The following is a 144,179-nucleotide window of genomic DNA, read 5'->3' as shown; positions in this document are numbered from 1 at the left end:
CTCTAAGGAGTGGATGCAAAATAGACCAAGAGAATATTAAACTCACAGGAGATATATTAATAGAGTCTAGGTCAGTGAAACCATTGGAAGCTCACTTTCCCCACTCTACTCAATAATGATTATTCTCTCATGGAATGTTACGGGGTTGAATAGCATCACTAGACAAAAGGCTATTCGAAATCTGGTGGTTGATCACTCTCTTGATGTTTTTTGTATCTAAGAGATTAAGCTCTCTGTGGAGTCTATGGTCCAACATGCCTCAAGTATTTGGACTCATGGGCAATGCCAGTGTGTTGGGGCTATGGGCAATGCTGGTGGTTTGGCTATCTTTTGAGAGCCGCAGAAAATTTCTCCCCTTATTTGGGTGTCTTTTCACTCAGCTATCTCTATGGTGGCTTCTTCTTTGGACTCAAGAGAGGTAATCATGATTACTAATGTGTATGCGCCTGTTGATTTTGTGGGAAAGGAAGAACTTTGGAGGCATATTCAGTATGTTAGAAATTGTCACCCTTTTCATCCTTGGGTGTTAGCAAGAGACTTCAATTCAGTTTTAAGTCTGGAGGAGAAGCAAGGTGGTTTGGCTAGATTGGGGCCTTCTTCTGCTCTTCTTTGACAACACATATTGCTTTTGCATCTCTATGATGTTAAGCCTTCTAATGGTCTCTATACTTGTAATAATTGAAGGACTAGGGCTAATGCTATCTCAAAACTTTGGATAGATTTCTTGTTTCTTGTTTCTAGATTAGTGGCACCCTTACTCTCTCTTTGAAAATTCTAGACTAGAGGGGTTTTGATCATTGGCCAATCAATTTTTTTGCTACTAGAGCTTTTATTCTAAAGGGTTCACCTTTTAAGTTTCAGTTGATGTGATTTCATGACTCCTCTCTTCATGATTTTGTTTTATGTTGGTGGAGAGATGGCACTCTTGCATATGGTACTGCCATGTTTTCATTTTCTAAAAGGCTTCAATATGTTAAAAGGCAGCTCAGGATATGGAATAAAGAATGTTTTGGGAACCTTCACTCTGTGAAGAGGCTTGCTCAGGAAGATCTTGATGTCATCACCAGGTAGATTAGAGATCAAGGTTTCTCAGAGGATCTTGGAAGGGCTAAATCCCTTGCTTCTAGAGCTCTAGAAGAATGGGAACTTCAAGAGGAAATTTTTTGGAAGAAAAAGGATAGAGTTGATTGGCTCCATGAAGGTGATAGGAACATTGTTTTTTTCCATAAAACTATGTAATCTTGCCAAAATCAGAGCAATATCTGGGTAAGTGCACCAAGTTGTGGTGCCAAAAGGGGGGTATAAGTGGACACCTTTTTCCTAAAATCAGCAATTTTTGAACTTCAACAAGAATTTGAAGATAGTTACGCTCAAAATTTTAAGATATAACAAAAACAAAAGTCGTAGTCCTTTGAATATAGTTTCTAAACTACTAATTTTTTTTCAAAATGGTTTAGTTTTAGGTCCTCAAAAAAGGGGGCCACAAAAAGTGGTACTATTTATTCCAAAAAAACATAACACAATACAAAGTGTGGCCCACCTAAAATTTTAACTTTTTTTTTGAAATTCTTTAATCGCTCTAGTCAAAAGTTACTTAACACTATGTAGTTTATCCCAAATTTTTCGGGTAATTTTGTAATGTGTATTTTTTTAAAAATTAATTTTTAAACTAGACACATCCCAAAAACGTGAAATATATGTGTGCTCCCCTTAGAAATAATTAAAAACTAATCTAAAATCAAAACCTTTTTTTTTTTGAAATGTGTAGAATGGAGTCTAGTTTCTAAAAAACTAAGTTGTTGCAAAATTCGATGAACGAGCTAAAATCTATAGCCCAATTAGTACATGGTGGTTTTTGACAAAAAAATAAACATACATTCAAAAGAAATTATAGATGAAAGGCTTGAAATAGTTCAAATTAAAAATAAATTATATGGTTAGATAGCTAACACAGAGACCTATAATGCCATGTAACCTGATCTTATCGATACCCAACCACGAGGAATCTTGAAGGAGAGCACACAAGAAAAATCAACTATTTTTTATATGTTTGCTGGAAAACATGTCTCAGACATATTTATAAACTCCAAACCTTTGGGTTGGATCTCCAAGGCAAAACCAAGCCTTAGGCTTGGTTTTAATGCAAAGCTTTCAGTAGCGCGTGCACCCTATAGCTCGCATGCGCTATTAGAACCATTTGAATTCTTAGTAGCATGTGCGCACTATAGGGCACACACGCTATTGAGGCCTAAATTGCAATGCAAGCACAAGAGAGAGCTAGGGGGGGTGAGGGAATGGTTATGTGTGTGAGAGAGAGAGAAAGAGATAGAGAGAAAGTAAGGGATGGGAGAGGGGAGAGAGTACAAGATGGGAGAGAGGGAGTGAGAAAGAGTAGGGATGGTAGAGAGTGCAGAATGGGAGGGAGAGGAAGTGTGAGACAGTAGGGGTGGTAGAGAGAGTACAAGATGGGAGAGAGAGGAAGTGTGAGAGAGAGTAGGGGTGGTAAAGAGAGAGTACGGGATGGGGGAGAGAGATTGAAAGTAGGGGATGGGAGAAAGAGGAAGTGTGAGAGAGAGTATAGGTTGGGAGAGAGAGATTGAGAGTAGGGGATGGGGGAGAGAGAGAGAGTAGGCGGTGGGAGACGGAGTGGGAGAGGGAGAGTGAGAGAGAGGAGGATGGGAGTGCATGTGTGTGAAAGAGAGAGAGTAGGGAATGGGAGAGGGGGGGGACAGAGTAGCTCGAGAGAGAGTAGGGGATGGGAGAGAGAGTAGGCGATGGGAGAGGGAGTGGGAGAGGAGGAAAGAGGGGGAATGGAAACATGTGTAAGAGAGAAAGAGAGAGAGAGAGAGAGTAGGGGGTAGCAGAGAGAGAGTAGAGAGGGAGAGAAAGAGAGAGAGAGAGAGAGAGAGAGAGAGAGAGAGTGTGTGTGTGATAGTGGGAGTGAGAGAGAGAGTAGGCAGTGGAGAGGGAGTGGGAGAGGGAGAGCGAGTGAGAGACAAAGTAGGGGATGGGTGTGTGTGTGAAAGAGAGAGAGCAAGGAATGAGAGAGGAGAGAGAGATAGAGTAGGGGATGGGAGAGACAGAGAGTAGGCAATGGCAGAGGGAGTGGGAGAGGGAGAGAGAGGGGGGATGGGATGTTTGTAAGAGAGAAAGTAGGGGATGGGAGAGAGTGTGAGTGCGAGAGAGAGTAGGGGTGGCAGAGAGAGTGAGAGGAGGGGATGGGAGAGAGAGAGAGAGAGAGAGAGAGAGAGAGAGAGAGAGAGAGAGAGAGAGAGAGAGAGAGAGAGAGAGATAGTAGGCGGTGGGAGAGGGAGTGGGAGGGAGAGAGAGGAGGAATGGAAGTGTGTAAGAGAGATAGAGTAGGGGATGGGAGAGAATAGGTAGTGGGAGAGGGAGTGCGAGAGAGAGAGAGGGGGAATGGGAATGTGTATAAGAGAGATAGAGTAGGGGATGGGAGAGAGTGTGAGAGTTTGAGAGAGAGTAGGGGTGGTAGAGAGAGCTCATACAAGATGGGGGCGAGAGAGAGAGAGATTAGGGGATAGGAGAGAGTAGGGGATGGAAGAAAGAGAGTGAGAGTAGGGGATGGGAGAGAGAAAATAGAGAGGGAGAGAGAGTACTTGAGAGAGAGAGAGATAGTAGGTGGTGCAAGAGGGAGTGGAAGAGGGAGAGAGGGGGGGGATAGGAGTGTGTGTGACAAATCTAGAGAGTAGGGGATGGGAGAGGGGAGAGAGAGGGGGGATGGGAGTGTGTGTGTTTGTAAAAGAGAGAGAGTAGGGGATGGGGGAGAGAGAGTAGGCGATGGGAGAGGGAGCAGGAGAGGGAGAGAGAGAGAGGGGGAATGGGAATGTGTGTAAGAGAGACAAAGTAGGGGATGGGAGAGAGTGTGAGAGTGTGAGAGAGAGTAGGTGGTGGCAGAGAGAGCTCATACGGGATGGGAGAGTGTGAGAGAGAGTAGGGGATGGGAGAGAGAGAGAGAGTGAGAGTAAGGGATGGCAGCGAGAGAGAATGTAGAGAGGGAGAGAGAGAACTTGAAAGAGAGAGAGAGAGAGAGAGAGAGATAGTAGGCGGTAGGAGAGGGAGAGGGAGAGGGAGAGGGAGAGAGATAAGGAGGATGGGAGTGTGTGTGATAGATCTAGAGAGTAGGAGATGGGAGAGAAGAGAGTGGGGGGGACAAGAGTGTGTGTGTCTATGAAAGAGAGAGAGTAGGTCATGGGAGAGGGGAGAGAGAGAGTAGGGGATGGAGGATAGAGAGTAGGGGGTGGGAGAGGGAGAGAGTGAGAGTAAAGGATGGGAGAGAGTGTGAGAGAGAGTAGCGGATGGGAGAGCGTGAGAGATACTAGGAAGAGGGAGAGAGAGAGGGGGGGATGGGAGTGTGTGTGACAGATCTAGAGAGTAGGGGTTGGGAGAGAAGAGAGAGAGAGGGGGGGATGGGAATGTGTGCGTGTCTATGAAAGAGAGAGAGTAGGAGATGGGAGAGAGTGTGAGAGTGTGAGAGAGAGTAGGGGGTGGTAGAGAGAGAGAGAGTATGGGATGGGAGAGATAGAGTTAAAGGATGGGAGAGAGTGAGAGAGAGAGAGAGTAGGGGTGGCAGAGAGAGAGAGTACGAGATGGGAGAGACAGAGTGAAAGGATGGGAGAGTGAGAGAGAGTAGGGGGTGGCAAAGAGAGAGTACGAGATGAGAGAGATAGAGTGAAAGGATGGGAGAGAGTGTGAGAGAGAGTTGGGAATGGGAGAGAGAGAGAGAGTAAGAGTAGGGGATGGGAGAGAGAGAGAGAGAGAGAGAGAGATAGTAGCCGGTGGGAGAGGGAGTGGGAGAGGAGGAGAGAGAGGGATGGAAGTGCGTTGAGAGATCTAGAGAGTAAAGGATGTGAGAGGGGAGAGAGAGGGGGGGATGGGAGTGTGTATCTATAATAGAGAGAGTTTAGGGGATGAGAGAGGGGGTGGAGAGAGAGAGAGAGAGTAGCAAATGGGAGAGAGAGACTAGGTGGTGGGAGAGGGAGTGGGAGAGGGAGAGAGGGGGGGATGGGAGTGTGTGTAAGAGATATTAGGGGATGGCAGAGAGTGTGAAAGAGAGTAGGAGGTGGTAGAGAGAGAGAACGAGATGGGAGAGAGAGAGAGAGAGTGAGAGTAGGGGATGGGAGAGAGTGTGAGAGAGAGTAGGGAGAGGGAGATAAAGAGATGGGGATAGGAGTGTGTGACAAATCTAGAGAGTAGGGGATGGGAGAGAGTGTGAGAGTGTGTGAGAGAGAGAGTAGGGGGTGGCAGAGAGAGAGTATGGGATGGGAGAAAGGATGGGAAAGAGTGTGTGAGAGAGTAGAAGGTGGCATTGAGAGAGTATGGGATGAGAGAGACATAGTGAAAGGATGGGAGAGAGTGTGAGAGAGAGTAGGGGATGGGAGAGAGTGTGAGAGAGAGTTGGGGATCGGAGAGAGAGAAAGAGTAGGGGATGGGGGGGAGAGAGAGAGAGAGAGAGAGAGAGAGAGTAGAGAGGGAGAGAGAGAACTTGAGAGAGAGATAGTAGGCAGTGGGAGAGGGAGTGGGAGAGGGGGAGAGAGAGGGGGGATGGGAGTGTGTGGGAGATCTAGAGAGTAGGGGATGGGAGAGGAGAGAGAGAGGGGGGGTGGGAGTGTGTATCCATAAAAGAGAGAGTTTAGGGGATGGGAGAGGGGAGAGAGGGAGAGAGAGAGAGAGAGAGAGAGAGAGAGAGAGTAGCAGATGTGAGAGAGTGTGAGAGAGAGTAGGGGATGGGAGAGAGTAGGGGGATGGGGGAGAGAGAGAGAGAGAGAGAGAGAGAGAGAGAGAGAGAGAGTAGGAAGTGGGAGAGGGAGGATGGGAGTGTGTGTGAGAGATCTAAAGAGTAGGGGATGGGAGAGGAGAGAGGGTGAGAGAGGGAGAGAGAGTAGGCAGTGGGAGAGGGAGAGAGAGAGAGAGAGAGAGAGAGAGAGAAGGGGATGGGAGAGGGGAGAGAGAGAGTGTGTAGGGGATGGGAGAGAGATTAGGGAGAGAGAGAGAGAGAGAGAGAGTAGGGAGGATAGAGAGTAGGGAGGATGGAGAGTGATGTGTTTTCACATAGTGTGTACGCACTATAGTACGTACACGCTTTATAGTGCATACGCACTATAATGCGTATGCACTATGTGAAACACCTAAAAATGGTCAAAAAGCAACTTTGGGACCCATTTCATCCATTCTCTACTTTTGGTCTATTGTGCACTATGTTATTCCAACAGAAATCACGGGTTTCAACACAGCAAATACTATTTTAACACTTTTTGAAGCTAGCAAACACCAAATTCAATCATTGGATACGCGATTTGAAGACTTTTAAAAAATTCCTTATATAGAAAATGTTAGTGCAATCCATTTTAAATATTGTTTGTTGATATATAGATACAAATTTGATTATAATTTGACATGTTTAAAATATAGTGAATTCATTAAAAATTGTATGTTTAAATGAAATGTTATTTCGAAATGGTTAGAAATTTGACAAGTCATTTGGTATATATTGTGTATTCATTCAAATAATTATTATTTTTATATGTATTTGAATAATTTGTAATTTACACATTTTAAGTAATTTAGATGCTTGAATAATTTGACATGTAGAAATCATCATCATGCCAAGGAAGAAACCAAAAACTCAAACAAATGAAGAGAGGGAGAGAGATTTGGCAATTAAAAGAGATAAAATGAAATTACTACGTAAACAAAGAAAATTGCAAAGCAATAATGAAGAATTGACTTTCGAAGAGGATCAAGAACCACCGGTACAAAGAAAAAAAGAGGAAAAATTGGAAAGACAAAGAGAACGAATGAGACTGTTACGCTCAAGAAGATAATTGAATTGTGAAGCTACACCATCTTCCAATGTTGGAGTCATATTGTTTGCTACACCATCTTCCAATGTTGAAGTCATATCGTCCTTTCATGTTGAAGAGACACTGATTTGTAGATCCAACGATACACACACTCCATCATGTCATGTTGAAGGCACAACATCAACACATCAAGTAGGTGATATTCCATCTTTTACATCTTATTGTCAAGGCACATCATCTTTGGTTCAAGGTACGCAATACACTCAACCTTATGTTGATGTTCAAAATGTTGAGGGAATTGAAGAGATTATAACACCTTCTAGAATTCGTTTTAGAAGACCAAAATATTTGATTGATATTGATACTAACATTTTAAAATCAATGCCTGACAAGATTAGCAAACGTACTTGTCAAAGAAAAGTTAATCGTATGTGGAGATTATTTTTTGAAAAATTAAATATTACAAGTCAATGCCAATTATTTGTTGAAATGATGAAGAATTTGAAATTTAGGCCTATCATGAAGATTCTTGGGCTAAGAACGATGGACGATTCAAATGAAAAAAGCATTGTAAAGAATCTAATGAGTGCTTATGAAAAAGTGGATTCTAAATCACACACCAAAGATGGAAATATCACAAGATGAGTACTTATCTCGACTCATGAGAAAGACAAGCAAAACATTAAAAATTGGTAGAGGTACTCTAAGAAAAGACATGCTAAGGCACGAGAGATTGGAAGATCCAACAAAAAATGAGTTATGGACATTTAGCGGTAGACTACCTTGAAAGGATAAAGAAATTAGTGAAGCTTTGAAATCATTGATCAAAGAATTTTGGAAAAATAACACACGTGTTTCCCCTAATCAAAGAGATGTTGTAAGAAGAAGGATTGGTAGCCAAAATCACGACCCACATGCGAAACAATTTTTGGACTCAACTTAGACACAATTTTACGTAAAATTTATTGGTATGTATCCTCAAATTCGAATAAGTCAAAGATTTTTTGAGATGGTTAAACCTTTTTATGTCAAGATAAATCACAGATGCACAACTTGTTGTTGTAGCATACATATTGAATTTTCTAACCATTTTGATGTTTTTAGGCATATATGTGTGTTTTGTAAGGAAACTTGGAAAAAAATAATATAACCGTTTCCACATAACCCATAATAGATCTAAAATAAACACGAAATTAAAATCCACATGCAAGAGAATAGACAACATACACACAAAATGTGACACAAGATATACCCTGGGAAACCCTCATTGAGGGAAAAAATTCAGCCTCCAAAAGCATCCATCACCATGTATTATTTAGCAAAAATACCATTTCCATACAACCATGGAAGCCTTCATGGCCATAGCCACAACCGAGCAAACTATGTGAACAAGCATGAATCCACACATCCCATGCCATGCTTCCAACCTTCACAAATGCTCCCTTGGCTAACCTGTCAAGCCTTGTCCTGCTCGTCTCTTGTCTTTCTCACTCTTTCTCTACAACAACTACCCTTGTGGCTACTTACATAGTAGCAAGTCTTACAAAACCACTAAGTGGTATTACATAAACCATGTGCTAAAACCATGTGCTACCTAACCCACTAACCCCACATTTAATATTGGGCATTTAATTCTTTTCCCAATATTAAATAATTACATGAAATATTATCACAATGTTACAATACAACTCATCAAGAATATTCTATGGGAATCTTTACATGTTGCATGCCCATCTAGGTGGAACATTACATGATAAAATAAAATAATAAAATATAACAATATTATGCAATGTGTGCAACACCCATTATCTCAACAATCTCCCACTTATTGTATACATTGCATAGGGTCAATCCGTAGCCACATAAATGAACAAGGGAACAATCCCTCCCAACACATCCACCATCATGGATCAAAATACACCAAGTGCTCCATCTTGGTACCCACAAAAAAATCAAAGTATCTGGCATCTCAAACACGAATGATCTCACCTCATATTATGCCACTGCCACTAGACATACATAGAAGCCATCCAAAGAGAAAGCCACCTAACCTGTCGCATTAGAAGATCATAAAACCCTGTACCAACTAAAATTCTAAGCACAAATAACCTGATCCAAAGGTAATCACATGTATCCATAGTTGTCAAAATATCCATAGCTGAAATAGCACCCACAGCAAGTGCCAAACCCATCCAACTATCCATACCTCAAAGGTATAACAAGTGAATCTCATATCACCGACATATCCAATCTGTAACTTGCAATCACAAGCCTCAAGAGTAATACCTGCCACATATATACCAAGAATCTCCCACTACAAAAGATAATGTCAAATCTATAACCAATCCACTTACAACATCTCAAAGAAGTGAATCCATGTAGTATCAAGGACATCCACAAATACATAAACTAATATCTTGCAAGAAAAACTCTCGTAACAAGTCTCCAATAGTCTCCCAAATTCTCCACAACCAATAGAGGAAAGAGATAAAGGAATAATCATGTCATCTCATACATGAGCAAAAACTAGTGATCACAATCTCTAATCAATCTCAAATCCAATGTAAAAAAAAATTGAACATCCAGGAAGATAACCAAGACCAAGAGAAACCATGCAAATCATAACCTGCATCATGTCCTTCTACACACACCTCTAGATATAAACTGTGCAAGTATGATCTCCTCCATAAAACCCCAACAAGAAGCCTCAACAACACCCAAACCAAACCATATAACTAATCATGGATGTAAGCCTCTCACAAGAAGATCAAACTCAATAAACCATTCCTAAACCAAGGAAAATGCCCAATATAAAACCATTTCCCAAACTCAACCAGCATAACAACATATGCACATGGAGATAACCAATGCTAAACCATCTCTCAAATGAACCCTCCAGAACTAACTCATGTACCATAGCTCAAGATCCATATCTATGAAAGACAAGCATAATGCAACTGAAAAAATAATGGGCTATACCTCTTAAGTAGCAAACCGCTGAGTAGACCAAGAGTGGAGAATGAGAATGCTCATCAAGATACCCAAGTCTCCAACCAAGACTCATCTAAGAACAATCTCCTCTCAAGTCCATATCAGGTGACTGCCCCTCAGACTTCCTACTGAAACCATCAATCATCCCAACAAATACTTCTCTAATCCAAGAGAAATCAACATCATCACCGTCTCTAAGTATCCATGAGCACCTGTAACCAATCAATCCATGCCAACTCCAAATGCAACATAGCAATATCATAAAGTATCCAACTTATGATCAGTGTACTAAATACCAAGAAACTAAATCAAGATCAATGTCAAAGTTCCAACCATGGCCTCAGGAACATAAACATGACAACATGATCTAACCATCTCAACCAAAGAGATAACATGCTCCACATGAACATACTATAACATGTCACAACTCTAAACGTGTATCAAGAGTATACCATGACATAATAATGAAACCATCCTTATACCAAGGATAACATGTCAAATAAAAGCATAAACCACACCTTTGCCAAGAACTCTGTGAGTCCTCAAGATGCAACCATCTCCATACACCATGAAGAAAAAACCATCTCCACATACGAGGAAGAACCATCTCCAAATACCATGAAGATAACCAAGAACTCCATGAGTCCTCAAGATCTAACCATCTTCACCCACCATGAAGATAACAAGTGCACCATGCAAATGTCAAAGATGCTTCTGCAGCAACAAGATCTAAGACACACCTCCAACATCTGCAAACACTCAATAAATATATCAATGCCAACAACTCCCACTCAACTGTGGTACCAAGTCACCTGTGGCATCATAAAATCCATCTCCTACATGAAGATCCAAACCAAACTAGGAACTAATCCTGCACCGTCACCCCATCACTGTCACAAGCTCTCACTAAATCGTGTATCCAAGCTATCCATGACATCATGATGAAAAAATCCATCCTCTAACCATGAGAATCAACCAAGGCATCAAACCATCAAAGAACTCAAAGTGCACATCATGAGCTCCTCAAAAGAAACTAAATAACCATGATCCTCAACCAAGAAGATATACCACCATAACTGAATTAGAAAATTCAAGCTAATGAACATCAAGGATGTACCTGTATATCCAATCATGTCATGCCAAAAATCTATGACACCATGATCACATCCATGAACCGAGCATCTGGCTCTCAATATGTCTAACCTATCAGCATAAAATAGTCAACCATAATTCTCCACCATGACTGTACCTAGTAACAACATCTCATCTTTTCTATATGAAGAATAAAATCAGAAAATTATGTGACTCAGGGCATAGAAAACCCAAATCCAAGCCACCAATCTGAATACACATCAATAATGAAAGATCAATGGGCAAAGACAACCCATAACCAAGCTATAAATGCAACCTATAAGTATAGACCGCTTACAACACTGCACAACTTGTAGATCCAACAAGTCATTATACATATCCAAACCAAACACTGATAACCATATCATCATGAGACCAAACTTGAGTATACAATGACATCAAATCTTAAATCTCCAATGCCATAAACTCACAATGTTACCATAGTAAAAATATGTCTATAAACTGTTCAGATAAATATATCAACAAATAAATCATGCCAAACCTACACCAAATCTGAACCAATTTGTAGAGCTCTCCAAGAGCTTTCCGTTGACTACTCGAAGTCCAAAATCTGACTCCGTATGCCCAAGTTATGTCTCAATCTGTGCTCAAAATAAACAACATCTTAATTTAGGGCTCTTAAAACTTGACAACATATCAAAATAATAGAACCAAACCTATGCCATGTTGTAGTGCTCTGAATTAGCTTTCCAATGCCTATAAGAACTCTAAAATCTGATATTCTGAGAGAAAGTTATGGCCGTTTACTAAGACAGTCTTTTTACCATTTTCACTACAGTTTTTCATTTTTTATTTTTTTCTATGACAAAAATTCTGACGAGATTAAATTTGACGGCCATCATGGGCTGAAATCAAAAACTCTTTCATTTCCTCTGAACATGGCCAAACTATGGCATATTATATATCAAAATTTATGGAAATGTTGACCCGAATCTAATGGTGAGGTCTGTTTTTACCTAAGAGGTCATTTCTGCATGCTACCCCCCAAAACACCCACTTTAAATGAAACATCCGAAAAATCCTTCTCTCCAAGAATTTCACATGCCCAAATATTTTAACATCCCATTATAAAAGCAAATCTAAAACCCTCAGACCTACAATAAATCATTCATATATCTTGCCCTTTCTTTTATCCTCTCATGCATTCTCATGGATTCAATCTAGGGTTACAATAATAAAACCATAGCTCTGATACCACTTGTAAGGAAACTTGGCAACAAATAATATAACCGTTTTCACATAACCCATAATAGATCTAAAATAAACACGAAATTAAAATCCACATGCAAGAGAATAGATAACATACACACAAAATGTGACACAAGATATACCCTAGGAAACCCTCATTGAGGAAAAAAATCCAGCCTCCAAAAGCATCCATCACCATGTATTATTTAGCAAAAATATCATTTCCATACAACCATGGAAACTTTCATGGCCATAGCCACCACCGAGAAAACTATGTGAACAAGCATGAATCCACACATCTCATGCCATGCTTCCAACCTTCACAAATGCTCCCTTGGCTAACCTATCAAGCCTTGTTCCGCTCGATTCTTGCCTTTCTCACTCTTTCTCTACAACAACTACCCTTGTGGCTACTTATATAGTAGCCAGTCTCACAAAACCACTAAGTAGTATTACATAAACCATGTGCTACCTAACCCACTAACCCCACATTTAATATTGGGCATTTAATTCTTTTTCCAATATTAAATAATTACATGAAATATTATCACAATGTTACAATACAACTCATCAAAAATATTCTATGGAAATCTTTACATGTTGCACGTCCATCTAGGTGGAACATTACATGATAAAATAAAATAATAAAATATAACAATATTATGCAATGTGTGCAAGACCCATTATCTCAACATGTTTTTGCATTCTAAATTTGTTTTGCAGGATTGTGACATGAATGAGCCACCAAGATCTTCAAAGAAATTCATATCCAACATTTTATGTGAAATAAGGGATGGCTAACAATTTTACAAGATATCATGCTTGGATGGCACATGTTTATTTTGTGTTTCTTTGCAACTTTTATCAACTTGTCAACATATGGATAGTACACATGCAATTGGAAATGAAATAATAGATTATAAAAAATTTAAGATAGTGACATATGCTCTAAAAGATGGGAAATAGGGCAAAAGATGTGATTTAGTCATTGAAAAGATTCTAGTGTATGAGTTCATGAATATTTTTCGTGAAAATATTATTTACACGTATGCAAGGCATACACATAGAGCTCGATGGCTAGATTTGCAATTCAAGTTGTGCAAGGATACGTTTCTACTGGATACCATTGTTTTAGTTGTAGACTTCATAGAGAACTACACACTACAATCACAAAATGAGGTGCAAGGAAAGTATTATACCTCTTACCAAGTTTCCATATTTGTTCACATAACATTCATGCATTCACCTACAAGTGCAGAGGATGACAAGAAGATTTTTAGGGAGTACCATTTTTACATCAGTGATGATCGATCACATTCTATGAAGTTTGTATAGGGTTGTTTTCAACTATTTTATGAAGATTTGGCTAATAGGGGCATCACATATTGTCAATACATTATTTGGTCAAACAATTGTGCATCTTAATTCAAGAATGCACGGATATTCTATTGGTTAAGCAGGATGCACAGGTTGTGTAGAATTCAATAAATGTGGAATTTCATAGAGGCTAGTCATGGAAAGGGAGAGCACGATGGTGCAGGCACATGAATCAAAAGAGCCTTTATAGTGCCTCTCCCATTTGACTTCTGTAAGTCATCCTGATGGATGCAACCTTGTTGATCTTTTGTTGTGATGGGATCATGATTGTGAACCTGAGTGGTCTACACCATCGAGGTGTTTGGATTTATGTTTCTGTATCAGTTTCTTTGATTATGCTTTTGATTGATCTATGAGATTATGATGTGATTTTTGGTTCACTGAGGTTTGTGCTAGTGGTTACCAAGATCGATGTGCTATCATGATGTTGTTCCACAATTACCCTGAGATGTGTGCAGAGATTGCACTGTGTACTATTACCATGCTACACTGGACTAGGTTCCTGTAGCAGTGGTTAGTCATGTTTATGATAGTGTTTGCTTATGTGTTTTAAGTGTCTTTTTGTTGATTCTTTAATCAATCATTATTAAATGCTTAAGTAATTAGAAATGGATTGTTCATGTGGGATTATTTGGTTGTGTTGCGAACATTTACCTTGGTTTATTTTGATTTGAGAGATATCTGTTCTTATGTGATATTTTACATTTGAGGCGACCCGAGGGTTAGATGTTATACTTTGATTTTAGTATCATAGATTTTAGACTACTATACTATTCAGTTAATCATATTGCATGATGATGCCATTTTGAGATGACAGTGTATTTTATGATGATATCTGGTATTTGGACATACCTCTAACTATGTTAGGTGATGGATTTAATGCTATGGTTATTTACTTCATTCCTGCGTTGTTATGCTTTATGTGAACGTGAGTGATGTAAATAGATTATTTTAATATAATTAAATAAAGGGTTAAATTAGGTGATTTAATACATTTATTTCTTCGGCTATGTTATTATATGCAATTGCACTTGATCCTGTTGTTTAGTGTGCAGGATTTATATCCCTGGCAGTGGCACATGGAGTTAGTGATTCAGCCTTTCATATTTTACTAATGTTACTCTTATATGGTTGACGTATCCTTAATTAAATGTTTAATTTAAATCTTTTGGTGATTGTTAAATCCAAACTCATTTTCATTATGTGATTAGACCAATAAGCGTGTCTGTGCATTTAGAGGTTCGCATTGTCATGAAAGTTGTTAAGGAGATTTATGTGTTTTTGGGTTTTCAGGCTTTTTAATTGATTTATTTTAATTTCTGGCAGCTTTGCCATAGATGAATAAAGGAATAGCCTATTTTCGTTTGGGTCGATTCGGGGTTTAACTAGGTTGGTTGGTTATTTGCCCTAATCGATCATTCACTTGAAAAGTGAAAAAGTATCCAAAAAGGAATTTAATTCCTCACTTCTCACTTTTGAATTAGAAAGTTGGAGAGTAAAACCCAAAATCCTCTTCATGAGGATTTATTGTTTTGTTTTTTGTGGGAGCTACGGGAGTGGGATCGTCACGAGGTTGGGCTCATTGGATCCAGCTCGAGAAAACCTTGGATTGCTGCAATTTTCAACCACTTCTGTGGGTGTTTTATTTTCTGGTTTAGATTCTCGTTTTGCCCTTTTGGCTGTGAGGTAGGTGTTGGAATTATGATATATTTGTCATTAGTGCAAACACTTATTCAATTCTGAATGCTTATCTAGCTCATCACTTAGTCTACAGTCTATATTGAGCATTCAGTGGTTACCTTGTAAGTTCAGCAGGTAAAGAATTCTCACCAAGCATTCCAAAGGATACCGAGTGAATGAGAAGTTCAGCAGTGTTTATTGAGTGAAAAAGGTAAACCAAGGACTCAGTGTTTACTGAGTGAAAAAGGTAAACAAAGGACTCAGTGTTTACCAAATAAAGTAAGGTAAACGAAGAAGTTAGTTTCTACAGTGACACTATATCTACTGAGTCACCAATGGTTACCGAGTTCCAAGCAATGTTGTGTGGCTAGTATGAACCAAGCCTCTACTCCTACCGAGTGCATGATGATGCCGAGTAACATAGTGGATGCCGTGTATCAGAAGGTCACCAAGTCAGCTTGAGGAACCAAAGTTTTCTACTATCTGGCCGACTCTGTAATATTTTGTTCACTTAGTTTTGGCTGACCTTGCAATTGTAAATATTGGAATGGTATATATGTAATGTATGATATCTTTTGCAGTAAGGATGTATATGAAAAAAAAGAGTAATGTTCGCATGTGAAGAAGGTATTGCTATATTTTGAGAATAGTGTAAGCGAATCAGTAGCAAAGTAAAAAGAATACAACAAGGTCAACATAGGAGCAGAAAAGTTATATCTATCACATTAGGTGATCAATGCAAAAAGGGATCTTATTAGAAAATAGTTATAAGCAGATCCACTGCTTCATCCTAACAGGTGAATCAGTTTATAAATCTTTTAACAGGGTAGACTTAACAGTCTTTTTGTAAATCTCCTAACAGAGTGCATACTTTACTGTATGTTTGTAAATCCTCTAACAAGGTGGATCTAGCAGTCCTAATTGCTTCTAATAGGGCAGATCACCAGAAGTGATCATTGTAAGCCTTAACAGGCCAACTTTATGTTGCAGTATTGAAGTTTTGTGGGCATCATCCCCACCCCAGTTTTACTTTCTAATTGGAAGGTTTCTGGGTCACCAAATCATTGTGTTCATATGTTATGAATGTTTATCTTTCCATGCATACAGTAAATTAAATAAATAAATGGTTACTGCTTTCAGTGCTGAATTGATTTAAAGTTTTAAAGTTATTGATTCACCCCTCCCCTCTCAGTAACTTAGCTAGTCTTGATTATTTCCAACATTAGGGCTTTCCTATTTTATTGTTTCTGCTTCTATTTTTGGTAGCCATTTGTTTGGAGGCTGAGAACTAGTGTTCCCCTCTGTTTCTGTATGTTAGTTCTACCCAATTGGATGGGTATGAACATTTTCCTATTTTTCGGGATGAGGGTTTGGGGTTTTGGGCCATTATGCTGGCCGTTTTTTAATAGAATGTCTGATTCCTTTTATTTTTGGATTTTTGAGGTTTTTGAACCCAAAGGTCAAATGGGTTTTAATTTCAAAGTTTTTCAAAATTTGGAGTTTTTACCTCGTTTTGTGTGCCACCCTATTTTCTCAGGTTTTCTTGGCACAATGTGGGTCGTGGACTTTGATGATCTATTTGGATATCAGTCAGACCACTTTTTCACTTTTATGTTGTATTTTTATGCGTGTTGCATCTGTACTCCTGACGTTGTGTTCAGTTGAGTGATTTTATATCTAGTGTTATTGTTTCTTTTAGACCTTTGCTTTTGTTTCCTGAATGCTAGGATTCGTGTAGAATCCATACTCTCGGATTGAGGCCGGTTGAGTGAGTTCATGATGTTTGGTCTTGTTACATCATTGGGATTCGTGTAGAATCTATACTCTCAGATTGAGGCCGGTTGAGTGATTTCACAATGTATAATTTTATTGGCTTTGGGATTCATGTAGAATCCATCCTTCCCTTGTTGCTTTTAGTTGGGTGTTTTCTTTGCATTGTGTTCTCATCCTATCCTTGTGTTATGATCTTCGTGATGCTGGTGCGCCACACATGAGTACATGCATGTACATTTGTCGAGTGACTTGCGAGGCCCTTTCTTCTATGGTACTTTTGAAAGTTATGATCATTGGTGTTGGGATAGGAGTATGCATGCCCACGAGTGCTTGTCGTAAGATGAGCATGGGGAGGGTAGGGTAGCATATGGAGGGACTTCTATCCTACAACCTAGTGACTATTCCCCGGTTGCAGAGGAAGTTTTATATAAGTGATAATTAAATTAAAACATTAGGTGGTAATAAATACAAGATAATAAAATGTGTGGGTTGTGCACCTTCTGTCGTGAAGAGTTGCTGCCCTAGGTTCTGCACCTTCTGTTGAGAAGAGTAGCTGCCTATACTAGCTTGGGCTTTTGGATGCCAAGCAACTCTCCATGATGTTAGCCCCTACTTAGTAGCCTTTTGAGTGCCTGACTAGGACTTGTACTCCTTGCATTATCTTAGGTTCTTGGTTGCAGCCATCATACTGTCTGGCGTGAGTGTTAGCCATGGATTTTGTTTCATGTGTTTTGTGCTGGTGTGGACCTATGAGTGCCATGTGGTTGGGAGGCATAGCTACCTACACCACTGCTAGGGACCAATGTATAGAGACAATCTTTTTTCCTAGTGTGATCATTACTGGATGTTTTCATTTGGTACTTCGGGTTCTAGAGTATGCTTTCTTGTGATTTATGCTTTCATAGGAATGCTTGGATATTTTGTTTAGATGATGTTAGTTTATTTGACGCATTCCCATATTATGATGTTTAGCATATGATTAGATGATGTGAATTGATGTAGTGGCATATATATTGCTTATTGATGTTTAGCATGTGATAGGTGATGTTATCTACTGTAGGATTATCTTATGATTTTCTACTAGCATGTTAGATTTCCTTATGCTTATATTGTTGCATATTTTAGTAGTGACATCCTTATTATGATAGTACTAATGATTTGGTCGGTGGCTTGGGATGTTACGCGCGGGGGATGGCTAGGAACCATGATGGTCTTATGATGCTATTGACAGTTGGGAGGAACCACGTACTTAATTTGGTTGTTTTGTTACTGCGATGTTTATTTCAGTACATTCTTTTCTATTGTAGTTTTAGATGGATAGATGTTTCTCCTTCTTGATCTCGACATCTTGTTGCTATTGCACTCGAGTGTTCGCTCCTCGATCTATGTGGTTCTGGTACTCCCCGGTGTGGAGGTTTTAACTCTATTTGGCTTAGCATTCTTCCTTTGTTGTCTTCTTGTCTTTTCCTAGGCGACCATGTATCAGCATGGTGCGATACAATAAAGTGTCGCACGCCCATTCGAACTCTGTCGTGCACATCCTAAATGTGTCGCACACCTCTTGGAGTTTTTTCGTGTGATACTTCACTATATCGTTCTCCCTTAGAAGAAATGTCGTACGATACACTTCCAGCATCGCATGCCCTTTGGAGAAGTATCGCCCAACCCCTGATTGTGTCACCCTCCTTCTGAAAAAATGTCACATGACACTAGTAAAGTATTGCACAGTGCTGATAAAGTGTCGCACGATTTTTATGAAACTTGCACGGGTGGGTAGCGAGCACTTTTTAGTCCAATCTAAACTTTTCAAGGATGGTTCGGGGTACCCTCTTAGGTGTTCTTCTATCCCTTGGTGTTTCTTTTTGTTTTCCGTTGTGTGTGTTTCTGTAGTCGATTTCTTGGGGTTTAAAATATATCGTTTAAGTATAAGAAATTAATTTTTTATACTTAAGATATATTTTAATATATGCGACGAATCTTTTGAGATAGGTTTCAGACCTCTCGGAGATAAGTTAAAGATTCTAAGAAATTTTAGGGCTTCAAAAATCTAGACTTAGCCAATTTTTAGGGCTTCAAGATTTCAAGCTTAGCCAAATTTCAGGATTCTGCATTTTCCCCCAGCTTGGTGTTTTGTTGATGAGTGGTCATTTCTTGAGCCCTCATCTTGTTGTGGTGGTTGTTGGCTTTTGTTCGCGTGTGTCAGTTGGTAGTGGCGTTTGAAGATCTATTGGTTGTCGGGATTGTGGTGAAGTCTTCCATTGTCATCTTTGTGATCCCTATATAATGTTGTCATGTGCATTCATACTTGTAAAAAAAAAAATTTGGCTTGTATTTCATCCTTGTTTCCAAGGATCTTCGGGCGGGGCATTATAGCCTTAGCTCGTGAAGAACTAAAGTACAAAGATGGAGCAATATTGAGAGATGCAAAATCCATTGTCTAGTGGTGTAATGCTACAATGGGTCTGATAAGGAAGGTGAGTCTATGGTTTATAGATTTTTTTGGTTGATAGATAATATTAACATTGCACCATATCAGGATTGTTGCACACTAACAGGATCCAGTGAGTTGCATTCTTTTAGAAGCTCTGATGCAGGTTCACGGAGTATCCACACACACAAAAATGGCATGCTATTGTCCATCATGTGCAAAGGAAAATTGGGATGACTGTGAGTCAACCGAATGGGTGTATAAATGGGATATATGGGTTTTGGACCCAATTGACACCTATCGTCCCCCATAAGTACTGGAAATGGTAGAGATGGATTTGTCTATTGACTTTGACCACTTGTCAGATCTAGTGCAACCTATTAATATATATATTTATATATCTTTTTAATTTCAATATGTAACTTTATAACTTTTACCTAAGTATTTTATGAATTAATGACTGCATTTTGTACATTTGTCACTACATGCCATGTTTTTGCTGTTACTGCACCTAAAGACAATGAATAAGGGACAAATTATTATTTGTGTCATTGTGTCCAAGCCAAACAAAAATTGGATCACTCGGTTATAGATGGTGAAGGTTTAGAGTACCATGTCACTGTGGTGGTTGTAACCAGCACATGGCTTAGACGATATTCTATGAAGAACCCTAACTTATGATTATTTGAGGATTGGCAAACAGAGAGAAAGATTCTTCATTATTCAAACTTTGTTGTCGCATCAAATGTACACTTGATAAAATATGGTGGAAAATCACATAATAAGATTCTTTGGAAAGTTTGTGAGTCAGACCATGAGGCAATACTTGAGACATTAAAATGTCGAGCAGATCCAGTTGGCTCATTAGATTGAATAGGGAGAGAGGGAGAGAGAGAGAAAGAGTGATCAATTGGATCCAAATACAATGCTGCAACCTCTTCCCCAAGACTATCCACATGACTAAGGTGGACTGTATTGTTATGATGTGTAAGTGATGAGATTTAGTTTAAATCATAGATTTTATGTTTTGATTTATTTAGAATCTAGATACATTATTTGAATTTATATTAGATTCTTTAATAGGACCCATTCTTAGATTAGTCATTTGAATAAGTGAAAGTTTATAATTTGTTGTTTAGAGCAAAATGTAATGAAAGAACATGAAAATTGTTAAAATGTGAATGCTTTGTGATGTAAAGTCATGATTGTGTGCATGTAACTAGAAACTTCAAACTGAAGGAAAGCAAGGATACAATGGGAGAAGTTTTCAATACTCATCAAGCAAGGGTTATCATACAACTCAGAAAGCAAGGATTTGTACAAAGGGATAATTATTAATCACAAGCCAAATTGAATTTTTTTCATTCTCTAATTTTAGTGGATTAATCTTATCTTAGATTTTTTTATTGTGTTAATTCTTCAATTGCAGGTCACCAAAGAAGAGGGCTAATAAAGTCAAAGCACCAGTGATAAAGGGTGAGACGCCAAAATCATCTGTGAAACGGTATTATCAATTCACATCCTCAATATTTATTAGTACTTTTTGTTCAAGTACCATTGTGTGTTAATCATCTTATACCTGGAATTGTAGAGGATTTAGGTATAAAAAGGAGATGTGTTGAATTGGCAATTGTTATATATGCTTAGGTTCAACTTTGTTCACCTATCCATCATTTCCTATAGTAGCTCCCCCATTTACTTGTATAAACTATGTGCTTGAAGAATCACATGTTTAAGATTTATTTTTTGAAGAGATGATCTTAAAAAAATGACTAACAAAGTCATGTACTCTTGTTTCAAATGGCCCTCCATAAGATTTACATTCATGATGGTTGCATAACTATCTCTCATCATACAAACCACACCCTTGTAATACCCTAATTTTTCTGGTGTGAATAAAATATCTTATGAATAGCCAACACAATGAAATAGAGGTTAGTTACATATTCTAGAGATACAAATATGATGATTTTGACAATGAAGAATATATGTCACGATATAGATCTAATTCCTTTTATGTATACTTATCTTAAGAATTTGTTACTATGATGGAAAAAATTATCATAAGAGAAGAAAATGGATAGTGTGGGTAGAGGAATGAACAAGTGAAGGACACATTTTTAGAATATTTAGACATAAATCCAAAACTATAGGAAGTCAATTAGGGTATACTTGAGCTATTAGATAGAGACTCCTCTAACTAAAGCTTGGAACTATAAGCAAATAAATGTGAGCGAAAAGGCCACTCGTTATATGGCAAAGCTACATCCTTTGTTTTAAATATAGTTTGAATAAATCAAACATTGTAACTCCTCATTAAGTAGAAGACAAAAGATAAATAAAAAATGACCTAATATGGTCAATCTGGTCATGAACAAAATTCTTGAAACATTCTTCAAGAACCATATTTGCAATATTAAAAAAATGATCAAGCTGAAGAAAAATTGACTAAGAGTATATACAACTCGATCAAAAGATCTTGTGCCAAATCAATGATGGATACAAACAATTCCATAAAAATTTTCTTCTACACAACCTAATGATGGGAGGGATACGTTATGAAGTGAAAATATATTTTCTGAAACAAGTCATTCCAAGATTTCGTATAGTGAATAGTAAACCTAGTTATTATGTAGATTTTAACCATGTCATTCCAAGGTTTGAGTAAAGAAAATTGTATCTCGTCAGAAAAACCATACACTTAACATTATGATTTGAAAATTGACTATGCTTTTTGCATATATCTAATAAACCATATTAGATATTGCTGGCATATGTTTTCTATGTAACCCATGTTATTTTATATCGAAGAACAATATAAGATTTCTATGGTTATTGTAATTATTGTAGATCATTCTTTAGATTGATCTATTACTATTCCTACATTAAATATTTTCCACCACTATTATTTGTCCTTGGACAATCTATCAAATAAGACTTTCTTCAATTTTTCTTGCATTTTGTAATGTTTGTTTTTCTATATTTCAAACTGCATATATGAAGATACATGAAAAATTGATTTACAATTTCCAAAATGTTGTGCAGTTGAAGGGTCCAGATAAGTTCATCATTATTGGTGTTGGTTTGAAGAAAGAACCTTTAACATTGGATAAGTAATCTTATAAATTTCATCAATAGAATCCTTTCTAAATTCATTTTTATATCTAAATCTTATGATAGGTTTGTTCAAGTGACATATGATGAGGTTGTCTGTACAATGTAATGATTGAGTTGAAAGTGATCTATGAAGTAAAGGGCTATTTAATATAGCTATTTAAATCATACATATTTGATGGCCATTTCCCTCTATTTTGTAGTCTTTTTTCACAACACTATTTCTAACATGGTGTTAGTTGTTCAAGTATATGAATGATCACAATATCCGTGACTATACCCAACGAATCAGACTCTACTAGGGTTCAAGAGGAGGTCTCTAACTTGGTAACATCTTCCTACAACCATGTCTAAGAGGTTATAACCCAAATCTTCAGTTTGTCTTCTAAACGCTCACATTGTTCACCATGCACCTAGTGTACCTTGGTGCCTCCAACATACCAAAACTCGTCCTTGGATTCATAACATGACCCCAAAACCTTGGATCATCTCAACACATCCCATCTAACATGTTCCAACTCCTTGCACACTCTCAGCAACTCATCTCTTACACTTTCTCAATTTTGCCTCTTGTAGGCTTGTTCCAACTAGCCCTTGCCAGTCACTAATTTGTTATTTTCTCCAAACTTTGCCACAAAAATTTCTAAAATATTGGGTGATTAAAATACCCTTTTTCTCACTCTAAAATATACTCCAAAACCAACTACACTTTTTTTGTAAAATATCACTCAAAATTAGCTATTTTAGTTTGCCAACTAGGCCTAGTTTGAGGCCATTTACAAAGCAACTCACAATCCCTTGAGTCCTGGAACTCCCATTACCAAAAAAAGTCTTAATAAATGACTCAAATTCAAGGATTCTTCTATTTTTTTGGTCTCACGATCAGTTTTACATTGGTTTTTACAAAACCCTCCTTTCTAGCTCCTTTACCCTAGGGCTTTCTAGAAATCTTACTTCGCAACATCTCTAGAACCCCAAAATGGTTCAAAAACCTTCACTTTGGTTATATTAGATGACTTCCAACATAAAATGCAACTCTTTTTTGGAGAAAACACTAAATCCACCTTTGGAGCAGTCACATACCTCTTTTCATGCACTCTTTCTCACTCAACCCCATACCCTTGGGCATAGAAAACTCAACTCCAGGTTCTTCCCTGCACATGAATGATTAAAGAACATATTTTAAAATATTCTTGACCCATTCCACAAGCCCCAGTAATCACATAAAGTAGAATGGGTTAGATTCACAAAATGACTCTCAAACCCCTCTTAAACTGTCACCTACAATAAATTTTAGGACAGTCAATATGAAAAATACAAAATGATTGATTAAACCTTCATAACAATTCTAAATTAAAGTTAAAACATTATCCTATCACCTCCAAAAAGAATCAGATCAAAAGGTACTATGAAAATGAAATTACAACAGTTACAAGTTTAGATTTTTTATCAAAATTTTAGGGAAAACTATGCATTCATTGCTCAAACTTCAATACTCTTACATTACCAATGAATTTCGACCATCCAAACTTGTCTCCCACACATGGGAATGAGGTTTTAAACTCATTTAGACTCTCAAAACCAAATGAAACCTCTCTAACTACCCCTCTAACCACCTTTGTGCATTAATCACCTTATTTTGTTGTCAAATTGACACTTTTAGTTGTCAATTGACAAGTTTTTGATCTTCCTTGCTAGATGACTATCCCATTACATTGATATGGTCATTTAAGACCTTATTAAACAAAAAAAATTAAACAAAACTCATATCTACCCTTTGAACCCCTTAAATGAATCCATTAAGCTCATTTTGGAGTATATTGCCAATGTTGGCAATTTTACAAAATATTGCACTTTTAGTGCCTTTTACATATTTTAGAGGCTTTGATAGCCTTATTACATTATTCAAGACCTTTATAGGTATTTTCTATACACCCCTAACCTAGGATCAATCCAAATCCATTCCTAGTAACCCCTAGGTACCTTGTAGGCTCAATAATGCCATTAAGGGTTACATTAAAGCTTTCGTTACAATATGATCAATCTATGATCAAAACAAGATCACATGTCCATGATTAAACTCATTACAATTTTTAATGACCTTAGAAGGCCATTTGTCTTCCAATCCACCTAAGGATCCATCAATGTCCCAACTGCTCATCTTGCCTCCTGCTTGTGACCTTGGTGCTCCTGCACCAGTGTTGGCCAACAATTGGAAAAATTGTGTTATCGATTGAGCTACTAGATCTTGTCATTTTCATTTTTTTCCTTGAGAAAATTCATACGCTTAGCATAGCTACTATCTTTTAAAATTTCTTCCTTATCCTTATAAATATTGGATTTGAGTGTAGTTTCAATATTTGGTAGCTTATTACCAAGAGTAGTCATCTCATAGAAAAAAAGTCTTCCAGCCTAAGCTTCTCTTGAAACTTGTGTTATAGTTCTTAATTTCAAAATAGATATGACTTTTTCATTGTAACATGTAGGCAAAGATCTCATAATTTTACTCATGTTCATCATCATCACTTAATGGTGTAGGGGCACCAAGGTCATTTTGTGAAGATACATTCATTGAAGACACCAAGGACTAAGGAGGAGATCTTGACAACAAAGCCAATAAATTGGAATATTTTGAAGACTATTTCTTTGAATGATTTCATTATATCTTCATTGACTATAGCATTCAATTCTTGTAGGGATGAGTTAATACTTTCATACAGTCATTTCATGGTTGTTTAAAGTGATCTTGAAGCATTAAAAGTCTCATTGTCTAGTTATTTACACTAACAGTGTTGTAACAGTCCCAAAAAATTAACTATTTTGAGGGGTTTTATGATGATCTGATCCATTCTTTAGGTATTTTCTTGTTGTTTCCTAGGTTATGGATCTATTATAACATGTTTCAAATGCTACTAACCGATTTGAGTGCAAGAGGAAACATTTAAGGGGTGATCACGGTGACTAATAGTGGGAAAAAGAGAGGAAAATGTTGCTACAAGTACACCAATAGAGAATTTACCTTAATGAGGGTATGATTTTATGTTTGGATGAGTTAGGGCATGTTCTAAATATGGTGTTTAGTCTTTTAATGAGTCTTAGAAGTGATTAGAAGTGGGAGAACCATAAAACCCTTATTTTGCACCATTTAATGAGAGGGTTTGTTGGAAAGCGTGCCTAGAAGAGTAAACTTGGAAAAAGGACTATGGAATCCTTAGTTTGGCATCAAAATACAATACTATAGAAAGTTTGGAAGTCTGGAGCTAAGTTTAAAACACACTTACTTTGTAAAAATGGCCTAATTAGGCCTAATTCTACAATCTTTACAAAGGAGTGATATCTTTTTTTTAGATATGTTATAAAAATTTGAAAAGGGTATCTAAAAAAAGTTTTTATTTGCTTGGTGTTTTGGAAAGTTTGTGAGATAAGTCCAAAAAATAGTGTTTGTTGACCTAATAGAGAGAGCAACCTAGTCAAGGGGGGTAACTTGGTTTGTGCATGAACTTGAGCTTTTGGGTTATAAAACCTATTGAAACATGTCCATTTAAGTCTATATCTTCTTGATGCATTTCATGTTGCACCGGCTTTTCCATATTTTGTGAATCCTCACCACATGATCCTAGTTTGAACAAGTAACTATACTTAAGATTTGATGCCTTTGACTTGGTCGATTTATCCTTGTAGCTTTTATCAGCTACTCACTTTGATCATCTAGTAGAAAATATTTATACCTTCTAAATGCCTTTTCCTCCATGAGGTTAGCATCACATCTAAGTATAACTCTTCTAGTATTTGGAAGAAAATTCCTATATTCCTTTGAGGTTTTACTATACGAAACAAAGTACCCCATATCTATAGTCAGATCTTACTTAGTATATGTGTATCACTTGGAATATGAAAATATATCAAACTTCCAAATATATTGAAGCAACTAACATCTAGCTTCTTCCCTATGAAAGCTTCCTCTAGTGTCATCTTCCCTAGCATCTTGTGTGGAGATTTGTTGTATGTGTATACTATTGTACTACATGTCTCTTCCCATAGGTAACAAGGCATGTCCTGGTCATGTAGCATATAACACTTTCTACCTTATATATAGAATGATTCTTTCTCTCAACAACTCCATTCTACTATATATTATAAGGAATATTTCAATCTCTTTTGATTACTTCCTTGGTATATACTTTGTACTAGATCAAGAACAACCTCAAATCTAGTGTCACTCATTAGAAAAGATGCTTTTGTAAACTTCCCCAAAAAATATCCTTTACATGCATCGTAATGATCTATGATTATCTCTAGAATACATGTCACTATCTCTTGAAGAAATTTAAGTTATCCATGATGAATAAGGCCCATCCTCCTATTCCATATTTCTCTAAGACAATGCTAATGGATCAACATTAATTCATACAACTAGACACTTAATAAAGGGCCAAACTATCTTTTCACCTCTTTAGACACCCTTTAACCACTTCTTAGAGATTCCAAAAGATCAAACTCTGACTCTGTTCCAGCACCAACTAACACCCACTTTGAGTCACAGACCTAATTGGCTAGATTAGGTTGGGTTACAAAGGAAGTATGAGTACTACCAATTCTTACATGCCAACCATACCAAAATTTCACCACTACCAATCTGTACAAGCTGTACAAAATTAAAACAACAGAGAAAAAGGCAGAAATTCTAAGTTTTATTCAATGTTTTCTGCTCATTGGTCAAGTTGATCACATATAAGTATGGATATCTAGTATGGTTGGATAGCTTTGTGAATCTTCTTTTTGTTGCACTTGGAATGAGGTTCTAATTCACTCTACAACTCAAGATATTCCCATTTTACTAACTGTTGTCCCCATTTTGTGCCATTACCTAGGGTTTCATCTATTTTCCCTCATATCTTGAGATTCCACCATGGGAAATTAATGACCCTTGGTGGAATCTGAGTTAGGATAATTTTTTTTATGGTCCTTTTGGTCTTAGGTCAAAAGAATGAGGCTGGAGAGAAAAACTTGATGCCCTAGGCATGCAAGATCCATGTGCATGCTAGAAATTCGTAGCAACATCTTCCATAACTCGCTACAAAGAAGGTCTCGAGGCTTGAAAATTAGTATGTGATCATATTACATGATCCCCCTCATGTTCCAATTTCTAGTTTGAATTTTTTTATCAAGGGGTAGGGTACTTTCTTTGTTAATGGATGCCTAATTGCCTACATTCGTAAGTGAGCCTTAAGAAACTTATTTGTTGCATACTTCTCTTGAGATCCCAAGGCTTTAGTATGTTGTATAAAACCCAAAAGTGTATCCAAATCCATGATTATTTTCTTTTGGTTGTGAGAAGATGTTTGTGATTTTCCATGTTCAAGGCTAGAAGCCTAGCCTTGAGTTTGTGAAGAAACTAGCCAATGAAAGTTGCATAGTTTGAATATAATTTTGGATTCATGTTAGTTTGGACCCAAATAGACCCTTTCCATGCTTGGAAATCACCCCTGGTCATTATTTGTATTTATGGGATTTTGTGTCAAATATGCCTATGGGCCACTTTTTAGGCATAAAAATGAGCAATATAGGTGATTTTTCAAGGTAAAAAAGAATTTTATGTTTCTTAGAAGGTTATAAATGTCCTTAGGGTCATTAGGTTAAGTTTTAGGCATCTAGGAATTAAGATGTCAAAAATTGCAAAAATGCTGACAACTTTGTAGGATTTTGGGAATTGGTAAAGGGATGAGCATTTGGAAATAAGTTATTTTACTATTGTCAAACCTTTGTAAGTTATAGAATTGGAATCAAGTGAAAAATGTAAAAATTGCACTTTTTGTGCAAAGTTGCATTGTTGAAAGTTGTAAAAGTTGCTCAAATTTGCAACTAGTAAAAAAAGGGTCGTGGGATCAAACTGTCTACTCCATTAGCTTCGGGTGGCTAAGTAAACCCTATCCCCAACCTTTTCCTATCCCCTTCAATGCTCGAACATTATTGGGCACGCCAAATCGGAACGTCCCTAAGGGTCACTAAATGCCATAGGGTTGTGATCTTTGATGGGGCATATCTCAAATCTTGTAAGAGGTATGGATGTGATTCTAGTTCCTATAGGACCATGTTGTAGAGACCTACTATAAACTCTCTCACTTTTTGGAGAGCACACTCCATTTTCATTTTACGATGCCACCTCGAGTGATGCTAAAACTTGTAGTGTTGGCCAGTACAAAGTTGCCAACTGCCAAATCTCTCTCACCTTTCGTCATGGGATCAAACTGTCTACTTTGTTAGCTCTGGGTGGTTGGGTAAACCCTATCCCCAACCTCATCTTATCCCCTTCAACGCTCGAATGTTCTTGGGCACGCCGAATTGGAACGTCCCCAAGGTTCACTAAATGCCATAGGGTTGTGATCTTTGACAGGGCATATCTCGGAGCTCGTACGAGGTATGGATACAATTATAGTTTCTAAAGGACCATGTTGTGGAGACCTAAAATAACCTCTCTCACTTTTTGGAGATCACACTTTGTTTTCATTTTACGATGTCATCTCGGGTGATGCTGAAACTTGCAATATTAGCCAGTACAAAGTTGCCAACTGCCAAATCTCTCTCACCTTTCATCATGGGATCAAACTATCTGCTTTGTTAGCTCTGGGTGGTCGGGTAAACCCTATCTCCAACCTTTTCCTATCCCCTTTAGTGCTTGAATGTTCTCGGGCATGCCAAATTGGAACATCTCTAAGGGTCACTAAATGCCATAGGGTTGTGAGCTTTGACGGGGCATATCTCGGAGCTCGTGTGAGGTATGGATGTGATTCTAATTCCTATAGGACCATGTTGTAGAGACCTACAATAATCTCTCTCACTTTTTGGAGATCACACTTCATTTTCATTTTATGATGCCATCTTGAGTGATGCTAAAACTTGTAGTGTTGGCCAATACAAAGTTGCCAACTACCAAATCTCTCTCACCTTTTGTCATGGGATCAAACTATCTGCACTGTTAGCTCCAGGTGGTTGGGTAAACCCTATCCCCAACCTCATCATGTCCCCTTCAATGCTCGAACGATCTCGGGCATGCCAAACCAAAACATCCCTAAGGGTCACTAAATGTCATAGGGTTGCGATCTTTGATGGGGTATATCTCAGAGCTCATGCAAGGTACAGATGCAATTCCAATTCCTACAAGACTGTGTTGTGGAGACCTACAATAACCTCTCTCACTTTTTGGATATCACATTCTATTTTCATTTTATGACACCATCTCGAGTGATGCTAAAACTTGTAGTGTTGACCACTACAAAGTTGCCAACTACCAAATCTCTCTCACCTTTCATTGTGGGATCAAACTGTCTACTCTATTAGCTCCAGGTGGATAGGTAAACCCTATCCCCAACCTTTTCATGTTCCCTTCAGTACTCAAACATTCTCGGGCATGCCGAACCAGAACATCCCTAAGGGTCACTAAATGCCATAGGGCTACAATCTTTGATGAGGCATATCTTGGAGCTTGCACGAGGTATGGATGCAGTTCCAGTTCCAGTTCCTATAGGACCATATTGTAGAGACCTACAATAACCTCTCTCACTTTTTGGAGATCACACTCTATTTCATTTTATGATGCCATCTCCGGTGATGCTGAAACTTGTAGTGTTGGCCAGTACAAAGTTGCCAACTGCCAAATCTCTCTCACCTTTCGTTGTGGGATCGAACTGCCTACTCCATTAGCTTCGGGTGGTGGGTTAAATGTGGCTAAATCAATTTGGGTGAGTAAACATGCCAAATCTCTCTCAACTTTCGTATGTTTTTCTCGATGTGTTCCTAGATTCTAAATATTAATTTGAACTCAGTTGATGTGGCTGTAATGATATGTAGGCAATACTTTACAAAGTGTTTAATGGTTATCTAATTAATAGCAGATCTATATGCATATAAAGGTCCTATTACTGGTATCACCATTGTAGGTAATGAAGATCTACCATAAGACAAGGAGCTACAAGACCTCCCTCAACCACTAGTAGAAGAAATTGAATGCATTATAGACAAGAGGATAGCCAAACAAACCAAGAGGTCTACTTACTATGAATACCTAGTAAAATGGAAACACCATTTATTGGAGGATGCTACTTGGTTGACACTTAAAAACATTAAGAAGACTACTTTCAATTTAGAAGAACTCCTAACAAAAGGACTTAAGTTATTTGGTCTTAGGGAGTATGATTTTAGTTGTGCGATCGTATTTTTGGTGATTCTTACAAACTAAGTTGATTTTTTGAAGATCCTTTATGTTATTGTAATATTTTAAATTGGTTTGAGATAATTTAGTTTTGATTTAAAGTGTTTAAGGCAAGTTTTTTAGAAACAATCTAGGAAAAGGCTTATTAAGAGCTCATTCCACAAATGAAGCCCTAACTTGTATTTGAACTAGTGGAATTCTCTAAGATTCTAAAAAATTCAAATAAGGAGGGTATAATTATAGATTCCTAGAGCTCAGGAAGTGTCTCGATGGAAAAACCATGTTTGCATTAGTCCCTAAGTTGAATAGCTTAGTGTATTCAGGTAGGATTGAGAGCAAAAAGATTTAAAAATGTTGAATTGAATTGATGGGTGTAGTTTAGTGGTGGATTTGAGTTATTTTTTGTTAGTAGAGGAGGTATGAGGCCATGCACCAATTCATGCACCAATTATCTAGTAATTACATTGAAAACCAAACCTAGTGTGACCTTATTAGGTCTATGTACTTTGCATGGGTTAGGTGCTACAAGAATCGAATTGGGAATCTAGGCTTTGGAGTCTTAAATAAATTCCAAAAGGGTTTCTGAATCTACCCATAGAATAGTTAGATTTCAACCTAAGAGGAATTTAAGTCCAAAAAATCAGAGTAGGAGATCTACAAGTAATTCTATGATAGTCAACATTTTGTATTGTATGACAATTGGAGGGTTAAACCAATAGTTGATTCTCAATCAGTTCAACATAAGGAAGGTGTCCCAATAGAAAATTGGGGTTGGTGAAGAGTTACAGTTATTGGCTTGTAATAGGGCTAGTGTCCCTAAAAAAAAAAGGTGCAAGATCTTGATTAGAGAAGTACTCACCTTGGGGGAGTTCACAAATGACCCTATCACTTTGGATAGGCCACAAAAATGATATCCTAAAGGAGTAAGATATTAGGAAGGCCACAAGTTTAGTTTGGTAGATTAGGAAGAAGAAAGTGCTTAAACCTCACTTCTTGCTCAACATCTCTACATTAGTGAAGGGGAGATAAAGCGGATAGATGGCTACATAGATATGGAAAAAAATAGAAATATAAAGAGGGGGGGAATAAGAGAGAGTGAGATACAAGGATAGAGAGATATGAAAAAAATCTATATAGAGAGATAGAGATAGAGAAGTAGGGAAATATAATTATAAAGGGAGAAGGAGAGAGGGAGAGAAGGAAAGATGCATAGAGATAGAGGGAAACAAAAGAAGGTGTAGGTAGACATGAAGATTAAAGGAAATAAAAAGATAGTGATAAATGAATAGAGATATAAGAAGAGGATGAATGTGAGATAAAATAGAGAGAGTTAGCAAGATGCAAAGAGACATCTAGATGGTGATATAGATTCATAGAGATCATCATATTAATACTTAGTTTTCTCTAATTCAAAAAATACTCAAGATACCATCTCTTATTGATTTTGTATCAACTTCATACTTAAATTGTCTTCTTTAGGTCATCCTTTTTAAGTTTAAGTGTATGTGCATACATTAATGATTATTAGCAATTGTAAAACTTGATCTTCTTCTTATGTAACAATATTAAAGATTAACCTAAATAATTAAATTTACAAATTTTTTACATAGAAAGAATCATTTATAACCATTGCATTGTACTAAAATGAATCTAATCTACACATTAATCTAGGACACCTGCATGGTTGATTATTGTTTGTACGAATACAACATTATTGTAGCTGAAGAATTTGACCTTGGATAACACAAGATAACACAACTCTTGTGATCTAGTGATCCCTCCCAAGGTATTTTCCATACCACTAATCTTGACAAAAAACTTAAGACATAAAATATATGGGTGAAATAGAGGGTAGGAGCATAGTTATAATATCACTTTGTGCATTGGGTTAATACTATAAAGGGTAGGATTGGTGCAATGTTGATTTGTAAGTAATACCATTATAGATCTCGCATTGTTACTATGCTTATTAGGGCCTGTATTATATTATCATTTGTTTTATCTAATGCTCAGTGTATTTTGAATTTGATTCCTTTGATTTGGAATAAATTGGTAGCAGATATTATTTTTATTAAGGAAAGTGTTAGGTATATTACAATAATAGATTTCTTTCTAGGGCATTTGATCCTTTTGTGACTACCTTGGAAACAAGTCAAGCTATTAAGTAGTGCCTCTTAAACTTTGTGAGATCGATATTGACTAATAAAGTTTATTACCAATCAATATTGTATCAAAAATTTTAACTAATTAGGTATTGAATTAAACTTGATAAACAAATGACAGAGAAGGAAAACATTAAACATGAACAAGATCATAAATCATATGATGATGACATATTGGGAATGATTAACTTATGCTTAAATAGTGATAAAGTTTATTGTTAATCAATATTCTATCAAAGTTTCAAACAGATTAGGTATTGAATTTAATGTCATACATGAACATATCTAATTTATGTCATACATGCACATATCTAATTTAATGTCATACACGAACATATCTAATTTAATTTCATACATGAACAAACATATAATATAAAATGATAACCAATAATGTCATGTACATTAACAAACACATAATATATTATGATAACCAATAATGTCGTATATGAACAAACATATCATATATTAACCAATAATATCATAAGTCGAATAATTTCATACATCAAATGTGTATCAAATATGTCCACTGATGCCTATATATATACATGTCTAGATCCACTATATATTTTCCTTCCCATGAGGGGAAGAAAAAAAATCTCTTGAGATAATCTGTCGTCGTGTGGAGAGAGATAGTGCAGATGATGGGGTCCTCGTGACACACTCGCTCGTCCTCTTGTTGAGGCTCTTCTCTAACTCAAGCTAATACAAACAAAGTAGATATGAATCAATGTTTATTATAAGTTTAAATCAAATGTATGTACACACAAAATTAATTATTTCCTTACCGCCATTAAATAGTCGCTCTATAAGTCCACCTCGAAGGCTCGTGGATGATCAGGCATAATGAAACCCTACAACAATTCAATAAATATAATCACTTATAAATAAAATTAGAAATTTTGATACTAACTATTATAAAAAACAACTAAAACCAAGAAAATTCAATCATACCTCAGTCAATGGCTGTGAGCTAGCCATAGCTGCGGCCACTCCATGATCGACGAATTGTCAGAGATGAGGAGGATTGTCCAACATCATGAGTTGCATGTCATATAATAAACGTTACATGTAACATGAAACATGAAACAAATATAATCAAATGAATTAAATTAACATGAAACAAATGTATCTGTATGTAGCTTGTATGATGTCTATGCTCTTAGTCCGTAGTAAAGGTTGATGGTCCTATAGAGGACTGATGCACATGCATAATTTTTTTTGTCAATCTTTAATATGATTACTTAATAAATATATGTATTAATTGAAATGATAAAATTGATACATACCTTTGGACTCGTGGACGGGAAAAACAATGGGGTCGGAGGATCGCTACTAGGCCCACCAACACTCTAACACTAAATTTTGAACAATGTCAATAGATGCTAATTAATTAATCATTCATTATACATATGAAATGTGATGAAATTAGTAAATTATAATTTTAATTTACCTGTGTGTCAATGTCAAATGTCTCATTCAGGAACTGATCAGTGATGAGCCCATCATCTGTACCATCTCCAACATGAGTGCCAAATGTGCATAAGGATCTACATGAAGTGCACATGTGACTATGATGCGTGGAAGGATCCCCCTCAACTAATGGGCTTGTGCAATGGATGAGGGTTTGTGTCAAAGCATTAACCATCCCTAGAGCGCTAGCCTCTACATGTTCCTTCACAACTGAAAGAATAGTCACATGCTCGCGTTGTGGCTTGACCATAGGTGCCCTAACTACATTAGGGTAACGACGTGCTCCTAGCCTCTCAAATGATGACCCCCACATCTACCCTAGGATTCTAATATATCAAAATAATTGGGGATCTCCCCAAGAAAAAACTCACAATAAAATTTCTTCAAAAAATACATAGGGACCTCATGATTGTTGCAAGGAGGGCCATCAAAAACCATCCACCACCTATCCCAAAAATTATTTCTAATAGCATCGTGTATGCACCAATGGATTGGGAACCATTTAGTACCCTCTCTAACAATATCTTTCTCATTGGGTTTTCTAAATAATGCACATATTCTACCTTTTGGTATTTCTTTTTTTTTAACATCTTCATATGACAATTTATTTACATAAATTCTTTTTTGTTCATCTCTCTTAACCTGCCAAATATCTAACTGACCACTAACTGAGGTTATCTGGGTCTTAATGGATTCAAGGGATGATGCCAATTGAGCCCTCATTGGATTGGTTTGTCTAGATTCTTTCAACAGACCAATGAGCCCTTCTAATTTAGTTTTTCCTCTTTCTATTTCATTTATTATATTTTCTTGTGTGTCAGGTGGAGGTCTTGCAATTGGTTTAGGTTGTGAAATTTGTTGTTCTTCTTGGGGAGGGTTTTGGTTTTGAGGTTCTTGAGGGTTTTGAGGTTCTTGTGGATTTTTCGGTTGATTATTAACATTTCCTGATAAAAAATCAATTGAAATCTAAATATATAAACAAATCTAAATAAAAATTGTAAAAACCCTACAAAAAAATTTTAAAAACCTACAAAACAATATGAAAAATGTATCAAACAGTGCAAAATGAAGTTTAGATCACATACGGTGTGGGCATGGGCATGCTTGTGATCTTGAATTTCACTGGTGAGGAGGCATATTGACAAGGCGAGTGGTGAAAAGTTTTGTTTTATCCAACTCACGTACACACTGCTGTTGGAAGAAGCTAAAAAACTGAGATAAAATAAATGGACTATGGGCATGCAACCCATTTATATAATTTCACTTTTTCTAAAGCGCGTACACACTATTCAAAAATGAAAAAAAAAAAATCTTGTCACCTTTTTGGCACTACAACTCAGTGCATATAGCCATCTCTTCTTTGGTTAATTCTCAAGGTATCCAACTAACTTCCTTGCCAGCTTTGTTCTAGGAGGCTACTCGGTACTTTTCTACCCTCTTCTCTCAAGGCTCTCCTCCTTCTGATAATGAAGAAAATATCATTTTTTCATGTATTCCTTCCCTTATTACTCAAGAAATGAATGATTATCTCATGTGACCGATCTCTTTGGAAGAGCTATAGGAGGTGGTCTTTGGCATGCCTAAGGGAAAGGCTCCTAGTCTTGATGGCTTTCCAATTGAGTTCTTTCAGGAATTCTGGGACATCATTAATCATGACTTTTTGGAGGTGGTTAAGGAATCTTATTCTAGCAAGTAGATGCTTTGAGCATTGAATTCTACTTTCCTAACTCTTATTCCAAAAAGAGAAGGTGCTAATCAATTAGAGTTTTTTAGACCAATTGCCTTATGTAATGTGGTTTACAAAGTCATTACTAAGTTGATTGCTGAGAGAATTAAAAAGTGGCTCCCCATTATTATCTCAAAGTAACAAGGTGGTTTTGTTGCTGGAAGAAAAATTTTGGATGGGGTGGTTATTGCTACTAAGGCTATTCACTCTATGGCTAGTTCAAGGTAGAGATCAATTTTTGTTAAGTTGGATATGGCTAAAGCCTATGACAGAGTTAAATGGAGTTTCCTAAGGAATATTCTTCTTACCTTTGGCTTTAGCTCTTACTGGGTGAGTTGGACTATGAGTTGTGTTACTTCTGCCTCTTTTTTAGTTCTTCTTAATGGTCAACCTTCCTAGCTATTTGATGCCTCTAGAGGTTTTTGCCAAGGTTATCCCCTCTCCTCATATCTATTCATCATCATGACTGAGGGCTTGGGAAAATTCATTAAGTATCAGGTGTCCCAAAATTCTATTTAGGGGTGGCGGTGGGGTAATGGTTTACCTACTCTTTTTCACCTTCAATTTGTTGATAATTCTTCTCTTACAGGTCTTGCTGGGATCAAGGAAGCTGAAGCCATTTTGACATATTCTAGATATTTATTTTGCAGCTTCAAGCCAAAAATTTAATGAGCACAAATCTTCCATTTACTTTTTTAACACTCCTAATTCTATGCAGAAAAGGATTGTTGATATCCTACAGTTTCAAATTGGGTTGCTTCCTTTGACTTATCTTGGTATCCCTATTGTTGTTTCTAGGTAGCCACGACTCTTTTGGTAAAATTTGATTACCAAGCTTTAGGATAAGGTAAATCATTAGACTCATCAATGGCTTTCTATTGCTGCTCGAGTTACTCTTCTTTAATATGTTATTCAAGCTCTTCCTACTTGTAGAAGCATGGTTCAAGTTTCTCCTATTTACTTTCTCAAGGAGTTTGATGCTCTTTCTTGACAATTCCTTTAGAGTGGTGATTTGCATAGCGCTAAATGGAGTTTAATTAGCTAGGAGACTATTTGGAGGCCTAAAAATGAGGGTGGTCTTGGTCTTCGATCAGCTCTCTTGAGTAGTCAAGCATTAGTTGCTAAGCTTTATTAGCGATGGTGCTCTGGACAACATCAACTTTGGGCTTGTATTATCACCCATAAATATTTTCGTGGTGCTGATACTTGCTTTATTTTTGCACTTCCTCTTGAAGGTTGTGGCGATATGGTCTAGCATACTCTGAAGACTAGTGTTGTGTTAGTCAAGAGAGGTTTGTTCTAGATATTTAAGGGAGGCTCTAAGGCTTTGTTTTGGTCTGATGCTTGGGATGGATTCCCATCCATATTATCCATGTATCTTCATCTTCAAACTCTCTATGATTCTTTTCATGCTACTAGATGGGATAAAGTGGCTCATTAAAAGATTCCTTATCAATTGGGACCTATTGTTGGTTACAAATGGAAGCACTCTTTTGATTGACCTCCTAGAGGCACAGAGGTGGATCAACGAGAGTTTTCTCAGATTTTGGCCTATAGGGAGTGTTCCTTTTTTTTAGGATTGGATGTTTTGGCTTGGGGAGGTACCTTGTTTGGTAAATATCATGTATCTGTTGGGTTTTAGGAGATAACTAGACAATTATGCCAAGGATGTTGAGGTCCCTTGGTGGAAGCAAGTTTGGAATAAATTTTCTTGGTCCAAGTGCAAATTTTTCATGTGGCTAGTGGCTCACAACCATTTTCTTATGTGGGATAATCTTTGTAAACATGGATTTTAGGGCCCCTCTTATTGTGCTTTGTGTGGTAATGGGGAGGAGTCTATCTCCCATATATTCTTCCATTGCTCCTTTTCTACTCAGCTATGGCACCTTTGGTGGAGTGCTTGGGTTTGCTCTTATAGACATGCTTCCTCTTTGACTAAATTCTAGGCTGACTTGGGTGGTGCTCCCTCCAAATTTTCTCCTCTCCATGCTACTTGGATTGCTGGCTCATTGTTCATTCTTTGGCATATCTGGACAGAGAGGAATCTTTGAATCTTCCAAGATGTTCAAATTTGTGTTATGCATCTTTGGTGGAAGATCTCACATTCTCGTCAGGAAACTATTCAAATCAAGTGTGCGCTAGATAGGGGTATGGATCCGATTGATCTTGCTATATGAAATTGCCTTAATTTTCATCTTCAGGATGGGGTTGCAGTTCAATGGTTTCAAAGAGTGCCCAGGTAGCCTAGGAAACAAAGTAAATGATGGGTGAATCTAGATGGGTATTGGAATCCTCCCCATGGAGTTCTAAAAATTAACATGAATGGTTCTTCTCGAGGGAATCCAAGCCCTACTTGTATTGGGAGAGTGGCTCGTTGTAGTTCTGGTGACATTAAATTCTTTTTCTCAATACATAATGGGGATTACACTAACAATCTCATGGAGGCTTAGGCCATTTTATATGTTGTGAAATAGTTTTGTTTGTGGGGATGGTGCAAGATTATTTGTGAGTCTGACTCCCAAGCGGTGGTGAACTTGCTTTCGTCGCAGGAGCTTGCAGATGTTAGTTGGCAGCTAGCCACTATTGTTAATCAAACTCTTCTCTTTTGTATCGCTCTTGAGTTCATTAGGTTTACTTACATTCCCCATGAATGGAACATATTTGCTAATTGTTTGGCCAAATGGGCTTGTTGTCATGCTCTGGGCTAGAATATTATGGATAGAGGGAAACTTGCCTCTAAGATGGTGCAAGAATTTGATGAACTTGTTGCTCAAGATAGAGCTCCTTATTGAGCTCTCTTTGTTGCAATTCTTTCTGTCTTAATAAATTTTTACCCCTCTTTTTCCAATAATATTTAGATTAAAATATAAATTAGTTTCTTAATTACAAAGTTTTACTCATACTTCAAATTATGATCTCTTACAAAAGACTCACTATATCATAATTGAAAAGTGGTCCATTATATATATATATATATATATATATATGTTTGCAATAATTTTCTACATCTATTTTGTAAATTATTAAATTAAGTAATTAGAATATTTTATTATTTATTTTAAATCTATTTTGATTTAATGTTTTAGTTTTACACAAATATTATTGATCATTTTAGTTCTAGTTCTTATATTCTATAATAATGACTAAAATAATATTGAATTATTAATTATATATTTGTATTATTTAACAACATATTTATTTTTTAAATATCTTTATTAATAAGTATTTTCATCATTTTTTCTCAAATTAAATTAAATAATATTTTTCAAAATTGTATTTATAATCGTAACGGTCACTTTTTTTTGCCCTCCTATGCAAAAGTTGTAGTAGTTAATCTAAAATAGGTGATTTAAAAGGAAAAAAATTCAACTCTTATATGCCACTACTAGTCTATATGCTTGCCAGTGTTACTCTTGATTGATCTTTCTTTGAGTCATAATAATTTTAGAATTAAATGGGCTTTGGTTGGTTACTATATTTCATAGCATAACCGCTCGAGTAATATTTATGATAATGGCAGGTACAAAGTGCATATTTTAATATGTGCACAGTAAATAGTTTTGTAAAAAGGAAACAAAATGCCAATATACACCTATGTGGCAGGGAAAAATGACAGATAGCAATTTTGTACGTGAAAAACTGTGCATGCATGCCAAGTGTAGACATTGTAACATAACCTATCTGCAAATATATAGAGTCATTGTGAATAGTATGGAAATGACATGAATAACATACTAACATTGAAATTTCATTTCAGTTTCTTCCAATTTAATCCAACTCCAAATTTTAAATAATTTTTTGTGGTTGTTAAGGTTTGCAGACAAAGAAACATGGCAAGTTTCAATGCCATACATAGCCTAATGAGATGCACACAAGTCATCTTGTAATTTTGAAGAGGCCGCCAGTGGGAGAAGATCTGGTGAAATCACTATTATGGTGCATTCTATTAAAGCCTCAGAGTGCACTTGAGTGATGGTCAAATTGAGAGAGAAAAGTAAGATCTTGAAGTTGTCTCCACTGTGATTGATGGCCATGATAATAAGAGTACACATCATTTAAAAGAGAGTGGAGTTGGGGCTGTGACTTCAGAGCTGGGAAGCAAGTCAATGGATCCAGATAGTTTGAAGAGGGAAAAATCAGATTTAAAAGGTAAAAGGATGGAATGCTTTGAAAGGGAGTGAATGCTTTGAAAAGGAGTATAGGGATAAAGAAGAAATTTTTGGCTCATAGAAAGAAAGAAAAGAGGCTCCGATAGTTACCATTTTTAATTGTTTTAAAATAATTTTAAGAGATGCTTGTAAATAACATGGACACATGAAATAGTAAAATCCTCTGGATTTTTTAGGAAGTCATCCCAGAAAGATTGGTGGCACAAATTGTGTTGCTCCAATGCAACAAGCATTACAGTGGATGATGTTTGTGCACAAATATTTTTTGTGGTTTCGAGGGGTATGCATACTATTTATGGATAGAGTTTCTTTCAGGTTTGGATAAGCATGGGATAATTATGTGGGACGAAGGTATTTTTTGGCATGGACCGCACGGCTGTGCTTGCCAAAAATTATTTAGATTTGCAAGCGCGTGGCTCTAGAACACTTGGGATTGAACGCAAAACAATGTAAATAGAAAATAATCCAAATGATGAAGAGTATGAATAAAACACTACTATAAAATTGGGAAATAATTGAAAAATCTCAAAAATAAGTTGGATAAAGACATCAAGATATCATACTGTTGACTGCTTAATACTTTCTTATGTATTCTCTACTTCTGAATTCTTAAAATCTTAATTCATCTCTGCACTCTTTCAATCTTTTTACGTTGAGAGGTGTTCTATACAATCACAACACAAATACCCAGCACAAGAATATGCCAAAAAAGATTCTCTGTCAATAAAAAAGAATTGGGAGCGATTACAAATTTCCAAATTAAATATTAAAAAAGAATTCCCGAAATAATAGCTGGCCGAAATAATAGGAAGCCAAATGGAGGCCGAAATAATAGGCCCAAAATAATAGGGCCCGAAAAAGTAGGGCCTGAAAAAGTAGGGACCAAAAAATAGGGGCGAAATAATTTCAATATGATTTTTTTTTTTTGTTAAATATAATTTTGCATGCACATTCATGCTTATTTTTTGTGGGGAGTGGGGGAATTTGAAACAAATTCGTAGAATGTGAAGAGACGTCTTTTGGGGGATATGAGGAGCCTCTCAGAAGTTATAAAACCAAGGTTCCTCATTTCATTTTCATTTTATGTTTTTGCAGGAAGGAAGAGGTGGAGGTTATTGGAGGATTAGATTGGAGTTTTTGAATAGGAGTAGATTGAAGTTTTGGAGTAACATTTTTGCAGGTGAGATTTCTATTTTTTATTTACATTTTCATTTAGATTTAGATGTAGATGTAAATTGAAATTCAAAATTAGTTATAATATTCTACTTTGATTTAGATTTCAATTTTAATTAATTTCATTTAAATTTAGAATTCTGTTCATAACTATTTAGGCTTGCATTTAATAATTTAGTCTTGCATGTTTGATTTTGATTTTGATTTGTATTCAAAATCTATTTGATTTATATATTTTATAATACTTTTCATTTACATATTTTAAAAGTGCATGTTTCAAATTAATTTTAGATTTGCATATTTCAAAATAGTTTTGATTTGCATGTTTTAGCTTTGAATGTTTCACAATAGTTTTACATTTGCATGTTTCTAAGTATTTATATTTTCATGTTTCAAAGCATAATTTTGTCATTAATCTGGATGAGAATGCCACCATATCAATACAATTTATATTTTATTAAAGTTAATGATTTATTTAAAGTAGATAAATCATATATTTAGTATATATTTTATCATTTTTGAATTATCAAATAAAATAAAATTCTCAAAATAATAGCTAGCCAAAATAATAGCACCTGAAAAAATAAGGCCAAAAAAATGGAACCCAAGAAAATAGGGCTGAAATAATTTAATTAAAATTTTAAATATAAAACATTTTCTTTTTGTTAAATATATTTTTGCATGCACATTCATGCTTATTTTTTGTGAGGAGTGGGGGAAGTTGAAACAAATTCGTGGAATGTCAAAAGACATCTATTGGGGGATATGAGGGTTCTCTCATAAATTATAAAACAAATGCTCCTCATTTCATTTTCATTTTGTGTTTTTGCAGGGAGGAAGAGACAGAGATTATTGGAGCAATTAGAGTTTTTGAATAGGAGTAGATTAAAGTTCCATATAGTTTAGCCTTGTATGTTTGATTTAGATTTAGGATTTAAAAACTATTTGATTTAGATATTTGATAATACATTTCTTTTGAAGATTTTTAATGTGCATGTTTCAATTTAGTTTTACATTTCCATGTTTTACATTAGTTTTAGATTTGCATATTTCAAAATACTTTTAGTTTCCATGTTTTAGATTTGTATGTTTCATAATAGTTTTATATTTGCATGTTTCAAAATATTTATATTTTTAATGTTTCATAATTAAATTTAATCTTTGATGTGGACAAGAAGGTCACCTTATCAATAAAATTTGTATTTTATTAAAGTTAGTGATTAATTAAAAAAAATGAATCATATATTTAGTTTATATTTTGTCATTATTTAATTAGATTATATATGTGTTTTATTTAAATATTTTTCATACTATATATAATTTTTTATTAATATTTATGTTTTTAATGTTTGAAAAGTGGAAGACAATGCCACCATATTTCAAACATCACAATCTAACTATTTCATTTGAAATAGTTTTGATTTTTATTTATGTTATTTTGAACATTATTCATTTGAAAGAATTTATGTTAACTATTAATACTTTTTCATTATGATTATTTCCATATGTTAATTTTTGTTTATAAGTTTGCAGGTTACTATTTGAGTTATGGATACCTTGAATAGAGAATCAAACATTATTGGATACTAGAGCCTAACTACTTCAATGATCTCAAATGATTTCTTTGAGATTGAGTTTGAAAAATGCCTACAAATAATTAAAGAGGCGCACACAACTATAATTAAAGTTGTACAGAAGCAATATTTCCAATTGACTATGTTGAGGAAATGGAAGAAATGCATATGGAAGATGCATAAAATTTCTGTGTGACACATCTACAAAAGTGGATGGGTTTCCCTCAATGATGAAAGAAGTATTTCACAATCATTGTTCAAATAAAGGTCACAAAAGAATCCTAATCATTGAAGAATGTGACATGTATTTACACCACCACAGATATATTTTTTGTATATAGTTCATTCTTGTCTCTGGTTTCAAATTTTTACTTCTAATTAGTTGTATTGGCAATTTTATTTCCCCATTGTTCAATGTAACTTTCATGGAGAAGAGAACAAGACAAAATAAATTTATTGTTGTACAAAAAAATTCTTCAATGGATGTGGCTACTAAATATATTAATTAAGAAAGAAAATCATAAACCTAAATAGATTCCTTAATGATAGGGAGATTTATTGATTACAATTCTTAATCATTGCAATAAAAATTGCATTAGCATTATTAAAAATTCAACAATATATAATGTTCTCACATCATCATGGAGAAATAATTTTCATAAAATTGACTCTTATATATTCTTTCACACTTTTAACATCATCTGAATTGTTGTGCTGGGACTTATAACTTCCCTTTCATGAATTAATTTTTCCACTATTCGAGTCATTTGTATAACATATATCCCAAATTTGACCATAGTTGTACTCCAAATACTCCAACACTACACCTAAATCTCATACTTCCCTTAACCCTGTCCCTTATTTTAGTGTAACATTTAACCACTTATTAACCCTAACCATAAAATCGAGTGTCATATAAATGAAATTGCAACCTTGGATCCTAACTTTAACTCTTACTCTATATATGATTGTACTAATCATTTAGTAAATTATATACCTTAGCCTAACCCTATATGTACAAGTAACTAGAAATAATATTTTTTTTTTATAAGTGATAATATGTATATACACACACCTAGAGAGAGAGAGAGGGAGGGAGCATATTTGTAGACAAGGAGCTCATATTATGTTTCTTATAAAGGCATGTTTTATGTAGAGAGAGAGAGAGATAGAAAAAGAGATTATGAGGTGTATCTAGAGAGAGAGAGAGAGAGAGAGAGAGAGAGAGAGATTAGGGGTGTATCTAGAGAGCATAAAGGGAGAGAGAGATTAGGAGGAGTATCTAGAAAGTAGGGTGGGAGAGATAAGTGGGTGTATCTAGAGATTAGAGAGACAAATTAGGAGCGCATTACTAGAGACTACAGAGAGAGAGGGTATATTTAGATAGTGGGGGGAGATATTAATGGGTGTAGTTAGAGAGAGAGAGAGGGAGAGAGGGGAGAGAGAGGGGGGGGGGGATTACATTATTAAAAAGGTTAATAACTTGTATCACAATAGCACTAATCATGGGCACTATAATAGAACTAACCCACATTAAAATATAACTTGTCAGTTATCCTAACACCAAGGTAAAGTGTAATAATAGCACTAACATTAGCTATAATATGATTAGTAACCTAAAAATTATCTTAACCGCAATAATAACACAAACCCTAACTCTAACTCTAACTCTAACTAGATAATTCTAATTTTAACCATGACCCTAACCCTAACCCTTACTCTAACTCTAACTCTATCTCTAACTTTAATTCCCCCTAACCCTAACCTTAACCCTTTATAATCCTAAATCTAATGCTAATTCGAACCCTAACCCTTATTCTAGCCCAACCCTAAGCCTTACTATAACTCTAATCCTAACTCTAATTCTAACTCTAATGCTAATTCTAACCCTAAATCTAACCCTAATTTTAACCCATATTCTAACTCTAACCCTAACTCTAACGCCAACTTTATCTCTAATCCTAACTCTAATTCTAAGTCTAATGCTAATTCTAACCCTAACTCTAACTTTAACTCTAACCCTAACTATAATTATAACTCTAACTCTAATTGTAACCCTAACACTAACCCTAACTCTAACCCTAATCCTACCCATAATCCTAATCCAAACACTAGATATAATGCTAATCCTAACCCTAACACTATATGTAACTCTAACTCTAATCCTAACCCTAATTCTAATCATAAACCCAATCCTAATTCTAACCCTAACTCTAACTCTAAACTTAAATCTAACCCTAAATCTAACCCTAACCCCAACTCTATCTCCAACTTTAACTCTAACTTGATCCCTAACTCTAACTCTAATTCTAACCCTATCCCTAACCCTAGCCCTAGCCTCAATTCTAGCCCCAATTATAACCCTAACTCTAACACTAACACTAACACTAACACTAAAACTAACACTAATTATAACCCTAACCCTAATGCTAACCCTAACTCTAACCATAACCCTTATGCTAACCATAATCCTAGCCCTAATTCTAACCCTACCTCTAACTCCAACTCTTGTTCTAATTCTAATTCTAACTCCAACTCTAGCTCAAATCCTACCTCTAAATCTAACCCTAACCCTAACCCTAATTCTAACCCTAACTTTATTTGTAACCCTAATTCTAGCCCTAACCCTAATTGTTACCCTTACCCTAACTCTAGCTCTAACTCAATCTGTAACCTTAATTATATTTGTAACCCTAATTCTAACCCTAACCCTAATTCTAGCTCTAACTCTAATTGTAACTCTAATTCTACCCCTAATCTTAACCCGAACCTATATAACCCTAACTCTAACCCTAATTCTAACCCTAACCCCAATTCTAGCTCTAACCCTAACCTAATTCTAACCCTAACTATAACTCTATTCCTAACTCTAACCCATCTATAACTCTAACTCTAATTCTTACCCTAACCCTAACCCTAACCCTTATTCTAACTCTAACTCTAACTCTAATACTAATTCTAATCCTGACCCTAATTCTAACCCTGATTCTTACCCTAAATCTAACTCTAACTCTAACTCCAACCCTAACTCCAAATCTAACTTTATCTCCAATTCTAACCCTGCCCCTAATTCTAACCCTAACTCTAACTCTGACTCTTTTTGTAACCCTAACCCCAATATTAACCCTAACCCTAACTTTGACTATAAACCTACCCCTAATCCTAACCCTAACACTATATATAACTCTAACTCTAACACTAATCCTAATTCTAATCCTAATCCTAGCCCTCACTCTTACCCTAACCCTAAATCTAATCAAGTAACTTTAACCCTAACCCTAATCTAACCCTGATCACAACTCTATCTCTAACTTTAACTCTAACTCTAACTTGAATCCTAACTCTAACTCTAATTCTAACTCTAACTCTTATACTAACACTAACACTAACACTACCTCTAATTTTAACTCTAACTCTAATTGTAACCCTAACCCTAATGCTAATCCTAACCATAACCCTAACACTAACCCTAACCCTAACCCTAATGCTAACCCTAACCATAACCCTAACTCTAACGCTAATTCTAATCCTAACCTTAATTCTAACCCTAAATATAACCCTAACTCTAACTCTAACTCTAACTCCAACAAATTTTCAAACTCTAATTCTAACTCTATCTCTAACCCTAACCCTAACTCTTATTCTAACCCTAACACTAACCCTAACTATATTTGTAACCCTAATTCTAACCCTCACCCTAATTCTTACCCTTACCCTAACCCTAACTCTATCTCTAATCCTAACTATATTTCTAACCCTAATTCTAACCCTAACCCTAATCCCAACTCTAACTCTAATTTTAAACCTAACCCTAACCCTAACTCTAACTCTAACCCTGACTATTACTCTAACCCTGACCCTAACTCTAGCTCTAATTATAAACCTAACCCTAACAAGAACCCTAATTCTAATTCAAACCCTATCGCTTACCCTAATTTTCATCCTAATGCTAACCCTAAGTCTAACTATAACCCTAACCCTAACCTTAACACTAACCCTAACCTTAATTCTAACCTTAACCCTAACCTTAACTCTAACTCTAGCCCTAACCCTAACCTTAACACTAACCTTAACCATAAACATTAATTTGTCCCTAACTCTAACCCTAAATCTAACTCTACCATAATTGGACTCTAACCATAACCCTAACCCTAACTTTAATCTTGGCTCAAAACTTTTCCCTAACCATAACTCTAGAACCTTAACCCTTACTCAAGCCCTAAACCTAATCCTAACCCTAACCCTGGCCCTACTATAACCCTAACCCTAACTATAACCATAAGTCTAACCCTAACCTTAACCATGAGCATAACTCTAACCCTAAACTTAACCATAAACATAACTCTATCCCTAACTCTAACCCTAAATCTAACTCTACCATAACTAGACTCTAACCCTAACCCTAACCCTAACTAAAACCCTAACCCTAACCCTAACCCTAACCTTAACCATGAGCATAACTCTAACCCTAAATCTAACTCTACCATAATTTCACTCTAACCCGAACCCTAACCCTTACTTTGATCTTGACTCAAACCCTAACCTTCACTCTAACCTTAACCCTGACTCAAACCCTAACCCTAGCCTTACTATAACTATAACCCTAACCATAACCATAACTCTAACCCTAACCTTAACTATGACCATAACTCTAACCCTAACCTTAACCATAAACATAACTCTAATCCAAACCTTAACCATAACCATAACTCTAACCCTAACCTTAACCATAAACATAACTCTAACCCAAACCTTAACCATAACTCTAACAATAACCATAACCATAACTCTAACCCTAACCTTAACCATAACTCAAACCCTAACCCTAACTCCAGCCCTAACCCTAATGCTAACCCTAACCCTTATTCTATCCCTGAGGTTAACATTAATTGTAATCGTAACTTTGTCCCTAACCATATATCTATGTTTGACTATAACATTTTACATTACAATATGCCAAAAAGAAAATTACTTTTTTAAACCATAATCCTACCCCTAACTCTAACCCTAAATATAACCCTAACTGTAAATCTAACTCTGCCATAATTAAACTCTAATCCTAACCCTAATCCTTAGTTTAACCTTCACTAAAACCGTAACCTAACCCTAACTCTAACCTTAACCCTTACTTTAATCTAGACGAAAACCATAGCCCTAACCCTAACCCTAACCTTAACCTCAACTCAAACCCTTACCCTAACCTTAACCCTGATGTAACTCTATATACAACCCTAACTCTAAATATAAACCTAACCTTAACCATCACCCTAAAACTAACCCTTTCTCTATCCCTTTCTCTAACTCTAACCGTAAATCTAATTTTAACCCTAACCCCAATCCTAATTTTAACATTAATTATAACCCTAATTTCAACTCTAACTCTAGCCCTTATTCAAGCTCCAATTCTAACTCTACCTCTAACTCAAACCCTAACTCTAATTCTAATCCTAACCCTAACTATATTTTTAACCTAAACCCTTATTCTTACCCTCGCCCTTTCCTTAACCCTAACCCTAACTCTAATTCTAACCATAACTATATCTGTAACCCTAATTATAACCCTAATCCTAACATTAACTCTAACTCTAATTCTAAATCTAACCCTAACTATAACCCTAACAAGATTTGTAATCCTAAAAATAACCCTAGCCCTAACCCTAATGCTAATCCTGACTCTAATTGTAACTCTATTCCTAATTGTAACTCTAACCCTATCCATAACTCAAACCCTAACAATAGCCCCAACCCTAACACTAGCCCTAACCCTAACTATAACTCTACTCTTCAATATAACATTTATGTAACAATATGCTTAAAATAAAACTGAATTAAAGTGATGCAAATAAACACCATATATAGAATTTTAAAAAAATATATTCAAGAATAATTTTATAGTAAGTTTATACTATTCCATTTTTATAGTAAGTTTATACAATTGTATTTAAAAAGAAATAAATAATTCAGCACTAACCTTAAAAAAATAGAAAATTTGTTAAAAATACTTTTCCTGTTGCGCCGAGATTGCTACTAGCTTATATATACCTCTATATATATTACGCCGAGAGTAATCGTTCTCGAGGCGCCTATTTTCATTTTCATAAATCCTAACTATGATTAAAATAACCTTGGGATTAAATGAAAATAAGCGCCTCGAGAACGATTACTCTCGGCGTAATATATATAGAGATATATATAAGCTAGTTCTAGGAAATCTTCTTAGATTCGAACTCTTCTATTCTAGGTGCCCAAGAAAATCTAAGAAGAGAGGGCTTTGTGGAAGCAACGCTATGAAAAGGGCTTTCTGGATGCACTAAGAAAAGAGCCTTCTGGAAGCAACAAAAAAATCTAGAGCTTTTCTAGAAGCCACGAAAAAATTTGGAATTTCATCACATCTTTTTTTATTTTTTCCTATTTAATGTATCCAAATATTATTTTTCTCATTGCCATTTTTTGTGTCAACCAATAGAAACACAAATAAAAAGAAATATTTGAAAAAAAATTATATGATACAAGATAAGAATAGTTTGAAAAAAATTTGAAATCTCATTGGTGGAAGTAAAAAAGATTTTGTATCTATCGGATTCAATAGTTACTTGCTACAGGCAGGAACTAATAACATGATATACTTTGCAGATAGCGAGGGAGAGATTGTTAGAGCGAAACTGGTGTGCTTCATATTTTCAGTTTTAGAACTTTTTAGGTGCTAGCAGTCGGTCATTAGTTTTTTTTTTTTCTCATTTTTCAAATTATTTATTTATAAATAATAGAAGTTACATAGTCAATAATTTTTCTGATATAATTGTGTAAAAAAATTTATTCAATGTTTTCAATCACAGTCTATGAGCTATAGTAGAAAAGTTCAAGAAGATATAAAATAGAGATATTATGACAACACTTCACAGATTTCTGAATCTTCTCCAACTCTATCGCTTCTTTCTTCTTCTTTCTTCTTTATTAGTTACACACTAAAATTTCCATTTGAAACATATGGTAGTGGCTTAGGTCAACCTTTGAGATAACGCAGCCGAGAGGCCTTTAATCAATCTAGATTTTATATCTTCTTGAACTTTTCTAATATAGCTCATAGAGTGTGATTGGAAACATTGACTAAAATTTTTTACACAATTATATTAGAAAAATATAAGAAATAGTGACTAACTTCAACCTCTAAAAATTTCTAAAAATTAAAACATAATCAATAATTTTTCTGATATAATTGTGTAAAAAAATTTAGTCAATGTTTCCAATCACACTCTATGAGCTATAGTAGAAAAGTCCAAGAAGATATAAAATAAATTGATTAAAACCCATTGAACCAAAGGGTCACCTAAGCCACTGTCATATGTTTCAAATGGAAATTCTAGTGTGTAACTCTTACAAGCCAACCATGATAGTAAGATGGTGACAAAGAAGAAAGAAGAAGCAGTGTAGTTGGAGAAGAGTTAGAATTCTGTGAAGTGTTGTCATAATATCTCTAGGGCTCAAGATCATAATACAATAAACAAAGGGTTTATGATTTAAAGCAAAATTGAGTGCATTGTGCATAATAGGCCTTAGAATACAATTGTTTGCCAAACAAGTAGAATTTCTCTTCCCTTGAAATTCCTCTTCATCCACCTGCAAAAGCCAAAATTTTCACCTCTGAATGTGAATCATTAATATGCAATATTGAAAAAAATTTAAGTCTCATTTAAGAATTCCACTAAAACAAGATTGACAGCTGGCCCTTAAATATATTTAGCCTTTGGAAATAGCGTTCTTGAACTAATTTCCTAAATTAAACTTATGTTCTTCATATGATATATATGAAGAAATGTAGTAGCTTGAAAGATGCAAAACAATTATTTGAAAAGGTGTTGTTCAGATTTTTAAGGGATCTTTGAAAAGGGAAATAGTCATATGGATTTATATGTGAATCCGCTTCAAAAAAAATACTCTTAAAAAGTTGTTTGTCTCTTGAATTTTAAAAATAAAAATTAAATTTATTCATAAATTTGTTTGGTGGGAAAATGAAGTGTAGTTTGTTGACAAGTGACACAATTCTTTCCTAAGGTGGTGGGACTAAATCCAACCCCACCCCTTTTTCACCTGCTCACATTGATAGGGCTGAAAATTTAGGGCTCCTATTTTGTAAGGAAAGATTCCAATTAAACCTTTAGCCCCCCTAAAAAATTATCATGGACTCACCCACTCCTCCCATGGAACCCCTACCTAAGAAAACAAAGAGCAACAATTAGAAATCCTGGTCACAACACAAATCAAAAGGAGGAATCTTTCAAAAGTCATTCACTTTTGACGAGATGGAAAAATAGGGACTAAAGAAACACATCAAGGGAAATTGGATGTAATTCACACCCTCCTGCAATCCCATCGTCGTGTTTGATAGTGCTAACACAAATGGAATAATATACTTCTGTAGATAGGGAGGGAGAAATATTTCAGAGAAGAGTGAGAAGTGTGCTTTATATTCTCATTTTTAGAATATTTTTAGGTGTTGGATGTCTACTAGTTGTTATTTACTATATATTTCTCATTTCAAATGTTTTGTTTATAAAAAATAGAAGTTGAATTATGAAGAATGTTATAAATGAATGGAAAAAAATATTTATTAATTTTTCAAACATTGATACAATTTAGATGTATTATTCTCTAGTTTTGTTGGAAAGCATTAATTACTATCATTAAACTGCATTGTGTTCTCAAAACATGGTATTTAATATAGAAATTTATCAACACAATTCATCCATCTCTATCTATTCACATAATTATAATTGCTAAATTTTATTCTAGAGACCGACATCCATATCTTTCACATGACTAATGGATTGTATCAAAAGACTATAGATTTTTTAGATTGTTCTGAGACTTCTATAAATAGAGACATTCATGTATGGATTTAAGCATCCGATCTATATCTAATCATTATGGATAATGAGTGGATAAATAATGTTGTACAATTTTAAGAAACTATACTAAATTTTATTATCTTAAAAAACATAGAGTATTGTAACATAGTTTGATAATTCTTTGTATTTTGAATATTGATTTGAATATTAATCTTTGAAATTGTGTTTGTATTTTATCCACTCCATCAAACTATAACAATATTTTAATTTAATTTTGAATATTTTAAAAAATAAAATTAGAATATTATATTTGTAATGAATTCACTAAAATTTATCTAAAACAATTTGTCATTTCTTTTCTAATACATTACTAAAAAAAACCAGCCAAATAATATGATAAGATTTACAATTCATTATCCATTGTTACTTTTAAATACTATTATATTAATATCATTGCTACACTTTATATATAAGTTTACAACTATAAAATTTGTATACAAGAAAGATTGTATCTTTAATATAGCAAAATCAATAATACTTAAGATTGTTTGAAAGCAATACTTGTAAGTTTTAAGATTAGTGGTGGGAAAAGGCAAAAAATGGTATATTGACTAGCTTTTTGCCTTCAACACCGAGAGAACAAATCTGATAGAACATATTTAAATTAATGATTTATTCACACAACATTCTTGAATTCATATTTATAAACAAACCAAAAGTCTCATTGAGGACAAACCATGATTGAATTTAATAAAAATGTTTTTCTCTCTTATTTTAATAATTATGTGGGAAGTAGATAGCTATATCACAATTCATTGTACACACCTCTTTACAAAAACTCAAAGGGAAGGTTGACAGTAATTTCGTTGGCTTGGCGTAGATACTTTGCTTTTGTAGGGAGATATGATAAGTAAGGAACTTTTTAATTCTTGTTATAACAACAAACCTTATGTGAGTATTGTTTAGAATGACAAGTATGTACGGTGTTTGTTCATCGTACGGTGAGATACAGTACTTGTACGGTAAAACACCATACATTTGATTCCACCGTATGATGAAGGGTCTATCGTGACTTGACAATGTGGTATGCCTGGTAATGAAGTGGGTATGCTAAAGGAACTAACCTGATGTCAGAGGTGTTTGAGTGATCAAAGACATTCGTGTCACCGAAGGCATCCGCATCATCGAATGCATCTGCGTGACCGAAGGATTCTAAGTGACCATCATCAAAGGTGTCTAAGTGACTTGAGGCTTCCGAGTCAATGGAGACATCTTATAGCTGAAGAAGTGATCGTTGGATGGATGATTGACTATTGGATGGATGAGTTCCAAGGCTACCAGTAATAATTTTGTTCTTGATAGTTAATGCACTAGATTCTATAACGAATTACAGAATGTACAAATGTTTTTGGGATTCATGAGGGCTGAGTGGCTGTGAAAGACAGATTGATTGTAATAGAATCTGAGCCTGTGAGCCTATCCAGATAACAAAGTTGATTGTATGTAAATTGTTTACTGTAATACAAAGTTTCTTGGGGGGTTTCTGGGTGGTGGATTTTTCCTATTCAAAAGGGTTTCCCACATTAAATATTCTCTATGTTTATCTTGTGTGCATTTTTTTTAGTGTTCTCGTTTGTCCTATGCATCTTAATGTTCTAAAGTAGCTCTGAAATCTTTCTTATTTCCCCTATAAATTAGCATCTGGGAAGGCATTTTCCACATTGTAGTTTTCCTAACAAGTAGTATTAGAGCCTCGATTATCCTTTTCAGGTAGGGTTTTTTTGTATCAATTTGGCTCCAATGGGAGTTTGGAAAGTGTTTAGCTCATAATTGAGATGGTGGGTTCAAGGAGAGTAGAGATTGAAAAGTTCAATGGAACAAACCTTGAGTTGTGGAAACTTAAAGTTGAAGATATATTGGTTGATTGTGATCCATGGGTTGTTGTGTCTAGTAATAAACCTTTTGGTATGAGGAAAGAAGATTGGGACCTAGTAGATCAAAAGGGCAGAGCACTAATAAGCTTGTGTCTTGTGGATTTTTTTCTATTTAATGTTCATAAGGAGAAAACTGTGCATTCTTTATGGAAGAAGTTGGAGATATTTATAAGGGAAAATCCTTGGTAAATAAGCTCTTCTTGAGAAATAAGTTTTAGTCTTTGAAGATGGATGGAGGAACAATTACAACAAATCATTTAAACGTGTTCAATATGGTGTTTGCACAACTAACATTTGTGGGTGTATATGTCAGTGAGGAAGAGTGTTGCATGCTACTACTATGCTTGTTGCCTGATTCATGGGATCATCTTGTGATGGCCATTGGAAGTACTACCACCCAATTGAAAATGGACAAAGTGATTGTTGTACTTCTGTCAAAGTAGATGTAGAGGAAATCTTCTAAGGTGGCTAAGGAGGCTCTCATCATTCAAGGTAGAGAAAAGGACAAAAGCAAGAAGGACATGAAGCTTGAATGTTTTGGAAAGAAGTCCAAAGTGTAGTGTTGGAACTACAGGCAGGTTGGTCATATCCAAAAGGATTGCAAAGAGAAGAAGAAGAATAATAAAATAGAGATTTCTTATGATTTTAATTCTTCTCATAATGATACAAGTAGTGTTGCCTTGGCTAATCGGTCATCTGATGATGACTGGTTAAAGTAATTCAATCTTTGTGTGGAAGATGTTTGTCACAATGGGATGAGTAACTTGGCACCACCATATAGTGGTAGTTGTTGGCAATGACATAGATGTTATGTGTAACTCAACACCATGATTTAGTGGGAGTTTTTGGCAATGACATAGCGATTGATCTTCATTGGTATTGCAAATGTTGAAGGCACGAGATTCTGATGTAGCAAAAGGATCTTGTCACATTTGTTGAAGTATTGTATGGAGATGTTAATCTCCATTTAACTAAAGATGTTGACATCTTGAGGGCTCAACATAGTCTTTGATAAGGGTGGGGTTTATGTTTTCATTTAACATATTATGATATGTTTAAATGGAGCATGCAATCTCTCTAGTTGAGATTGTTTAGATTGTGTTGTCATGTTTATGTTCCTGAGGCCATGGTTGGAACTTTGATGTGTTGATCTTGGTTTAGTTTCTTTGTTTTGAGTACATTGATCATTTATTCGATACTTTGTGATATTGTAATGTTTCATTTGGATTCGGCATGAATTTGATCAATTGCAGGTGCCTATGAAAACTTAGAGATGGAGATGATGGTGTTATCTCTTGTGATTAGAGATGTGTTTGTTGGAATGGTTGAAGGTTTCAACAAGAAGATTGTGCAGTATTTAGAGGTAAAAGTAGGACATAGTACATGGTTAGTATATTGCTTATGTTCTTGATGTTATAAGTTTGTTCTTGCACCTCTATGTGATGCTGTTGAAAATGGACATGGTTAAGTTCATATTACGAACACGGTCATGTGAAGTATCTCTGTGGATATCAGTACATACTTGTCAAGTGCGAGATTTTTGAGAATTACAAGTTCGTACGGTGGTCATTCATGGTACAATGAGATACCATACATGTGATTCCACTGTACGGTGAAGGGTTTGTCATGACTTGACATTGTGGTACAGTTAGCAGTGAAGTGGGCATGCCAAAGGTGTCTGAGTGACTGAAGACATTTGTGTCACCAAAGGTTCTGCGTCAGCAAAGGCATCTGCATCACCAAAGGCATCCACGTGACTGAAGGTGTATGACTGAAGACGTCTGCGCGACTGAAGGTGTCTAAGTGACTAGAGGCGTCCAAGTCACTGGAGATATCTGATACCTAAAGAAGTGACTTTCATATGGATGATTGATCGTTGGATGGATGAGTTCCAAGGTTGTTAGTAACCATTTTTTTCTTGATGGTTAATGCACCATATTCCATAATGAATTAAAGAATGTATAAATGTTTGTGGGATTCATGAGGGCTGAGAAGGCTATGAAAGTTAGGGTGATTGTAATACAATATGAGCCTATAAGGGTAAGTGCACAAAGTTGTGGTGCCAAAAGGGGGGTATAAGTGGACACCTTTTTCCTGAAATCAGCAAATTATAGACTTCAACAAGAATTTGAAGATAGTTACGCTCAAAATTTGAAGATATGACAAAAACAAAAGTCGTAGTCCTTTGAATCTAGTTTCTAAATTATTAATTGTTTTTCAAAATGGTTTAGTTTTAGGTCCTCAAAAAAGGGGGCCACAGAAAGTGGTACTGTTTATTCCAAAAAAACATAACATAGTACAAAGTGTGGCCCCCCTAAAATTTTAACTTTTTTTTTGAAATTCTTTAATCGCTCTAGTCAAAAGTTACCTAACACTATGTAGTTTATCCCAGATTTTTCGGGTAATTTTATAATGTGTATTTTTTTTTAAATGAATTTTTTAATTAGACCCATCCCAAAAATGTGAAATATCTATGTGCTCCCCCTAGAAATGATTGAAAACTAATCTAAAATAAAAACTTCTTTTTTTCAAAGTGTGTAGAATGGAGTCTAGTTTCTAAAAAACTAAGTTGTTACAAAATTCGATGAATGAGCTAAAATCTACAACCCAATTAGTACATGGTGGTTTTTGACAAAAAATGAACATACATTCAAAATAAATTATAGATGAAAGACTTAAAATAGTTCAAAATAAAAAAAATTATATGGTTAGATAGCTAACACAGAGACCTATAATGTTATGTAACCTGATCTTATCGATACCCAACTACGAGGAATCTTGAAGGGGAGCACACAAGAAAAATCAATCATTTTTTGTATGTTTGCTGGAAAACACGTCTCAGACCTGTTTATAAACTCCAAACCCTTGGGTTGGATCTCCAAGGCAAAACCAAGCCTTAGGCTTGCTTTTAATGAAAATCTTTGAATAGCGCGTGCACCCTATAGTGCGCACGTGCTATTAAAATGCTATTGAATTCGCTATAGTGCGCACGCACTATTGAGACCTAAATTGAAAAACCAAAACCAAGAGAGAGTTGGGGGGGTGGGGCGAGGGAATGGCTATTTGTGTGTGTGAGAGAGATAGAGAGAAAGTAGGGGATGGGAGAGGGGAGAGAGGAAGTGAGAAAGAGTAGGGGTGGCAGAGAGAGTATAGGATGGGAGATAGAGGAAATGTGAGAGAGTAGGGGTGGCAAAGAGAGTACAAGATGCAAGAGAGAGGAAGTGTGAGAGAGAGAGTAGAGGTGGAAAACAGAGAGTACAGGATGGGGGAGAGAGATTGAAAGTAGGGGATGGGAGAGAGAGGAAGTGCGAGAGAGAGTACAAGTTGGGAGAGAGAGATTGAGAGTAGGGGATGGGGGAGAGAGAGAGTAGGTGGTGGGAGATAGAGTGGGAGAGGAAGAGCAAGAGAGAGGAGGATGGGAGTGCATGTGTGTGAAAGAGAGAGAGTAGGGAATGGAAGAGGGGGAAGATAGAGTAGCTTGAGAGAGAGTAGGGGATGGAAGAGAGAGTAGGCGATGGGAGAGGGAGTGGGAGAGGGAGAGAGAGAGGGGGGATGGAAATGTGTGTAAGAGAGAAAGAGAGAGAGTGTGAAATTGTGAGAGAGGGTAGGGGGTAGCAGAGAGAGAGTAGAGAGAGAGAGTGAGAGAGAGTGAGAGTAGGCAGTGGGAGAGGGAGAGCGAGTGAGAGAAAAAGCAGAGGATGGGAGAGGAGAGAGGGGGGATGGGTGTGTGTGAAAGAGAGAGAGTAGGGAATGAGAGAGGGGAGAGAGAGATAGAGAGAGTAGGGGATGGGATAGAAAGAGAGTAGGCAATGGCAGAGGGAGTGGGAGAGGGAGAGAGAGGGTGGATGGAAGAGAAAGAGATTAGGCAATGGCAGAGGGAGTGGGAGAGGGAGAGAGAGGGGGGATGGAAGTGTGTGTAAGAGAGAAAGTAGGGGATGGGAGAGAGTGTGAGAGAGAGTAGGGGTGGCAAAGAGAGAGAGTGAGAGTAGGGGATGGGAGAGAGAGGGAGAGAGTGAGAGAGAGAGAGATAGTAGGCGATGGGAGAGGGAGTGGGAGGGAGAGAGAGAGGGGGAATGGAAGTGTGTAAGAGAGATAGAGTTGGGGATGGGAGAGAGTAGGCAATGGGAGAGGGAGTGTGTGAGAGAGAGGGGGGGGGAATGAGAATGTGTATAAGAGAGATAGAGTAGGGGATGGGAGAGAGTGTGAGAGTTTGAGAGAGAGTAGGGGGTGGTAGAGAGAGCTTGTACAGGATGGGGATGAGAGAGAGAGAGAGAGAGAGAGAGAGAAGGGGATGGGAGAGAGTGTGAGAGAGAGTAGGGGATGGAAGAGAGAGAGTGAGAGTAGGGGATGGGAGAGAGAAAGTAAAGAGGGAAAGAGAGTACTTGAGAGAGAGAGAGATAGTAGGTGGTGCAAGAGGGAGTGGGAGAGGGAGAGAGAGGGGGGATGGGAGTGTGTGTGACAAATCTAGAGAGTAGGGGATGGGAGAGGAGAGAGAGAGGGGGGGATGGGAGTGTGTGTCTATGAAAGAGAGAGAGTAGGGGATGGGGGAGAGAAAGTAGGCAGTGGGAGAGGGAGTGGGAGAGGGAGAGAGAGAGAGGGGGAATGGGAATGTGTGTAAGAGAGACAGAGTAGGGGATGGGAGAGAGTGTGAGAGTGTGAGAGAGAGTAGGTGGTGGCAGAGAGAGCTCATACGGGATGGGAGAGAGAGAGTGAGATTAGGGGATGGGAGTGTGAGAGAGAGTAGGGGATGGGAGAGAGAGAGAGAGAGTGAGAGTAAGGGATGGGATGGGAGAGAGAGAGAGAGAGTAGAGAGGGAGAGAGAGAACTTGAGAGAGATAGATCTAGTAGGAGAGGGAGAGGGAGAGAGATAGGGGGGATGGGAGTGTGCATGACAGATGTAGAGAGTAGGGGATGGGAGAGAAGAGAGTGGGGGGATAAGAGTGTGTGTGTCTATGAAAGAGAGAGAGTAGGGGATGGGAGAGAGTGTGAAAGTGTGAGAGAGAGTAAGGGGTAGCAAAGAGAGAGTACAAGATGGGAGAGATAGAGTGAAAGGATGGGAGAGATAGAGTGAAAGGATGGGAGAGAGTGAGAGAGAGAGTAGGGGGCAGCAGAGAGAGAGAGAGAGAGAGTACGGGATGGGAGAGACAGAGTGAAAGGATGGGAGAGAGTGTGAGAGAGAGTAGGGGATGGGAGAGAGTGTGAGAGAGAGTTGGGAATGGGAGAGAGAGAGAGTAAGAGTAGGGGATGGGAGAGAGAGAGAGTAGAGAGGGAGAGAGAGAACTTGAGAGAGAGAGATAGTAGGTGACCTAGGAGAGGGAGTGGGAGAGGAGGAGAGAGAGGGATGGGAGTGCATGTGAAAAATCTAGAGAGTAGGTGATGGGAGAGAAGAGAGAGGGGGGATGGGAGTGTGAGTGTGTGTGTGTGTGTGTGTGTGTCTGTGAAAGAGAGAGAGTAGGGGATAGGAGAGAGTGTGAGAGTGTGAGAGAGAGTAGGGGGTGGCAAAGAGAGAGTACGAGATGGGAGAGACAGAGTGAAAGGATGGGAAAGAGTGTGAGAGAGAGTAGGAGGTGGCAGAGAGAGAGAGAGTACGAGATGAGAGAGACAGAGTGAAAGGATGAGAGAGAGAGTCAGAGAGAGTAGGGGATGGGAGAGAGTGTGAGAGAGAGTTGGGGATTGAAGAGAGAGAGAGAGTAAGAGTAGGGGATGGGAGAGAGAGAGAGAGTAGAGAGGGAGAGAGATAACTTGAGAGAGAGAGAGAGAGAGAGAGAGATAGTAGATGGTGGGAGAGGGAGTGGGAGAGGAGGAGAGAGAGGGATGGGAGTGCGTGTGAGCGATCTAGAGAGTAAGGGATGGGAGAGGGGAGAGAGAGGGGGGATGGGAGTGTGTATCTGCAAAAGAGAGAGTTTAAGGGATGGGAGAGGGGGGAGAGAGAGTAGCCCGAGAGAGAGAGAGAGAGAGAGAGAGAGAGAGAGAGAGAGAGTAGCGGATGGGAGAGAGGGGTGGATGGGAGTGTGTGTAAGAGAGAGTAGGGGATGGGAGAGAGTGTGAGAGAGAGTAGAAGTTGGCAGAGAGAGAGAATGGGATGGGGGAGAGAGAGAGAGAGAGTAAGAGTAGGGGATGGGAGAGAGAGAGTAGAGAGAGTAGGGGATGGGAGAGAGTGTGAAAGAGTAGGGAGAGGGAGATAGAGAGAGGGGGATAGGAGTGCATGTGACAAATCTAGAGAGTAGGGGATGGGAGAGAAGAGAGAGGGGGGATGGGAGTGTGTGTGTGTGTGTGTGTGTGTGTGTGTGTGTGTGTATGTGTGAGTGTGTGAAAGAGAGAGAGTAGGGGATGGGAGAGAGTGTGAGAGTGTGAGAGAGAGTAGGGGGTGGCAAAGAGAGAGTAGGAGATGGGAGAGACAGAGTGAAAGGATGAGAAAGAGTGTGAGAGAGAGTAGGAGGTGGCAGAGAGAGAGAGAGAGAGTACGAGATGAGAGAGACAGAGTGAAAGGATGAGAGAGAGTGTGAGAGAGAGTTGGGGATGGGAGAGAGTGTGAGAGAGTTGGGGATTGGAGAGAGAGAGTAAGAGTAGGGGATGGGAGAGAGAGAGTAGAGAGGGAGAGAGAGAGAGAGATAGTAGGTGGTGGGAGAGGGGAGAGAGAGAGAGAGAGTAGCGGATGGGAGAGAGGGGCGGATGGGAGTGTGTGTAAGAGAGAGTAGGGGATGGGAGAGAGTGTGAGAGAGAGTAGGATGTGGCAGAGAGAGAGAATGGGATGGGAGAGAGAGAGAGTGAGAGTAGGGGATGGGAGAGAGTGTGTGTGAGAGAGTAGGGGATGGGAGAGAGAGAGTAGAGAGTAGGGGATGGGAGAGGAGAGAGAGGGGGATGGGAGTGTGTATCTGTAAAAGAGAGAGTTTAGGGGATGGGAGAGAGAGAGTAGCAGATGTGAGAGTGTGAGAGAGAGTAGGGAGATGGGGGAGAGAGAGAGAGAGAGAGTAAGAAGTGGGAGAGGGAGGATGGGAGTGTGTGTGAGAGATCTAAAGAGTAGGGGATGGGAGAGGAGAGAGCGTGAGAGAGATAGAGAGAGTAGGCAGTGGGAGAGGGAGAGCAAGAGAGAGTAAAGGATGGGAGAGGGGAGAGAGAGAGTGTACGAGATGGGAAAGGGGAGAGAGAGTAGGAAGAGAGAGAGAGTAGGGAGAGAGAGAGAGAGTAGGGAGGGTGGAGAGTGATGTGTTCTCACATAGTGCGTACGTGCTATAGTGCGTATGCACTATAGCACGTACGCACTATGTGAAATCACCTAAAAAGGGTCAAAAAGAAACTTTGGGGCCCGTTTCATTCATTCTCTGCTTTTGTTTTGTTCTACACTCTGTTATCCCGATAGAAATCACGGGTTTCAACACAACAAACACTCTTTCAAGGTGGCAAACACTATTTCAAGCTAACAAACACTATTTCAAGGTGGCAAACACTTTTGGAAGCTAGCAAACACCAAATTCAATCATTGGATACACGATTTGAAGACTTTTTGAATATTCCTTGTATAGAAAAGGTTAGTGCAATCTATTTTAAATATTGTTTGTTGATATATAGATACAAATTTGATTATAATTTGACATGTTGTTTAATATATAACGAATTCATTGAAATTTGTATGTTTCAATGAAATGTTATTTCGAAATGGTTAGAAATTTGACAAGTCATTTTATATATATATTTTGTATTCATTCAAATAATTATAATTTTTATATGTATTTGAATAATTTGTAATTTACACATTTTAAGTAATTCAAATGTTTGAATAATTTGACATGTAGAAATCATCATCATGCCAAAGAAGAAACCAAAAAATCAAACAAATGAAGATAGGGAGAGAGATTTGGCAATTAAAAGAGATAAAATGAAATTACTACGTGAGCAAAGAAAATTGCAAAGCAATAATGAAGAATTGACTTTCGAAGAGGATCAAGAACCACCGGTACCAAGAAACAAAGAGGAAGAATTGGAAAGACAAAGAGAACAAATGAGACTATTACGCTCAAGAAGACAATTGAATTGTGAAGCTACACCATCTTCTAATATTTGAGTCATATCGTCCGCTACACCATCTTCTAATGTTGAAGTCATATCGTCCTCTCATGTTGAAGAGACACTGATTTGTAGATCCGATGATATACACACTCCATCATGTCATATTGAAGGCACAACATCAACACATCAAGTAGGTGATATTCCATCTTTTGCATCTTATTGCCAAGGCACATCATCTTCGGTTCAAGGTACACAATACACTCAACCTTATGTTGATGTTCAAAATGTTGAGAGAATTGAAGAGATTATAACACCTTCTAGAATTCGTTTTAGTAGACCAAAATATTTGATTGATATTGATAGTAACATTTTGAAATCAATGCCTAACAAGATTAGCAAGCGTACTTGTCAAAGAAAAGTTAATCGTATGTGGAGATTTTTTTTGATGAATTAAATATTATAGGTCAATGCCAATTATTTGTTGAAATGATGAGGAATTTAAAATTTAGGCCTATCATGAAGATTCTTGGGCTAAGAACGATGGATGATTCAAATAAAAAAAATATTGTAAAGAATCTAATGAATGCTTATGATAAAGTGGGTTCTAAATCACGCACCAAAGATAGTAATATCACAAGACGAGTACTTACATTGACAATAGTAAATAGCCAAATGAAGAAAGCTCGACTCATGAGAAAGACAAGCAAAACATTAAAAATTGGTAGAGGTACTCTAAGGAGAGCCATGCTAAGGCGTGAGAGATTGGAAGATCCAACAAAAAATGAATTATGGACATTTAGCAGTAGACTACCGCGAAAGGATAAAGAAATTAGTGAAACCTTGAAATCATTGATCGAAGATTTTTGGAAAAATAACACACGTGTTTCCCCTAATCAAAGAGATTTTGTAAGAAGGAGGATTGGTAGCCAAAATCGCGAGCCACATGCGAAACATTTTTTGGACACAACTCAGACACAATTTTTTGCAAAATTTATTAGTATGTATCCTCAAATTCGAATAAGTCAAAGATTTTTTGAGATGGGTAAACCTTTTTATGTGAAGATAAATCACACACGCACGACTTGTTGTTGTAGGATACATATTGAATTTTTTAACCATTTTGATATTTTTAGGCATATATGCGTAATTTTGCATTCTCAGTTTGTTTTGCAGGATTGTGACATAAATGAGCCACCAAGATCTTCAAGGGAAGTCATATCCAACATTTTATGTGAAATAAGGGATGGCCAACAATTTTACAAGACATCATGCTTGGATGGTACGTGCTTATTTTGTGGTTCTTTGCAACTTTTATCAACTTGTCAACATATGGATAGTACACATGCAATTGGAAATGAAATAGTAGATTACGAAAAATTTAAGACAGTGACATATGCTCTAAAAGATGGGAAACATGGTAAAAGATGTGATTTAGTCATTGAAAAGATTCTAGTGTATGAGTTCATGAAGATTTTTCATGAAAACATTATTTACAAGTATGCAAGGCATACCCATAGAGCTCGATGGCTGGATTTGCAATTCAAATTGTGCAAGGATACGTTTCCACTGGATACCATTGTTTTGGTTGTAGATTTCACAGAGAACTACACACTACAACCACAAAATGAGGTGCAAGCAAATTATTATACTTCTCAATAGGTTTCCATATTTGTTCACATAACATTCATGCATTCACCTACAAGTACAGAGGATGATAGGAAGATTTTGAGGGAGTACCATTTTTACATCAGCGATGATTGATCACATTCCACGGAGTTCGTACATGATTGTTTTCAACTATTTTATGGAGATTTGGCTAACAGGGGCATCACATATCGTCAGCACATTATTTGGTCAGACAATTGTGCATCTCAATTCAAGAATGCACGGATGTTCTATTGGTTGAGCAGGATGCACAAGTTGTGTAGAATTCAATACATGTGGAATTTCAAAGAGGCTGGTCATCGAAAGGGAGAGCACGATGGTGCAGGTGCATGCATCAAAAGAGCCTTAGCTCGTGAAGAACTAAAGTACAAAGATGGAGCAATATTGACAGATGCAAAATCCATCGTCCAGTGGTGTACCGCTACAATGGGTCTAGGTAAGGAAGGTGAGTCTACAGTTTGTAGATTTTTTTGGTTGATAGATAATACTGACATTGCACCATATCAGGATTGTTGCACACTAACAGGATCCAGTGAGTTGCACTCTTTTAGAAGCTCTGATGCAGGGTCATGGAGTATCCACACACGAAAAATGGCATGCTATTGTCCATCATGTGCAGAGGAAAATTGGGATGACTGTGAGTCGACTGAGTGGGTGGACAAATGGGATATACGGGTTTTGGACCCAATTGACACCTATCGTCCCCCACAAGCACTAGAAATGGTACAGATGGAATCATCTATTGACTTTGACCACTTGTCTGATCTAGTGCAACCTGGTAATATATATATTTATATATCTTTGTAATTTCAATATGTAACTTTATAACTTTTACGCAAGTATTTTCTGAATTAATGTCCGCATTTTGTACATTTGTCACTGCAGGCCATTTTTCGTTGTTATTGCACCTGAAAACAATGAAGAAGGGACAGATTATTATTTTTGTCATTGTGTTCAAGCCAAACAAAAACTGGATCACTCGGTTATAGATGGTGAAGGTTTAGAGTACCATGTCGGTGTGGTGGTTGTAACCGGCACATGGCTTAGACGATATTCTATGAAGAACCCTAACTTGTGGTTATTCGAGGATTAGCAAACAGAGAGGAAGATTCTTCATTATTCAAATCTTGTTGTCGCATCAAATGTCCACTTGATAAAATATGGTGGAAAACCACATAATAAGAATCTTTGGAAAGTTCGCGAGTTAGACCACGAGGCAATACTTGAGACATTAAAATGTCGAGCAAATCCAATTGGCTCATTAGATTGAATACAGAGAGAGGGAGAGAGAGAAAGAGTGATCAACTGGATCCAAATACATTGTTGCAACCTCTTCCCCAAGACTGTCCACATGACTAAGGTGGACCGTATTGTTATGATGCGTAAGTGATGAGATTTAGTTTAAATCATAGATTTTATGTTTTGATTTGTTTAGAATCTAGATTTTATGTTTTGATGTCTCCAATTTTTTTAAAGCTAGAACAATATTTTTCATATTTTCTTATTGTGATGATATTTTTCTTTCATTGCATGTTCTCTTGGATGACAGGAGGGAGAGAAGAAAAATAAGTAGATTTCCAAACAGCCAACCACCCTTCTTCATGTAATTTATTCATTTAAGGTAAAAGTCCCATTTCCTTTGTTTGGCTTTGGTATTTGGTTATTTAAAGTCATTATTCTAGTTAGACCTTCGTATGTTTGAATTTGGGATTGTTTAGTGTCTATTTGTTATGATTATACTGAATTATTAATTCTATGATGTTTCTATTATTTAATTATTTAAAATAAATTAAAACTTTTTGTATAAAATTATTATTTTTTATTTCTATCTATTTGTTATGATTATTTCTATTATTTAAAATAAATTAATTCTATAATATCTCTATGATGAACTATTTATATTTCTAAACTTTACATATTTTAAATTAGATATCTCTCGACTTAATTTACCAAAAAAATTAATTAAAATTTTAGGTATGGTAGTAGTACACCATGACCGACAATCAAACTATTATAACAATACAAATACATTTAAATAGTAATGTAAGAATGGTTTAGTTCACATAAAAAATAAGTCTATCTTAGATATTCTAAATACATCACAAAACTTTATCGCTTCAAAAAAATTGGAATTTCTCCCATCTACTTGAGTTCCCATCAATTGTCCATAAAACTGGGAAAGGGAATAGGTGCTATGCTCCCAATCCCAACATCCTCCTGTCCACTACTAGGAGATGTGTGTAATGTAGGATTCAGCTCCATCAACTTAGTCATTTTTTTCACTAGTTGATTGGGACTCTCACCATTTGTTGCCAACTATGGTGACAATGCTTGGGGTTACACTTATTAAGTAAGAATATTTCCTAATCTAGGGATTAAAGCATTGAACATATCAGAATGTGATTTATGCTATGGGAGAAGAGGTATGTTGGGCATTAGCCTCAAATATTTCTTCATGTAAAGGTATATCAGAATATTTCCTTCATGTAAAGTACATTAGCCTCAAATAACTTCTTAGTCTCTCTTGTTCCTTAGAATTTTGTATCCTTTTCTTTGGTAGCTATAGGAATCTACTGGGTAAACCACTATGTTGTTTTCTGTCTAGTGGCATGTAACGTATAAAATCAACATCTCCATCATAGTCATTTTGGGCCTGGGTATCAAAAAATTGTTAACTATTTATTTCATCATGGTTGCCACCATTTGCAAAGCATTAGATGACGTCCTTGGGGTCAACATGTGGTGGGGATGGAATTAAAAGGGAAACATTTTCATCCCCACAAGTATTTGGTTACCCAAGGTTTGTGACAACCTCCTACAACCAATCTGGTTGTGAATCTTGCATTAGCAAGCTTAATCTAATATCAATGTTTGTTGTATGCTCAAGGTTTTATCTCCTATAATAATCCACTGGCTGGTTCAGGTTTTCTGGTTGGGTATTTTTAGGTGCAATTGTACCTAGTCCCTCTATTTTTTGTCCACAACTCCTCAACAAAGTGTTAATTGGTTCATCTAATAAGCCATTTATTTTTAGGAAGGATTCAATAGTGATTTCCTCCCCCTCGCTTTACAACTCATCAATATTTGCATCATCTACAGTAGTTGTTTCTTCTGATCCACTACTTGTGGGTTGTGGTTTAGATCCCTATTTTCCATCCTCATCAACAATGAAGCACTTTCTTGGGCCTATATCATTCACTAAAACCTCCCTATTCAAAGACCATATCCCTATCCTATGGAAACCACTCATTATATTATCGGGTGTAAGTGCCAAATTGGAGGCTTTGCTGGATAACATTCCTAACTCCTCACGACCAATATTGATTTGAGGGTTCCTAGCCAACCACACATTCCAAATATGTTTTAAGTAAGATTTTAATGGTGAGAAAAAACTAACATCCAATGATTGACACCTATAGATGGTATACGCTACAAGTGACACACAATCTATGCCCAACTTCTTTGCTTTATCAATTATTTTCCATGTCATATGGATTCCACGATCATCAAATACTAGAAGACACCTTTTTGAGAGAAACACCCCACATGGAATTGTTCTTACAAAGTGGTTTAGCCAATTCAAGAATAATTATTTCATCATCCATCCATGTACTTGGACTGCCATGTAGGCCTTGAGATCATAATTGAAAATGTAGTTTTTTATATGTCTCTTAGCCTTGAACAAATAAAAATTGGAATTCTCTAACCAACAGTAATGTAAGGAGACCCACCCTGCTAGTTTAGGCCACTATGCCCAAACTAACCAATGACTTCTTCTGATCCTATAGGGTTTCTTCTTGACCCTATTCCCAAGAGGATATCTCCCAAATATCCCCTTCCCTAGGATCTATGCACACCAATTGACTATGTCAACTTCAATCACCCCAATATTCAAATGAAGGCATTTTCTCTCTACTAGGAAAAATTGGGCACAAACCCCAATGCAATATCTAGGGTTATTATATGGTCCTCAACTTGATATTTCCAAACTCTCCTAATCATCACAAGACTCCACTCACCAACCCAAATCATAGATGTCCTTTTCTTTCTTACTTGACCTACTAGGTCTAGAGCCCCAATTAGGCCAAAATTTTCAAACTCACTAGGTGCTCTTGCACCATTCTCCCCATGTGACAAAGAACTCATGGTGGATAAATCTGAAGGAATTCCGTAGGAATACCTTTCTTTCCAAAATCACTCTCATCTATCCATGTTACTTCAGATTCTGGTTGATCCTTCCATTTGATAAGATGCTCCATATAGGTGCCATGACAAGTCTTCTTCTTGATTCTTGAATCCATAACCTTTTCAGCTTTTGGCTGAGATTATAATGGGATAGTGACTTCTTCAACCTTTGATTTTGTTTGTCCTTCTATGAATGTAGGCCCTTTATATTGAACTTAGTCCTTGACATTAAAGATAAGGTAAATTTCCAAGTTTGGTGGGAGTTCTATTTTTTCGGCATTAGAACCATAATTTGCAAGTACCTTACAAGGTCCTATCCTATGCATTTGTAGCTTGGTTGGAACACCCTATGCAAGTACCAAAACTCGTCCTTAGCATCATATCATGGCCTCAACACCTTGGATAATCTCAAAACATCTCATCTAACATGTTCCAACTCCTTGCACACTCTCAGCAACTCATCTCTTACACTTTCTCAAATTTGCCTCTTCTAGGCTTGTTCCAACTAGCCCTTGCCAATCACTAATTTATTGTTTTCTCCAAAATTTTCCACAGAAATTCCTAAACTATTGGGTGATTAAAATACCCTTTTCCTCACTCTAAAATATACTCCAAAACCAGCTACACTTGTTTTGTAAAATATCACTCAAAACTGGCTATTTCAGTCTGCCAACTAGGCCTAGTTTGAGGCCATTTACAAAGAAAATCACAATCCCTTGACTTTTGGAACTCCCATGACCCAAAAAAGTCTTAAGAAACGACTCAAATGCAAGGATTCTTCTATTTTTTTGGTCTCATGATCAACTTTACAATGGTTTTTACAAAACCCTCCTTTCTAGCCCCTTTACCCTAGGGCTTTCTAGAACTCTTACTTTGCAACGTCTTTAGAACCCCAAAATGGTTCAAACACCTTCACTTTGGTTATATTAGATGACTTCAAACATAAAATGCAACTCTTGTTTGGAGAAAACACTAAATCCACCTTGGGAGCAATCACATACCCCTTTTTATGCACTCAAATTTTAGGGAAAACTATGCAAATACTTCTTAAATGGTTTCAACGCTCAACTTTTCAGATGGAAATAGTTATTATAGACTCAAACCAAAAAGAAAAATCCCAAACTTGAGGTTTCTCAACACTCAACAATCAAATTTCAAAACTGTTACCAGCACTTACTACTAGGACAATTTCTAGTTTTAACGGTCAAACTCCCAAACCATACAAAGGACCCCCCGCTGTTTTTACATTTTTAAACATTCTTTTTGGAGACCTACAATAACCTCTCTCACTTTTTGGAGATCACACTCCATTTTCATTTTATGACGCCATCTCGGGTGATGTTGAACCTTGCAATGTCGGCTAGTACAAAGTTGCCAACTGCCAAATCTCTCTCACCTTTCCTCGTGGGATCGAACTGTCTGCTCTATTAGCTCCGTGTGGCAACATAAACCCTATCCCCAACCTCGTCCTATCCCCTTCAGTGCTCGAACCTTCTCAGGCACGCCAATCCAAAATGTCCCCAAGGGTCACTAAATGCCATAGGGTTGCGATCTTTGATAGGGCATATCTCGGAGCTCATGCGAGGTATGGACGTGATTCTAGTTCCTACAAGACCATGTTGCGAAGACCTACAATAACCTCTCTCACTTTTTGGAAATCACACTCCATTTTTTTTTTACAACGCCATCTCGGGTGATGCTGAAACTTGCAGTGTGGGCCAATACAAAGTTGCCAACTGCCAAATCTCTCTCACCTTTCATCGTGGGATCGAACTGTCTACTCCGTTAGCTCCGGGTGGCTGGGTAAACCCTATCCCCAACCTCATCCTATCCCCTTCAGTGCTCGAACGTTCTCAGGCACGCCAATCCGAAATGTCCCCAAGGGTCACTAAATGCCATAGTGCTGCAATCTTTGACGGGGCATATCTCGGAGCTCGTGCAAGCTATGGATGTGATTCTAGTTCCTATAGGACAATGTTGCGGAGACCTACAATAACCTCTCTCACTTTTTGGAGATCACATTCTGTTTTCATTTTACAATGCCATCTCGGGTGATGCTGAAACTTGTAGTGTTGGCCAGTACAAAGTTGCCAACTGCCAAATCTCTCTCATCTTTCATCGTGGGATCAAACTGTCTTCTCCATTAGCTCCAGGTGGCCGGGTAAACCCTATCCCCAACCTTTTCTTGTCCCCTTCACTACTTGAACGTTCTTAGGCACGCCAAACCCGAATGTCCCTAAGGGTCACTAAATGCCACAGGGCTACGATCTTTGATGGGGCATATCTCGGAGCTCGTGCAAGATATGGATGAGATTCCAATTCCTATAGGACCATGTTGCAGAGACCTACAATAACCTCTCTCACTTTTTGGAGATCACATTCCATTTTCATTCTACAATGCCATCTCGGGTGATGCTGAAACTTGTAGTGTTGGCTAGTACAAAGTTGCCAACTGCCAAATCTCTCTCATCTTTCGTCGTGGGATCAAACTGTCTGCTCCATTAGCTCCGGGTAGCCGGGTAAACCCTATCCCCAACCTCTTCTTGTCCCCTTCAGTGCTCAAACGTTCTCAGGCACGTTGAACCAGAATGTCCCTAAGGGTCACTAAATGCCATAGGGCAACGATCTTTGATGGGGCATATCTCGAAGCTCGTGCGAGGTATGGATGCAATTCTAGTTCTTACAGGACCGTGTTGCAGAGACCTACAATAACATCTCTCGCTTTTTGGAGATCATATTCCGTTTTCATTTTACAACGCCATCTCGGGTGATGCTGAAACTTGTAGTGTGGGCCAGTACAAAGTTGCCAACTGCCAAATCTCTCTCATCTTTCGTCGTGGGATCAAACTGTCTGGTCCATTAGCTCTAGGTGGCCGGGTAAACCCTATCCCCAACCTTATCTTGTCCCCTTCAGTGCTCGAACGTTCTCAGGCACGTCGAACCAGAATGTCCCTAAGGGTCACTAAATGCCACAGGGCTGCGATCTTTGATGGGGCATATCTCGGAGCTCGTACGAGGTATGGATGCGATTCTAGTTCCTACAGGACCATGTTGCGGAGATCTACAATAACCTCTCTCACTTTTTGGATATCACACTCCTTTTTTGTTTTACAACGCCATCTCGAGTGATGCTGAAACTTGCAATGTGGGCCAGTACAAAGTTGCCAACTGCCAAATCTCTCTCATCTTTCGTCGTGGGATCAAACTGTCTACTCCATTAGCTCTGGGTGGCCGGGTAAACCCTATCCCCAACCTTTTCTTGTCCCCTTCAATTCTTGAACGTTCTCAGGCATGCCGAACCCGAATGTCCCTAAGGGTCACTAAATGCCACAGGGCTGCGATCTTTGACGGGGCATATCTTGGAGCTCGTGCGAGATATGGATGAGATTCCAATTCCTATAGGACCTTCTTTCAGAGACCTACAATAACCTCTCTCGCTTTTTGGAGATCACATTCCGTTTTCATTCTATAATGCCATCTCGGGTGATGCTGAAACTTGTAGTGTTGGCCAGTACAAAGTTGCCAACTGCCAAATCTCTCTCATCTTTCATCATGGGATCAAACTGTCTACTCCATTAGCTCTAGGTGGTCGTGTAAACCCTATCCCCAACCTCTTCCTATCCCCTTCAGTGCTCAAACGTTCTCAGGCACGCTGAACCAGAATGTCCCTAAGGGTCACTAAATGCCATAGGGCTGCGATCTTTCATGGGGCATATCTCGAAGCTCGTGCAAGGTATGGATGCGATTCTAGTTCATACAGGACCGTGTTGTAGAGACCTACAATAACCTATCTCGCTTTTTGGAGATCACATTCCGTTTTCATTTTACAACGCCATCTCGGGTGATGCTGAAACTTGTAGTGTGGGCCAGTACAAAGTTGCCAACTGCCAAATCTCTCTCATCTTTCGTCGTGGGATCAAACTATCTGCTCCATTAGCTCTGGGTGGCCAGGTAAACCCTATCCCTAACCTTGTCTTGTCCCCTTCAGTGCTTGAACATTCTCAGGCACGCCGAACCAGAATGTCCCTAAGGGTCACTAAATGCCACAGGGCTGCGATCTTTGACGGGACATATCTCGGAGCTCGTGCGAGGTATGGATGCAATTTTAGTTCCTACAGGACCGTGTTGTGGAGACCTACAATAAACTCTCTCACTTTTTGGAGATCACACTCCATTTTTGTTTTACAACACCATCTCAGGTGATGCTGAAACTTGCAGTGTGGGCCAGTACAAAGTTTCCAACTGCCAAATCTCTCTCATCTTTCGTCCTAGGATCAAACTGTCTGCTCCATTAGCTCCGGGTGGCCGGGTAAACCCTATCCCCAACCTCTTCTTGTCCCCTTCAGTGCTCGAACGTTCTCAGGCACACTGAACCAGAATGTCCCTAAGGGTCACTAAATGCCATAGGGTTGCGATCTTTGATGGGGCATATCTCGGAGCTCATGTGAGGTATGGATGCGATTCTAGTTCCTACAGGATCGTGTTGTAGAGACCTACAATAACCTCTCTCACTTTTTGGAGATCACATTCTGTTTTCATTTTACAATGCCATCTCAGGTGATGCTGAAACTTGTAGTGTGGGCTAGTACAAAGTTGCCAACTTCCAAATCTCTCTCATCTTTCGCCGTGGGATCAAACTATCTACTCCATTAGCTCTGGGTGGCCGGGTAAACCCTATCCCCAACCTTTTCTTGTCCCCTTTAGTGCTCGAACGTTCTCAGGCACGTCGAACCAGAATGTCCCTAAGGGTCACTAAATGCCACAGGGCTGCGATCTTTGACGGGGCATATCTCGGAGCTCGTGTGAGATATGGATGAGATTCCAATTCCTACGGGACCGTGTTGTAAAGAACTACAATAACCCCTCTCACTTTTTGGAGATCACATTTCGTCTTCATTCTACAATGCCATCTCGGGTGATGCTGAAACTTGTAGTGTTGGCCAGTACAAAGTTGCCAACTGCCAAATCTCTCTCATCTTTCGTCGTGGGATCAAACTATCTACTCCATTAGCTCCAAGTGGCTGGGTAAACCCTATCCCCAACCTCTTCCTGTCCCCTTCAATGCTCGAACGTTCTCAGGCACGCTGAACTAGAATGTCCCTAAGGGTCACTAAATGCCATAGGGCTGCGATCTTTGATGGGGCATATCTCAGAGCTTGTGCGAGGTATGGATGTGATTCTAGTTCCTATAGGACCGTGTTGTAGAGACCTACAATAAACTCTCTCGCTTTTTGGAGATCACATTCCATTTTCATTTTACAACGCCATCTTGGGTGATGCTGAAACTTGTAGTGTTGGCCAGTACAAAGTTGCCAACTGCCAAATCTCTCTCATCTTTCGTCGTGGGATCAAACTGTCTACTCCATTAGCTCCGGGTGGCTGGATAAACCCTATCCCCAACCTTGTCTTGTCCCCTTCAGTGCTCGAACGTTCTCAGGCACGCCAAACCAGAATGTCCCTAAGGGTCACTAAATGTCACAGTGCTGCGATCTTTGATGGGGCATATCTCGGAGCTCGTGTGGGATATGGATGAGATTCCAATTCTTACAGGACCATGTTGTGGAGACCTACAATAACCTCTCTCGCTTTTTGGAGATCACATTCCGTTTTCATTCTACAATGCCATCTTGGGTGATGCTGAAACTTGTAGTGTTGGCCAGTACAAAGTTGCCAACTGCCAAATCTCTCTCATCTTTCATCATGGGATCAAACTGTCTACTCCATTAGCTCTGGGTGGCCGGGTAAACCCTATCCCCAACCTCTTCCTGTCCCCTTCAGTGCTCGAACGTTCTCAGGCACGCTGAACCAGAATGTCCCTAAGGGTCACTAAATGCCATAGGGCTGCGATCTTTGATGGGGCATATCTCGGAGCTCGTGCGAGGTATGGATGCGATTCCAGTTCCTACAGGACCATTTTGCAAAGACCTACAATAACCTCTCTCTCTCTTTTTGGAGATCACATTTCGTTTTCATTTTACAACGCCATCTCGGGTGATGCTGAAACTTGTAATGTTGGCCAGTACAAAGTTGCCAACTGCCAAATCTCTCTCATCTTTCATCGTGGGATCAAACTGTCTGCTCCATTAGCTCCGGGTGGCCAGGTAAACCCTATCCCCAACCTTGTCTTGTCCCCTTCAGTGCTCAAACATTCTCAGGCACGTCGAACCAGAATGTCCCTAAGGGTCACTAAATGCCTTAGGGCTGCGATCTTTGATGGGGCATATCTCGGAGCTCGTGCGAGATATGGATGAGATTCCAATTCTTGCAAGACTGTGTTGCAGAGACCTACAATAACCTCTCTCACTTTTTGGAGATCACATTCCGTTTTCATTCTACAATGCCATCTCGGGTGATGCTGAAACTTGTAGTGTTGGCCAGTACAAAGTTGCCAACTACCAAATCTCTCTCATCTTTCATTGTGGGATCAAATTGTCTGCTCCATTAGCTCTGGGTGGCCGGGTAAACCCTATCCCCAACCTCTTCCTGTCCCCTTCAGTGCTCAAACGTTCTCAGGCACGCTGAACCAGAATGTCCCTAAGGGTCACTAAATGCCACAGGGCTGCGATCTTTGACAGGGCATATCTATGGGCTGTCAATACTTCGACTATACTTTAAGTCAATGATTATCAATATGCGAAAAAATGGAACTCGTTGTATTTTGAAGTACTGAGAAGATGGCCTTGCCCTTCCCCAGGAGTTTCAGAAATGGGAGACATTAGATAAGAGAGTGAAAATGTTACTATCGCTTCAACGCACATGACGCAATTGGAAATGCAAATTTTGATGGTAATCATTTTGTGATAAGGGAGAGACTAGGGATGATCATTGTTACTATCTCTTTAGTAGTGGAATTTTGTTTTCTCTTGAATTTGGTGGTGGGGGATCAGTGGTAAGTCTCCTTGGATATTCCTTCTTATGATGTTAGTGACAAGTGTTGCTCTTTGAAAACACTTGTACAATCTTTTTTAAATTATTAGATAAAAACAGAGAATTGTAAGTATTAAACATGATTAGCCTTTAGTTCCTAGAAGATCTTTATTTCCCCATCAATGCATTTAGAAAGTTAAGTTTTAAGAAGATCATAAATAGAAAAAATTAGAGAAGCGATTTAAACATTTATATTGATTGGAAACACGTGAGTCTTGAGTTTCCTATACCTTTTAAAGAACGTTCCTTAGCTAGCAGACCTAATTCCACATTCCATAAGACTGTCATTGCGCTAAAGATTTAGGAAACCAACTGCTCTAAGATAAAGCTTCCCGGTCAATAATAATCTAGCCTATTGAGGAACATAATACTTCTCAATTAAACTTGTGTTAATTCAGTATTAATTTTGTAATTAACTACAATTTCAGTATCTGTGTACAGGGGGTGACTGAGAAAACTATTTGAGGTCCAATTTGAAAATATATTTGTAAGGATCTCGACCAAGGTTCACAACTTCGATGAATAATACATTCATTTAGGCCAGAACCTCACTACAAAAAAATAATATATAAAAAAGGTAGTGAATAACGTCATGTCTAGACCCAAATCAACCAATGAAAGTCAAATTAGCATAATGTGGAACATCAATATATGCATTGAGTGGGTTGTCATAAAAAAGCTTCATAATAAAATTCATGTCTAGAATTAAAAGACCTTAAAGAACATTTATGCTTGTAACACAAATGGCCATTCAAAACTGAATATGATTACAATATGTCAAATAGCATTACAAGAACTTGAAATGCTCTTGTGAACATCGTGTTAATTCTTGTAAGAATCCCTAAGATGCTTGTTATACTCAAAATTTTGTTGAAATTGAATTAATTTTTATCCTGTTGGTTAATTGGCTTAAGGTGATATATGCTTCTTGGATGGAATAATGAGTTCGTGATTAACTTTGTATTAAGATTCATAGCATCTTCTAGTTATTTGCAAAATAAATTTATAAATTACTTGCTAATGTCATATGACTTGCTTGAGAAAGATGTCCATGTTCTTATTGATGGGTACTAATGACTATCCACATTTAGTTCTTCAATATCCTATTTGACAAGCTTTCCATAGACATTTCTTTGCCATACTAAGTATTTTTTAAAACATATTTGAGTAGAAGGACTACAGTAGATACTACATGATATTTTAACAAATAAAGCAATGGGTTAAAGACTATTATTTCCAAGGTATTATGTCATAGTATTTTAATTGTAATGATCTTAGACTAATGATATTCTTGAAGGTAACTTCGACATGCAGCAAGAAAGACAACCTACAGCCAAGGCTATATTGTGCCTACAACCAAAGCCATAAATGCTCACAGCCAAAGCCACTAGTGCACATAGCCAAAGCCATGGATGCTTATAGCCAAAGTTACAAGTGTTTGCAGCCAAAGCCATGAGTACATGAAGTCGATGATCACAATTGTTTACGACTATTCACCAGAAACTGCTTCTTTGCAATTTTTGAGAAATACTAATAAAGAAAAAAAGAACATCTACTAGTTGGTAGACATAATGGCAACTCTCTAGCAATTGAATTTAATTTCATACATGGACATATCTAATTTAATGTCATACACGAACATATCTAATTTAACGTCATACATGAACAAACATATAATATAAAATGATAACCAATAATGTCATATACATTAACAAACACATAATATATTATGATAACCAATAATGTCGTATATGAACAAACATATCATATATTAACCAATAATGTCATACATCAAATATAGAATGTCATATGTACATCAAATGTGTATCGAATATGTCTCTCAGATGCCTATATATATACATGGGGAAGGAAAAAAGTCTCTATATATATGTATCAAATATCTCAACTACATCTTTTCCTTCCCACAAGGGGAAGGAAACAAGTCTCTCGACGTCCTCTGCCGTCGTGTGGAGGGAGACAATGGAGATGACGGGGCCCTCTTGACACGCTCACTTGACCTCTTGTTGAGGCTCTTCTCCAGGTCCAACTGATACAAAGAAAGTAGATATGAATCAATATTTATTATACGTTGAAATCAAATATATGTACTCACAAAATCAATTATTTTCTTACCGCCAACAAATAGTCACTCTGTAAGTCCACCTCAAATGCTCGTGGATGATCAGGCGTGACAAGACCCTACAACAATTCAATAAATATAATCACTTATAAATAACATTAGAAATTTTGAGATTAACTATTATAAACAACAACTAAAATGAAGAAAATTCTTTCAGACCTCTGTCAGTGGCTGTGAGCTAGCCACAGCTGCGGCCACTCCACTATCAACAGACTGTCGCAGATGAGGAGGTGTGTCCGACATCATGAGCTGCATGTCATACAATACACATTATATCTAACATGAAACATGGAATAAATATAATCAAATGAATTAAATTAACATGAAACAACTGTACTTGTGTGAAGCTCGTATGATGTCTCTGCTCTGCGTCTGTGGTAAAGGTTGAGGGTCCTGTGGAGAACTAATGCACATGTATATTTTTTTTGGTCAATCCTTAATATGATTACGTAATAAATATATGTATTAATTAAAATGATTAAATTGATTCATACCTCAGGACTCGTCAAAGGGACAAAAAATGGGCCTGGAGGATCGCTGCTAGGCCCAGCAACACTTTGACCCTAAATTTTGAACAATGTCAATAAATCCTAATTAATTAATCATTCACTATACGTATGAAATGTGATCAAATTAGTAATTTACCTGTGTGTCGATGCCAAATGTCTCGTTCAGGAACTGATCGATGACAAGACCATCATCTGCAACATCTCCAACATGAGTGCCCAATGTACATAGGGATCCGCATGAAGTGCACATGTGACCACGACATATAGAAGGCTCCCCCTCAACTAATGGGCTCATGGAATGGATGAGGGTCTGCGTCAAAGCATTAATGGTCCCTAGAGTGTTGGCCTCTACATGTTCCTTCACAACTGAAGGAATAATCACATGCTCGCGCTGTGGATGGACCACGGCTGCCCTAACTACATTAGGGTCACGACGTGCTCCTGGCCTCTCAAATGATGACCCCCCACCTCTACCCTGGGAGTCTAACATATCAAAATAATTGGGGATCTCCCCAAGGACAAACTCACAATATAATTTCTTCAAAAAATACATGGGGACCTCGTGATTGTTGCAAGGAGGGGCATCAAAAACCATCCACCATCTATCCCAAAAATTATTTCTAATAGCATCATGTATGCACCAATGGATGGGGAATCGTTTAGTACCCTCTCTAACAGTATTTTGCTCACCGGGTTTTCTAAATAATGCACATATACTACCTTTTGGTATTTCCTTTTTTCTAACATCTTCATATGACAATTTATTTGCATAAAATCTTTTTTGTTCATCCCTCTTAGCCCACCAAATATCTAACTGACCACTAACTAAGGCTATTTGAGTGTTAATGGATTCGAGGGATGATGCCAATTGAGCCCTCATTGGATTGGTTTGTCTGGATTCTTTCAACCGAGCAATGATTCCTTCTAATTTAGTTTTGCCTCTCTCTATTTCATTTCTTATATTTTCTTGTGTGCCTGGTGGAGGTCTTGCAATTGGTTCGGGTTGTGGAATTTGTTCTTCTTCTTGAGGAGGGTTTTGGTTTTGGGGTTCTTGAGGATTTTGATGTTTTTGTGGATTTTTTGGTTGATTATGAACATTTCCTGATAAAAAATCAATTGAAATTCAAATAAATAAACAAATCTAAATGAAATTTGTAAAAACCTTACAAAAGAATATAAAAAACTTACAAAACAATATGAAAAATATATCAAACAATGCAAAGTTAGGTTTATATCACTTACGGCATCGTCGTGGGTGCGCTTGTGGTCTTGGATTTCGTCGACGAGGAGGCATTTTGGCAAATGGTGGTGCAAATGTTGAGTCTTCAACTCGCGTACGTGCTGCTTGTTGTAGGAGTAGAAGAAAATGCTGATGAAAATGATGGGCTGCGGGTTTGCAGCCCATCATATATACTTTTTATTTTTTTAAAGCGCGTACGCGCTTTTTAAAATAGGAAAAAAAAAATTCCTTGTCACCTTTTTGGCACCACAACTCGGTGCATATGCCCATAAGCCTGTCCAAAAACTAGAGTTGATTGTATGTAAATTGTTTACTGTAATACAAAGTTTCTCGGGGGGTTTTTGGGTGGTGGGTTTTTCCTAAAAGGGTTTCCCACATTAAATCTGGTCTGTGTTTATCTTGTGTGCATTTATTTTCAATGTTCTCATTTTTCCTGTGCATCTCAATGTTCTCAAGTAGCTATGAAATCTTTCTTATTTTCCTTGCAAATTGGCATTTGGTAAGGCTTTTTTTGCATTGTAGTTTTCCTAACAAGTATGTGTATCAATCAAAATGAATTTGTATCTTTCCTTTCCTTTTCTAATAAGAATTATTGTGGCTTCTTTCTAAATTACTTTCCTCATGATCTCATGTTGAAGCTTCTTTTGTCTTTCCAATACAAATCTTAGTTGAAATCTTTGCATACTTCCTCCAATACTTAATGACTTTTGTGTCGTTCTTCATGCCCTGACTGCCATGCCCATTCTATTTCCTGTGATTTTCTAGTTCACAATATGATATGCCAATTATTGGTTGGTACCAAGATCTATTCATTTGCATATGCTTCTTGCTGAAAAATTGAGTTGTAACTATATTATTTTGGTATTTTTGTATTCTTTGTTGTACTTTTAAAAAATCTTGAATGCTAAGATCCATTTCATACATTGGGATTCTATTCTTGTTTACCATACCATGGTTGGTACATGGGTAAACACAAACATATTTAAGACATTGTTAAAAAGAAATATATTTATAGCGACAGGCCACAAAGGATGCACATTCAGCCCTGAAATATGAATAAACATTTTATATTTTTCGCTATACTTGATATTGTGCTTTGTATTTGATGTGTTTCCATAGTCTGGTATTTTAGGTTGGGGTCCCATAGGCACCTGCTTCCTTAAAAATAAAGCAGATGCTACTGAGAATTTTTAGGAATATTTAGAGGGAAGGGATCCCATGAATTTTTTAATTGAATCCTCTTTAAAAAATCAGCTTCTAAAATAAAGGAATCTAATTGTCTAATAAATTTTGAAAATAAAGATATAAATTCATTTTGGTGGGAAGTTGAAGAGCTTTTTGACAAATGGAAAAATCCTTTCCTAGGCTGGTGGGGCTAATTCCAACCCCACCCCATTTTCACCCCTTTAAATTGAGAGGGCTAAAAAGTTGGGGTTCCTATTTTATAGGAAAAGATTCTAAATAAACCTTTAGCCCCCCTTAAAATGTTATCATGGGGTCACCCGCTCCACAAAAATAGAGCCCAAGTCGGGCCTTCTATGGGACCCTTGCCTTACTGAGCTTATCGTTCATTCTTTTGACTTGTGAAAATTAAACATGTTCATTTAAAATAAACACAAACACAACTTAAGACATTGTTACAAGGACAAACAAAAACAATTACATTGGAAAGAAGTACAATTTAAAGTACATTTTGCAATGATAGATATTAGATATTGAATTATATAATTTGAAATGTTGATCTAGATCTAACACAATTAAATAAAAAATGGATATCTAATTATATAAAGTAAAGATGATTAGTATAATTAATTTTTGATAAAGTAATTAAACAATGAAGTTAAGATTATAACCAAAAAAATGAAGTTAAAATATATTTTAAAAATTAGATATTACATAAAACTTTAAAAATAAGGTTAAGATTTATATTAAAAAATCTGTAATGTTAAAATTAAAAGAAAGCTTAGAAGTAATGTAAAACTTTGAAAATTAAGAGAAAGTTTTCAAATGAAGTTTAAAGTTTTTTTTTAAAATCAAATTTTATAAATAAACTTAAAAAAAATACATATAGTTGAATTTCACAAGCAGTTAGCGGGTGTTGGGGGTGCAAGAGAGGGGGAGAGAGGGAGACGGAGATGGTAATTAGGGGGAAGACATGGTAGAGAGAGTGGGGGGAGACAAAGTAAAGAGAGAAAGAGGATAACTAGTCTCCATTATAGAGAGAGAGAGAGAGAGAGAGAGAGAGAGAGAGAGAGAGAGAGAAGGGGGGATACATTGTTAGGGGGGAGGGGAGAGAGGATGTAAATAGAGAAAGAGGATAACTAGGGTCCAAAATAGATGGAGAAATTTATGAGAGAGAGTAAGGATGGGGAGGCAAGCGACATGAGGTAGACATAGAGAGAAAATTTGAGAGATAAAGAGATATGAGGGAGGAGAAATGTGAGAGAGAGAGACATATAAGAGGAAATAGGGCGAGATACATGTGTGAGAGATGTTGTGATAGATAAAGATAACTATGAGAGAGGAATTTTGTGAGATAAAGATACATGAGAAAGAGGGTAAATAGGGAGTAGAGATTATGTGAGGAGAAAGAGGAGAAAGTTAAAGTGATTAATGTGTGTGTGTGTGTGTGTGTGTGTGTGTGTGTGTGTGTGTGAGAGAGAGAGAGAGAGAGAGAGAGAGAGAGAGATGGTAATTAAGGGGAGGATATGGTAAGAGGGGGTGGGAAATAGGAGAGAGTGAGAAGAGGGGGAAGAGATGAGGTAGAAAGAGACAACATGGAAAGGGAGAGAGATGAAGTAAAAATAAAGAGAATTTGTAGGGCCCATAGGATGAATTGAGATGGTGATGGGGCAAGAAAGTAAGGGGGAGGGTAAATAGTGGAAGAGATGGTGATAGTAGGGAGGGAGTGTGGAATACAAGGTTAGACAGAGAGAGAGAGAGAGAGAGAGAGAGAGAGAGAGATGGTAATTAAGGGGGAGATGTAAAAAGAGAAGGGGAGAGATGAGGTAAAGAGAGAATGTGGGTAACAAGGATCCAAAATAGATAGAGACGTGATGAGGAGGGAGAGAGAGATGGACAAAGAGGCTGGGGATGAGGGTGAGACATGAGCTAGACATTGCGAGAGAGGATGAGAGATAAAGATAAATGAGACAAAGAGAGTGGGTAGTAATAGAGAGAGAGAGGGAGAGAGAGAAAGAGAGAGAGAGTTATATATAAGGGGATGAATGTGAGATGTGAGGTAGATATATTATGAGAGGATGACAGATAAAAAGACATGAGAGAGAGTTCTCGAGGTGCCTATTTTCACAAATTGTCACAATGTCTCATTAGCCTAACTCTAATTATAAGTCTATTGCTTGATCAAAACCCTAACCCTTATCCTAATACTAACCATGATGTAAACCTTATATCTAACTATAATTGTTACCCTAAACCATAAAATACTAACCATAATATTCAACTTTAGTATATAGTAACACAAATATGTAATCCCAATCCTAATTCAGAACAAGACTGTAAGTCAAATCTAATCCTAACCATGGTGTAAACCTAAGTCATTATGCTAACACTAATGATAATTTTAATCCTAACAATTATCACAATATTAAACCATACCCCCTCATTCTAAATCTACAGCATAACTTTAACGATAATACCTTTCTTCAATGAAAATGATTTACTTAATGCAATTATCCTCCAATTTTAATTTGATTTTGTTTCAACTTTTAAAAATATGAATCATAATTTTTTCTTACCTTATTACAATTAAACTAATTGAAATAATGTAATTAAACAAATACTATGATTAATTATGTGCTGCAACTACTACTAACACACACACATATATATATATATATATATACTGAAAGATATCTTTCTCGAAATACCTGTTTTCATAGTGCAATAGACACCTCTCGACTTTATTTATATAAATTAAAAATATATATAAACTAGTTACTAATCATAACCAAGAATGCCCATTTGCGGAGAAAGAGAACCTCAGAACAATCATAAAATTTAGTAAACTGATGTCCATTTTTAAAAAACTGGTAAAAAGTGAGATTGCCACCCTTTTTTTTCAGCCAATTGAGAAACATTTTCAACCACATGAGCCACCCAACAACAATGGCAATGAAGTGTGGCAGCCACTATAAATTGTACTCTCGTCCACGGTCCAACTTTGGCATGTGGGGTGATCTGGTGCGCACTTCTTGCACTTAAAAACATTGTGCTCTCTTGTTTGGGAAGTGTTTAGCTGTACCAGTTATCTTCTAAATTTTACACACCTTTCTACAGAAATTCAAAGGGAATTAGCTTGACGGGAAGATCTGCGTTTTAGTTTGCTGTTTCACGTTGCCGACAATTCCTGCTACAGAATATGCCTAGCCCATCGACTCGTAGATGTTTCAAAGCATCTACTCGGTATAATAGTTGAGGAGGCTCTTCAATAGCCTAACCAGTTTTTCTTTTAATACGTGGACGAAGATGATGCATCGATGGTTGGATGCCCTAATCCCCTGACTGGTGTTAACAGACTCTGCATAGATGGGTGCTCTTCTAAATTGCCATATGCTGAGCCATACACAATCCTTTCGAGCATGCCCTCCACCTCTCTCATTGTTGGTCTTTCCCCTGGACTGTACCTCGTGCACTGCAATCCTATTCCAATCAAGTTAACCAGCTCTTTGGATTCAATACTACTCTTCTCAGGCAACTTATCACCTACCATCTCTCTGTCAACAACCATCTCAAGTGCTCCAGGAAATGCTGTTCTAACCCAACTTGGCAAAGTTCTGTTTCCACTGAACATCTCGTCGGTAGGCCTCTTTCCTGTCATCATTTCAAGGATGAGCACTCCATAACTGTAAACGTCGATCTTCCTGGTGACATTTGCCCCCAATCCATATTCTACACAAGCTCAGGGAATTTCATTGTTCTTATAAACAACGCAGGCATAAAATAACTAATGAAATGGAAAAATAATGCTGCAAGTGAAAAAATCTAACAGGAAATCTTGGGCTTGAATATATTGCTGAGAAATTTACCTGGAGCAAGATAGCCTACTGTTCCCTTTAGGCTAGAGGTACTGTTAATGTTTGCACCAGAATCGGTAGAAGACATAAGACGGGCAATTCCGAAATCAGCAACATGCGCTGTCATGTTCTCATCCATCAAAACATTTGAGGGTTTCAAGTCACAGTGAACAACAGCAGGAGAACAATCATGGTGTAAATATGCCATTGCATGCGCCACATCCAGTGCAATGTTTAATCTCATATTTAAACTCAACTTGCAGTCATGGTGTAGCTGTTGCTCAAGGCTTCCCTTTGACATTAACTGGAGCACTAGCGCCCTGAATTCTGGTGTTGAGCAACAGGACACAATTTTGACCAAATTCCGGTGTCTGATTTTGCTCAGTATTCTGCACTCCTTGTAGAAATTCTTATATGAATTTGAAGAGTCCCGATTGAATACCTTAACAGCCACAGATGTTTTATCAGACAGCAATCCTCGATAAACTGTCCCGAAGCTACCCGCCCCTAGCAAATTACCGGCACTAAAGCCTTCTGTTGCTGCATAAAGCTCCTGGCTAGAAATTTGCATGAAACCTTTTCCCAATAAACTATTTGTGAATGGCAGTCTTTTGGCCCTTCTTCTGAAGATGTAAAATGCGCCCAGAATGCAACACAATGCGAAAAATGTGACAATTGAAACGGCCATGATAACCTTCTTATTAAACCCCTTTGTTCGAATCTCCGCAGAACTTGTGGCGCAATTTGGTAAATTCAACCAGCCTGAGACTGCACATAGCCCAGAATTTCTCAAAAACGATGTTCCACTAAGATTTCTGAAAGCTCCTTGGTTGGGAACTGGTCCACTCAAGTTGTTGTAAGAGAAATTCAGGAGGTGAAGCATATTGAGTTTTGCTATAGAGGGCGGGACTGGCCCTGATAGTTTATTGAAGGACAAGTCAATGACCTCGAGGCTTCTAAGCTCTCCTAGCGATTGTGGTACTGTTCCATCCAACTTGTTCTTGGTCAGGTTCAAATACTGCATTCCCACGCAACTGCTAATATCGGCAGAGATGGGTCCTGAGAGTTTATTAACAGAGATATCTATGGCTTGAACAAGTTGCATTGCTCCCAGTGAAGGCAATCTTCCGGTCAATGAATTGTGTGAAAAATTGAGGTAGAAGGTCAATGAATGGAGGCTTGCGATCTCTGCAGGAATATCTCCGGAAAGCTTGTTGTGTGAGAGGTCAATCATCTCCAGACGAAACCATTGCCCAACAACATCTGGTATCCTTCCTGTTAGCCCGTTGTAACTGAGATCTACTTCCCTTAGCTGTTGTAGACTGTCAATTGATGAAGGAATCTCTCCAGAGATTTCATTGTGCCCAAGCCGTAGATATGCCAAATTTACCAACTTGCTAAACTTTAGTGGAATGCTGCCTTGCAATTTGTTGAAGCTCAAGTCCAGCCATTGTAGATTCTTCAGACGACTAAGGGCTTTGGGAATTTTGCCTATTAGATTGTTACCGCCGAGAGAAAGAATGGTCAACCCAGTAAGGTTACCGATTTCTTCTGGTATATTACCAGCTATATTGTTGCTACTCAAGTATAATTTTGATAGGACGGGAGGGAGTTTTCCAATGTCCCCTGACAAAGTGCCAATGAAATAATTTTGAGAGAGATTGAGATCTCTGAGTTGGGAACAGTTGGTAAAAATATCCAAAACAGAGGAGCTTCCACTTGACAATTCATTTCCGCCTAGATGCAGTATTTCCAGAGCATTTAGCCTTCCCAATTCTTGAGGCACCATACCACTGAGCCGATTGCCGGCTAGATCAACACCTGAGAGCTGAGAACAATTTCCCAAAGACTTTGGGATCTCTCCACTGAACAAATTGCCCCCTGCAAAAAGAACTTGCAAGTTCGCGAGCTTGAGGCCAATCTCTTCCGGAATGGAGCCCTCGAAACTGTTGAGTACGAGATTAACCAGCCGTAGATGTGTATAGTTTAGAAGAAAAGGAAAATCTTTTCCATGGAAGCGGTTAACACCAAGCCCAAGAATCTGTAGGCGATTCAGCATCCTAAATTCTGTGGGTATAACTCCGCTCAACTTGTTATAGCCTGTGCGAAGAATACGGAGAACTGAACAATTCCCTATAGACTTAGGAAGGCTGCCGCTTAGATTATTTAGCATGAGGGAAATCTCTTGCAATTTGGGCAGGTAATAGCCTATGTCCTGTGGAATTGATCCCTCAAGCATATTCCTGCTCAGCGACAAGTAACGCAATCTTGTGCAATTAATTACGGACTTGGGGATTTCTCCTGAAAAGCGATTGCTTTTCAGGTTGAGTACTCTTAATTCTCGGAGATCGCCGAGATTAGAGGGGATCCGTCCAGTTAGAAGGTTCCAGCCAAGATCTAGGGTTTTCAGCGCAGTACAGTTCGTTAACTGCTGTGGGATCATTCCTGTCAAATTATTTGGGCCAAGAACGAGTCTTTGCAAGTTGTGCAACGAACTCAGCTCTGCGGGAATGGGGCCATACAAGTAATTATTAGAGAGGTCGAGAGTTGCAAGGAAGGAGATGTTTGCCACATGAGGGGGAATCTGGCCACTCAGCGCCTTGTATTTCAGAACTTCACTCAGGACCCGTTCATTGTGATCACAGGTTATTCCAGTCCAATTGCAAACATAGTTTGCAGCTACCCAATTAGATAGAGAAAATGTTGGATCTATTTTCACAGACATTTTAAACTGGAGCAAAGCTTGTGCATCGATCTGCTTCTGATTTCGGGAATCATCGAATGAGAGTGCGGAGAAGAGGAAAGTAAAGAAGAGAATGAAGAAAATGAACCGACCTTTACAACTCATGCGCTTCTGCAATCCCATCGCCGTGTGTGGTAGAGCTAATGCAAATGGAGTAAAATACTTTTTGTTTGTATGGGGAGGGAGAAATATTTGAGCGAAACGTGAGAAGCGTGCTTTGGATTTTAAATTTTAGAACTTTTTTTAAGGTGCTGGAAGCCTGGTTGTTAGTCCCGCGTTTAAAGGCGGAGACTATATTGTTTTCACCAAAACTTTTGCACATTAGTTTGCATCGGAATTTGTGTCTATGAAATATTAACCAAAGTTTCTGAAGTGTACGGTGTATTTATTTATTTATTCAAATTTTCTGAAAATATTATTTTTTTATATTTATTTTTCGTTTCATAAATTAATGGAGATTCCACAGGAGACCGTATATCAAGGGCTCTTGCGTGCAGGCCTAGAAGGACGACATCTCACGTAGGGCAAGAGGAAAGTAATAAATTGAATGGAATTGGTCAATAGGAAAAAGAAAAATATAAATATAAATGTTTACATCTATTTAAATAAATAATGGTTTATTCCCACAACACTCTTTAGAGTCTCATTGAGGTCTAAAGACAATAACATGTTTAAGACAAAGCATGATTGAATTTAATAATTCTATTGATATATTAAATCAACTAAAAAATGTTTTCCTCTCTTATTTTAATAATTGTGTGGGAAGTAGTTAGCTATATCACATTTCTTTGTACACACCTCTCTACAAAATTCAAAGGGAAGCTTGACAGTAACTTTGTTGGCTTGCTTGAACACGAATAAGGATATGAGTTGTATAATTATTAGTTAATTCATGTTGGCATTAGTATCACATTAGATATTTAAGCAGATGCGCTCTAGGTGTGAACCACGGACTAGGCACAATGGACAAGCATTAAAAGATGTGTTTTTTCAAAATTTTGTTTTACATTTAATTGATGTGCCAATATGTTCTGTGTGTGAGCCATGCATTACAGAGCATTTTTAATTTTTTATTGGTATTGGATTCTTTAGTCAAATGAGTATTGTTGAACATGTGTGAAAGGTAAAGTAAGGAAAATGTTTGTATATATGTTATATACATCTAGTAGGTCATTTAAAAGTAATGTTTGTGCAATAAATATTTTAATAGTGAGGTAATAGCTTCAATTCAATTATATATTGATTTTACAAAATTATTATTTTATATTGTCATGTGGTTCCATTTATAAATTAGTTTAGATTTTTGAACAATCAAATAATAGAGAGAGCATTCACTGGCTAGAGTTATAGCTTCCATTTAGACTTGTAATGCTTCTTACATTTGTCATCATCTTCTTTTGAAAGCTTGCAACGCTAATTAAATTTTGGTGAGTTATCAAAAGTTGTGAAAAGTAGTTGGGAAATTTGAATTCTTGAAGAAACAAATAATTCTATCCTTTGTTGAGTTGGGCGTAGAGTGCCAACTCTTTACATCTTTCTTTTGTGTTTTTCACGTCCCTTTTTATATTCAAGAAAACCCTTATTAGGATGCATATGATGTAAAAAATTTCATAATGTCTTCTATTACACAATAACAATTTTCATTGTATTGACACTTTTTTTCAGTTACGTTATATTATGTATTTGGATAAATATTGCAAACTCTAACCTAATGTTTTGTGCTCATCAAAGTGATATTTTTTAATGTTAGTATGTGTTCTATGCAAAATATAAGATCATATTTTACATTCATCAAATTAATATTTTTTTTCTATAGAAGTGTGCATTCGATAGAAGCTAATGTTATTGATTCATTTAAGGAACTTTAATGTTAAACAACAAAGTCTAATGGAGATCATGAAGAGTCTAAAGAAGATCCACTTCTAAGAAAAGGCAATGTAGAACTCGATGATGTCCAAAAATTGTGCCTTCTAAAAATGTTATGCATTTACACATTTTTAGTCATTTTTTGTTAGTTAATATCAACTATTAGTGTTTGTGGGTGTTTTATGTTTATTTTTTGTAGCAAAAAGAGGGGTAAAAATTTATTAAGAGAGAAAGGAATACAACAAGGAGAGCTCAACAAGGAGCTCGATCCTGAGCAACAAGATCATCAAATTCTTGCACCATCTCAAAGGACAGTTGCCCCCTATCCCTAATATTCCAACCCGGATCATGACTAGAAGCCCATTTGGCTAAACAATCAGCAGGTCTATTCCATTCTCGCGGAATATACTTGAACCTAATGAACTGAAAAGAGGAAGAGAAGAAAAGAATATGCTTAACAACAGTGGCCAGCTACCAACTAACATCCTCAAGCTCTTGCGAAGAAAGCATGTTCACCACCACCTGGGAATCAGACTCACAAATAATCTTACTCCATCCCCACAAGCAACACTGTTCCACAGCATATAAAATAGCCTGAGCTTCCATGAGATTGTTAGTATAATCACCCTTATGAATTGAGAAGAAAAATTTAACATTCCCAGAACTACAACGAGCCACTCCGCCAATACCAGCCGGACCAGGATTCCCACGAGAAGAACCATCAGTGTTAATTTTCAGAACTCCATAGGGAGGAGGAGTCCAGTGCCCATCCTGGTTAACCCGACCCTTCCTCTGATGGTGAAGCTGCCTGGACATAGAAGGAAACCTATGAGCCGCAACCCCATCCTGCAGATGAAAATTGAGGCGATTACAGATAGCAAGATCAACCGGATCCATACCCCCATCAAGCTCACACTTCACAAGAATAGTTTCCTGGAGAGAATGTGATATTTTCCACCAAAGATGCAAAACACCAAGCCGAACATCTTGGAATATGCAACGATTCCTCTCCAACCAGATATGCCAAAGCATGAAAGATGGGCAAGCAATCCAAATAGCATGGAGAGAAGAAGACTTGGAGGGAGCACTACCCAAGCGAGCCTAGCACTCAGGCAAAGAGGAAGCATGCCGACAAGAGCAACCCCAAGCGCTCCACCAAAGGTGCCATATCTGAGTAGAATAGGAGCAATGGAAGAACAGATGTTTATGATTTTTTTTTTCCAGTTGTGTACTCTTTTTTTCACAATCGTTGATCTTTTTCTCCATGCCTATAAACATTGATATTTGAATTAGAATAAAATTTAATTAGCCCTTCCCTTTTATGTTTTTTGGAATTGTATACATTAATGTAACCAATATATGGGTTCTCACTATTTGTGAATATGATGAGTGGAAGATACTTATGGTAGAGAATGAAGGCTCACACTGACAAGTGGAAGTCCATCTTTGACGGAAATTTTTATAATTCATATATTTTTATTTACACTTGTAATCACTTAATTAATCCTAAAAATGTCAAACATGTTGTGTCTTTTAGGTTTCTCTAGAAGATTCATACCACATATTAATGTATGTTATTTGGCTTTAGCTCTTATAGTAATTGAGTATAAGAAGCCTCGTTTATAGAGATGGGTGATCAATTGTTAATGCAAAGTGGTCTAGTAGAACAAAAAAAAAAAAAAATTATTTTGGGTGAGGAACATTCCAATATGAGATGATCAATTGCATAGGAGATAGAATTATTCTTGGTGATTGCATAGGACAACTATAATATTTTTTTTTCCAACAATGCTTGGTAGATTTGAGCAATAATTTCATTGTAGTTGAAATTCCGCTCTCTAAAGAAAATTTAACTTGTGCTTAATGTTGAAGGGAAATGAGAGCATTCTAGAGAGCAATCTAAGAGTATTATGTACATCTAATATCAATTATTTCTTCAATAGCTTCTAATAATTAAATACAAGTACATACTACTATGCCATAAAAGAGAAAACGCACATAAATGATTCCCACAGTTAAAAGCTTAAAGGGAAGTGATTGTAATTTATAAATCTAACAACTTTTAGCAGCATTATAACATATAGATTGAATATTCTAGAATAATAAAATTAGATTGAATATTCTAGAATAATAAATTTTTACTTTAAAATATTTACTATCAGAAAGTTAATCTAAATTAACTTGTTTCTAAACTATGAATATAACCCTCATGCAAATCATTTATATTCTAAAATTAAATTAAAGTTTAATTTCAAGAAATATTAAAATAAAATTTAGATGCACAAATACTTTCTATATATTTTAAATTTTGATTCAAAGCATTCTCTATTTAAAATGTTATATATATTTTTTATTTTCTATATTTATCATTTTATTTTTCAACTTTTCTCTCTTGTTTAGATGCATTAATGATATTTTCTATTAAGGTCTTCAATATCAAATATAGGTAAAAATAATTTCATTAAAGCTATTATTGTTAAATCTCATTCCTACATATATCAGTAACACACTCCAATTTTAGTTATTGTTATATATGTAATTACAAATATTTAATAAAAGTAAATTCTACACAATTCAATAAAATGATAGTATCCAATGGAGTTTGGAAACATAAGTATGTTGATTTGAACAATTATAATAAAAAAAATCTTACCTAATTAAAAATGAATAAGATGTCACAAAAGTAATATACAACCCTCAAACTTTCTTTTACCTTCTTTCCAACACCTATCATTCAATGATTCATTAATTTGTCAGTCATATAGATTTTTTTTTAAATGGTGTTAAAAAAAAAAAATTAACTCATCCACAAAATTTGTCACACTAAGAAACTAAAAAATCTATTAAAAACCCAAGAAAAATCTGCACTATACATAGAGAAAATGGCTAGAGTACGGAAGGAAGATAATGAAACCCTCTTTACACCATAGAAAATTCTTCAATAGTTTATAAACAAAATTCCACTATTTCACTTTGTTTGAAAAGTTTGTTTTTATAAACAAATGTCAAACACAATCTTTTAAATGAGGAGGTGAATAAAAAATAGAAATTAGAGATATGTTGTCAGAAAATATGAAATCCAAGAGAGGCTGACAATTTTCTGGCAAAAAATTATAAAATCCGGGAACAAAGCTCCCACATATAAGCCTATTGGCTTAAATATGGAAGAACAAAATTTGTGAGCTTAAACTCCTATTAGTGAAAATTTGATTGACAAATAGGACAAATTAACATCATAAGATTTCCACAATCCATTTATAAAAATGAAATTTTCGGGATTCAATTGTGTATGCTTTTTTACCATCAACGTTTCAGATCATACTACGTGATCCATCATGAGGATGTGAAAGAGGATGTGAAAGAGCAGGATAATAGAGATATCCATTTTATTAACAAATAGGACAAAGACTATCCAACCATCTCATTAATATGACTGGATGTTCTTGTCTACCCTGTGTAATAATACTAAATAGATAAAAGTAAATATTGAAACATATTGAATATTGAATATTTTTAAAATCACAATCTTTAAACTTATTAATCACACATAAAACTAAGTAAAATCTTTTGTTTTAAATTCTTTAATCTCACATTCTAATTTTTTATCCTCACATTTGAATTTGAAAGTATCTTTTATTCATTTAGAAATCATTTTAATTTTTTTCTAAGTTTGTAATTAATAGAATATAAATTTTTAAGAATAATGATATTTTTTTTTATTGTATTATTTAATGATTTGAATAAATATCATGTATAAAAAAAAAAGTATATGAGAAATTTGTGTACTTATCCTTTGAATTCTATCTTAAACTAATAAAAAATAACTAACTTCTAACTATTTCCATTACTTTTTCAATATTTTATATTACCACAAACATCCAATAAAAAAGAATTGTATAAACATGAATTGATTAGTTTGTAAATATAGCATAGTAGCAAATATATCATAATATTCATACAAAACAATTTGTGAGGCAATTGATTAACTCACACTTGTGAATTTTGTTTGAATGTGCACCTTCATTTACTTTATTGGTTTAGCTAGCTAACTATTAAAACAAAAATTGTTCAAAATTTTTCATTTATGACATGATGGTTTCTATCTTGGCAAAGGGAGAATATGTCCCCAAAAATCAAAAAAATTGTCCTACTTTTTCTTTGTTTTTATTAATTTAGAAAAAAAATGATTTATATCTTTTGCAGCAAAATTGTTGCTGACTAATCAGAAAAAGGAAATTAGCTTTCGGTAATTGATTAGATGCTCAGAAACATTAGCTCATACCTTAATTTTTCTTAGAGAAATTAATCAAAAGAAAACAAATGAAAACATTAGTTCCCTCCACAAAGCACGCCTGAATTGTTTTATATAAGGGAGGGAGTGTGACTAAAAAGAGTCATATCCTACTTCAGTAAACTACTTCCCACAAAAAAAAAAGATAAAGGTGAAAAATGAGATTGCCACTATTTTTTTTTTCAGCCAATTTATAGTGGCGTAGCCACCGGTCAACAGTGGCATTGACCAAATGTGACAGCCACTATAAATTGCATGCTTGTCCATATTCCAGCTTTGCCATGTGCCAATATCTATGCCGGCATCAAATCTACATTTTACTGTTTTTAAAAATTAAATTAAAAATTATTTGAGGTTATCTGGCACGCACTTCTTGCACTTCAATATATTGTGCTCTCTTTCTATGGGAAGTGGTTACACTTCTAAATTTTACCACACCTCTCCATAGAAATTCAAAGGGAATTAGCTTGACGGGAAGATCTGCGTTCTAGTTTGCTGTTTCACGTTGCCGACAATTCCTGCTACAGAATATGCCTAGCCAATCGACTCTTAGATGTTTCAAAGCATCTACTAGGCATAATAATTGAGGAGGCTCTTCAATAGCTTAACCAGTTTTTCTTTTAAGACGTGGACGAAGATGATGCGTCGATACTTGGATGCCCTAATCCCCTGACTGGTGTTAATAGGCTCTGCACTGATGCATGTTCTTCCAAATTGCCATATGCTGAGCCATACACAATCCTTTCGAGCATCCCCTCCACCTCTCTCATTGTCGGCCTTTCCCCTGGACTGTACCTCGTGCACTGCAATCCTATTCCAATCAGACTAACCAGCCAGTTGTTGCCGTGCTCTGTGGAAACCTCCTCATGCAACTCATCATCTCCCACCTCTTCCTCCACTGATTCGGGAAACGCTCTTCTGACCCAATTTGGCAATGTCTTGTTTCCACTAAACATCTCATCAGTGGGCCTCTTCCCCGTCACCATTTCAAGGATGACCACTCCAAAGCTGTAAACGTCGATCTTGGTCGTAACATTTGCCCGCAATCCATTTTCTACAGAAGCTCATAGCATTTCATTAGTATTAAAAACAGCGCATGCATAAAGTAACTAATGAAATGGAAAAATAAAGCTAGAAGTGCGAAAATTTAACACGAAAGCTTGGGCTTCATACTGCTGAGAAATTTACCAGGAGCAAGATAGCCTACTGTTCCCTTCAAGCTAGAGGTACTGCTGCTGTTTGCGGAATCGGTAGAAGACATTAAACGGGCAATTCCGAAATCAGCAACATGCGCTGTCATGTTCTCATCCATTAAAACATTTGAGGGTTTCAAGTCACAGTGAACAACAGCAGGAGAACAATCATGGTGTAAATATGCCATTGCATGCGCCACATCCAGTGCAATGTTTAATCTCATCTTTAAACTCAACTTGCAGTCATGGTGCAGCTGTTGTTCGAGGCTTCCCTTTGATATTAACTGGAGCACTAGCGCCCTGAATTCTGGTGTTGAGCAACAGGACAAGATCTTGACCAGATTCCGGTGTTTGATTTTGCTCAGTATTCTGCACTCATTGTAGAAATTCTTATATGAATTTGGAGAGTCCTGATTGAATACCTTAACAGCCACCGATGTTCTATCAGACAGCAATCCTCGGTAAACTGCCCCGAACCTACCCGCTCCTAGCAAATTACCGGCACTAAATCCTTCGGTTGCTGGATGAAGCTCCCGACTGGAAATTTGCATGAATCCTTTTCCCATTAAACTATTTGTGAATGGCTGTCTTTTGGTCTTCCTGGAGAAGATGTAAAATGTGCCCAAAATACAGCACAGTATGAAAAATATGCCAACTGAAACAGCCACGATAACCTTCTTGTTAAACCCATTTGATCGGCCAGTCTTAAACATCACACACTAAGAAGAAATTAAGCCTGGAAAAGTAAGTCAAATTTTGACAATTTAACACTTTTGCACTAGGAATCAAGCCTTAGTGTGTGATGTTTAAGCCGTTCTCATTTGATCGAATCTCCTCAGAACTTCTACAATTTGGTAAATTCAACCAGCCTGAGGCTGAACATAGTCCAGGATTTCTCAAAAATGATGATCCGCTAAGGTTTCTGAAAGCTCCTTGGTTTGGAACTGGTCCACTCAAGTTGTTGTAGGAGAAATTCAGGAGGTGGAGCATATTGACTTTTGCAATAGAGGGCGGGACTGGCCCTGATAGTTTATTGATGGAGAAGTCAATGACCTCGAGGCTTCTAAGCTCTCCTAGTGACTGCGGTACTCTTCCATCCAAGTTGTTCTTGGTCAGGTTCAAGTACTGCAGTTCCACGCAACTGCCAATGTCGGCAGGGATGTGTCCCGAGAGTTTATTAGAAGAGATATCTATGGCTTGAACAAGTTGCATTGCTCCCAGAGAAGGCAGTCTTCCTGTCAATGAATTGTGGGAAACGTTGAGGTAGAAGGTGAGTGAGTGGAAGTTTGAAATCTCCAAAGGGATATCTCCTGTAAGCTTGTTGTAAGAGAGGTCAATCATCTCCAGACGAAACCATTGCTAGATCAACAAATGAGAGCTGAGAACAATTTCCCAAAGACTTTGGGATCTCTCCACTGAACAAATTGCCCCCTGCAAAAAGACCTTGTAAGTTCGCGAGCTTGAGGTCAATCTCTTCCGGAATGGAACCCGCGAAACTGTTTAGTACGAGACTAACCAGCCGTAGTTGTGTGTGGCTAAGGAGAAGAGGGAAAACTTTTCCATGGAAGCGGTTAACACCAAGCCCAAGAATTTGAAGGCGATTCAGCATCCCAATTTCTGTGGGTATAACTCCGCTCAACTTGTTATAGCCTGTGCGAAGAATACGGAGAGCTGAACAATTCGCTATAGACTTAGGAAGGCTGCCGCTTAGATTATTTAGCATGAGGGAAATCTCTTGCAATTCGGGCAGGTAATAGCCTACGTCCTCTGGAATTGATCCCTCAAGTATATTCCTGCTCAACGACAACTAACGCAATCTTGTGCAATTAATTACGGACTTGGGGATTTCTCCTGAAAAGCAGTTGATTTCCAGGTTGAGTACTCTTAATTCTCGGAGATCGCCGAGTTTAGAGGGGATCCGTCCAGTTAGAAGGTTCCAGCCAAGATCTAGGGTTTTCAGCGCAGTACAGTTCGTTAACTGCTGTGGGATCATTCCTGTCAAATTATTTGGGCCAAGAACGAGTCTTTGCAAGTTGTGCAACGAACTCAGCTCTGCGGGGATGGGGCCATACAAGTAATTATTAGAGAGGTCGAGAGTTGCAAGGAAGGAGATGTTTGCCACATGAGGGGGAATCTGGCCACTCAGCGCCTTGTATTTCAGAACTTCACTCAGGACCCGTTCATTGTGATCACAGGTTATTCCAGTCCAATTGCAAACATAGTTTGCAGCTACCCAATTAGATAGAGAAAATGTTGGATCTATTTTCACAGACATTTTAAACTGGAGCAAAGCTTGTGCATCGATCTGCTTCTGATTTCGGGAATCTGGAAAAAAAGAAGAAGTTTACTTTGTTTTGTCTTTGATAAAAAAAATTTTGTAAGAGATTAACCTGTGCCGTAGAATTGTAAAACTCCTATTGATAAGAACTCGATAATTTAATTTCTTTTGGTTGGATTATGAACACTTTTCAGTCTGCAATCTACAAAGATGATCTAAAACCAAACACATTCCCGTGGTTAATTTTAACTTTATGAAGTTCAATATTTGGAAAAATGGTCCAACTGATTCAGTCAAATCAATTTTGGTATGTCTACCATGATTGCAATATCTGTCCAAACTATCAATAAACACAAGGATACAAATAATGAGACAGAAGATAATAGACAAAGAAACAACGGCATTCAAATAAAATAGACAAAACTAAGTAGGAACACATTTTAAAATATCCACTTCGTCGAATACCATTAAAGTTGCCGTCCATTCCAGGGAACAAGATTATGTATTTTACAGACTCACCAAATATTGAGCAGGAAGATAGGTTCGTGTGTATCATAGACATATGCTTCAACACATTCAATGCACATTTAAACGAACAAAAGTAGTGAATATATTATTTGCAGGACCATGCTTATTTAATGTTGGGAAATGGGTGGACAGACATTTCAACCAAGCCCCACTTATGCAGCTTCTTACTTGTTTATTTATTTATTTTATTCGACGCTCCACCAAACAAATAAACTGGTTCTGCATTGATAAGTAGGAGATAATTTCCACAGCTAGTCAAATTGTAATATGAATATCAGGTTCTGCATTGTTACGCTCCAACAAATAAATCAACCGACCTTTACAACTCATGCGCTTCTGCAATCCCATCGCCGTGTGTGATAGAGCTAATGCAAATGGAGTAATATACTTTCGTATATTTATTGATTTATAAAATATTGATATAATTTAAAAGTATTAGTATTTATTTTCGCTGGAAAGTATCAATTATTACCACTAAATTCCAAAGTATTGTCAAACTTGGTATTTAATTCAGAAACTTTCCACTATCAACTACTAACCTTTTATTTACATTATTATCATTGTGGATCATGAGTGGATAAAAAATGTGTAGAATTTTAAGAAATTGTAATAGATTTTATTATGTTAATAAACATCCCAATCTATAATTCTTTATGTTTTGCATATTGATTTTAATATTTATTTTTGAGTTTATGTTTTTTTTTTATCTACTCCATCCACCTCCAACAATTTTTTTAAAAAAAAAATTAGTATAAAATAACTAACAAGCTTTTATACTTGCAACTATGATGGTTTTTCAATTTTTTTACATAATACCAACAGAAAAAAGTTACATAATATAAAATAATTAATTGAAGGAAAGAAGATAAAAAAATAGATAGTAACAAATTAAATTAAAACTATTTTTAAAATATAATAACATTTACTATTCATGATTACTTTTAAATATCATTAGTACAAATTTTATCCAGTTATAAAATTTGTATACAAGATATATTATATCTGTACTTTACCAAAACAAAAAATTGTTTGAAATCACTACTCAAATTACCCGTGCTTAGCAAATTTTGAGATTAGTGGTGGAAAAAGGAAAATATATATATTGACTAGTCTTTTGCCTTCAACACTCAGAGAACAAATCTGAAAACAAGTCAACTAGTCAATAGGAAAAAGGAAAATATAAATATAAATGTCTATGTCTATTTAAATGATGATTTATTCACACAAAACTCTTTAAAGTCTCTAATGACTTGTTTAAGACAAAGCATGATTGAATTTAATAATTTTACGGATATATTAAATCAACTAAAAAATATTTTGCTCTCTTTTTTAAATAATTGTGTGGGAAGTAGTAAGCTATACTAGATTTCTTTGTCCACACCTCTCTACAAAATTCAAAGGGAAGGTTGATGATAACTTCGTTGGCTTGGGTTGGATATGAGTGCTATAATTATTAGTTAATTCATGTTGACGTTGGTGTCACATTAGATATTTAATAATTATTAGTTAATTCATGTTGACATTGGTGTCACATTAGATATTTAATAATCACTAGTTAATTCATGTTGATGTTGGTGTCACATTAGATATTTAATAATTATTAGTTAATTCATGTTGACGTTGGTGTCACATTAGATATTTAATAATTATTAGTTAATTCATGTTGACGTTGGTGTCACATTATATATTTAAGCAGATGGGACAATGCACTCTAGGTGTGAACCATGGACTAGGCACAATGGAAAAGCATTATGAAAGATGTGTTTTTTCAAAATTTTGTTTCGCATTTATTTGATGTGCCAATATGTTCTCTATGCGAGCCATGCATTACGGATTATTTTTATTATTAATTTTTTATTGGTATTGGATTCTTTAGTCAAATGGATATTGTTGAACATGTGTGAAAGGTAAAGCAAGAAAAATGTTTGTATATTTGTTGGATACATTTGGTAGGTCAGTGAAGTAATAGCTTCAATTCAATTATATATTGATTTTATAAAACTATTTTACATTATTGTCTGGTTCTATTTATAAATTAGTTTAGATTTTCGAACAATCAAAGAATAGAGTGTGCATTTAGTAGCTAGAGTTATAGCTTCCATTTAAACTAATAATGCTTCTTACGTTTGTCATTATCTTTTGTTTGAAAGCTTGCAATGCTAATTGAAATTGGTTGAGTTAAGCAAAATTTGTGCAAAGTAGTTGGGAAATTTGAATTCTTGAACAAACAAATAATTATCTACTTTGTTTAGTTGGGCACTCCACATTCTGCCAACTTGTTACATCCTTCTTTTGTGTTTTCCACATCTGTTTTTATATTCTAGAAAGACCCTGATTAGGATGCATACGATGTAAAATTCTGCATAAAGTCTTCTATTACACAATAATAATTTTCATTGTATTGACACTTTTATTCAATTATGTTATGTATTTGGATAACTGTTGCAAACTGTAACCTAATGTTTTGTGCTCATCAAAATGATATTTTTTATATTAGTATGTATTCTATGCAAAATATAAGATCATATTGTACATTCATCAAATTAATGATTTTTTTCTATAGAAATGTGCATTCGATATAAGCTAATGTTGTTTAAGCAACTTTAATGTTAAAGAACCATGTCTAATGGAGACCATGAAGAATCTAAAGAAGATCCACTTCTAAGAAAAGGCCATGTAGAACTAGAAAATGTCCAAAAACAGTGCCTTCTAAAAATGTTATGCATTTACACATTTTTAGTCATTTATTTGTTAGTTAATATCAACTATTGGAGTGTGTGGGTGTTTTATGTTTATTTTGATTTCAAAATATTAATGATATTTTTTTCCAGTTGTGTACTCTCTTTTTCACAATCATTGATCTTTTTCTCCATGCCTATAGACATTGATATTTGAATTAGAAAAAAAAAATAGCCATTCCCTTTTATATTATACATTAATGCAACCAATATATATGAGTTATGGGTATTTGTGAATATGATGAGTGGAAGATACTTATGGTAGAGCACGAGGGCTCACACTCACAAGTAGAAGTCCATCTTTGAGGGAAAATTTTGTAGTTCATATATTTTTATTTGCACTTGTAATCACTTAATTAATCCTAGAAATGTCAAACATATTGTGTCTTTTAGGTTTCTCTTGAAGATTCACACCACGTATTAATGTATTTTATTTGGTTTTGGCTCCTATGGAAATTAAGTATAAGAGTCCTTGTGTACATAGATGAGCGATTAATTGTTTTTGCAAAGTGGTCGAGTACGAAAAATTATTTTTTTTCTATTTTGGGTGAGGAATATTCCAATATGAGATAATCGATTGCATAGAAGATAGCATTTTTCTTGGTGATTGCATAGGACAACTATAATATGTTTTTTTCCAGAAATGTTTAGTAGATCTGAGTAATAATTTCATCATAGTTGGAATTCCACACTCTAAATAAAATTTAAGTTGTGCTTCATGTTGAAGGGGAATGAGAGCATTCCAGAGAGAAATCTAAGAGTAGTATGTACACCTAATAATCCATTATTTCTTCAATAGCTTCTAATAATCAAATACAAGTACATACTACTATGCCATAAAAGAGAAAACACACATAAATGATTCCCACAATTAAAAGCTTAAAGGGAAGTGATTGTAATTTACAAATTGAATAAATTTTAGCAGCATTATAACATATAGATTGAATATTCTAGAATAATAAAATTAGAAGAATGAGAGATGATAGAAAAAAATAGATTTACATTGAGAAAGCCTTTACAGGTAAAAAACCCCACACTCCAAAAGATCGAGCTACTATATTAGTCAACAAGAAGTTACAATATATTTTTAGCCTTCACATAAAGATTTACATCTTGCTCCATCCTAGGGGAAAAAATGACAACATAATCCTATGTAATGAACTTCTCTTCTCTCTCACACACACACATTGCCTTTAAAGAATTATCATGCAAAAGGAAATTGTTTCTAAAGTGTCTAGATTCAATTTATTTACAACCTATTAGAAAATTCCTTTGTGCACAACTCTTTCATAAAAATAATCCAAGAGAATATGTCAAAAAGATAAACATTCTAAGTTTAGCTCCAAGTATGTCTTTGCAAAATATTTGGTCTCATTTAACATATTTCCAAAAATGCATAAATAATTGACCAATAAAATATCCTAAGGTTGATTCACCTTATCCCAACAATCTCATGCTAGTCGAAGATCTTACATGAGTCAAATTAATGAAATTATGTCATGACAACCATCCATGAAACCGCATAAATCTTAATGCATGTTGTTATGCTCCAACTAAACACTTATCCAAACAACACAAGCATAAGATGCTAGTGATAGAAAAGGCCAAAATTTTCTACCCCCACTCCACTACAATTGTGAGCTTTACATAAGTGTAAAATATATCAACTTCCTAGGCCCAATGCAATTACAAAGTAATCATCTAGAAAACAAGATAAAATATCAGCTAGAACAAAAACCAAACCGATTGTTCCAATCCAATTGATAAACCCACGAGATTAAAAATAGCATCCATAGTAAATTCTAACCTATTAGATAACTAAGGGAGGGGGAAGGGTTATATCCAGTTATCCTACCAACCTTTAAAATAATTTGGTACCAATTCAAACTTCATAAATTTTCATAACAATAACTCGGCAACCACATTCAACTTCTCAAAACAAACTTATAATCTTTTAGCATCAAATTGAAGTTCATTACTTTATTGAATATTAGAGATATAAATTAGTTTATACCTAGTTGTAGTAATAAGTAAATAACATAAAATCAACTTGCAACACATAAGAAATCACACATCTGCCATGGATCTTTTAATGTGCAAACCCTATAAAGGTAAAATTCACCAGGGGATCAACAACCCAAATCATTCACTCTTCTAAAGTGAACTATGTTAGGATCCAACATTGTTAAAGGTTAAATGCACATTTTTAGTGTGACTTGGTTAGAGGATTTTAACCAAAGATCATCTAGACCTTATGACTCTTTATCATTACTAAATAGTGGCCTACTCTAAAGGACTTATAAAAATCACTAATAGATGCTACCAAATAGGATTCCAAAGACTTGTTAGGTCCACTTAGTTAAGATATTTTATCTCACTATAACATTTGGGGTCAAATTTCGACGGTGGTCTAATTTGTGGTGATTTTCTTTTCTTTTTTTGTAATTTTCCCTGACATTGTCACAATATTGGCATAAGTGTCTTAATTGTGATACCTGCATTAGTATAAAAAAAAGGCATAAATCATTCCCCATTTGTTTTAATTGTGGAGAGTTGTGCACAAAAGAAGGTGGAGAGCTTTGAATGAGGGTGTAGAGCCCTAAACGTCGTCATGCCCTTGTGCTTGGTACATTTTGTTCCTATGATATCTCTTTATTTTGTTGACATGCCCTTGCTCTATGATTTTGTTGCTGTGATCTTTGCATTTTTTTGTTGTAGCTTTGCTCTGCGATTTGGTTTTTGTGCCCTTGACATCTCTATGTGTTGTTATCATGCCCTTGCTCTTTGATTTTACTGTTTAATTTGGCTTTCATGCCCTTGTCATCTTTGTGTTTTGTTGTTGTGTCCTTGCTCTACAATTTTGGTGGTGTACCTTTGATCTGCAATTTTGTTGCCATGTCCTGCCCTTGCTCTACGATTTTTTTGTCGTGTTGTGCCCTTGCTTTTTTATTTCGTTGCCATGCCCTAGCTCTATGATTTTCTTCAAGGGCTATGTAAATTTTAGTTTCTTTTCCTTCTAAATAGGTATCTCTTCATATCTCCTTCTGAACATGTATATTTAGAGATCTTTTTAAAGGTGCTATTACATCTTAGCACAATAGAAAAATTGATCTAGCTGCATCCATATTCTAGAATCCAAATAATAATAATAAAACTCACTCAATTTGTGCTAAGTGACTTATCTCAAGACCCTCCACAAAAATAATGCAAACCAGGAAAAATGGGCAAAGTTCGCAAGAAATTTTACAAAAACATATCATAACAGATATTTTTAGAAAGAAACTAGCTATAAACAATTAAATGGATCTAGTTGCTGATTAGCTCGATTGATTACAAATTCCTATAGAACTATCATTAGATTAGGTACAATAAAATGAACAATCAGTTGTTCCCAGCTAGCATGATCAAATGCAGTTTTCTAAGGTGATAAAATTGCATATGCAAGGAATTGAAGAATAAATTTAGTGAAGAGTTGAGTGTAAGGAGTTGAAGAAGAAAAATTTTCTTTTGTGTAAATGCCATAATCATGAGGCTCATTCCCTTGCAGAAGCCTCTCACACAATGATATTACCTCTAAACTATGCAAAGGATGTTGAAATGGTTCCCAACCTTGAAACACACTTATACTCATTTGATACTTGGGATCGTCATAGGGAGACTGTGCCAATACTTGAAACACTCTTATAAGCATTTGATATTTGGACTGTAAATTATCAAAGACACTTGCAAGTGATTCCAATCTCATAGTACCTACTACAACACTTTCTTGGATTCTATTTAATGGCTCCCATAATATCCTCTATGTTGTCTAGTTGTTGTTTCTACTGTGCAATCTCTTTCTAAAGCCACTCCTTCTCCTTCTCTTTCTAAAGCTGCTCCTTCTCCTTTGCTCTCGTGCTTTAAATTTTGATTATCAAACTTTTAAATATCTTCCTCCACCTTATCTAAAATCAACTTCATATTGTGTTGTAACTCTGGCATAGGTGTTTGATCATCGATAGCTTTCATTTCAATATTGAAGTTTTCAAGACTGATCAACACCATCACTTGCAGACCTCTCATGTCAAGCACTTTTTGTACTATTTCAATAGCATGTTCTTGCTTCTGAGCTAATAGTTCTTCAGGTGCATTTTCTTGTAGAATAAATTAATTTTGTTGAACAATTGTAAAGTCTTAGAAAGTGCATTGTTGTTTTCATGTATGTATGCATATATGTATGTATGTATATATATGCATGCATACATGCATGTATGTATGTGTGTATGTATGTATACAGAGAGACCTTATGGATTATATTTTAAAAAACATGAAATTAATCATTCCTCATTTGTTTTGATTGATTGTGGATAGCTACACACGAAAGAGGGTGGAAATCTCATAGCTTTTTCCACCAAATTATATTTTTATTATATTTTTGTCCTTCAAAAATATTATAGGTGAATGTTCTTTTGATTTTCCATATATTCAATAATTTTTCGCTTGTCATTTAAGGTAATTTACTATTCTGAGATAGAGACATCTATCATAAGGATGGACATGCCAATTTTGATAATCCTGCTTGCAAAGTTGATTCCCTTATCAAATTAATGAAACTACTTGCAACTGATACCCTACTTTTCTGCAACTTGCTTGATCAACCATTCATACAACCATCTTCCTCCTGCCCCACCATAGCACACATCTCTTGTTTGAGGTTTATATCTTAGTCCCACCATTTCAGAAGACCAAGTCTAGTGATTTGTATCTAGCAAATTGATGATATCAAAATTCAATATGGAGGAGGATATATTGGCATCACAAAAAAATCATCCCATATTCATAAACAACATCTAATCTTCTATAAGTCTCTCTCCTCTAAATACCCAATGCATGGAGCCATTATCATCATGAGTAGACTCACTCTCCTCAGACGAATTCAGTCAAAACTATTCATAGCAAACTAAGTATGCAGAAATATGTACTTATAAATTATATTATCTCTTGGTGATTGAGTAAAGATCAAATACAATTTTCCAAGGTGATAAAATTGCATATGCAGATGTATGTATGTATGTATGTATGTATGTATGTATGTATGTATGTATCTTTGCATGTCGTTGTCATGCCCTTGTGATCTCTATATATGTATGTTTGTATGTATGTATATACATATATATAAATATGTATGTGTATATATATGTATGTATATATACACATACATATACATAAAGAGAAGCTTCTCTAATCACCTACTAGGGAAAATATAAAGAGATACATGTTTAGAAGGAAAAGAAAAGAATATTTACATAGGTACCTCTTCTCCCCTTGAAGAAAATCACAGAGCAAGCACTACTATATTTGAGTGTGAATACACCACAAATTACGCCGCCATCTCAAAATGCCATCACAATTTGACCCCAAATGTTGTAGTGATATAGTTGCAAAGGGCACAAAGATCACAAGGACATGACACAAGAACAAAATTGCAGAGCAAGGGCAGAGAGATCACAAGGGAACAGCAACCAAAATGTAGAGATCATAAGGGCACGAAAATGAAATCCTAGATCTCCATTGATCTCCACCAAGGGCACATTAATGAAATGCAAAGATCATAAAGGTATGAAAATGAAATGCAACGATTTTAATATTTATCTTTGAGTTTATGTTTGTTTTTAATCCACTCCATCCACCTCCAACAATTTTAAAATTTATTTTTTAATATAAAATAACTAGCAAGCTTTTATATTTGCAACTATGACGATTTTTCAATTTTTTTACATAATACGAAAAGAAAAAAGTCACACAATATAAAATAATTAATTGAAGGAAAGAAGATTAAAAAAAAAAAAATAGTAACAAATTAAATTAAAACTATTTTTTAAATATAATTTCATAGTAATAAATTAAACTTACAATTTAAATTTATGTGAAATATTTTTTAAACCTTATTTCAAATAAACTAAGAAAAAATATTGTATATTTAATTTTTTATATATAAATAAAATGGCTAGACTTAATTTTTCATTTTTCCAAACATTCAAACAAATTACAAACTCCACAATATACTCTCTCTAAAAATATTAATTTATTTTTATATCTCATATAATTGAAAAGTGAGATATATTATATGTTTACATATAAGTGCAGATTTATAAAAAAAATTAATAGTTCTTTTATTTATATATTTATTATTTAATTTATTAATTATAAGTTTTCACAATAATTTTTCAACTACAAATTCAACTTAGATACCACAAAAATATAATTATTTATTAATATAACATTTGAACCATATTATATTAAATTTATTAAAAGTATCTATATTCAATAAGGTCAATGCAAATACAATTAGTTATAAAGGCAAATACAGGAAAATGTGGCACTTGTTTTAAAACACAATAATAGACTTAAGTCGAAAAAGAAAAGGGTCTAATTAAATTAGAAAATAGCTAACAACTTTACAAAATAAACTTATGCCTATAGATTATGATTGCCTTAAATCTTTTAGAATTCTTTAAATATTTAGAATTAAAAAAAGATTTCTTCTTCCCAAAGAGATAAGATATTATATTTGTAATAGATTCACGAAAATATATATAAGACAATTTATCATTTCTTTTGTAATATATTTATAAAAAAATTCAGTCCAAAAATATAATAACATTTACTATTCCTAATTACTTTTAAATAGCACCACTACAAATTTTATATAGCTATAAAATTTGTATACAAGATATATTATATCTTTACTTTACCAAAATAAAAAATTGTTTGAAATCACTACTCAAATTACCCATGCTTAGCAAATTTTGAGATTAGTGGTGGAAAAAGGAAAAAATATATATTGACTAGCCTTTTGCCTTCAACACTCAAAGAACAAATCTGAAGACAAGTCAACTAGTCAATAGGAAAAAGAAAAATATAAATATAAATGTCTGTCTAATTAAATGATGATTTATTCACACAAAACTCTTTAAAGTCTCTAATAACTTGTTTAAGACAAAGCATGATTGAATTTAATAATTTTACAAATATATTAGATCAACTAAAAAATGTTTTGCTCTCTTTTTTAAATAATTGTGTGGGAAGTAGTTAGCTATACCACATTTCTTTGTACACACCTCTCTACAAAATTCAAAGGAAAGGTTGACAGTAGCTTTGTTGGCTTGGGTTGAACACGAATAAGGATACAAGTGCTATGATTGTTAGTTAATTCAAGTTGATGTTGGTGTCACATTAGATATTTAATAATTATTAGTTAATTCATGTTGATGTTGGTGTCACATTAGATATTTAATAATTATTAGTTAATTCTTGTTGACGTTGGTCTCACATTAGATATTTAATAATTATTAGTTAATTCATGTTGGCGTTGGTGTCACATTAGATATTTAATAATTATTAGTTAATTCATGTTGACATTGGTGTCACGTTAGATTTTTAAGTAGATGGGACAATGCGCTCTAGGTGTGAACCATGGACTAGGCACAATGGACAAGCATTATGAAAGATGTGTTTTTTCAAAATTTTGTTTAACATTTACTTGATGTGCCAATATGTTCTCTGTGTGAGCCATGCATTATGGAGCATTTTTATTATTAATTTTTTATTGGTATTGGATTCTTTAGTCAAATGGGTATTGTTGAACATGTGTGAAAGATAAAGGAAAATGTTTGTATATGTGTTACATACATTTGGTAGGTCATTTAAAAGTGATGTTTGTGAAACAAATATTTTAATAGTGAAGTAATAGCTTCAATTCAATTATATATTGATTTTACAAAATTATTTTATATAGTCCTATGGTTCCATTTATAAATTAGTTTAGATTTTTGAACAATCTAATTATAGATTGTGCATTCACTAGCTAGAGTTATAGCTTCCATTTAAACTTATAATGCTTCTTACATTTGTCATCATCTTCTTTTGAAAGATTGCAATGCTAATTAAAATTTGGTGAGTTACCAAAAGTTGTGAAAAGTGGTTGGGAAATTTGAATTCTTGAAGAAACAAATAATTCTCTTCTTTGTTTAGTTGGGCACTCCACATTCTGCCAATTCTTTACATCTTTCTTTTGTGTTTTTCACATCCCTTTTTATATTCAAGAAAAACCCTTATTAGGATGCATATGATGTAAAATTTTGCATAAAGTCTTCTATTACGCAATAACAATTTTCATTGTATTGACACTTTTTTTTCAGTTATGTTGTATTATGTATTTGGATAACTATTGCAAACTCTAACCTAGTGTTTTGTGCTCATCAAAATGATATTTTTTATATTAGTATGTGTTCTATGAAAAATATAAGATCATATTTTACATTCATCAAATTAATGGTTTTTTCTATAGAAATGTGCATTCAATATAAGCTAATGTTATTGATTCGTTTAAGGAACTTTAATGTTTAACAACCAGGTCTAATGGAGACCATGAAGAGTCTGAAGAAGATCCACTTCTAAGAAAAGGCAATGTAGAACTAGATGATGTCCAAAAATTGTGCCTTCTAAAAATGTTATGCATTTACACATTTTTAGTCATTTTTTTGTTAGTTAATATCAACTATTAGGGTTTGTGGGTGTTTTATGTTTATTTTGATTTCAAAATATTTATGATATATTTTCTCCAGTTGTGTATTCTTTTTTTCACAATCATTGATCTTTTTCTCCATCCCTATAAACATTGATATTTGAATTAGAATAAAATTTAATTAGCCCTTCCCTTTTATATTTTTTGGTATTGTATACATTAATACAACCAATATATATGGGTTCTTGCTATTTGTGAATATGATGAGTGGAAGATACTTATGGTAGAGCATGAAGGCTCACATTGACAAGTGGAAGTCCATCTTTGAGGAAAAATTTTATAATTCATATATTTTTATTTGCACTTGTAATCACTTAATTAATCCTAAAAATGTCAAAAATGTTGTATATTTTAGGTTTCTTATAGTAATTGAGTATAAGAATCCTCGTGTATAGAGACAGGTCATCAAATTGTTTATGCAAAGTGGTCTAGTAGGACAAATGTTTTTTTTTTCTATTTTGGGTGAGGAACATTCCAATATGAGATAATCAATTGCATAGCAGATAGAATTATTCTTGGTGATTGCATAGGACAACTATAATATGTTTTTTTCTAGCAATGCTTGGTAGATTTGAGCAATAATTTCATCATAGTTGGAATTCCACTCTCTAAAGAAAATTTAACTTATGCTTCATGTTGAAGGGAAATGAGAGCATTCCAGAGAGCAATCTAAGAGTATTATGTACATCTAGAATAATCAATTATTTCTTCAATAGCTTCTAATAATTAAATACAAGTACATACTACTATGCCATAAAAGAGAAAACACACATAAATGATTCTCATAGTTAAAAGCTCAAAGGGAAGTGATTGTAATTTATAAATCTAACAAATTTTGGTAGCATTATAACATATAGATTGAATATTCTAGAATAATAAAATTAGAAGAATGAGACATGATAGAAAAAATAGATTTACATTGAGAAAGCCTTTATGGGTAAAAAGCCCCACACTCCAAAAGATCGAGCTACTATATGAGTCAACAAGAAGTTACAATATATTTTTAGCCTTCACATAAAGATTTACATCTTGCTCCATCCTAGAGAAAAATATGACAACATAACTCGGTGTAATGAACTTCTCTTCTCTCTCTCACACACACATTGCCTTTAAAGAATTATTATGCAAAAGGAATTTGTTTCTAAAGTGTCTAGATTCAGTTTATTTACAACCTATTAGAAAATTCATTTGTGTATAACTCTTTTATAAAAATAAGTCCAAGAGAATATACCAAAAAGATAAACATTCTAATTTTTGCTCCAAGTATGTCTTTGCAAAAGATTTGGTCTCATTTAACATATTTCCAAAAATGCATAAATAATTAACCAATAAAATATCCTAAGGTTGATTCGCCTTATCGCAGCAATCTCATGCTAGTTGAAGATCTTACATGAATCAAACTAATGAAATTAAGTCATCACAACCATCCATGAAACCACATAAATCTTAGCACATACTCGCATGCTCTAACTAAACACTTATCCAAAAAACACAAGCATAAGATCCTAGTGATAAAAAAGGCTAAAAAAATTCTAAGTACCACCACTCCACTACAGTCGTGAGCTTTACATAAGCATTAAAAATATCAACTAGTCCTAGGCCCAATGGAACTACAAATTAATCCTCTAGAAAACAAGATAAAATGTTAGCTAGAACAAAAACCAAAATAATTGCTCCAATCCAACTGATAAACCCACGAGATTGAAAATAGCATCCATAGTAATGCTAACCTATTAGATAATAAGGGAGGGGGAAGGTGGGGTTAATTAGTTATATCCAATTATCCTACAAACCTTTAAAATAATTTGTTACCAATTCAAACTTCATAAATTGTCATAACAATAACTCGACAACCACATTCAACTTCTCAAAACAAACTTATAATCTTTTAGCATCAAAATGTCTTCTTATAGTCCATTACTTTATCAAATATCAAAGATATAAATTAGCTTATACAGAATTGCAACAATAAGTAAATAACATAAAAATTAACTTGTAACACATAAGAAATCACACATTTGACATAGATCTATTAACGTGGAAACCTTATAAAGGGAAAAATCACCAGGGGACCAGCAACCCAAATATTTCACTCTTCTGAAGTGAACTCTATTAGGAACCAACCTTGTTAAAGGTTAAATGTACATTTTTAGTGTGACTTGGCAAGAGGATTTTAAACAAAGATCATGTAGACCTTATGACTCCTTTTCATTACTAAATAGTGGCCTACTCTAAAGGACCTACAAACATCACTACTCGATGTTACCATATAGGATTCCAAAGACTTGTTAGGTCCACTCAATTAAAGAGATTTTATCTCACTACAATATTTGGGGTTAAATTGTGATGGCAGTCTAACTTGTGGTGATTTTCCTAGTTTTTTTTTTTTGCAATTTTCCATGACGCCATCACAATACTGACGTAAGCATCTTAATTGCGATGCTCATGCAAGTATAAACAAAAAAAATTACATTAATCATTCCCCATTTGTTTTGATTGTGGATAGTTGCGTGCAAAAGGTGGATAGCTCTAAACATCGTCGTGCCCTTGTGCTTAGTGCATTTCATTCCTATGATATCTCTTCATTTCGTTGTTGTGCCTTTGCTCTATGATTTTGTTGGTGTGATCTATGCATTTCATTATCATGTCTTTGCTCTAAAATTTGGTTGTTGTACCCTTGTGATCAATGTGTTTTGTTGTCATGCCCTTGCTCTATGATTTGATTTTCGTGCCCTTCTCATCTCTGCATTTCATTGGTGTACCCTTTCTTTGTGATTTCGATGTCGTTCCCTTGCTCTACAATTTTTTTTCCATGGCGTGCCCTTGCTCTATGATTTCCTTGTGGTGTTGTGCCCTTGCTTTGCGATTTTGTTGCCATGCCCTAGCTTTGCAATTTTCTTCAATGACTTTTTAAATGTTGGTTTCTTTTCCTTCTAAATAGGTATCTCTTTATATCTCCTTCTAAATATGTATATTTAGAGATCTTTTTTAAGGTGCTTATTACATCTTAGCACAATAGAAAAAATGATCCAATTGCATACATATTCTAGAATCTAAATAATAATAAAATAAAACTCACTCAACCTATGCTAAGTGACTTACCTCAAGATCCTCCACAAAAATTATGCAAACTAGGAAAAATGGGTAGAGTTTGCAAGAAATTTTACAAAAACATATCATAGTAGATATTTTTAGAAAGAAACTAGCCATAACCAATTAAATGGATCTAGTTTTTTATTAGCAGGGTTGATTAAAAATTCCTATAGAGTTATCATCAGATTAGGTACAAAAAAATGAATAATCGGTTATTCTTAGCTAGTAGGATCGAATACAATTTTCTAAGGTGATAAAATTGCATATGCAAGGAATTGAAGAATAAATTTTGTGAAGAGTTGAGTGTAAGGAGTTGAAGAAGCAAGTTTTGCTTCTATGTGAATGCCATAACCATGAGGCTCATTCCCTTGTAGAAGCCTCTAACACAATGGCATTACCTCTAAACCATGCAAAGGATGTTGAAGTGGTTCCCAAGCTTGAAACACTCTTATAAGCATTTGATACTTGGGATCATCGTAGGGAGACTATACCAATACTTGAAACTCTCTTATAAGCATTTGATATTTGGACTGTAAATTATCAAAGACACTTGCAAGTGATTCCAATGTCATAGTACCTACAACAACACTTTCCTGGATTCTATCCAATGGCTCCCATAATATCCTCTATGTTGTTTAGTTGTTGTTTTTGTCGTGCAATCTCTTTCTAAAGTCACTTATCCTTCTCTTTATAAAGACGCTCCTCCTTCGCTCTCGTGCCTTAAATTTTTATTGTTAAACTTTTAAATATCTACCTCTACCTTATCTAAAATCAACTTCACATTGTGTTGTAACTCTGGAATGGGTGTTTGATCATCGATAGCTTACATTTCAACATTCAAGTTTTCAAGATTGGTCAACACCCTCACTTGCAGACCTCTCATGTCAAGCACTTTCTGTACTGTTTCAACACCATGTTCTTGCTTCTGAGTTAATAGTTCTTCACGTACATTTTTTTGTAAAATATTAATTTTGTTGAACAATTGTAAACTCTTAGAAAGTGCATTGTTGTTTTCATGTATGTATGTATGTATGTATGTATGTATGTATGTATATGCATGTATGTATATGTATGTATGTGTGTATGTGTGTGTGTGTATGTATGTATGTATGTATGTATGTATGTATACGTAGAGACCTTTTGGATTGTGGATTATGGATTATAAAAAAATAAAAAAATAAAAACACGACATTAATCATTCCCCTTTTGTTTTGATTGATTGTGGAGAGTTGTGTGCAAAAGAGGGTGGAAAGCTCTAAACAAGGGTAGAGAGCTCTAAATGTTGGTGGAGATTAGTGGAGATCTAGGATTTTGTTGTTGTTCCCTTGTGATCACTGCATTTTACTACCATTTCATGCCCTTGTGATCTCCAATCTGTTGCTCTACAATTTTCCTCAAGGGGAGAAGAGGTACCTATGTAAATGTTCTTGTCTTTTCCTTCTAAACATGTATCTCTTGTTCATATATAATAGCTTTGGTCAGATTCAAGGATAACTAATTAAGATGATTGTATGCATATGTGCATGTGCGTATGCAAATGAATTCACTATGTGAACTGCTTTACATGCATACATATACACTTGCATAGTACTTGTGCTAAATTAAATTAATCATTCATGTCTTGAATTCACGCAAGAAATTATCCTTACATTCAATCAAATTTATTCATACCAAACTAAGTATGCAAAAATTTGTACTTATAGATTATATTATCTCTTGGTGATTGAGTGAAGATCTCATGCATAATATCATCTAGGTAATGATTGGATGTGTAATAATTTGGCTTAGGACAGAATTCACTCAAGACCAAGGAACTCAAACACAAGCACAAATTTAGACCAAAGAGAGAGAGTATGATTAGAATGATGATATATTCATTCAATATGCCATATGAGAGTACACTAGGAGTGCCTATATATAAAGGCCTCTGGAGAGCTTCTAGAATGCATAGAAATTAGCAACATGATAAGTCATACAACTAGGCACATGTCCACTAGATATGGGTTATCCTCCATTAAGCATGGTAGTAAGTGTGATGATGAGAGGATAAGCCTACAATGGTGTATTACACAAATCAGTGGTGTAGACAACATGTGCTAAAAAGGGAGTGTGAATAACTATGTTGTCTACATGACAACTCAGTGAATGATGCAAACTCCAATGTTGTAGACACCATGTTTTGAAATGGAGTTTCATACTTCTGTGTTGTCAACATGACAACTCATGAGAGTACACAAACTCCTAAGTGTCTCACCTAAATAAATAATAAAATAATGCAAAATAATAAAATAATGCATTAACCTAATTAAACTTAAGTAAAGTGTAAATAGTAAATACTTATTTACACCAAAACCCCCCTTAGTGCAACTTAGGGGAATGCCCTTAAGCTTACGAAATCTAGGATGAAGTGCATGATGGGTCCCAGATAGAAGGCCATGTTAGGTACCCATGTACATAATGAAATGCAATCTCTCATAAAGTGAAGAAAGAGGGAAAACCTCATGGGAAAAACCCTCCCCCAAAAAGAGAGATGAAAAACACACATGATGTATGGATGGATGGAGTAATCAAGACCCCCCCATTACGACATACATCCAGTATATACATAAGAGAAAAATGAGAAGAGGAAGTGAGACATGATAGGCTCCCCCCACCATAGAAGAATGTCTACCAGTGATTGCTCCGATGAAGAAGTTGATCGAAGACTGCAGAATGGTGTTCCTCCCCTTAGGAAGAAACAAGACCGAAGTTACAAATGAGATGCTTCCACTGTGTGTGGAGAATCCTATGGGTAAGTGATGTCTCTAAAACCTACTCAACTGACTAAAGAACCTATCTCAAAGAACTATTTGTCTCCTTAGCTAATGAAGAACCCCTTTGCATCTATTGATCATAAGTATCCACAATCACTTCAACCTAGAACAATCGATCATGTAGAGAATGAACAAAAGGGTCGGATAGAGCCCTCATGACAACTAATGAAGGTGTTGTTACATCAAGAAGAAGAGGTAGATCATCAATACTATCCCCCAAATCTATCACTGATGCTAAACCTAGAAAACTAGATGTACCCTGTTGTGCTAGACCTATCACTATGGCTATGTATGCATGTGGATTGGACTGATGTAGTGACCTCTCGCTGAAACTGTCGATAGAACCCCACCTATCTAAATCTATTGAAGCACTATCACTGGTGTCACTATCAATTCTGACATGATATGATGTGCGGAGAGGATTAGAGGACAAGCTTGGTGAACTTTCCTCAAAGTGTACATCCTTCTCCACAAAAATTTGATGTGTCTCTAGATCCAATAGTTTGTATACCTTCACACTATCTTCATAACCAATGAAAGTACAAGGCTGAGGTGACTGTGCCTTGCATCCCCTGGAAGATGTGTTTTCCCATGTAGGACAACCGAAGACTCGAAAGTTTGTCACAATAGGTTTTCTACCGCACTATGACTCAAAAGGAGGCTTACCATCTAAGGCTAGATGAGGAGATTGATTAAGAATGTGAGTGGCACTACTGATTGCTTCAACTTCAAGTGATGGATTGAGAGACTTGGCCTGTATCATGCAACTTGCCATTGATTTGAGAGTTTGAATCCCCAGTTCTGCAGCATCTATCTTATGTGGACTGAATGCTAGTGGATTCTGAAGATCAATGCCGTCAAGTCTACAAAAGTCTTTTTGTCTTTTGTTCATATACATGCTTCCATTGTCCATTCGTACAAATTTGATGTCTTTTCTCAATTTCTATTCAACATGAGTCTTGAAGGCTAGAAACTTGTCCAACACTTCATTCTGATGATGTAGAAAATAGAACCAAGTGTATCTTGAAAAGTCATCAATGAAAGTAAGTATGTAGCAACCCTAGTTGACTAGTGTCACTGCAAAAGGACCTACTAATACCATGTAAACCATTTGTAGAGCAACTGGTGCTCTTGAAGACTTTCCTTTCTGTAACTTCCCTTCTGGATGCATATCCACTAAATTTGTTGAACATTCACCATGGGAAAAGTTGATTTGAGGTAGACCTTTGACCATTTTGTTTGTGCAAAGTTGTTGAAGATAGTGGTAAGAAACATGTCCAAACCACTCATGCCATAATTGCATGTTTGAATTTGATTGAGATAACAAGGCCTTTGAAGGAGACTTGGGCACAAAATGGGAGAAAGAATACAACCTTTTGTCATGATTCAGTTTCCCCACTACAACCAATGAGTCATCTTTTAGACTATGCACCTTAACTGAGTTTGGAAGGAACTCAACTCTATGTCCATCTCCAAGGTGATTGATTTGGTAGATTGATAGGAGAATTGAACTTAGGTTTGGAACATAGAGGACATCTTGAAACTCTCCATTTTCCATTTCCACATTTCCTTTCCCTTCAACTTCTATTTTGGTATCATCTCCTACGAAGATGTGTGGTACCTTTGACTACTTCACTGAAGAAAAATTCTCCTTTGAAGAACCCATATGATAAGAGGCACCTGAGTCAAGTATCCATTCCTTTGAAGAATTTGAATTTTCCATGAGTTCTTACCCTTTGCTCTTTGAATCTCAGGAAGATCCTTTATCCTTATAAGCATTAGGCAGTGGAACATTATGTTTCTTTATGATGTTGGTCAACTCATCAATCTTTTTATGGTAACACTCATGTTCTTCATGACCCAATTTCTTGCAATAGGCACTTTTTTTCTTCTCCTTATTGTTTTCCCCCTTCTTGTTATAATTTGAGGAAGACTTGCCTTGTTGATTTGATTGTGGTGTTTTCTTTTCTGCATCCTCTGATTTGTTTTTCTTCCATTTATTTTCCTTACCCTCTCCTTTATTTGAAGATTGTCCAACTGAATTTTGAAAACCCTCATTGTTGGCCACCAATGTTTTAGACTTAGGTGAATTGAGAACCCCCATTGATTTCAACTTCTTTTCTTCTGTATCTAACAAATCAGCATACTCGTCAAAAAGAATTTCTTATAGGTAGACCATAATGTAGTCTTTGAGGTGTTATAAGAAGAAACAAATGTGGAGTACTCAAATGGTAGCTTGTTATGTATGAGATAGATCAATCTGTCACCTTTGATAGGATTCCCACAATCAGTAAGCTTTGTCCTTAGTTCATTCACCTTGATGATGAAATCTTGTATAGAATCAAATAACTTAGGATCTAAGGAGACAAGCTCATCTTCAATTTTAAAAACATCCTCTTCAGACACTTTACCATATAGGTTTTCGAGGGTATCTCAAGCTTCCTTGGATGTAGAAGACTTCTTAATTTGATACACGATCTTGTCATCAACATATCACCTAGAGCTTTCCTATCCATTGCTACCCAAGTTGAAATATCACTTGCTGATACATTATCAGCTACTAGTTTAGGAAGGGTACCATCTACATATTGAGAAACCCCATTGTGCATTAAATGATACCACATTTTGATGGACCATGTAGAATAGTTAAGTGTAGTTAATTTTGGAAACTTAAAATTTTCCATAATGTAGAAAATGAAAGAAAATTGCAAGAAAAGAAGGAACACAACACCAAGAACACCCCTCTTTTTCACTAAATCAAGGAACCCCCCCAAAATAGATGCTTTTGGCACTTTATAAGTAGTGTAATTACAATGGCCACTTGCCAATTTTGGCCTTCATGGACTTTTGATTTTTCTTGTCACAACCTCTTGAAAGATTAGAAATTTGGAACTGTACAATGTACAACAATTTTGAAGTAATACAAAGCAAAAAGAGGCCCTATTTCTAAAAGTGACACTTTTGTCCACACAACCCTACAATCTGACTGCAAATTTGGAAAGTAGATGAAAAATAATGCACTTTCAAAAAAAATGAAACCTGTTTTCAAGTCCAAATGTGCTTATACAGAGCATTTGAAGTTGCAGAATGTAGGATTAGATAGGTACAGTCACCAAAGGATGCAATTTCTAATGAATCCATACACCAAAACCAGAAAAGAGCTACACCACTAAGAAGATAGAAAATTTTACCCAATTTCAAAAAAAAATGGCACCTAATTTGGAGTCTAGATGACTAAGATATGGCCTCCCAAAGTCAAACTGCAAAATCAAAAATCAATCTGGAGAGGGGCTACATTAGCAAAAGATGGGTTTAAATTTGGCAGTCACATAGTTGTCATAGTAGTTCAAATTTTGCTTAGAATGATGGTCAAATGGCCATCAATTTTAGGCACATAAAATGATGACATCAACAAAAATGAGTCCCCTTGATGATGTTAGCATGACATCAGCATCGAATAAAAAGGTACAACCTACCACGTGTCATGTATGAATTGGATGACTTAGATTGTACGATTGCCAAGTTGGATTGCTGACTATGCGATAATTGGATTTACCATACTGCTAACTGTACGTTGAGCAAGACAAGTAGGTATGCCATGTGTCCACGATATGTTGTTGACTATGCATCTATAGTCAATGACTTGGCAAGTCAAGATGGCTTCTTACATATGCGATGACAAAGATGATCCATTGACTTGGACATCCACATATGCAGGAGGTCGAGGCACCTATGGTAGTATTACAATGTGCCATGTGTCTAATCAGGAGAGCCATGTGGACTTTAGAAGATGCATTGTGTGGTGCCAAAGGGATGCGTACTGACTAGAACATGCTACGCCATGAGAAGAATATTCTCTATGTGTTGGACTGGTAGTGCAACATCATAATCCTTGTCTTCAATGGACAAGTTTTATGACTTGGCAGCCAAGAACTATCAAAGATTATCCCACATTTGTGGGTAATGTGCACTAGCCAAAGTTTAAAAGAAACACGCTGGGCATTAACAAAATAAAAGGGTCATCGATAGTTATGAGGTCAATGATACGGTGTGAGCGTCACCGGATTTGTTTCAATCACCAGTGGATTAGCCCACTAAATTTGTTTCCTTATATGCCGGTTGATTATGGTATGGTTGTCTACTTTGCTATCTATGGATTAAATAATATGCTCTACCCACTAGATAAAAAATTGGAATATTCCCCCAAATTTGCAAGGCCGAGGAAATTTTTTTGAGAATATAAATTTGAAAAAATGTAGAGATTAAATAAAATGCAGATCTGAAAAACAAATAATCAAATCGATTAAATGACAATACCTAGTTTGCAAATCGGTGCCTTCGAGTGTCAGTTTGCAAAAAAAAATTTCCTCATGATCAACTTTAGCCTAGCATAGGAAAATTTATAGTGGATCTTCACCAAATCGACATTCTAGATTTAATGGCGAGGTCAGATCTGGCTCTAGACTCTCCCAATTTGTATAGATTTTCCAGATTCAGGTCGAGGTGTTGAAGCATGAACACTCTCAAATGGCTATGTGTAGAGAATCTCCCTGAGCTCTCATACCATGTAAGAGTCTGGCTTAAGGTAGAATTCACCCAAGACTAAGGAACTCAAACACAAGCACAACTATAGACCAAAGATAGAGAGTATGATTAAAATGGCAATATATTCATTCAATATGCCATATGAGAGTACACTAGGAATGCTTGTATATAAAGGCCTCTGGAGAGCTTCTATAATGTATAGAAGTCAGCAACATGATAAGTCATACAACCAAGCACATGTCCACTAGATATGGGTTATCCTTTATTAAGCATGGAAGTAAGTGTGATGATGAGATGATAAGCCTGCAATGGTGTATCATGCAAATCAGTGGTGTAGACAACATGTGCTAAAAAGGGAATGTGAATAATTGTGTTGTTTACATGACAACTCAGTGAATGATGCATACTCCAGTGTTGTAGACACCATGTGCTGAAATAGAGTTGCATACTTCTGTGTTGTAAACATGACAACTCATGAGAGTACACAAACTCCTAATGTCTCACCTAAATAAATAATAAAATAATGCAAAATAATAAAATAATGTATTAATCTAAGTAAACTTAAGTGAAGTGTAGATAGTAAATACTTATTTACACCAACAGGATGCATTCACATTAAGTCATAATAGGATTGAGCTGATGATCTATTTATGTTACTTCATACTTGTTTTATTAAAGCTTTTCTTTAACATTATCAGAAATACTAGAATTATATAGCTACAACTAGTACTCTTGTTTATTTTATTTTATCATATGCATTTAAGACTATCATTTTTCTTAAAATTAGATTGTATATTTGTTATCACTAAAACACAAATATAAATCTCTAAGAGTTATCTTTTTCAATTTCAATATCTTCATATTTAATGTGAAGAGTTTCCATTCCTAGACAGTGGAATAGCCACAATGTGGAGCCACATAGCTCATGGCTTTTTCTATCAAGTTATATTTTTATTATATTTTTGTCCTTCAAAAATATTATAGGTGAATCTTCTTCTGATTTTCCATATATTTAGTAATTTGTCACTTGTAGTTTGAGGTAATTTTCTATTCTGAGATAGAGACATCTATCATAAGGATGGACATGCCAATTTTGATCATCTTGCTTTCAAAGATGATTCTTTTATCAAATTAATGAAACTACTTGCAACTGACACCCTAATTTTCTGCAACTTTCCCGATCAACCATTCATACAACCATCTTCCTCCTAGCCCACCATAGCTTGTAGCCCTTGTTTGAGGTTTATATCTTAGTCCCACCATTCCAAAAGACCAAGTATGGTGATTTGTATCTAGCAAATTGATTATATCAAAATTCAATATGGAGGAGGATATATTGGCATCACAAACAAATCATCCCATATCCATAAACAACATCTAATCTTCTATAAGTATCTCTCCTCTAAAGACCCAATACATGGAGCTAGTATCATCATGAGTAGACTCACTCTCCTCGAACAAATTCAATCAAAACTATTCATACCAAACTAAGTATGCACAGGTCACAGAGATCACAAGGGTATCACATGACAATGAAATCATAGAGCAAGGGTACGAAAATCACAAGGGAACTACAACGAAATGCAAAGATCACAAGGGCACGATAAAAAAATCCTAGATCTACACTAATCTCCACCAAGGGCACGACAACAAGATGCAGAGATCATAAGAGCACGACAACAAAATGCAGCAATCACAAGGGCATGACAATGAAATCTCCACCAACATTCAGAGCTCTCCACCCTTTTTCGCACGCAACTATCCACAATCAAAAAAAATGGGGAATGATTTATGTCATGTTTTCTTTTTCTTTTCTTTTTTTTAATCTAAAATCAACTTCACATTGTGTTGGAACTTTGGCATAGTTATTTGATCCTCGATAGCTTTCATTTCTGCATTTCAACATTCAAGTTTTCAAGTTTCCTCTTCATTATATGTTTGGTTTATCAATGATTTCCTCTAGTTTGATTACGATATGATCCAGAATGTTATGAATTGCTAAAGCCAGTAGTAACTTCTCTCATGTCTCCAAAAAATGTAGCATATGTTTAGGGTCCCTTAGCTCCCAAGAATTTGTAGCATAGGTTTAGGGTAGTAACTCCTTACACTCAACTCTTCACTAAAGTTATTCTCACTGCTACAATGACATTACCTCTAAACCATGCAAAGGATGTTCAAGTGGTTCCCAACCTTGAAAAATTCTTATAGCTTAAGAAATGGTAAGGAAAATGCAGATGCAATATATGAAAAATTGCACACATTGTAGTCTTTATATATACAGAGAGTTTTTTTTAAAGTGCTTATTACATATTAGCACAACTAGAAAAAATGTTCCAGCTGCATACATATTCCAAAATCTAAATAATAAAACAATAAAAATCACTCAACCCATGCTAAGTGACAAGCCATAACTTTGTTCAATTGGTCTAGTTGTTGATTAACTGGGTTGATTACAAATTCTTGTAGAACTGTCATCAAATTAGGTACAATAAAACAAACAATCAGTTGTTCCCACTAGCATTAACTTGACTGGTCTATTTAGACCTATTGATTATTGTCACAAGCTTTTAAACATAACTATATAAGGAGTGAGTTAGGAAGTATATAGGTTAACTTTACACTAACTATAACCTACAACAAAAAGGTTGCACTAGGGTATTACAGTATTGTAATTATAAAAAATTGCCTGATTTTCCCAAGTGGGTGTATGATGGCAAAGAGTTGTATTAGGTGAGTAAAGCTCACCAGCGGTTACAGGAATATCGCTACATCAAAATAATTAGAAACCAAAACTACATATTCATTAGAGTGAGTAGGTCAAGGCTCTTGATCCCATGGTATGGGGTATGTAAGCAACCTGGTAGGCAGAGTATGCTTCCAATGTGTAGACGCCTTGGACATAGTTAGGCAACCTTGTACATAGTTAGGTATCACTTAACCATGTATGTATGTATGGATGGGGGCAGTTGAGCTTGCACCTTCTGCAATACTTCATTTCCATTATTTGTGCTCTCTGAATCAATGTTATATACCTTTATCACTTGTAACTATAATTTTGAAATAGTGGAAACCACAATAGTTTCTTATAATTCTATGGTTCTCTTTATAAGTTTATAAAATTGAAGTTTAAAAATTAATTTCATTTATGTACATCTTTTTCAAGTTTAATATTTGATAAGTAGGAGATAATTTCCACAGCTAGTCAAAATCATGAAACATGGGTCATCGAGTTTGACTCAAAATCACACAGTTAAATCCTGATATTCATATCACAGTTTAATATTTGTCTTTTTCTTGACTCAAAGTCTAAGAATAATTTTTCAAAACACATATTCACCAGTGGAGATTGAGCTAAAAAATGACTATGCCAAAAGAGCTAAAAAACATGATTGGTGCATGATAATAATCTTTTTACGCTCTTTTTCGCACAGTTGTTCTTACATTTTATGATTTTTGGTGAGAACAAAATTCCAAACTAATCAAGTAGGTGTTCCAAAATTAAATCATAATTGATTGGGGCATGTTTAAATACCTTATTTCACATGTTATTGAATGTTATGTATTTATGTACTACTATTAATGAATGTTAAAGGATGAACTAAGCTTAGATGTTAGCTTTGGACATTATGAAATTATTTTACAGATGCTCATAATTTTTTTTTACTTCATGTGATAATGAATGAATGTTATATTTTATTAATGAATGAATGTGAGATCCGTCTCTTCTTAGGTACTCTTTCTAGGCTATTCTACTAGTTCTTAAGCCCAAAATAGATAAATAGTGATTTGAAATGAAAACTTGGGTGCTTAACTTAATCAATGAGCACACCAAGCAAAAGACTTTGTGTGATGAAGGATTATATAATTTTCTACATATTTCACCATATAGCAGTGCATTGCAGGTTCATATACATTCTTAAGTAGACATTTGTGAGCACTAGGTGTGTGAAGGATCCATGTAAAAACATGCAGAAGTAAAAAAAGTCATGATGAACATTTTTGATGACATGTTTGCCAAGAGCACACACAAGTTCCTCAAGGTGACTTTGCATTATTAAATTTTCATGTTTACCAACACCATTGTTGTTCCTCCATATCCTGCACAAATAAAAAATGTTGCCTCCAACATTGTAACCATTGTAACTCACTCAACCTGTGCTAAGTCACAAGCCATAACCTAGTTCAATTGGTCTAGTTGTTGGTTAGCTAGGTTAATTACAAATTCATGTAGAATTTTCATCAGATTAGGTACAATAAAATGAACAATCAGTTGTTCCCAGCTAGTAGGGTCAAATACAATTTTCTAAGGTGATGAAATTGCATATGCAGATGCATCACTTGAATGTCAAGCATGAAGCTCATTCCCCAATTTATAATGAATGGTTGGATATAAAGGCTCCATATATTGACCCAACAATTGAAGCCAAGGATGTAACCACACATGTATTGGCATGCTCTCCCTAAGAGGATCCCAAGTATCCATTGTTGTTGTTAATTTGGGCATCACTATATGATCCAAAATGTTATCAAGTACTAAAGTTGGTAGTAACTTTTCCTATGTCTCCAAAAAATGTAGCATAGCTTCAAGGTCCCTTGGATCCCAAGAATTTGTAGCACCTATTCTCACTGCTAGAAGAATAATTTTAGTGAAGAGTTGAGTGTAAGGAGTTGAAGAAGCAAGTTCTACGTCTATGTAAATGCCATAATATGAGGCTCATTCCCTTAAAAAATCCATAACCCAGTTAAATATACGTATTTATTAACCCAACTAATCAACAACTAGACCGATTTAATTGGGTTATGACTTGTTTCTTTCTTTAAAAAATTGCTATGATATGTTTTTGAAAAATTTATTGTGAACTCTGCCTTTTTTCTTGGTCAGCATTATTTTTATGGAGGATATTGAGGTAAGTCACTTAGCACCTTAAAAAAAAATCTCTCTCTCTCTCTCTATATATATATACATACATGTACGTATGTATGTATGTGCCCTTGTGATCACTGCATTTTATTGCCATGCCCTTGTGATCTTTGCATCTCGTTGTTGTGTTCTTATGATCTATGTATATGTATGTATGTATATACATATATGTGTGTGTGTGTGTGTGTGTGTAAACAAAGAGATCTTGGCACAACATAAAAATAATAAAACTCACTCAATAGGTAGCATGGCCACAGATGCGATGGTAATGCCTATTGGTAAGTAGATTCGTCTTTTTCTCTCTCATTTTTCATGCGTTTATTTCACTTGAACTATTATTTCTTAGGAGATGTTTTCTAATATTGGATTCATTTTATGCTGGAGGTGATGAGGACATTTCTAGATGTACCTATGTAATGAATTGCTTGTGAGCAAAGAAGATGGACTTCCCTTGAGAGTAGTAGGAAGTGATGAGGACATTCCAGGTACTTTAAAGATTGATCCTTTCTTAAAGATTTTAGATGTTAACAGGCAATTTAGATGTTGGGGAGGGGGAATGAGCTTCCACCTTCATGTGGTTGGTCCTGATTAGTAGAGAATATTAAATTATTCTTGAAACCAAGTGAAGCTCAATATTAACATATGATTGTATGACAACTAATTGTGCAAATCTCTTGGTTTCAGACAATCCAGAAGGATGCCATAGTTCAATATGCAATTTCAATTCATATGCATACGACATGAGGCGAAGCTAAAAAACACAACAGGTTTATATTTTTGTTAGATATCTTTAGTTAGGTATTTTAACTTACAAACCATCATGAACGTTGTTCATGATGGTCTATAATTTGAAAAACTTAATAGACCTATTAAATAAATGTAATCATGTTGTGTTTTATCAACTCTACCTATCCATGCATTTGAATGTAGTTGCATGTGAATTCTTAATTCAAGAGTGGCAAAATCTTATTTTGGATGTGAATGAAAAATGACATGCACCAAAAGATGGGAAAATGATGTCACTTTTGTAGGTTTGGAACCTTCTTTTGTATTTTAAATATTGATCCTTTCTTAAATATTTTAGATGTTAATGGGGAATTTAGATGTTAGGGGGAGGGGGTGGGACCAAATGAGCTTCCACCTTCACATGATTGGCCCTGCTTAGTAGAGAATATTAAACTATTCTTGAAACCAAGTGAAGCTCAACATTAACCTATGATTGTATGACAACTAATTGTGTGAATCTATTGGTTTTAGGCAGTGTAGAAGCGTGTCATAGTTCAATATGCAATCTCAATTTATATGCATATGACATTAGGTGGAGCTAAAAAAAACTCAACAAGTTTGCATTTTTGTTAGAGGTTTGCATAGACCTATTAAATAAATGTAAATGTGTTGGGTTTTTTAGCTCCTTCTATTGTCCATGCATACAAAATATAGTTTCATGTGCATTCTTCATTTAGAGTGGCAAAATCTTATTTTGGATGCAACGAAAAAATGAAATGCACCAGAAGATGGAAAAATGATGTCACTTTGGCAGGTCTAGAACCTTTTTTTGTACTTTAAAGATTGGTCCTTTCTTAAATATTTTAGATGTTAACAGGGAATTTAGATGTTGGGGGAGGGGGGGGTGGGGCCAAATGAGTTTCCACTTTCATGTGGTTGGCCCTGATTAGTAGAGAATATTAAACTATTCTTGAAACCAAGTGAAGCTCAATATCAACCTATGATTGCATGATAACTAACTTTGTGAATCTACTGTGAGCTATGAGAGCATCATAGATATTCAACATTTGCCATCAATTTTTTATATTAATACAACATGTTGTCATTATTATGATGCCCACCTTCGACAGCTAGCCGTCGGTCACACAACATTCCTACCACATGACCATTGCAATTGGGATGGACATTTTTGATGGCTTGTCATGGGTCCCATAGCATTGTGATGGTGTCTTTGATAGCTTTCTGTTGCAATTGGGATGGTGAAAATGAATGCTTTGCCAATGACTCAGCCCAATTTATGATAGTTGTGTCTGTTACTTTTGTGATGGTCACCCTTGTCATCACAATAAAAGTTTGATGCTCATCCAACAAGAGCCAATTCCTCTTTCTATCGGTTGGGCAACGTGTATCCATCACAATTGCGATAGTTTGCCATCCTAATTCGGGCCCAAATGTAGTAGTATCTACTACAATGGTAAGAAAGTAAAAGTCAAATAATCTACTAGTTTTAGCACTACCTTACTTGTTCTAATATTTGCTTCATTATGTCATCTTCCTTCTAATGTTTGTCTAGGTGATTCATACTCTTTTTCATTTACTATGCACTTCTTCTACTTGATCTTTCTTCTACTCTGCTTGATTTACCTTGTTCTTTCTCCGTCCTCACCTTCAATATTTCACACTTTAAAGACTCTATAATAAAAATCGGTAACTAAAAATAGTCTTGTTCATCTCCTTAAATAGTAAACTTCTGCTTTCCAAATCCTTCTATATTTTACTGCTTAATAATGATCATAGATCTTAAATTTATTGAATTTAAACACTCAAAAAATAGAACTTCCTTAAACTTTGTTCTCATCTTAATCTTGCATAAAATGTCTTCATCAGATCTTTATTACATATTTCTAGCCATAGATTTTATAACTAACTTTGACTTCATCCATTGAACTTCTCAAACATTCTTAGTTTTCATCAAAAGTCAACCTCATATTCAATATTTCCTTCACTTGTTATTTTTTTCATACTCAATGGACATTGTAACTTCCTTAGGTAATAAATCATCCAGTTAACACTAGAATTACTTGATTAATACTAAACTTTAACTTTCCTTTGTTAGCTACTCGATGTATATTATATCACTTCTTTCACCTAGTTTATCAACAAATGATTTACACAACAAATCAGTCCCACCAAATATGATATCATCCACAAAAAGTATAGCAATTAACACTATGTTATCAGATTCACTTTTCAAATACTAATTACTTCTCTCACTTGTTCTAAAGAATCCAATTCTAATCAAGTATGGATGCAACCATTCATACCATATTCTTGGTGCTTATTTCAGTCCATAAAAATATTTGTTCAATTCACAAACTATGTGCTTCTAATCAAGTTCAACAAATCATTTTGGTTTCTCTATGTACACTTCTTCTTCAAGTATTCCATTCAAAAATGTTGACTTAACATCCATTTGATGTACCTTGAATCTCTTGTAAGTAGCATAAGCCAACAAATTTATAACTCCTTACAATCTTACAATACAGGAAAAAGTCTCATTGTAGTCAATTCCTTCTTGGGCATAACCTTTGCAAACTAATCTTGCCTTGTTCCTCACAACTTCACCATTTTCATTTAGTTTGTTTATGAAAATCCACTTTGTTCCTAGTACATTCTTATCAACTGATCTCGGTATTTATCTATGTGTTTCTTTTCTTAATCAAATCAGTGTCTTCATTCATGACATTTATCAAATCTTTATTATCAAGTGCAACTTTAACAGTTTTTGGTTCAAATTTAGTAATTTAATAGGTACTATCTTTCAACTTACTCATTTTATTATATCCAACATTTTTATCTCCAATGATTTTTTCATGTGAATAGTTCTTTCTCACACATTTTTCTAGCACAAGTTTAGTTCTATGATTTGCAACATTATCTTCTTCACTTGGTTGGCACTCTCCATCTTACTTAGGTTGATCTGTCTATAACTTGAATATTGCAGGTTGATGCTCAGTGACTCTCTATTTCTTGAGCATTACTTCAGGTACATCTTCATAAACATCAAAAAATAAATCATCTGGTTCCTTTTTTCTTTCCTCATTATTCTTGTTTGTAAACTCGTCAATTCTTACATTTGCGATTTCAATCATTGTATTGGTTGTCTTGTTCAAACAATTATATGTATTTTTCTTAAAAGAATGTCCAAGGAAAATATCTTCATCACTTGTTGAATAAAATTTACCATTCCTTGCATCTTTATGAAGTTAGCATCTACTTCCATATATTTTGAAATAACTCGCATTAGGTGTATGACCATACCATAGTTTATAAGGTGTCTTGTTTGTTCCTTTCTTTAGTTGAACTCGGTTGAAAGTGTAGAATGTAATCTTATTAGATTCTCTCTAGAATATTTGAGTAATTTCATTTTCTATCAACAAAATTCTTATATAGCCAATAATTTTTATGTTCCTCTATTCAACAATCTCATTCTGTTGTGGTGTTCTCAATGCTGACAATTGTCTCTTAATACCATTCTTAGCACAAAAGTTAGTAAATTCAATAGACATAAACTCACCACCTCTACCAAGTCCCAAAAATTTCAATTTATTACCATTATCTTTTTCAACTCTATATTTATACCATTTGAACATATCAAAAGCATGTGACTTTACCTTCATGAACATAAGTGTCATCATCCTAGAGTAGTCATCAACAAACAATATGAAATATATGTCATCATAATAGCTTTCTACTCTCATTGATCCAGATAACTTAATATGAATTAATTCAAAAAATTCATTTGAATTATGAGTCTTACTTGAAAAAATTGACCTTGTCATCTTACCGAGTTGACATTATTTGCACATTGCATTGTTAGAATTATGCAAATTCGATAAGCCTCTAACTCTTTTCTTTCTATGGATCTTCACCATATTCTCAAAATTTACATGACACAACCTCTTATGCCACAATCACACATTCTCAACTCTTGGAAGCATGTATCAATATTAGGATCAAGATAAAATAGATTACCTTTGGTTTTCTTACTAATGCCAATCAGATTGTCATCATCATCATAGCTCTTAAAATTGTTGTTCTGAAATTCTAGCTTGTGACTTGTATTGTTTAACTAAGAAACAGTCAAGAGATTTTATTTTAGTCCTTGCACCCAATATGCATCCTCAAATCTGATTTATCATTCAACATCAATGATCCTCTACCTTTCATTGGACATGGAACATCATTACTAGTTTAACAATTCCACCATCACATTTCTCAAATTTCTCAAACTTACTAAGATGTCTAGTCATATGATGTGAGCATCCACTTTCAATGATTCATTTATTTTTCTTACTAATGTGTGAAACAAGAGCTTTATCATCCTCATACCTTTTCTCATTAAGGTCTTCTTTAACTACAACATAGACCACTTCCACTCCATCTTTGTCATCTTTGGTGTCTGACTCAATGTGGTCTTTCTGAGAAATATAGCAGGATCTCCTCCCTTTTTCCTTGTAGTCCTTTTTCTTCATGTACTTGTGATCCTTCTTATCATTTCTATCATTCTTTCTCTTGTTAGGACACCTAGCTAAAAAATGGCCTACTTCATTTCACTTAAAACATATCAAAGATAATTTACCTTTTCCTCTCAGTAGCTTCCTTGTAAGAAATGCTTCAATATCATCCATATCATCTTCAGATTTGGACCCACTTTTATTCTTACTGCTCTTCTCTTTCTTTGAACTACCAATGTTTAGTGAAGACTTGAAAGTGTTCTCAATTGTAATCACACTATTGGGTAAAAGTAAAAAGTTGTGTCACCTTTTAGGCTAATTTATCAGAACGAATGAATTTGAGTATTTCTATCTAAAAATCAATTTTGTTAAAAATATGATCTAGATAAATTTATTCTAGATAAGTTATATATGGTCTCACACTTTTCCAATTGGAGATGGCTATTAAATGCATGTTTTATACTAGTTTGTATCCAATTACTAAAGAAATAAAATTATTTCAAAAAAGTGGCGTTTCAATAACTTTTTAAATTTTTTATGACATTTTTTTAATAACATATAAACACCATTTTATAAAGCTCAGAGTCCAAAATATTCTCATATAGAATTTATAGTGTTTTAATTAGATATAGTATAATGTATTTAAAAAATTCTACAAGCACGTATTTTAGCACTCGAAAATATGTTAGTTTTGAGAAAGAAAAATATATTAAAATATATTAAAAATATATATAAATTATATGGCATTCTAGAGGAGAGAGTCCTCTTCTAGAATGTATAATTTTCTCTTGGTTAGAATAGATTTGTTTTGAAAAATGTGGTGGGAGATGAAAACTATCGATTTCAAGTGAGTTGAAATTTGAATCATTATAAAAGAGAAAATACAGGTCCAAAGCTGATTTTTAATTTTTGATTATTCTAGCTATATATGTTATCTATAACATAGTCTAAGATCAAAAGGAAATAAATTTATTTTCTTATAGTTTTGTGGTGGCAATCAAACCCCTAATTTTCACCATTTTTCAGCAGCTAAAAAATTATCTTTAAAAATCAGAAAAATATATCAATTCTTATTCCAAATAATCATAAAAAATTATAATCCTAAACTTCATCTATTTCTACACATTTCATTAGTTTACTTTATTTTCAAATTCAAAATAATAATACCAATTTTATGTTATCGAAGGTAAATAATTATACTTTTGTTACTGTTTTCTTTTACAAAAGGGTGACATAGGTTTGTACTTTCACCCTATTATCAAAATTATTCAACTCAAATGTTGTCAACTAACCAATTAAACCATCAAGTGTAAGATCATTACTAGGCATATCTATGACCTCTTGAATTACAAATACTTTAATAGCATATATGTGTAGAAGAGTCCCAAGAACTTTACTTACAACTTCCGCATCACTAATGGCTCCTCCAACAAATTTGATTGCACTCACAATTTCCTTGATTCAGTTCACATATTGCACAACATTTTCTCCTTCTTTCATTTGCATGTCATCATACTTTCCTCTTAGACTTTCTACCTTTTCTCTATAATATCCATCCCTGAGACAAAAATCTAAACAATAAGTAATACAAACCTATTTGTATTGTCGATCATATGGATGAAGATACAATCACCAACTATCATATACATAGGTAGAAGACATAATCAATATTACCAAATATCAATACTACAATCATTTTAAATTATTAAGAAATAATAACTTGTTAATCTTCATATCACTAATCAATATATTGGTTAGGAATCAATTAAATAAATATAAAGAAATGCTAATGAAAGACTTATTTAATAATAAATAATAAATATATATTTTAATATCATCAATAATGAAATGAATTCTCTTAGGAAAACAATATTTAGCTAATAGGCTATTATAGATGGGCATTTCAGCCCAAACCTGTCTGATGCTTCAAAACAGCTGGTTTGTTCGGAGTTGGTTTGGAGTTTTAAGAATCAAATCAGATCTTCAAATAAGATTTAAGAATCAAACCAAATTTTACAAATCTCTACAATATTCCATCTTTACCTCATATAAAAAAGAAGTGTTCAGATTACTCTAGAACCAAGCTCATGAATTATTCAAATGCCTAAAGGTTGCAGGGACAAAAGATAGAATAAAGGAGCCCAAAGCCACATTCTCAACTTGTTTTAGAGAAACAATTATCACATTACACCCCACAAAGTATGTTATAATGCTTGCTGAGACAAGGCAGCAACATTGAACTACTACCTGGTTGGTCAATACTGGTAGGTATGGTGGAAGGTGAGTCCAAGACTATTTGTTAATCTCTACTAGTTAGTTACTTATTAGTGAAGTCTCATTGAAGAACTATAGAATATGGATACTATCTATAGCCAATCTAGAAAAAAAAATATAGACTATTGGCAAACAAATTGATATCAATAATGCTGAAAATTCATGTCAATAATACACTGATAAGATATGGGATATTGAAGGAATGGATGGAGTATTGACTATCGGTATTAGTTAATATAAATAATGATATCCTATGAAATCTATAAACATATTTTGGTATATAGTTTCACAAAAAACTTAGTTTCCTTGGAGATGAAGAACGTAGTTAGTGTAAGGAAAATCTTCCAATATTTTGTACATGATTTATCAAGAAATTCTTAAGGAAAATCATGTTGGACTATACCAATCCTTCATATACTTCCATATAATTTTGAAGCAATATATCTAATTGTGTTGAATTTTCAAAAGCTTTCATATGATTATGCATATGTTTATTTTTACTCATATATAATGACTCCCACTTGTTTATATAAATCATACAACTATGGTGTGGGCAAGAGAATAAAGATTGCATATAATAGGGGCATAATTGATGACATCCACAATGTGTCCTTGTTAAAGGCTAATTACAACCAGCTAGCCATATTTGGCCTTAATATTCTAGACCATTTTACTTTTATTTGATTCTTTACAATGCATTTATATATATTGTTCATTAGCATCAATATGTGAAATTTTAAGGGACTTTAGGAAAAATTATCTAGTTAAAAACATGTATTGATAAGAGTCCATGCTAGCACACAAGAACATCGAGTAACCTAATAGTGTATACTCCCTTACAAAGTAGAAAAATAGTATCTTGATTCTACAAAAATGTAAAGAGAATTATTTGATTGTTGATCATACACGATCTTTTACATTGGTTCCCATTAGTTTTTAATATATAAAAATTGGCCTACATTAGGTAGAACTTGACACTTAAGGAAAGAGACATGGGAGGTGTCTCTATTTTGTGGGCATTTAGGGTTGAAGTTTGTTGTGTAACTATTAGATTTTTGTATTTAAAAGTTAAGAGCATTGGTCTTTTTGGTGCCTCTATGTAATACATAAATTTAATAATGTATTCTTTTATTTTGTCTATACCCTTGGTATTAGTGGATTTATAAGGTTTTGTTTAACACCACATTAAAATCCAAAATGTGAGCCTATCATACCTAGATCGATGGGGTTTGTGCAAAGATGGTGGAATTAATATGCAAGACGTAAAACTAAATACAATATACATATTTAGTAGAAACACTCTAATTATTTTAGAACAGAATTATGCAAGTAAGATAATTCATTTATAGTAATCATCAACACTAACACCTTCAAAGGTACACCTATTGGTGTTGCTACAAAAGTGAGTTTAATTATGAAGGAAACTTCATAGTTAAGTGTGCTTGATCTAGAGTAGTATTGGGATGGGTGAACTCCTAGGAAGTCCTAGTGCTTCACCTCTATGAGCATCACCTAGGCACAATAAGTGCTAAGTTTTCCATTTATTCTCATGAAAGATGGGTTCTTATGAACTGATACTCTTGAAACATGAGTCAATGAGTTTTACTCAAAAGATATACAATTGAATCCTAGTAGCAATATCACAAAATTATATAAACAAAAAAATTATTAGTATTTTGAAAGCATGTGAAAAACAAGAGCTCTTGTAGAGTTGGAGTCCTTACCTTTATGAAGGTAGGGTTGAGAATAATGAGAAAGGCATAATATGTAAAACAATTAAGATAGTTAGACTCCAAGAGAGATCGAGTAGCATTTGTAAATCTCCATATTAGTAATATTTTGTATCACTAAGAAATAGTAAATAATTGTCGTATGTATGTGATGAAATTGATGTTGTAATATTTGATTAAAATTTTATAATATTTATTTTTCAACTATTTCTAATTTAAGAAACAACTTCAATTTTTTCATTAATCTATCTAAAAGTGAAATAATAATAAGCAAAATAAATAAAATAAAATGAAGAACGAATATATATATATATATATATATATATATATATATATATATATATATATATATATATATATATATATATATATATATATATATATATATATATATATATATATATATATATATATATATATATATATATATATATATATATATATATATATATATATATATATATATATATATATATATATATAAGTAAGAATTAAAATATAAAGAGAAATGAATAACTTGTCACATCATATTATTATTTGAAAACAATTGCTAATTACTAATATAGTCTTAAGTCATGTTTCTTATTTTCCTCTATGAATACATAATAATATAATATTGTTAATCTTTAGTATTAAAGTTGTATTACATTTTATATTATAACTATAATTAATTACTAAATCTAACATTAAAACAATATTCTTTATTATACCCTTCTCTATAATAAAGCTAACACAATTCTAGTTTTTTTAAACAAAAATACTAAAAAAGTACTAACCACTACATGTGTGGTTCATCAAATCATGTGCTAAGCTACCTACTCAATTGTTTATTAGAAATAGATGATAGCTAGAGTTTAACCCTAAATTGGTAATATATGTGAATTGAACGGTCTATATGTAGCAATGTCACCCCATATCTTTTGTCATTTTATGGTATGCATTATCAATACATTTCCCAAATCAATAGGGAACAATGTTTCTATAAAAATATAAATGTCGGTAGAAGCAACTGTGAGAAGCTCCAAATGGCCAAATATGAGTCGGTGATGTGACAACACGACATGGTATGGACAGTAGGCCAAGATGATCAATATGAATTAATTTTCTGTCAGAGAACACAACAAAAGTATTTAATACTTTTCAGATTAACCTATACACAAAAATGGGCAAAAAGCCCAACAAATTTGTGTAGACCAATCAAAAAATTGGAATTGGCATTTAATAAATAGAATTTGTTAATCTTGGTGCTCAAACTTTACAATATCATGCAGGCTTCTTTAGAAGAAATTAATAGGGGGGGCAAAAAGAAACAATAGTTCCCTGCCTTTTACAAGGCAAGGACTAACAAGTTGATATGATAGCTAGTTGAGCACCATCCCATTTGATCAATTAGTTGAAAGGTTAGTATAATATGAAAAAGTACTTTGAAGAAAATTTGATAGCATTAGTGGCCATGTTTATCTTTCTCACAAAAAGAAAAACCTCCTAATAATAATTCTTTTATAAGTTGTCTTAGCAATGTAGGAAAAACCCAACAGTGGTAGAAGAGGCGCACATGAAAACACACACTCCCAACTTGACAATCAAAATGATCTGAGCATCATTTGTATTGCAAACAATATGGTCATAAGAAAAATCATAACATTAATGAAATAACATCCACATCCATAAAGAGCTGTCAAAAAATGCACATTACATTCCTTACCAGTGTAAAATATTGATAAATCTTGATAGTTCTATATTGCTAGATATAAGTTAAGATGATATCAATGGATGGTGTAAAATCTCACCATATAACATATTGATAAGTAAACCAAGATAATATCTAAAAGCTAATCTAACTATTGAGACACTCACCAACTATCTTGAAAGATACCAAGAGACTCAAAATAAAAACCATAGCCAGAAGTATCACTTCTATATGCCCACTCCACCAACACACGATTCATCAAACAAGATTGAAAAAGTTGAAATATTTAATTAATATATGTCTTAACTTATGTCTATAGGTCTACAAACATTTTCCAAGTTCAAGAAGACCCTCAAATCAAATTCTCAATGGCTCTCCTATTTGTGCTTCATATATGAAAGTTAAAAACAACATTCAAAAGCAAGACACACTTTATACAATCACTAGTAAATATATACTCCATACACTTCATGACACAATTTACAACATCTCCTCAATATCTTAACAATGGCTTAAACTTAATTATTTTCCAAGCCTCTTCTATATTTCTTTTCATTTTATAATAAATTTATATTAATTTAAGAATAATTAAATTTAACTATTCCAAGTTAATAATGTTTAATTTATATTTTTGTTATCTCTTAAGTTTCCTTTCATATATTTAGATTAAATGTCTAATAAAATAATAAATGTGAACAATCATATTATATACACTTGCATCTTTTGTCACTATCAGCTACCCCTTGCTCCTTCGAGTGCAAGTGCTAGTTTTTACTAAAGTAAGGATATGTCGACGGACGCAATTGTCCTGATCGACAAACCCACCCTATTTAAGAGGGTGGAGCAAGTATTACCACACATCAAAAGAACATAAGGAAGTGCAAATGTGATGAACCAAACCATGCAGTGACATCCAACACGGACAATCTATGTCAGATCACATAGCATTGGCAAAACAAAAGGGAATGACATATTATAAGGTGAACGTTAATGCATTGTGTAAAGGAGAAGACAAGAGGTCATTTGTCTTGCGTGGCACAAGGGGGAATTACATGCGCATTATATTATCATACATGGAAAAGGGAGCGAAATAGATTCATGATGATCATACTACCTTACTGACGTAACGAAACAATAACAGATATAGTGGAATACCACGTGGCAAGAAACATACCTAGTCCACAGTTCAATGAGTGTATATTAAAGGAAGGAGATAAAAGTTAAGGAAAGTACAATAAGAAGAATTACAAGATATTGTCTACGAATAAGGACCAAACATGTTCTGACATTGGGGCTATTGTATATTTCATCGAAAAGGGAATATAAGCATTCAAACAAGGAAGTATAATAACAGGTATAAAATGTATTACTTCAAATTATATTAGAAGAGGTATAGGTACAAACATCATATCCAACAATAAAGTATATTTTTGTACTTACTCAATTTCTTATTACTAAGAAGGAGATCAAAGATCTTGGAAGATTCTTTCCAAACTAATTAAGAGAATTGTGTGGATCAAGTAAAGATAAGGAGGTACGATTATGAATATATTTTTATGGTAATTATGAATATATTTATATTGTAATTTTGATTATATTCTATGGCTAATTTATATTTATGCATATATACAAAAGTATATATATATATATATATATATATATATATAGTCATAGAGTTCTAAGAGAATGATACACATGATTTAAATTGGTTAATTCTAAGATCAAGAGAGTCCCTATCAAGGAAGAGAGTGATCTTAATATGGGTAATGACCTAAGATCAAGAGAGTCCCTATTAGGGAAGACAGTGATCTTAATATTTCGTTGATGTTAACATATGTATATGTGATAAGGACCCTGGATAGAGAATATCTCTTCTACGAAGGACCTTAAAGGGAGAAATTCATAGAAGACAAAGAAATAACTAGGGATCTAAGGATCCTCAAGAGGGTTATCAATCCAGATATGGAGAGGTCTTTAAGGTTGGGGTAAAGATAGAGGGTAGAATAGTTTATTTAGATTTATCATTGTTTAGATTCTAACATTTAATATACAAGTATAACTTGTCCCAAACTAACCCTAATAATGGGGATATTACAGTGGTATCAGAGCTATGATCTCGCTATCCTGTAGGGTGAGCATAATTATAAATATTTTAATCAATAAAATGATGAAACTATTGAATATAGGTGATAACGAGGCCTTGAAACATGATTATATGAATGGTGAATATAAGTTTATAAATATAAGTTTATAAATGCAAGTGATTTTATTGTTGATTTGGGAGAGGCAGAGTAAATCCTCACGAGATAGGTAGATTCCGAAATGGCTAAGGATATGGTTTCAAATGCCTTGAGGAAAGAATCCAAGATGGGTAAGAACGTGATTCCAAAATCCTTGAGGAAAGATTCCAAGATGGGTACGAACATGCAATCCTAATACCTTGAGAGGGCCTATGTGTAGATGAGTTTCTAGCACCCAACAACATTTAAATTTTTACCCTCTTAAGGAAAGCACGTAAGAACCATACAAGACTTGAGATCCATGTAATAAATATTAAAATAAATTTCATTTTAAATGCATATTATTGACCATCAAAGAGACCATTAAATGAATCATCAAACTGCAATGAAGGATGTTGAAAACTTTAAAGATCAAACCATATCTTTCAATTATCAAATTATGTTTAGAATAATTTGGGCAACACTACTAACTTTGACATTGTGAAACCTATCATTCAATAATCAAGCATGAATCAATTGTACAAGGTTGAATCACACAAAAAATGCACTATATCAATTTATCATGTAACTCTTGGTTATATTATCAAATTAAATATTAGGAATAATTCATATAACAAAATTTGAGGGTTCTTGGAAATCTAATGAATCTAGTGGAAATCATAATTGCTTGAGGACAAGAAATTTCAAGAGGGTAGGACTATAATATCCCCTCCCTATGACAAAAATCTAAATAATAAGTAATACAAACCTATCTACAGTATTGATCATATGGATGAAGATGCAATCAACAACTATCATATATAGGTAGAAAACATAATCAATATTACCATATATTAATAATATAATCATTTTAAAATATTAAGACATAATAAAGTTAATCTTCATATTACTAATTAGTATATTGGTTAGGAGTCAATTAATCAAATACAAAGAAATGGCAATAAAAGACTCACATAATAATAAATAATAAATATATATTAATATCATTGATAATGAAATGAATGCTCTTAGTAAATCAATATCATTTACTAAAGTGAGCATATGTTGAAAGACACAATTGTCCTAATTGAGGGTTTGTAAGGACTGTGAAGGAGGAGGTAAAACTAATTAAAGTTTAAAATGTTAATGTTGTCAAAAAATAAAAATAAAAAACATTTTAAGAAAGGTAAGAAGACATGTCAGAATATGGTGGTGTTTCATATATACCCACTTTATCATTTGGAAACTTGATGAAGTCAAAGACGAGAATTCATCTTAGAAGATGAAAAAATGTCTAAAGGATATAAATTGGAGGGAAAATGAGCTCCTAAGCCTTTCGGTCAGCTCCCAAGGCTAATTCCAAGCCATAACTTGATCAAGTCTTATATTTTAAAATAACTCAAGGGAGTCATTAATGAGTGAATGCAAAATATATTTATAACTTGAGTGGGTTATATCTCTTGTAAGTTAACTAAATATTTATAATTAAAAATTTATAAATATATGTAAAAATTCAAATATAATTAAATAATTTATATATTATAAGTATATAACTAAATTAATATATAATTAAATATTATACATATATAAATATTTATTTATTTATTTATAATCAAATTATATATGTATAGATATATAATTAAATATGTGTATTCTATTTTTGTATATACAATCAATATATTCATAACCTCTCTCTGTGGCTCTCTCAGTAACCCCTAACACCCACTCCCTCTAACTCATAATCCTTCTCTATCTAAGCTAAACCCTAATCCTCTCTCTCTTAAAACACCTAACCCTTTGTCTCTCTGTATAAATCCTACCCCCCATCTCTCTATATAATCCCTAACCCCCCTTCCCCGCACCCCTCTCTCTGAATTTGAAACAAGAGAGATAAAAATTTAAGTGACATTCTAGTAGTTGGAGGTTCCTTCTTCATCACAAGGTTTTCATGACAGACTAGTAGTTGCAAGTGCTATCTTCATCACAATTTTTCCCTGAAAAAATAGTAGTTGGAGGTGCCATATCCATCACAAGGTTTTCATGATAGTCTAGTAGTTGGAGGTGTAATCCTCATCATAAGTTTTCCATGACAATCTAGTAGTTGCAGGTTCCATCTTCATCACAAGTTTTCCATGATAGTCTAGTAGGTGCAGGTGTTATCTTCTTCACAAGTTTTCCATGACAGTCTAGTAGTTGGAGATGTCATCTTCATCACAAGCTTTCCATGATAGTCTAGTAGTTGTAGGTGTCATCTTCATCATATGTTTTCCCCATTTCTCTTTCTCTCAAACACATACACACACTATCTCCCACTCCCACTCCCCTTGTACCCCTACCCCCCATTTTCTCTCTCTCCTTTATTACCCCTATCATTCCTCTCTCTCTCTCTAAATATAAAGTTAATATAGATCTATGGGTGTATCTCCTCCACTAAAAAATATAAGTGCTTCCATAGACTTGTTGGCTCTATTGTATCAAAAGGGGTCATGAGGGATCCTAGTGTGTCAAAAGGGACATTAGGACCTCTTAAGATCCCATAAGATCCCTTAAAATGTTTTTGCTAACTACATGTGCACTGAAGACCTTTTGTCACTACTTGAGCTACTAGTAGATGGTGAGTATTCATCATCATCATTTGACATAGGCTCACATGCATATCATGTGTTAAGTGCAAGCAAGGTGAATGTTAACTAGGTCTTCCCAGTCTCAACAATCTCAAGCATCATTAGAACCCATCAATATGCCACCACCACCAAATTTAGAGGGCATGAAAATACAACCATTATTATCCTATGTGGTACACTTATTTTCACATGTTTCAATCATTTTGTCACTTGTATACATGATTTTTTTCCATTATAACAAATGTGTGTATAAGTATTTGGGTTTAAGTATGTGGTTATGGCTCTATGCGTTAATGGGGTATGTAGTTTTGTCATTAGTGTCATTTTGCTATAAATACTATTGTTTCTGTGAATTAAATATTTATTTTGGATTTCTTGTGAATCTTTTGTACAACCATTGAATCCTAATTCACAAAATTCTTCAAAATAGCAAGAGCAAGAACAAGAACAAATTGACCTAGAGATGGACAAAGATATCAAGTCAAGATACAAATAACATTTTTGAATCAAATTGGTTTGATATGGTGTTTGACAACTAGAGTTATTTATATGTTGTCATCCCCCCTATATCTTTTTATAAGATCATGTTAAGTTGTGTTTTAGTGCACCTTCTTTTTCAATGTATCTGTAGAGCTTGTCATTGAACTTCAAATTTATATTTTTGTATAGGTACTATAAAAGGAAAAGGAGGTCTAGTTGGGAGAAAGCTTCAGAACTAGTAACATCAATTGAGGTGAGACATCCAAGATTATTGCAGATCCGAAGAGTGTATCTCCTCTATTGACAAGTATAAATGCTTCTAGAGACTTTTTGGCTCTAATGTATCAAAAGGGGTCATAAGGGGTCCTAGTGTGTTTAAAACGACATTAGGACACCTTAAGATCCATTAAGATCCTATAAGAGTCCTTAAAATTTTGTTTCTAAGCATATGTACACCGAAGACCTTTTGCACTACTTGAGCTACTAATAAATGGTGAGTATGCATCATCATCTTACATAGGCTCACATGCATATCTTACTTCTTTCCTTTGCTTCTTTCCCATTCCTAGCTCTTCATTTTCTTATATGTAACATTTGTCATGGGTCCAAGTAAGCTTATCGATTTCTTCTGGTATATTACCAATTATATTATTTCTATTTAAGTCTAGTTTTGATAGGATGGGAAGAAGTTTTGCTATGTCCCCTGACAGAGTTCCAATGAAATGATTTTGAGAGAGATTGAGATCTCTAAGTTTGGAGCAATTGGTAAAAATGTGCAAAACAAGGGAGCTTCCACTTGATAATTCATTTCCACTAAGATGTATTTCCAGAGAACTTAACATTCCCAATTCTTGAGGCACCATACCACTTAGCCGATTTCTGGCTAGATCAACAAATGAGAGCTGAGAGAAATTTCCCAAAGATCCTGGGATCTCTTAGCTAAACAAATTCCCCCCCGCAAAAAGACCTTATAAGTTCGTGAGCTTGAGGCTAATCTATTTCGGAATGGAGCCCTCAAAATTGTTGAGTACGAGACTAACCAGCCGTAGATGTGTATAGTTTAGTTCAGAAAAGTAAAAAGATGTGTATAGTTAACACCAAGCCCAAGAATTTGTAGGCAATTCGGCATCCCAAATTTTTTGGGTATAACTCCGCTCAACTTGCAAAGAATATGGGGAGCCAAACAATTACCCATAGATTTAGGGAGGCTATCGCTTAGATTATTTAGCACGAGAAAAATCTCTTGCAATTCAGCCAAGTTGTAGCTTATGTCCTCTGGAATTGATCCCTCAAGCATATTCCTGCTAAGCGACAAGTAACGCAATCTTGTGCAGTTAATTGAAGACTAAAGAATTTCTTCAAAAAACTGATTGCTTTCCAGGTTGAGTATTCTCAATTCTCAGAGAGCGCCGATTTTAGAAGGGATCTATCCAGTTAGAAGGTTCCAACCAAGATCTAGGGTTTTCAGTGTAATATAATTTGTTAACTGTTGTGGATTATTCCTATCAAATTATTTGGACCAAGAATGAATTTTTCTAAGTTGTGCAATGAACTGAGTTCTTGGGGAATGGGGCCATACAAATAATTATTAGAGAGGTCAAGAGTTGTAAGGAAGGAGATGCTGCCCACATGAGGGGGAATCTGGCCACTCAACACCTTGTATTTCAGATCTATACTTACAATGTGTTCATTGTTGTCACAGGTTAATCATGTCCAATTGCAGTCATTTTTTTAAGCTACCCAACTAGAAAGTGAAAATATTGGATCTATTTTCATAGATATTTTAAACTGGACCAAAGCTTGTGCATCAATCTGCTTCTGAATTTGGGAATCATTGAATAAGAGTGTGGGCAACAGAAAAGTAAAGGAGAAGAGGAGGAAGATAAACCCATCTTTACAATTTACGCGCTTCTTCAATCTCATCGTTATGTCTGATAAAGCTAATGCAAATGGAACAACATACTATTTAGATGGCGAGGAAGAAATGGTTGAGGGAAATGTGAGTAAGTGTGCTTACTAAAATTGTTTATAGAGATACTCGCAAATTTTTGGACTAATGAAAGAATAAAGGAAAAAAATGTAATTAAATAAATATAGTAATAACTAGCTTTTTACCTTCAGAACTCAAGAAACAAATTTGATAACAAGTCAATCAAAAAAAAAATGTCTGCATTTGATTAAATTATGGTTTATTCGTGAAATACTCTTCCCGTTCATTTGGCCATGGAAATTTGAATATATATTCTGGATTTTTTATTCTAGAATAGACAATAGGAATATATATTTCTATTCTCTGTTTGGTTAGATAATGAGTGCAATTCCATAGACTTGTTTTTTCCCCATTTTGTCACCCAGCCATCTGAAGATTAGTTGGCCTACCAATGCTCTGCATAAGGTTGTTCTGTTAACCAGGGCTTTTACATGAACTGGTAATAGACTGTCAATATCTTTGTCGTTTTAGATTTTTCCAAGTGGATTAGAAATGGGTTAACGTATCTAAGGACCCCTTAAGGCTCCAAGGAGTGCTAAGGGTCCCTCAAATACATAAATGTATCCTAGGACCCTTTAGTGTACATTTAAGTATGGTGAGGGGTCAAAAGGTCCTAGGATACATTAATGTATGGTAAGGGATCCAAGAGGTCCTAAGGGGTCTTAGGACACATTAATGTATCTTAGGACTCTTGAAGACCTCTTGGAGTCTTGAGGGGTTCTTAGATACATTAATGTATTATGTGACCCCTTACAATCCCTTAGGTCCCTTACTATTCATAGGTATATGGTTGGAGGTTCTAGGGGGTTTTATAGGGTCTTAAGGGCACCTAGGATACATTAATATATCTAAGGATATCATAAGATCCATTAAACTATCATAGGACTAGCAAGGCCCCTTAATACCCCTTAACATACATTATATATCCTAGGAGTCAAAGGATGCATTAATGCATATTGAGTGGTCCTAAGGGTCATAGGACACATTAGCATAGCCTAATACCTTAAAAGACCCTTTAATGTAACCTAGGTCCCCTTAAGATGCATTAATAGGTTATATGTGTCCTAATGGGTCTCATAACACATTAATGGTTCCTAAGTGGTCATAAATGGTCCTATGACTCATTAATGTATCATACAACATCTTAGGATACATTAATGAGGTGTATGAGTCACAAGAGATCCAAGGACACATTAATTAATCATAAGGGGTTGTAAGTGTCCTAAGGGCTCCTAAGGGCTCCTAGGGCACACTAATGGGTCATATGGGATCATAACTAATCCTTTGGCTCCTTAATGTATCCTATGACCCCTTAAGACCCATTAATGTATCTTAGGACCCCTCACAACACATTAATGAGGTGTGGTTGTTCTAGGAGACTCCTAAAACACATTAATGAGTCTTAAGGGTTCATATGTCTCGTAAGGGCTTCTAGGATACACTAATGGGTCCTATAAGCACATATGACTCTTTGGGACCCATTATGTATCATATGACCCCTTAGCACACATTAATGGGTCATATGTTTCCTATAGGGTCATAGGACACATAAATAGATCCCAAGGGGTCATAAGATGACTTAGGAGCTACTTATGTATCTAAAAAATCCTTAGGACACATGGATCCTAAGGGGTTGTACATGGTCCTAAGACTCATTAATGTATCCCTTAGGACCTTTTAGCACACATGCAACCCATTAATGTGTCTTAAGGGGCCCCACAACACATTAACAGGTGTAAAAGAATCATAAATGGTTCTATGACCCATTAATGTATCTTGCAACCTTGTAGGTCCATCATATGCATGATAAGGGACCATATGTGGTCTTAGGACACATTAATGAGTCCTAGAACCACATATGATTCCTATGATCCCTTAATGTACCCTATGACCCCTAAGGACACATTAATGGGTCTTGTATGTCTTGATGGGTCCTAAGGGGTCTAGGATACATTAATGAGTCATAGGATAATTTATGACCCCTCTGGACTAATGTCTAAAGACCCCCTAGGACACATATGACATATTAATGTGTCATAAGGGTTGCATTAGAATTTAATGGGTCATAAGGGACAATATGTGACTCTAGGACCCATTAATGTATCCTAAAATAACTTAGGATGCATATGACTCTTTAATGTGTCTTAAGGGGTCCCTTTTCACATTAATGGGTCCTTGGAGCTAATAAACATTCTTAGGGATTATTAATGTATCCCATTACCCCATAGGACCCTTATATGTGTCATAAGGGGTCAATTATGTCCTAAAAGGTCATATGTGGTACTAGGATACATTAACGGGTCCTAAAATCACATATGGTCCCTTAGATTGAATAAATGTTTCCCAAAACACCTTAGGATCCATTAATGGATCATATTTTGTCTAATCCCTTTGAAAACTTAAGTGGTTAGGGATTTTTCCTCAACAACACAATCAATAGTACTAGTAGCCATAGCATCACAAGAATTAGTACCTTTTTCCTTGATAGAAATGAATGCATTAGCATGCATATGACATGAAAGACTAGTATCCTTATCTTTGATAGAAATAAAAGTGAATTCATCATCATTATTATCAAGTATATTAGATTCATCTTCACAAAAACTTTCATCATCACTAATATAAAAGTAACATTTATTCGCAATAATAGACCTATTACTCCATTTTCATCTCTCTCTGAACATCTAGAAAATAGTGTCCTATCTATATTTGAGAGGAAAATTTCCTTTGTGCTTACGGATAGTAGCTCTAGGTAATATCCTTGAAATAAATGCCTCTAACCTTTCAAGCCCCTCTCTTATTCTTCTCCCATTTCTTTCATCTTCTTCTCATATCTTTCCAACCATTTTGAGGATATT

The 144,179-nt window shown here is 35.4% G+C and overlaps 1 protein-coding gene and 1 pseudogene across 1 annotated transcript; both read right to left on the bottom strand.

The window, feature by feature from the left end:
* Positions 1-82,359: 82,359 nt before the first annotated feature.
* Positions 82,360-86,583, bottom strand: LOC149579971 (uncharacterized). The gene is made up of 2 exons (XM_089812752.1): positions 83,509-86,583; positions 82,360-83,371 (listed from the first exon to the last, which is right to left on the bottom strand). Exons 1-2 carry the CDS (start codon positions 86,360-86,362, stop codon positions 82,932-82,934), a joined length of 3,294 nt encoding a protein of 1,097 aa, XP_089668878.1. The 5' UTR covers positions 86,363-86,583; the 3' UTR covers positions 82,360-82,931.
* Positions 86,584-93,016: 6,433 nt separating this feature from the next.
* Positions 93,017-140,628, bottom strand: LOC149579970 (uncharacterized; annotated as a pseudogene).
* Between the last annotated feature and the right edge of the window lie 3,551 nt (positions 140,629-144,179).

The sequence above is a fragment of the Cupressus sempervirens genome, chromosome 1, assembly GCF_028749045.1.
Source record: "Cupressus sempervirens isolate cs-2001-9-10 chromosome 1, ASM2874904v1, whole genome shotgun sequence".
NCBI classification, from domain to species: Eukaryota; Viridiplantae; Streptophyta; class Pinopsida; order Cupressales; family Cupressaceae; genus Cupressus; species Cupressus sempervirens.
Note: the sequence above shows the minus strand (reverse complement) of the source record. Positions and strands in the feature narration are given on the sequence as shown.

Coding starts and splice junctions, on each gene's coding strand:
- LOC149579971 (XM_089812752.1), bottom strand. CDS start 86,362: ATGGGATTGCAGAAGCGCATGAGTTGTAAAGGTCGGTTCATTTTCTTC. Junction 83,372..83,508: donor AGTAGGCTATCTTGCTCCAG/GTAAATTTCTCA, acceptor GAGCTTGTGTAG/AATATGGATTGGGGGCAAAT.